The 141,581-nt window shown below is 37.5% G+C and overlaps 3 protein-coding genes and 1 pseudogene across 5 annotated transcripts; 1 reads left to right on the top strand and 3 right to left on the bottom strand.

Annotated features, from left to right (window-relative positions):
• The first annotated feature begins 51,003 nt into the window (after nt 1–51,003).
• LOC107765688 (equilibrative nucleotide transporter 1-like) lies at nt 51,004–55,381 on the top strand. Its single transcript, XM_016584358.2, has 2 exons — nt 51,004–51,644; nt 54,490–55,381. The coding sequence occupies exons 1-2, from the start codon at nt 51,122–51,124 to the stop codon at nt 55,215–55,217; spliced, it is 1,251 nt and encodes a 416-aa protein (XP_016439844.1). The 5' UTR covers nt 51,004–51,121; the 3' UTR covers nt 55,218–55,381.
• A 1,529-nt stretch (nt 55,382–56,910) lies between these two features.
• LOC107765687 (uncharacterized) lies at nt 56,911–67,511 on the bottom strand. Of its 3 annotated transcripts, none has more exons than XM_016584356.2 (6): nt 67,267–67,511; nt 60,765–60,905; nt 60,520–60,681; nt 58,830–58,952; nt 58,506–58,649; nt 56,911–57,537 (listed from the first exon to the last, which is right to left on the bottom strand). In XM_016584356.2, the coding sequence occupies exons 2-6, from the start codon at nt 60,888–60,890 to the stop codon at nt 57,079–57,081; spliced, it is 1,014 nt and encodes a 337-aa protein (XP_016439842.1). In that variant the 5' UTR covers nt 60,891–60,905; nt 67,267–67,511; the 3' UTR covers nt 56,911–57,078. The 3 variants fall into 3 exon arrangements, with proteins under 3 accessions (XP_016439842.1, XP_016439841.1, XP_016439843.1); XM_016584355.2 differs by having other exon boundaries at nt 67,263–67,402; XM_016584357.2 differs by lacking the exon at nt 67,267–67,511 and adding an exon at nt 67,095–67,231.
• A 2,107-nt stretch (nt 67,512–69,618) lies between these two features.
• LOC107765686 (putative nucleoredoxin 1) lies at nt 69,619–81,544 on the bottom strand (annotated as a pseudogene).
• A 6,310-nt stretch (nt 81,545–87,854) lies between these two features.
• Nucleotides 87,855–94,612, bottom strand: LOC107765685 (ADP-ribosylation factor 2). Its single transcript, XM_016584354.2, has 7 exons — nt 94,475–94,612; nt 93,734–93,903; nt 92,621–92,691; nt 92,331–92,450; nt 88,405–88,523; nt 88,244–88,325; nt 87,855–88,135 (listed from the first exon to the last, which is right to left on the bottom strand). Exons 2-7 carry the CDS (start codon nt 93,879–93,881, stop codon nt 88,130–88,132), a joined length of 546 nt encoding a protein of 181 aa, XP_016439840.1. The 5' UTR covers nt 93,882–93,903; nt 94,475–94,612; the 3' UTR covers nt 87,855–88,129.
• Nucleotides 94,613–141,581: the final 46,969 nt, after the last annotated feature.

Consider the following 141,581-nt stretch of genomic DNA (forward strand, 5'->3'; position numbering starts at 1 on the left):
ACTTCAGTGGTACACCTTCTGAGGACCCACATGATTATCTTGAACGTTGCCATGAGGTGCTGCGAAATATGGGTATAGTTGAGGCCAATGGGCTTGATTTTGCTGTATTTCAGATGACGGGTTCCGCCAAGAGGTGGTGGAGAGATTATACATTGACCCGACCAGTCGGATCGCCTGCACTTACATGGGAGCAGTTCTCTCAGCTATTTATGGAAAATTTTCTCCCTATCACACTGAGAGAGGAATTTCGCAAGTAATTTGAGCGTCTACAGTAGGGCAGTATGACTGTTACTCAGTATGAGTCCCGTTTTGTGGATTTGGCCCATCATGCTCTCCTTTTACTACCTACGGAGGGAGAAAGAGTAAAGAGGTTTATTGAGGGACTCACTCACCCTTTCTGACTTCATATGGCCAAGGAGACCAGGATTGGGATTTCTTTTCAGGCGGCTATTAATGTCGCAAGGAGGATCGAGATAGTTCTTGCATAGGAGATAGGGCAGAGGTTCGATAAGAGGCCTCGTCTATTTATGGGATTTCTTCACCGCTTGCTCAGCCAGCTAGAGGTAGGGGTCAGGCAGCTAGAGGGGGAGGTCAGGCCATTAGAGGTGGAGGTCAGGCCATTAGAGTTGGAGGTCAGACCATTAGAGGTGGAGGCTAGCCAATTAGAAGCCGTCCCAGAGACACAGTTCAGAGTGGTGGGGCCTAACCCCGAATTTATGCTTTTCCAGATAGGCCTGAGGCCGAGTCATCTGATGCTGTGACCACAGGTATTATTCCAGTTTGTCATAGAGATGCTTCAGTTCTATTTGATCCAGGATCTACTTATTCCTATGTGTCCTCTTATTTTGCTTCATATTTGGTTGTGCCTTATGATTCTGTGAGTGCTTGTATGCGTGTATCTACACCGGTGGGAGACTCTGTTGTAGTAGATCATGTCTATCGTTCGTGTGTGGTTACTATTGGTAATCTTGAGACTAGTGTGGATCTTCTACTTTTTGATATGGTAGATTTTGATGTCATCTTGGGTATGGATTGGTTGTCCTCTTATCATGCTATATTGGATTGTCATGCCAAGACAGTGACCCTAGCTATGCCGGGGTTACCTAGGTTAGAGTGGAAAGGAACTCCTGTCCATTCTGCCAGCAGGGTTATTTCTTGTATGAAAGCTTGGCGTATGGTAGAGAAAGGGTGTTTAGCCTATTTGGCATATATTCGTGATCCCAGTGCGGATGTCCCTTCTATGGACTCAGTACCAGTTGTTCGTGAATTTGCAGAAGTATTTCCTGTAGATTTGTCGGGGATGCCACTCGACAGAGATATTGACTTCTGTATTGATTTGGCTCCGGGCACTCAGCCCATTTCTATTCCACCATACCGTATGGCCCCGTCAGAGTTGAAAGAATTGAAAGAGTAGTTACAAGACTTGCTAGATCAGGGATTCATTAAACCCAGTGTCTCGCCTTGAGGTGCACCAGTATTATTTGTAAAGAAGAAATATGGCTCTATACAGATGTTTATAGATTATCAGCAGTTGAACAAGGCCAATATCAAAAACAATTATCCGCTGCCAAGAATTGATAACTTATTTGATCAGCTTCAGGATGCCAAGGTATTTTCAAAGATCGATTTGAGGTCTGGTTACCATCATTTGAAGATTAGGGCATCTGATGTCCCTAAAATAGCTTTTCAAACTCGGTATGGGCATTACGAATTCCTAGTGATGTCATTTTGTTTGACAAATGCCCCAGCAACATTTATGAATTTGATGAATCGGGTGTACAAGCCTTATTTGGATTCTTTTGTGGTTGTATTCTTTGATTATATCTTGATTTACTCCAACAATCGAGAGGTACATGATCAGCATCTTCGAAGTGTGATTCACACTTTAAAGAATAATCATTTATATGCCAAGTTTTCAAAATGTGAGTTTTGGTTAGACTCAGTTGCCTTTTTGGGGCATGTTGTATCGGTAGAAGGCATAAAGGTGGATCCTAAGAAGATTGAGGCTGTTCAGAATTGGCCTCGACCTACTTCAGTTACAGAGATTCGGAGTTTCCTGGGTTTAGCAGGTTATTATCGTCGGTTTGTGGAAGGGTTTTCATCTATAGCAAGCCCATTGACCAGATTGACCCAGAAAGGTGTCCCATTCAGATGGTCAGACGAGTGTGAATTGAGCTTTTAGAAGCTCAAGACCGCTTTGACTACGGCGCCAGTGTTGGTATTACTTGCAGGTTCAGGATCATATATGGTATATTGTGACGCATCTCACATTGGGCTTGGCGCAATATTAATGCAAGATGGCAAGGTAATTGCATATGCATCACGGCAGATGAAAGTTCATGAGAAGAATTATCTTGTTCATGACTTAGAATTGGCAGCCATTGTTCATGCGCTGAAGATTTGGAGGCATTACCTCTACGGTGTCTCGTGTGAGGTATTTACTGATCATCGTAGCCTTCAGTATCTGTTCAAACAAAAGGATCTTAATTTGAGGCAGAGTAAATGGTTGGAGTTGTTGAAATACTATGACATCACCATTTTGTATCATCCCGGAAAGGCCAATGTGGTGGCCGATATTTTGAGTAGAAAGGCTGTGAGTATGAACAGTCTTGCATATATTCCGGTTGGTGAGAGGCCATTAGCTGCAGATGTTCAGACTTTGGTTAATCAGTTCGTGAAGTTAGATGCTTCAGAACCCCAGTCGGGTTCTAGCTTTCACAGTCGCTCGGTCTTCTTTATATGAGCGCATCAGAGAGAGGCAGTATGATGATCTTTATTTACTTGTCCTTAAGGACACGGTGTGGCATGGTGATTCCAAACAGGTTGCTGTGGGGGAAGATGGGGTTCTGCGAATGCATGGTCGTATTTGTGTGCCTAATGTGGATGGGCTTCGTGAATTAATTCTTGAAGAAGCACAGTTCCAGGTACTGCCAAAATGTATCAAGATTTGCGGCAACATTATTGGTGGAGGAGAATGAAAAAGGATATAGTTGCATATGTATCTCGGTGTCTGAATTGTCAACAAGTTAAGTACGAGTATTAGAGACCTGGTGGTTTTCTTCAGAAGTTAGAAATTCCTGAGTGGAAATGGGAGCGTATCACTATGGATTTTGTTGTTAGGCTCCCATGGACTCAGAGAAAATTTGACGCAGTTTGGGTCATTGTGGACAGGTTGACCAAGTTAGCACATTTCATTCCAATGGCAGTTACCTATTCTTCAGAGAGGTTGGCTGAAATTTACATTCGTGAGATTGTCCGCCTTCACGGTGTGCCCGTGTCCATTATTTCAGATCGAGGTACGCAGTTTACCTTACATTTCTGGAGGGCTGTACAGCGGGAGTTAGGCACGCAGGTGGAGTTGAGTACATCATTTCATCCACAGACAGACGGACAGTCAGAGCGCACTATTCAGATATTAGAAGATATACTCCGCGCTTGTGTTATAGACTTTGGAGGTTCTTGGGATCAATTCTTGCCACTTACGGAGTTTGCTTATAATAATAGCTACTAGTCGAGCATTCAGATGGCTTCATATGAGGCATTATACAGAAGGCGATGCCGATCGCCAGTTGGTTGGTTTGAACCGGGAGAGGCTCGGTTGTTGGGTACCGAATTAGTACAGGATGCCTTGGATAAGGTCAAAATTATTCAGGATCGACTTCGCACAGCTCAGTCTAGGCAAAAGAGTTATGCCGACCGTAAAGTTTGTGATATTGCATTCATGGTTGGAGAAAGACTATTGCTCCGGGTTTCACCTATGAAAGGTGTAATGAGGTTCGGAAAGAAGGGCAAGTTGAGCCCTAGGTATATCGGACCCTTTGAAATTCTTGAAAGGGTGGGTGAAGTAGCCTACAGGCTTGCATTACCACCTAGTTTATCAGCGGTTCATCCGGTGTTCCATGTGTCTATGCTCCGAAAATATCATGGTGATCTGTCCCATGTGTTAGATTTCAGCTCAGTCCAATTGGACAAAGATTTGACTTACGAGGAGGAGCCGATGACTATTCTAGACTGGCAGGTCCAGCAGTTGAGGTTTATGAGTTATCCTTTAGTTCGGGTGTACTGGAGAGGTCAGCCGGTAGAGGCATCTACTTGGGAGTCCGATTCGGACATGCGGAGTAAATATCCACACCTTTTCTCCAGCTCAGGTACTTTTTCTAACTCCGTTCGAGGACGAACGTTTGTTTTAGAGGTGGAGAATGTGATGACCCAAAATGTTATTTTTAAATTTAATAAGTAATTATGTGTTCTAAGACCTCAGAAGGCACCATTTATCATTCCTCGACTTGCGTGCGTTGTCTGTATAATTTTTCGGAAAATTTTTATGTGAAAAATGGATTAAAAGGTGAAATAGAGCTTTAAAACTCAACTGAGTTGACTTTGGTCAATATTTTGAGCAAACAGACCCGGATCAGTGTTTTGACAATTCCGGTAGGTCCGTATCGTGATTTGGGACTTGGGCGTATGCCCGAAATCGAATTCCGAGGTCCCTAGCCCGAGTTATGAAATTTTGATGAAAAATTAAAAGCTTGAAAGCTTAATGATTTCTAAGAAATTACTGATGTTGGATTTATTGACCTCGTGTCCGTATTTTGGTTCCGAAACCCGGTATACGTCCATTATAATATTTATGACTTGTCTGCCAAATTTGGTGAGAATCGGAGTTGATTTGACGTGATTCGGATGCCCGGTTGTAAAAATATAAGTTTTAAAGTTTTCTTGAAAATTTTCTTTGAATTGGTATCCGATTCGTAGTTCTTGGTGTTATTTTGGCGATTTGATCGTACGAGCAAGTTCGTATGATATTTTAGGACTTAGGTGCATGTTTGGTTTGGAGCCTCGAGGGCTCGGGTTGGTTTCGGGTTGTTAACAAATCATTTTTGGACTTGAGGAAACTGCAGAAACCTGCTTCTGGTTTCCTTCTCCGCGTTCGCGAGGGGAGTCTCGCGTTCGCGAAGAGCAAATTGGGTCTGGCACATTTTGTGTTTCACGTTTGCGAAGGCTTAAGGTGCGAAGCTTCGCGTTCGTGATCGAAGCCTCGCGTTCGCGATCGAAGCCTCGCGTTCGCGAAGGCAAAGGGGCTGGCCAGGACAATTGCCTTCGTGTTCGCGAAGGGCATCTCGCGTTCGCGAAGGCCAAGCCAGGCAAGCTTTGCGTTCACGAAGTAGCCCTCACGTTCACGAAGAGTAGAATTCGGCAGTAGGAATTTGTGCTTCGCGAACGCGAGGCACTGACCGCGTTCGCGAAGGGTAAAAATCCTAGAAACAGAACTTAAGTTCTGGAAATGGGGTTTCGACCCATTTTCAACTCCTTTCCATTTTTGAGCTCGGGTAAGGCGATTTTTGGGTGATATTCATGGAAAAATATCGGGGTAAGTGTTCCTTATCCTATATTGATTATATTTCATGATTTCATACTCATTTATATCAAGAATCCGTGAATTTATGGAAAAAAAATCAGAGTTTTATAAAATCTTCCAAAAATAAAAATTTAAGATTTGAAGGTCCCTTTGACATCGGAATTGGATAATTTTTGTATGGTTGGACTCGTCTCGGAATAGGTATTTGGATTTCATAATTTTTTCTGAGATTTGAGACGTGGGTCTCACTGCCTAATATTTTAATAAATTTCGAATTTTATCAGAAAAATTAGTAAATTCATATGGAATTAATTCATATGATTCGTATTGAGTATATTGAATTATTTGTGAATAAATTTGAAGCTTTCGGAGATAAATTTAAAAGGAAAAGCTGTGGTTGAGTAATTGATTGGAATTTTCAAAGCGAGGTAATTGTAGTGATTAACCTTGACTTGAGGGAATAGAACCCTCAAATTATTTATTATGTGAATTGCATGTGAACGACGTATAGGCGAGGTGATGAGTGTCCATACGTCATCAAATTAATTGTTTGCCTACTTACTTGAAAAATCATAAATTATTTTAAATCATGAATTAATTATTATAATAATTATTTCTCTCCTATTCTTTGTCAAATATTAATTCTTGAATTCCTGTATTAATTGTTACATGCTATTTGAATTATGTGCCTTAATTGTTATTTGACATTTAGCATATTAAATATTAAACTGCATATTTTCTCTCTGATTTCCATAATAATTTGCTATTTGCATTTGTTTGTTTCATAATTAAATCATAATTATTGTATGCTTCTTGTCTTATAATTTTATATTAATTTTTGTATTTATTGGGGAAATTTCTTCTATAAGAATTGGTAAATGAATATGTTGGAGGAGCGAGTTGCACGCCGTAACAGGATTGATTATAATGAATATATTGGAGGATCGGGTTGCACGCCGCAACGGAATTAATTATAATGAATATATTGGAGGATCGGGTTGCACGTTACAACAGACTTATTAAAAGTCTTCCACACACACACACACACACACACACACACACACACACACACACACACACACACACACACACACACACACACACATATATATATATATATATATATATATATATATATATATATATATATATATATATATATATGGATCGGGTTGCACATCGCAACAGACTTGATTAAAATGAATATATTGGAGGAGCGGGTTGCACGCCACAACAAAACAGAATGTGAATATATTGTGAGAGCGGGTTGCACGCTACAACAGAATTGAATGTGAATATATTGTGAGAGCGGGTTGCACGCTGTAACAGAATTGATGGAAATGATAATTGGTTATGACTGCTGAGTTGGCTTCAATTATTATAAATGAGTTACCTGATTTATTTCTATTATTGTTGTTGTTACTAATATTGCGTACAGGTAATGTAAGCGACCCGCCTTAGCCTCGTCACTACTTCGTCGAGGTTAGGCTCAGCACTTACCAGTACATGGGATCGGTTGTACTGATACTACACTCTGTATTTTTTGTGCAAATTTCGGAGTTGGTCCCAGCGGCGTGCCATAGACTTGCTCGGATTTCAGCTACTCGGAGGAGACTTGAGGTATAACTGCATGGCGTCCGCAGTTCTGAAGTCCCCGTCTATTTTTCTTTAGCTGTGTATTTATTTTCAGACAGCTTTATTTTATTCAGACCTTTATTTGTATTATTCTAGAAGCTCGTGCACTTGTGACACCAATTCTGGGATGGTATTTAGACACCGTTATTTTTATGAATTATTCACTACATTTCAGACTTTACTTCCGCATTTGTTCTTTGATTATTAATAAATTAATTTCTTTTTTAAAAATAGATAATATTATTCTAACGTTTGCTTGCATAGCAAGTGAAATGTTATGCTCCATCACGGTCCGAAGGTGGAAATTTTGGGTCGTGACACTTAACGTCACTCTATCTTGGTCATGATATTCATTTTCTCCTTCTTTGTTTACTCCATGCCTTTCATCCTTTTTTTTCTTTGAATCCCTTTAACTCTTTACTTTATTCACTTTCTTTTTGGCATTTTTTATTTTGTTCTTTTTTTCTTTTCTTTGCCTTCCCCTTTCTTCATTTCTTTCCTCTTCTTTGTACCTTTATATCACTTTCAAACTCCTCGTCTCTCCCCAAACCTATGTTTTAGCCAGTTGTTTCTCAAGAATGCCAAGGAAAGATCGGGTGCCAAGAGAGTGTCATTACAAACGGGTACAGGCTTATAACGTGGTTATTAAATAAAAAAGGGCTTAGGCTCAAATGGGTTGACTAGGGATATCACATTGGTAGGCTATGAAAGATTTCAAATTGGATCAAGGAGAACCTAAAATCATTTCTCAAGCCAAGCCAAACTTAGAATTTCGCCTAGAAAAATATTCGGGACAAGTTCTAGACTATTAGCACGGGTACTTTGGACTTGTAAATAAATATCTCACCTCTCACGCTGCTGGATTGCTAAAGAGAATGGAGTCGAGGGCCCACAACAACACTATTTAAGATTGAAAATCACAAATAGCTCGACTGAACCACTCGATGAATGCTTAAGTCAACACAAGAGTCAAAATGTCACAACTAGAGCTATTTTCTGCCAAAACTTATTTTTAACCATAAGGCCGTAGGTAAATGTGTTGGTACCAAGTGAAGCATGCTTAAGACCCTTTTATGCATTACTACTATTTTTATCTAAACATAAAAAAAATGGATCTTAAGAAGGTTGTCACTCCATCCATCGTTGGGAAGAGCCACACGGTTCACACAAAATTCACCTTTGGAAAGAACCGTGATATTAAGAAAACCAAAGGCTTATTGCTCACTTAAACATAACAAGAAGCTACCAAATCAAAAGGAAGCTATTAAAGTAAATAAAAAGTTATACTACTAAGAAAAATAAAATACAGAAGCTATAAAATAAACTACTGAAAGTAAGACAAATGAATATACAAACCCATGGGAAATGAATATATACATCAAGGGAAAGGGAGGAATATATACATAACGAAAGAGAGAATAAGCATAAAAGAAAAAGAGTATTAAAGTTATTACAGGCCAATGTCAATGTCATAATAAACTATCCAAAATAGACCACCCCTGAATAAAAAAAATTAGCATTGTCCTCAATGCTTAACAAAAATAAGGATAATCAGAATTCTTAAAGATTATCTATTTATATTGTAAATGCATTCTAAATTATAATTTAAAAATTATTTCATTACTGATGATCAAAACGCATTTATCTATATATATAGATAGAGAATAAGAGAGAGAAACTTAAATATTTGCGTACACACACATACATACATACATACATACATACATACATACATACATACATACATAATTATAGAAAAATAGCGTTAGATTTTGTAATAAAATTGTAAAAAGATTATTTTACTTAGGGAAAAGGGCCAAATATGTCCTTATACTATTAGAAAAGGTCTAATATTGCCCTCCTTTATACTATCAGTCCAAATATATCCCTAACATCATACTATCAGTCCAAAATATATCCCTTACATCATAAAAGTAGTACAAACCTACCCTTCCTCCATTAACTGCCTCCATATGACCACGTTTCATTGCCACCTCACCATTCCACTCCCATTTTCATCCCTTCCCATAACCTTTCTTTCCCTAATTTCATTTGAAGAAAAATCACAGATCATAGATATACATACAAACTATACCAAAAGAAATGCTAACAACTAAAGATAATATGAAATAATGTGAACCGAGAAAATTCTAATTTTCCTATTCACAAGTCATGCTTATACGAATGAAAATACATTTTGTTTTATATAAAATTCTAAGCAAAGGTACATGCAAACTAGTTTAAGATTTCAAAATTGACCATAGTGAGAAAGAAAAATAACCTAGACACGAGAGTTAATTTTTTTTTTGTTTCTTTCTCTTCAACCACATTTCTGGAAGGCTACCATTTTTTCTCTCTTTACGTTTTACGTTAATATAAAAATGCTACTATATTTTCCATAAATAGGTCTTACAAATTTAGCGGCAACACAACGAAATACAAAATAAAACACAAAATTGTAAGATCAAGGGAAAGGTACGTATAATTTCAGGGTCAGCCGGAGAAGCAATAGGTGTTTTGAAAAGCAAGAGGAAGTTAAGGCAGTGAAGTCTTCAAAATAATGATAGAACTTCAAATTCATTGAACTTGGTAGTTGCAAACTGGGTGAAATGGTGAGATAGCAATAAAATATGTTCATAGGGAGGCAGTTAATGGAGGAAGGGTAGATTTGTACCACTTTTACAATGTTAAGGATATGTTTGGACCGATAGTATGATGTTAGGGGTATATTTGAACTGATAGTATAATAAAGGGTAATATTAGATATTTTTCAATAGTATAAGGGCATACTTGACCATTTTTCATTTTACTTATAATGTTAATGAACTTAAGTAAATCTATACTAAGATAGAAAATTATTTAAACTGTAGGTAACATGTCTAGGTTAAAAAATAAAATATTATCCTATATAATACAAAAAGGCATTACATAAATAGAAAATTAAAAATATCAAGGGAAAAATTAATATTGCATAGGATAAGAGGGAGATAATGACTATTATTCAAAGTTAAGGGGGAGTTTGATTTTTAGAGCAAAGTTGGAGGGGTAAATGATTTTCACCCCTATTTTCCCCACACGGGCCACTACAGGACCACTCAGCTCATCTTTCCCTTTTTTGAAAAGAATGAAAATTCTCTCTTTACTTCTTTGCCCTTATTCCCTTCCAACTCACTGAATCCCATTAATTAATCTGCAATATTCACATCATCCCATGGAAACTCACAATCCAACAATCACTCATTTGCCATCTGAACCACCTGAGACTACTTCAATGCACATCGAAACTTCCGCCAATACACAAACTAATACCTGACCTTCCCACTACTCAAACTGATCCTATAGCACTAGACCTTATAGATGAAACCCACTACACTACAGATATGGATAATTTCATCCCAGTCACTGTAACAGACAAATCCAGACTATACTCCCCTTGAAAATACTCTATCATTGTAAAAGTGTTAGGGAAAAAAGTAGGATACCAACTACTTAAGCAAAAGATTTAAGTACAGTGAAAACCCATAGAAGATCTGCCATTAATAGATCTTGGTTCAGATTTTTATTTGATTAAATTACAATGCAAAGAAAATATGCTTCGTGCTCTTCACGATGGTCCTTGGTTTATTCTCAACCACTTTCTCTCCGTACGACGTTGGGAGCCTAAGTTTTTGGCATCCATTAATCTACAATCTGGATACACCTACCCGAACTATCAACAAAATTTTATGACTTGGAACTCCTCCACAAACTAGGACAATAAGATTGAAAAATTACTTAAAAATGATGTTGGTACATCTGCTACAACTCGTGGCCGTTACGCACGCCTCTGTGTTGAAGTTCCATTGGAAAAATCACTTAAAACTCATCTCTACATTGGTACTCATCGCCAAACTATCCTGTACGAGGGACTTAGCCTCCTCTATACCAGTTGTGGACGCCTAAGTTATATTGGTGAAAAAATAGGCATGACACGTAGATTAATGATATGATGACAAGTGGCATTTATGACAGGTTAATAAAGAAGAATGATAAGGCATGGTTAAAATACCCACGGGATTTACCGAAGAAGGAGTCGTATTTGACAATTAGGAAAGAAGAAATAGGCACGAGATGCATGGAGGCCATAAAAAGAAAAAAATTCATTAACAATTACGAATATGGAAAGAGAACCATCATTACCCCTGATTACGCGCAATCACATATTATTACTATACATGTTACGAGTAATTTTAGTAACGAGCAATTAATGCAGTTAGTGGTAGTAACAGGTAGGAATTAAGTGAGGAGAAATCGTTACATCTTTGTATCCTTATATATAAAGGTCCTTACCTTATTTTGTACGATCATCACAATACTCACGAATATATGCAATCAGTATTTTACTTTATATTTCTATTGATTGAGGAATCTTGTCCACAATTCTTGGGAGAAAACAACGTTCATCAATAAGATTTTTTCCCCTCGTTTATTGAATGCTAAATTTCAATTGCTTTTTACTCTCTTATTTTTATTCTCTCATTTTTGAAAAAGTGAAGTTAACTTGGTTATTAGAAACCCGATTTTTTTTGATATTGACTTTGATCACAAAAACTATTTTTTGGTTAAACAAATTGGTTTCGTTTCCGAGAATCTAATAATCTGTTTACTTTCTATATTTTTATCTTTAGCAACAAAGCATGTCAACTACTAACGAAACATTCGGGTAGATGAAGGAGTCCAAGAAAGACAACAAGGTAGAATTCCACCACACCATACGCCCATAGCGATTCTACCACGCTCACGTAACAATTCACTTGAAAGGTCTACTACTCGTAATGATGGACAACGAGTTGATGAGCAGACCAACGAGTAGGATAACTTGAGGCAGATGATTTCTCAACAAGTTGGTGAAGCTTTGCGTGCATTTACAAGTAGATTGCCTAACGTTGCGCAGACCCCTCCACCAGTAAATACAACTCTAGAAAACCCTCGTTCGGGGCATGATAATTCAGGAAGTGGAGGAATACCAAACGATTCTGGAGACGGAGGGTCAGGTACACCAAATAATTCTAATTTGTAAAGTTTGGTACTAACCTTGCAGAAATAGCTCAAGGAACAAAATGAGCGGATATAACAGATACCTAGAGTGCTGCCGGTGATCAAAATAGTGGACATTGACAAATATTCGTAACAACCCTGGAAGCCAGGTGTGGCACCATTGCCAATTCCCAAAAAGTTCAAGATGCTTGATATCCCTAAATATGATGGGACCACTGACCTATAGGACCATGTTACTGCATTTACCATAGTGGTTAAGGGAAATAATTTAACTAAGAAGGAAATTGAATCAGTCTTAATGAAAAATTTGGCAAAACCCTCACAAAAGGCGCACTAACATGGTATTTACCCTTACCTGAAAATTCTATTGACTCTTTTGCCAAACTTGCAGATTCATTTATAAAAGCACACTCGGGAGCTCAAAAAGTAGAAAAGAGAATAGAAAATATTTTTAAAGTAAAACAGAAAAGCACGGAATTGCTCAGGGAATTCGTAGATAGATTTCAGCGGGAGAGGATGATGCTACCACGTGTACCTGATAACTGGACAGCTATGGCTTTTGCAAGTAATCTGAATGAGAAAAGTTCAGAAGTCACGGGAAAATTGAAAGAAAGTCTACAAGAGTTTCCCGTAACTACCTAGAATGACGTGTACAATAGATATATTACGAAGTTACGAATAGATGAAGATATAGTTTCCCAGCCAAAGGTAGAGGAAATGTCCGAATCTTGATATTCAGAGCAAGAAAGAAGATCTGGTAAGTACAGGTACGAGCCTTATATGGGTCCCGAGAGATGAGATTCTTGATCAAAACAAGAACATGCACGATTTTATTCGAGATCGAGACAAAAAGAGATGAGTTCTTCTTTCCGATTTAAAAAGGAACGGGACATAGAGAGAAGTAGTATTTCAAACTCTCGATCAAGAATAGAAGAATACAATTTCAATGCCAGTACATTAGAGTTGGTGGCTGTTCTAAGAGGAATGGGTGACAAAGTACGATGGCCAAAAGAGATGAGGTCAGATCCTAGTAAAAGGAACCAGGAAATCTGGTGTGATTTTCACAATGATCATGGCTATAGAACAACAGATTGCAGGCTCATACAAGGAGAAGTTGGATATATGTTAAAGCAAGGCTACCTCACTGATCTGTTTAGTGAAAAAGAAAAATAATCTTACATGAAAAAAGGCAAAACCACCAAAACCCCCGTCATCGAAAAGGACGGTAAATGTTATAACCGGCGGTGAAGAAGTCAATGGGGTAACATACATGACAACAAAAATGACATCCAATGTCACCGTTACCCACGGGAAATGGGTTCGTCAGGTTTTGGAAGGGGACAACATAGTGTTTGACGATGAAGACGCGGACGACTTGATCATCCCTCGTAACAATGCACTGATAATATTTTTACTTGTTCATGATACTAATATTAAACGAGTTTTGATTGACCTAGGTAGCTCAGTGGATATCACACTACAGAGAGTAATGAACGAGATGCAAGCAAATGTTCACATCACACCTAAGGCACAGTCGTTGTCTGCGTTCGATAATTCAAGTGTCATCACGAAAGGTGAAATCATATTGGCAACATTCGCAGAAGGTATCGTCAAAGATACTAAATTCCAAGTGGTAGATGCAGACATGGCCTATAACACAATTCTAGGAAGGCCATGGATTCATGATATAGATGCGGTACCGTTAATGTTGCATCAGGTAATTAAATTCCCATCATAATGGAAAATTCGTCAAATCAGAGGAGATCAACAGGCAGCACGGGATATCAACTCAATTACAATCGCAAGTGGAACACTCGAGGATGGAGATTTGAAATAGCAATTACAGAATTCAGATGAGGATAATTTATTACCCACCCCAACTGAAAGTTCAAAGAGATTCAAGGCCCGATATGATCCAACAGTCAGAAGAAAAAGAGAATATCAAAATAACCACGGAGGAGTTCGAAGTTGTTATATTATTTGTCCACTGTCCTGACAAAAAAGTTCACATCGGAAGAAACTTGAGCTTGGAAATGAAAGGTAAGTTAATTAAATTTTTAGGTGCTAATGCCGATTGCTTTGATTGATCACATTTATACATAATAGGTATACCACAAGAAGTAATGACTCATAAGCTGAATGAGGACCCATTGTACCCACCTGTCAAACAAAAGAAAAGGAAGCAAGGAGCATTTAAAAATCAGGTAATCCAAGACGAGGTACAAACACTTCGAAAGATTGGCTCAATTCGAGAGGTAAAGTACCATGACTGGTTAGCTAATACTGTTGTGGTCCCAAAAAAAAATGGGAAGTGGTGAGTGTGTGTGGATTATACTGATTTAAATAAAGTTCACCCTAAAGATTCGTTTCCTTTACTGCAGATAGATCAACTAATTGATTCTACCGCAGGTCATCAACTTTTAAGTTTTTAGACGCATATTCTGGTTATAATAAAATAAAGATAGATCCTCTAGATGAGGATAAAACTTCGTTTATTACAGACAGGGGGTTTACTGTTATAAAGTTATACCATTCGGCTTAAAAATGCTGGAGCAACGTACCATAGATTGGTGACCAAGATATTTCAAGAGCACTTGGAAAAAACTATGGAGGTCTACATTGACGACATGTTGGTGAAATCAGCACAAGCAGGGGACCATTTTCAGCACTTGAGTGAAACCTTCAAAATTCTTTGCAAGTATAACATGAAGTTAAACCCAAAAAAGTGCGCCTTTAGTGTCGCTTCAGGTAATTTTTTAGGATTTCGTGTTTCTAACAGGGGCATCGAAGTGAATCATGTCCAAATCAAGGCAATTGAGGAAATACCCGATGTGGTTACAAGCAAAAAAGAGGTACAAAGATTAACTGGTAGAGTAGCAGCTTTAGGGAGATTTATATTCAAATATTCAGAAAAATGCTTTAAATTCTTTTCAATATTGAAAAAGCAAAATCAATTTGAATGGACTGATGAATGTCAACAAACTTTGACGAATTTGAAGTCGTACTTATCAAAATTTCCCTTGTTAGCAAAACTAAGGGACGGAGAAAGATTACTTGTTTACCTAGTTGTATCAGAAATGGCAGTAAGCGCGGTGCTAATGCATGAAGACAAGGATAAGCAATCTTCAATTTATTATGTTAGTAAATTCTTATTATATACCGAGACACGGTATCCTCATTTAGAGAAACTTGCATTAGCATTGATAAAGGCATCAAGAAAGTTACGACCCTATTTTCAATGTCATCCTATTTCTGTTATAACTGGTTTCCCGCTAAGGAATATATTGCACAAGCAAGAGTTATCAGGGAGGTTAGCTAAATGGGCCATAGAGTTTAGTGAATATGACATTATCTATCAGTCTAGAACTGCTATAAAATCTCAGGTACTAGCGGATTTTGTAGCATATTTCAGCTCGAACCTACTTCCTGAAGTCGAAAAAGAGATACGAGTATTTACCAAGTCTAATCTGGGGACTTGGACCTGATATACCGATGGGTCCTCAAATGTAAAAGGATCAAGTTTGGGAATTATTTTAATTTCATCTTCGAGAGAGATTATAAGATAAGCAAAAAAGTGTTATCCAATTACTAATAATGAGGCAGAGTATGAAGCCGTGATTGTAGGTTTAGAACTCGCAAGAGAGCTTGATATTGAACAAATCAAAATCAAAAGTGACTCGCAGCTGGTAGTAAATCAAATATAAGGGAATTACGTAGCAAGAGAGACACAAATACAACAATACCTGGAAAAGGTACGAGGGTTACTATGGCAGTTCCAAACTTGGAAAGCTGTCCAAATACCCAGGGAAGAAAACGCAAAAGCCGATGCGTTAGCAAATTTGGGGTCTGTGACTGACGTGTCAAACCCAGAAAACGTGATTGTGGTGCATTTGTTTCATTCAGCACTTGATCATACCAAAAATGAGGTAAATTTCAATAATTTAACTTGGGATTGGAGAAACAAATTTATGTATTATTTGTAGTATGGAATTTTACCCGAGGATAAGAAGAAATCTCAATTGCTACCAATGAAAGTTGCTCAGTATTGCCTAATAGAAGGTAATTTATATCGCAAAATATTTGGAGGACCCCTAGCACGGTGCCTTGGACCATCACAAACTGAATATGTGATGCGGGAAGTGCATGAAAGACATTGTAGTAATCATGTTGGAGGAAGATCGCTGGTGAAAACGTTAATAAGAGCGGTGTATTATTGGTCAAAATTGGAAGATGAAGCGAAAAATTCTGTAACAAAGTGCGATAAGTGTCAACGATATGTAAATAATATGCATTGACCGGCAGAGTTGCTCCATTCAATCATTTCACTGTGTCCATTTATGAAGTGGGAGATGGATATCGTAGGTCCTTTACCTCAAGCATCAGGAACGGTACGATTTCTGTTAATTTTAATCAATTATTTTTCAAAGTGGGTAAAAGCAGGTGCCTTCAAACAGGTACGAGAAACGGAAGTTACCGACTTCATTTGGAGAAGTATAACATGTTAGTTTGGAGTCTCAAAGGAAATCGTTTGCGATAATGGGCCGCAGTTTGTGGGTGTGAAGGTTACTGATTTTTTCTAAAGTTGAAAAATTAAATGAATTACTTCAACATCGTATTATTCCGTAGCTAATGGACAAGCAGAGTCGACAAATAAAATTATTGTCAACAATATAAAGAAACATTTGGAAGAATCAAAAGGTAGGTGGCCTAAAGTATTACCTGGGGTATTATGGGCTTACCGAACAACGACAAAAATAAGTACGAGAGAAATACCATTCTCGCTTGTTTATGGAACTGAGGCCTTAATTACAGTGGAAATAGGAGAACCAAGTACAAGGTACACATATGCAAATGAAGCATCAAATGATGAAGAGCTTTGTACAAATTTAAAATTGACAGAAGAAAGAAGGGAGGCAGCTTTGGTTCGGATGGCAACACAAAAGCAGAGGATTGAACGATATTAAAACAGGAAGGCAAACTTGAGATATTTCAAGACTGGGGACTTTATCCTTAAAAGGGTGTTCAATCAACGCACGCGGTAAATGCAGGGAAATTGATTCCAAACTAGAAAGGCCCATATCGAGTTAAAGGTATTACGAGAAAAGAAGCATATGAATTAGAGACTATGGACGACAAGGTGTTACCATCCCATTAGAATGTAGTTCAATTGAAGAAATATTACTTTTGAGAAAGCGAGTACCTATGGTCAGGTATCCTAAAAGTTTATTTTTTGCTTTGCTCATTTAAGTTTTACTAACCATTTTAGATGATAGGCAAAAAGATAGCCCGTACCAGATGATGATATTAGACCCGAAAGACACACGGAATACTTAATTATTTCCGGTCTAATTTACAATAATTTTGATGGAAAGGGTTAAGAAGTCATCATCTAAAAAACCTCCAAGTCCCGTGTGTATTTTGTTTTCCAGAAAAATTACAAAAGAAAGGAGTTGATTCATTGTTCAAGTTTTCATACTTCAACGCTTAAACAATGGCGGGACTATGCATATGAAGAAGTACACAAAGGAATAAGATGCACACCACAAAAGAATCGTTTAGCCAAAGGAAAAACCTTCAAGAAAATGTCAAATTTTCAATCTCGCAAAAGGAATAGGAAGTAAAGAGTTGAAAAACATGCAGAAAACTCCCACGAGCTTGTAGGTTAAGGCCATAAATTTAGTCACGAGATAAACATACACGTACTTGTAAACCTGATATAAAGAAAGCAGTTATGAAAATATTATAACATAAATATTTGTTTGAAAGTTCAAATAAAACTTCTTCAAATTATTTCATATTTCATATCTTTGCACCAATACGAAGATAGGACGTCATCTTCATTAGTGTTGTTAATATAAAAGGGCCCTCTTTTATAAGAAAGCCTGTGCATATTAAGACGTGGCATATTAAAGCATTTCAAATGCATGTAAAGGCTCTAAACTTAAGATCATAAAGCATAATGCAAGATATGAAACAAAATGATATTAGCATTAATATCAAAAACAGTGAAGGAAAAGTTTTCCAAAATCAACTTCAAGAAAAAAAATAAAAACAAAATGTTTCATAAGCACCAATAAAAGAAAAATCTAAAGTAAAGGGTGAAAAACTAGGTAGCATCATCAGCAGGGGTGGAAGGATCAACTTGAGAAGACGAAGGCTGGGCATTAGCTTGGTCAGCTACGGGACCATTTTTATCACCTTTGGAACTTTAATTCTCGGGTGTAGAAAAATATTGACGTTGCTGAGTATCTTCAATTGCCTCTTTAGCTTTGGTAATCTCAGCCTCGAGGTCAAAACCCTTCTGGTTAGCCTCGATCAAAGTTTCTAGACGAGTGTTTAAAAAAGGCCAACTAACATCAACTGTTAGTTTGTCTTCAAGAGCTTCATAATCTTTCTCCAGTTGCTTTATCCTTGCCCTCATGTCTTCTTTTTTAGCTTCTGAATTAGGATGCCTTCAAAGGTTCAAGATTATCCTCAAGGAACTTGACTTTATCAGAAGAGGCACGGAGAACCTCTTAAGCTTGAGTGAGCATCTGAACTAGATCGCCAACGTACACCTCCTTCTGATTTAGAAATTCTTTTAAGATCATAATCTTCTCAATGACCTAGGAGTGCTGCTCAGCAAAGAAGGATCCTAGTCTATCTTTATCTTTTTCAACTTAATTGGAAGAAGCCTTCGAAACTACCAATTCGGCAGTTGCAATCTTGAGCTGCTGCTCCAAAGCCCCATTTTCTTTAGCAAGGGCATATTTTTCAAGTTGAAGGCTTTCAAATTGCTCCTTTCAATTGTCAGCCTCTGTACGCAACTTTTTCATTTGCTGCTCAATCCAAGATATTCTTCTCTTCAACTTCGTGCCTGTTAAATTGATCTGCAAAAATGCAAGGTAGAAAGGTTATTAACTTAGAAGTAAAGGAGGAAACATAAGAGGAGAAGAATATACCTTAAGAGCAGAATGAATAACATCATTCATTAAGGTTATAGAGCCGTGAGACTCAAGCTTTTCCCTCTCCACGGGGCCGTTCAACAGTTTCAAACACACCACAACTTGGTTAGATTTCTTTAACAAATTCCCACTATTGGGGACTTCAATCAACAATTTCTTGATGCCTTTACTCCCGCTAGAAGGGCTAGCCTCTTCACGTGGAATAGTAGCAGGTGCGGTGACAGAAACAATTACGGGTGTGGTAGCAGAAAATATGAAAGGATTAACGGCAGGAATGACATGGGTCATTGGAAGAGTAGCAAGGGATAGCTCTTCAAAACAGGGCCAAAATCTTCTTCACCCTCAAATCCTTGAGTGAAGAGTCTATCAATAGAACTTTGGGGGAGGGGAGGGTTACCAGAATGGTCAATATCTTCATCTTCTGAGATATCGAAAGGGACACTCTAAGGTTCATCAACAAGTTTGAAAGGCACGGGGCCTGAAGGTAGATCTTAAGGAACGATGGCTTAATCATCTAAAACCATATGCCTCCTAACTCGTGGCTTCTTCACTAGAGAGCCATCTTCATCGTCATCTTCTTCTTCTTCTTAATCGGAGGCATTGGTTTCACTCTTCTTCCTTTTTGAATAAGACACACTTAAAATCTATTCCTTGGTTGTGCTAACAGAAAGCCTAGCAGCGGGAATAGAGGCAGGACGAATGCCACAAACAATAAAACTTGAGAATAATGAGAACGAGTTAGAATAAGAAAAGTTATATAAAAAAGGAAAGGGCACGGTAAGGTAAAATACCATAGGTTTTTACTTTCCATCCAAACTTTTGGGAAAAGAATTTCCACGATCTTTGTTCCAAACTTTTCTACCCAATTACGAAGGTCGGGAAGTTCACCAAAAAATTCCATAACTGTTGAGAGGTACGGAAAAAACGAATGAGGAAATCAAAATTATAAGAGAAGAGAAAAGAAAGTGATATAAATAAATACTCACGTGCAATGTTCCACTTCTCAGGGAAAGGCATGTTTTCATCACCCATCAAATCACGAGTAGGAACAGCCACGAACCGGGCATACTGACCACTAACACAATAATCTTCATGGTTGACTAAAACTCTCTTGCATCTCGCCACTAGAAAAAAGACACCTTCGCGAAAGAGCTTTAGGGAATACAGATGAAGTAAGTGTTGAAAGGTAAAAGGGGCTGAAACCAAGTTTGATAAATAATGAAGGAGAGCTACTACCCTCCACACTATCGGGCCTATCTGACCGAGACATACATTGAAGTAACGATAAAACAAAAAGATCAATGGGTCAAAAGGTGGGTTGAATCCTAGGGTGAAAGAATAAGTGTAAACAAACGAATAACCTTTACGATAAGAGATTATTGTTACTTTGTGCCCATATGGATTACTAAAGAGCTTGGTTCTTTACTGTGTTCCCTAACCATAAAGTAAATAAGCAATAAAATGAACGTAATGATTTTTACGTGAAAAATCACCCGTATCAAAAGGTGCAAAAATCACGACCTACCACATAGGATTTTCAACTCTAACTCCACTAGAACAATGAGACAAAATGTATCAATTACAAGGTTGTAATTCAATACTTTTCTACTCCTATTTGATTCACAAGTTACTCTAACTTGTAAAGCAAACACTCACTCCAACTCATTAATTGTAAGTGACACTTGATCACAACTCAATTTCCTAAAACACATTCATTAGACTGACTCAAGAAGAATACAATACAAGTACTCGACTAGGGTAAATAACTTATGACTCTTCAGTTAATGTGTAAAAGGATAGTTTCAGAAGTCCAAAGTCAATCGTCTTTAAACGCTCCAACTTGAGATCTTCTAGGAGTCCTATTAATAGTTAGCTTCCTCTTTTATTGGACTCCTACTGTTCCAAGGATTCCACTAGCTTTGGGACTTTGTCTCTGACTGAATTGTTCATATCTTCTTGAGCAATAACCCTTATCACATATAGCATCCTTCTTCCACCTAACTCAGACCTGGGTAACTTTTAAAGTTACTGTCTTGTACAGACGTACAAGTATCAATATGAGAAGCGGGTCCTTAATCTCAAGGAGCTGTTTCTTCAGAACAATTAAGTAGCTACGTTGAGGACCTGGTTCTTTGAGCATTTAGTCATACTTTGTTAATCATCAAAACTTCAATACGCAACAAATTCCCCATTTTGATGATGACAAACTTTATGCACGGCAGAACCAGGTAATCACATCAAAGAACAAGATAATCACAATAAGTGACAAGTACTATTGACAGACATATATGTTCACAACCTCACAACCTTCCAACCTTATCTTCCCTATTTTGGAATCATTGAAAACACACAAAAAAATGTTAGACAATAAGCACATATAATGTAAGATTCAAGGCTAAACAGGCTACGACACAAGCTTAAGAAATATCAAGGCAAACAGACTAGGTTGAAGATCCAATATTGTATAAAGGAGTAAAGCATAACAAGAAGAGACATTAACTAATTCCAAAAGAAGCTCAGGGCCTTGTCTTAACCATTAGAATAAAATAAACTAAGCATACTGCAAACTACTCAGACTAAGACAAAAAAAAGGCATCATTGGAATAGCAAAAGAAACTAAGGACACTGGGAAGGAACATGTTCATGGGTGAGAAGTAGAGGGGGTCAAAGTTTTCATAAGGGTGGCAATCTGTTAAGCATGAGCCTCTCTATCTTTTTTGAGCTCTTCCCTAAGTTGACTTGTTTCCTTTCTTAGCTCATCATTGTCTTCACGAAGCTTGTCATTCTCTTCAACAACTAACTCCAACCTCTTACTGAGCTCCGCAGCCCTACAACTCCGAGGTTGAATAGCAGATCTTGTGGGTCCTCTAGACTTGATATCCTCATACCCACACTGCTTGAGGGTAACAACATCCAAAATGTCATTGTGGTTTCCAAACTTAAGTTCAGGTAAGGCAATGTTGAGCTTGTCAAACAACTCAGTTAATATGAAACCATAAGGCATAGCATGCTTGGGTTTGGAGGTGTCAGCAGCTCTTGCCATATGCTGAATCATCATGCTAGAAAGATTGCTAGGTCTACCAGTGTCTAGTAGTTCCATCACAACCATGTCCAGCAGAGTAGCTTTATGCCTTCTCTCAGACCTCTGAAGAATGCAGGAGTTTACAAAATGAAACAACAACTTGTGGAAGGGAGACATATCAGTCTTGTACACCTTCTGGGGAGCATCTAGTTAAAACTTTTGAGAGAACTTCCTTGTGACCACAATACCAGTGTCAATATCATTGTCTATGGCTGGCCACTCTTTCTTCAAATAATTGTCAAATCCCAAAGAAGAGATATTCAGAAGCATCGCCAGCTCCTCAGCATCAAACTTCATTTAAAATCCCCCTACATTACTCTTGAGTACCTTTCCATCAAAGTTGAAATTTGCATAGAACTCCACCACAATAGGAACACATACTAGGGGGAAGGCTTTGACAAACATGTGCTTCCACCCCTATAGCTCAAGTTTTTCAACTAGTTGATCCATCCCCTTGTCATCGGTGTTCGCAAGAATCTTCCCATTTAGCACTTTCTGTTCTTGAACTCTGTGATTCAATCAACTGCAGTTGGCACATTCTTTCTTGTTTTATCCTTACTGGCCCTTGTAGAAGGGGTAGTAGTTTTTGGAACTTTGGGAACCTTTCTCTTTGGTGAAGAGGACTTAGCTGGCAAGGCAGAGTAAGACTCATCTTCTCCATCCAGCTCAACAACAGGTTTCAAAATTGAAACTTTCTTCCTTGGCTTCTTTGCACTTCTAGACTCCTTAATGGCCTGTGCATCAACATCCTTTCTTTTACTCCTTTTAAGAGGAGTCCTGGAAGGAGGAGCCACTCATTTCCTTGTTGGGACTGGTGACTTCATAGCTTTCACAAGAGTCTTCATGGGTTTCTTCCCTACCTCAGATAGTGGCACATCATCTTCATCACTGCTAACTTCTTTATCTCCAGTGAAAGGAGTTAATAGAGACCCAGTTTCTTGAGCCCTTGTCTCTCCACCAGTTTTTTCTGAAGGGGCTATAACAATGTTCCCAATGGTTATAGAGCCTTTAGATTCCTCACTCACATTCTCATCTTCTTCCTCACTCTCTTCATCACCTCCTTCACTCTCACTTACCTTTTCTTTATCCTCACCCTTACTTTTAGAGTCGTCCTCTTCTTCACTATGATTTTTTTCTTCTGCAGAATCATTAACCTGTTCAACTGTCTTATCATCTGTATCACTCTCCTTCTCATCTCCATATGCTCCCTCATTCTCACTCTTTTCTTATTCATTGGCTATGTTTTGAGCATCATGCTCCTCATGACTATTCATAGCTTCTTCTTCTTTTTCAACCCCATCATCATCCTCAGTCCAATTAAATAAAAGGCCATCAGAAGCCTCATTTTGCACAGGTTCTTTACTTCTTTCCCCCTCAACCACAGGCTCCACAATAATAGTATCTACATCTTTCCCTTAACCACAGGCTCCATAGCAGTAGTATCTATCTCCTTCCTTAGATCACCTACACCCTTTTCTATAGTGAATTTCTCCAATTGGTGGCTTCTCACTCGTGGGTGGGAGAGTATCTAGGGGTGCAACATCTATAGCAGACATCAAAACATCTAATTTCAAAGGAGGATGTTGTACCTAATCAGTAATGACTGGCACTGATTCCCCCTAAACCACAGATATTTTGGCTACTGTGTCTACCTGCATAGCACAATTAGACTTACACAATTAGAATATTCTTCCCTCTGCTCCTTAGAAATAGAGTGTTGTCCACCTTTCCTCTTACAAAGTTGTTGGCTAAGAGGAACTTTGAGAGTCTTTCATACCAAACTCTTGGAGTCTATTCCAGTCCATAAAGAGCTTTATCCAATCTGAACACATAGTTAGGAAATTCTTCACTTTCAAATCCAGGAGGTTGTTTGACAAACGCTTCCTCCTTCAGATAACCATTCAAAAAGGCACTCTTTACATCCATCTGATATAAGGTGAATTCCATATGGGCAGCAAAGGCTATCAGCATTCTTATAGCCTCCATTCTAGCTACAGGTGCAAACGTCTCATCATAGTCAATGCCCCCCTCTTGATTATATCCCTAAACCACCAGTCTGGCCTTGTTCCTTGTGATATTTTCTTGTTCATCCAGCTTGTTTCTGAACACCCATCTAGTACCTATGACATTTCTGTTCTTAGGTTTCTGTGCCAAGTGCTAGACCTTGCTTCTCTCAAACTGATTTAGCTCATCTTGCATGGCTATGATCCAGTATGGATCCTTTAGAGCTTCTTTGATGGTCTTAGGTTCAATATGTGAGAGAAATATTGTGAGTGCACATAGATTTATTAGAGAAGACCTGGTTTGCACCCCTGCATTTGAATAAGAGATGATATTCTCAAGAGGATATGAACTTTGATGCTTCCATGGTCTAATCTGTATACCCAGAGAAGATTCACCCGAGGAGTGACCCAAAGGAACATGTTCAGTGGGTGTGGCTTCATTAGTCTGGTCAGTATTTATAGTAGTTCTTTCTTCTTCTTGTTCCTCATGATCACTGTCATTTTCCTTATGGTCTTCGGGTCCATCTTCAACTGAGGTTCAGATTCCTTTGTAACTCCATCACCAGTGAATCCTATGTCATAATCTTCATCATGCAGACCTTCCTCAGCCAAATCGTTAGATTCATCAAAGATAACATGAATAGTTTCTTCTACACACATAGTTCTTTTATTAAAAACTTTATAGGCCTTACTATGTGGAGAATAACCCAAAAAAATTCCCTCATCACTTCTGTCATCAAACTTACCTAGAGCTTCTTTCCCATTATTATGCACAAAATATTTGCACCCAAAGGCTCTCAGGTGAGTGATGTTGGGTTTTCTTCCTCGAAGTAACTCATAGGGAGTTTTCTCAAGAATGGGTCTGACCATGCATCTACTTAGCAGGTAGCAAGCAGTACTGAGTCAGCCTAAAAACTCTTAGGCAGTCCACTAGCAATAAACATGGTCCTCCCCATGTCTTCTAAGGATCCATTCTTTCTTTCTACAACCCCATTTTCTTGTGGAGTTCTAGGTGCATAGAAATTATGGTCAATACCATGTGAGCCACAGAACACAAGGAATTTTGAATTTTTAAATGCAGTTCCATAGTCAGTTCTTATACTTAATACATTGCACCCTAGTTTTTGTTGAATCATTCTAACAAATACACAGAAAACATCAAAGGTTTCATTTTTGGATCCCAGAAATAAAGTTCAGGTATACTTGGAGAAGTCATCAACAATCACATATACATACCTCTTACCTCTTCTGCTCCTTATTCTCATTGGTCCATGTGAAGGAGTTCCAGAGGTTTAGAACTACTAACAACCTTTTTAGATTTAAAGGATGACCTTACATGTTTCCCTCTAACTCTTGCATCACATACCTTGTCAGAGGTGAACTCAACTACAGGTAGCCCAAGGACTAAGTCATTTGCTGCCAACCCGTTGAGTTGAGAGAGACTGGCATGTCCCAGTCTTCTATGCCATAGCATTGGATCATCTTCCACTATACTAAAGCATGTGTGCTCACTCTGGGGAAGTGACATAATCAATATCTTGTAGACATTGTTATGTCTCTTACCCTTTAACACAATTTCATCAGTATCAAACTTAGTGACAATGTAAATTTTGGAATTGAATTTTACCTGATTTCCTTTGTAGCACATTTGAGAGATGCTAAGAAGATTGTATTTAAGACCTACCACATAATACACATCTTCTATAGCATGAGAGAGTGACTTGCCAACCATGCCAACATTTGTTATCTGGCCCTTTTCCCATTTTCATATGACACACTCCCTCCTTGGAAGGTTGTCAGTGAGAGGAAGTTTTTCTTTTCTCCAGTCATATGTCTTGAGCATCCACTGTCTAGATATCAGTCCATAATGTTTCCTCTCACCTAAGCCTGCACCAAAATTCACAAGTAAGTTTTGGGAACCCAGACAAGCTTGGGTCCTTTTTTGTTGGAAAAATGATGAATCAGATCCCTTCTTGCCCAGAAGGGGGAAGGATTAGAAGCTATTTTCTTATTAACCATAATCCACTTAATATGGACATGAGGATTGACCTTTAGATACTCTTCCTTCTTTACATTTTTAGTAATATCAAAGGTGCTTCTAAACTGAGCATGAATTAAGACAGGACAAGTTTCTCTAAAGTGTCCTACTTTTCCATAATAATGAGTGCACATATTATTATCATAAATTCCTATATACTTTGAGTCAAACTTAGGGACAGGTTTTCTGTAGCCAATTCCAAATTTGTTAGAGCTACAATTTTCATTCAGCCAATTCAAGGCATCAGAAGATCTATGCCATTTGCTTAGTCTAGAGAGTTCATAATTAGACTTTTCTAGGTTTTCCTCCAGTACTTTGTTTCTACATTCAGCATCACAAAGATTATCTTTAGCATTTTTTGATATCTTTTCAAGCTTATCCTGCATATCACTCATTTTTCCTTTGCCATGTATATTAGGAGACTTCTCATTCTTAGAAGTAAGCTCAAGAACATGGTTCTTAAGGTCCTTGACCTGTTTCTCTAAATTAGCTTTATGAGATTCAATCTCTTTGATATCAAGTTTGACACAAGAAAGGTTGCTTATTAGCCGATCATTTTATCCATTTCATTCATTAAGGTCACAATTATGGTCATCAGTTATTTTTTGGACATAACATGAATGTTCTCTTTCAAGTCAAATATACTTACTTAGTTTGCTTCATCTTCAGTTTCTGAATCACTCATGGCCATCATTCCAATTACTTCTTCCTCTGTTTTGCATTCTTCAATCGCCATCTAGGGCACCTCGGTGTTTTCATTTCCAAAGTCAGTTTCCAATATCCTCCATATATCATGATCAGAGATGCAAGAGGACACTCTGAGGAGAGTGTTTCTAGACAAGCTTTTGTAGAGCAGGTCCCTTGCTTTAGCATTTTCTGAACTAGCTGACGATCTTCCTCATTGTATTCCTCTTCTCTTTTGTTGAACTTGTTACCTTCACTATCCATTTTGGTGGGGAGAATCGGTCCATGACTGACAATTACCCATAGGTCAAAGTCAGTTGCCTGAAGAAATATTTCCATACGCAGCTTCCATTCATCATAGTGGTGTTCATCAAACAAGGGAGGTCTTCCTGTAACGACCCGGCCGGTCATTTTGAGAATTAGAGCCCCGATCCCCTAATAACTATTTTCCCCACGTTTGTTTTCGCTATTGTGACTTGCCGGAGTGATTGATTATGGAATTCAGAGAGTTTTGGGACACTTAGTCCCTAGTTGTGAGTTTAAGCCTTAGAGTTTGGACTGTAGTTGGAACTGTGTGAAGATAGATCCGGAATGGAATTTTGTCAACTCCATTAGCTCCGTTGAGTGATTTTGGGGTTAGGAGCACATACGAAATGTGTTTTGGAGGTCTGTAGTAGATTTAAGCTTGAATTGGCGAAAGTTAGTTTTTCGGCAATTTCGGCCGATAATGAAAATTTTGATATCGAGCTCGGAATGGAATTCCGAAAGTGGTTGTAGGTTCGTAGTATCATTTTTGACCTGTGTGTAAAATTTGAGATCATTCGGACTAGATTTGATGTGGTTCGGCGTCGTTTGTAGAATTTGAAAAATTTTAAATTCTTAGGCTTGAATCCGTGCTTAATTCATGATTTTGGTGTTGTTCGATGTAGTTTGAAGGCTTGACTAAGTTTGTATGGTATTTTAGGATTAGTTGGTATGTTTGATTGAGGTCCCGGGGGCCTCGGGGGTGTTTCAGATACTTAACGGGTGAAAGTTTGGACTTAGATGAATTTTTGAGTTTGCTGGTTCTGGTGTTTTCGCACCTGCGGTGGGGAGTCCGCAGGTGCGGCCCCACAGAAGTAAGGCTGGTATCGCAGGTGCGCTTTTAGGCTGGAGAGTCAGTGGTCGCAGATACGACAAGTGAGCCGCATCAGCGGAAGGGCAGTCGCAGATACGGAGGTGAGAAGGACCCAAGGTTTCGCAGAAGCGGACGATTGAGCGCAGAAGCGCATCCGCAGGTGCGGACTCAAGCGCGTAGGAGCGGACCCAGCTCGGATAAGTGACCTTCGCACCTGCGATGATTTTTTCGCAGGTGCGTGACCGCAGGTGCGGCCCATGAGCGCAGGTGCGGAAATCGCTGGGTTGAAGAGGCAGCTTTGAGGGTTCACTCCTCATTTTTCACCAATTCGATTTAGAGCTCGGTGGGGGACGATTTCTCGAGGGATTTTGAAGAAGAACTCTTGGGTAACTAATTCTAACTCTATTTTGATCATAATACATAAAACTATTATTGTTTTCCTCGTCTAATTAAGGAATTTGAGGGTAGAAATTTGGACATGGGGAAAAAAGTTCCCCAATTGAAAACCTGAGATTTGAATGGGAATTTGATGTCTGATTTAGATGAGTTTTGTTCGAGTGAACTCGTGAGTGAATGGGTATTCAAAATTTATAATTTTACCCCGATTCCGAGACATGGGCCCTGGGAGACGCTTTTTGGGCGTTTTTCCAAATTTTAATCTTTAACTTCGAATTAATTAGCTAAATTAGTTACTTGTAGTTATATTTACATTATGCAATTAAATTGAATAGATTCGGGCCATTTGGAGTCGAATACTCGTGGCAAGAACGTGATATCGAGTTTATTTGAGCGGTTCGAGGTAAGTGGCTTGCCTAATCTTGTGTTGGGGACTTTCCCTTAGGATGTTTGATATTAATTGATGTGTGGGCGCCGTGTACGTGAGGTGACAAGTACGTACACAGGCTATTATTGCAAAAATCCCGTTTTTCCTTTCTAAATCATAAATTGCTTTTCCTTATTAAATTGCACTGATATGTTTAATTGTTAAACTTAGATTAGAGATGCATGCTTACGTGTTTTAACTGCCTAATTTACATTCTGTGCGCCATGCTTAGTTAAGTCCCTATTTTTCCTTATCTGTGTCCAGTATAAACTGTATAACTAGATGTCATACCTGCCATTTCATCTTGCGTTGCATATTTAAATTGGGACTACGGACGTATTCCGGGAGATCCCCTTGTACTGCATATTTACTTTAGGACTACGGACGTATTCTGGGAGATCCCCCAGAATTGCATATTTACTTTGGGACTACGGACGTATTTCGGGAGATCCCCCAACATTGCATATTTACTTTGGGACTACAGACGTATTCCGGGAGATCCCCCAACACTGCATATTTACTTTGGGACTACGTACGTGTTCCAGGAAATCCCCCTATACTACATATTCATTTGGAACTACGGGATGGTATCCCAGGAGATTCCCCACTGTGTTTACCTTATTCTGAGCCGAGGGCTCCCTTAATTGTTAAATTTTCGAGAATTTCTTTAACTGTGTTACCGTAAATTTTACTTATATCTTTTACTATTTAATTTATTATATTTACTCCGGTAGGGACTTGACCTGACCTCGTCACTACTCGACCGAGGTTAGGCTTGGCACTTACTGGGTACCATTGTGGTGTACTCATGCCCTTTCCTGCACATGTTTTTGTGTGCAGATCAAGGTGCGAGCTATCAGCCTCGGGGTACCCAGGTTAGTGCGTGCTGCTGATTCTAGGAGACTTCAAGGTACTTCTGCTTGCATCCGCAAATCCTCGGGGTTTCCTTCTACTCCCTTGCCTAGAGACTTTCTTTATTATATTCAGACTTTTGTATAGAGCTACATAGATTATAGCAGCTTGTGACTTAGTAATATTTCGGGTCTTGGGAAATTATTTGTATATGTCGAGTGGTACTACTCTTGGCTATTCACAATATGCTGTTTATCTTTAAAATATTGTGTTTTCTTTATTGTTTTTCCTGTAATATTAGGCTTACCTAGTCGTAAAGACTAGGTGACATCATGACACCTCACAGAGGATTAAATTTGGGTCGTGACACTTCCAATGTGCATTCCAAGTTGTACTGGGGTTTCTCTCTCCACAACTTGGTGTTCATCAATCACAGCATAGAGACTTATAGCCTCATCCTCCTTTTCTTCCTATTGATCATTTCCATTGTCCTAATATGCTGCCAAGAAGGCCTGCTTCATTACTTTAGTAAATCCTTTGCTTAGGATTTTTCCTTTATTGGAACCCTTTTCTCTCATCTTCTCCCGTTTCTCTTTTTCAACTCGTTCTTTCCTCCGCTCAATTTCCAACATTAGGCAGTCCTTGACCATGTGATCTAGCTTGCTGCACTTGTAGCACCCATCATAGCTAGCTTTGTCGATCTTCTTGGGCTTACTTCTGGTCTCTCTCTTGGATGCACTTTTAGAATTCTTCATGAACCTCTTGAACTTGGCAAACATTGCTAGATCAGGATCATCATAGTCAGATTCATCATCCTCGGATGCTTTAAGAACCCAAGGCCTTATCCTTCTTTGGTTCTTCCTTGCGCAGTTCTATCTTTCTCATTTCATGAGTTTTTAAGTTTCCAACCAACTCATCAAGTGAGATTTTGTCCAATTCCTTGCTTTCGTGGATTGCAATGACTTTTGATTCCCATGAAGCTGGAATGATTCTTAGAAATTTGCCAACCAACTCTTCTAAGGTAAACACTTTTCCAAATGATTTTAGTTCATTAGTTATTATAGTAAACCTAGTCATCATATCATGGATGGGCTCAGACTCATTCATGGAGAAGAGCTCATAGTTTCTCATGAGTAGCTCTATCCCTGATCTCTTTACTTGGTTTGTTCCTTCATGAGCAGTTTGGAGTGCATCCCATAGCTGCTTCACATTAGAGCACACAGAAATTCTATTGTACTCATCAGGACCAAGACCACATATAAGGATTTTCTTAGCATTTGCATTCTTCTCCATCATTCTGAAATCTGCTGCCACAATTTCGGAGGGGGTCCTTAGGAACTGTTTCATTTTGTGCATTTTGTTTAGTAGGAATCAAATGACCTTGGTTCACTATGGTCTGTAGTTCATAGTCTTCAGCTGTCATAAAGTCTTCCACTCTTTCTTTCCACCAACTGTAATATTTTTCATAGAACAAGTTGGCCTGGTAGTTGATTGTCCTTCATTAATTCTGGGTAGAGCACTCATCTCGCTTCCAAGATCTCTCTAGGTGTTAGCTGTGTATATGAGAGAACCTGCTCTGATACCAATTGTTAGTTTGAGTGCCCGTATGAATTACGAAAGAATTTAGTTCTTTACCGTGTTCCTTAACCGTGAAGTAAATAAGCAATAAAATAAACATGGTAATTCTTACGTGGAAAATCACCTGGCTCAAAAGGTGCAAAAATCACGACCTACCACGTAGGAGTTTCAACTCCAACTCCATTAGAACAATGAGTCAAAATGTATCAATTACAAAACTGTAATTCCATACTCTCTTGTACTCCTACTACTCCTATTTGATTCACAAGTTACTCTAACTTGTAAAGTAAATACTCAGTCCAACTCATTAATTGAAAGTGACACTTGATTACAACTCAATTTCCTAAAACGCATTCACTAGACTGACTCAAGAAGAATACAATACAAGTACTCGACTAGGGTAAACAGCTTATGACTCTTCAGTTAAAGTGTAAAAGGATAGTTTCAGAAGTCTAAAGTCGATCTTCTTTAAACTCTCCAACTTGAGATCTTCTAGGGGTCCTATTCATAGTTAACTTCCTCTTTTATAGGACTCCTACTATTCCAAGGATTCCACAAGCTTTGGGACTTTTGACTTTGACTGAATTATCTGTATCTTCTTGAGCAACAACCCACATCACATATAGCAGCCTTCTTCCACCAAACTCAGACCTAGGAAACTTGTAAAGTTACTATCTTATACAAACATACAAGTATCAATATGAGGAGCTGGTTCTTCATAACAATTAAGCATCTACGTTGATGACCTAGTTCTTTGAGCATTTATTCATACTTTGTTAATTATCAAAACTCAATACGCAACAAATTTCACCCTTTTGATGATAACAAACTTTGTGCACGGTAGAACCAGGTAATCACATCAAAGAACTAGATAATCACAATAAGTGACAAGTACTATTGACAGACATGTATGTTCACAACCCCACAACCTTCCAACCTTCGTTCATCGGCACTAGGAACTACCATAGGAAAATTAAATTTCCAATGACATTCACAACGAACTAGAGAAAGAAGGCCAGTGGTGATTAAAGTAGGGTAATGATTGGCGGGATTAAGTGTTGCAATTGAAGAAAATTGCTTTCTCATTGCCTCATAGTCCAATTTAAAAGAGAAATCCGGAGGAAAATTTTCAAAAACAACAGGCTCCTGCAACGGTTCGTTATAGTCTTTACTCCTAAAGGAGGATCTACGGGCTGATGGAGTTTTAGCTTTAGAAGAAGAAGGTTTTGAAATACTCTGGAAGGATTAGAGCTACGGCTTGACAAAGAACCTAAGTTACGAAGTCTACCACCTCTCCTACTCCTAACTGGGGCATAAGAAGGGGGAAGCTCATTAACAGTGATTGTTTTACGTAGATCTAAAGATAAGAGGTGTTCGAAGAATGAGAAGTCATATTTAATGGTGAAAGCACGAAGAAAGGAGAAAATTTGCAGAAGAAGCTTGGGTATGAATGCAAGAAAGAAGAAGAAACTTTTGGGTGGTATGTAATGCGGTATTTATAAAGAAGAACCGTGATTATGAACCATAATCATGGAACCATCACTTCACACTGACGCAGCCGCAGAAAACCTTAAAAAGATGCTATAAACTGCAGATCCAATCATAACAGGACACGTGTACCGAGCATTAAATAGAAAGGACGTATGTATCTTTGCTTCTGAAGAAAATATAATGATGTTGGGAAGAGGCGGAAAGACATTCCCGCCATAAATAAACTTACCACTTCCCGAATAATCAGAAAGTAGGGGGACTATCTGTATTAGTAGAAAAATAGGCATGACAGGACAAGTGGCATTTGTGTCAGGTTAATAAAGAAGAATGATGAGGTACGGTTAAAATACATACGAGATATACAGAAGAAGGAACCATATTGGATAATTAGGAAAGAAGAAATAGGCGCGAGATGCATGGAGGCCATAAAACGGGAAAGATACATGAACAATTACGAATATGGAAAGAGAATCAATATTACCCCTGATTATGCGCGATTATCTATTTATTACCATAACCGTTATGAGTAATTTTAGAAACGGATAATTAATGCAGTTAATGGTAGTAACGAGTAAGAATTAAGTGAGAAAAAACCGTTACATCTTTGTATCCTTATATAAAAGTCCTTACTTTATTTTGTACTATCACTAGGATACTCACAAATATATTCAATCAGTCTTTTACTTTATATTTCTATTTGATTGAAGAATCTTGTCCACAATTCTTGGGAGAAAATAGCGTTCATCAATAAGATTTCCTTCCCTCGTTTATTGAATACTAAATTTCAATTACTTTTTACTCTCTTATTTTTATTCTCTCATTTTTGGAAAAGTGAAGTAAACTTGGTTATTAGAAATCCGATTTTCTTTGATATTTACTTTGACAACAAAAACTATTTTTTGGCTAAACAAAGGTCACACGCAAAGAGCTTGTAATTACAGTTCCACTCCTTTGTCTCCTTCCACACCCACTGCCTCCCCAAATCCCTCACCAAAGGATACTATGGAAGAAAATCAACTAACGAAAGACTCATATGAATAGAAAACAATGGTCTTTCCAAAGAAGTCCTCCTCAAAACCCAACTCCCAGAGACAAACATCCTCTGCCAAATCGTCAGGTTCAGACATGCATACCCCAATAGACATTGCGGTGCAGGGGCTGGCCCCAGGTATGTCACGAAACCCTAAACCACCATCTTCGCATTCCACCACTGGAAAGCAAAATGACACTACTAACCCGGGAAAATTTACTCATGAAAATCAATTTGCTAAATTGCAAATTAATGATAGTTTAGACATAAATCAAGACCATAAAGCAAATAATTTATCAAGTATTAATACTTTAAATCACCGACACAATATTAGCCAATCAGTAAACCCTAGTGCCTCCAAATCTACTACTGCACATTACACTCATAATTTACCCACAATGTGCCACGTGGCACAAAATGACACTCGACACTCTCCCTGGAAAAATGGAAAAAATGACTCAGCAAACCTACCTTCACAATCTGGACCTAGCATAGAAAATCAATTAAGAGCCTATTTTCAGATAACCAATGACAACCATTCCCTGCACAATCCAATACAACACTCCATTGTTAACCCAGCCCAACAAGAAAATATACCACTACTAAATAAGCCTCAATCACATCATACAGATTCATCAAACCCATTGCAACCTACACCTTCTATCCCTACCATTCCAACTCCTACAAATTCACCTAAAGACACCATCCATTCGTACATCAAACTCCAAAAACCATACGACAAACATTATAAAAAATGCCTCGTTACCCACTTCATATTCATCACAGACGCAACTCACTCCATAGAGCACCACAATACTCATACCTACGACACCATCACCTCCTCCCTCAACGCCCACAAATGAACCATAACACTCGAATTTTCACGGCTCAAACACCCCATACAGGGGGAGAGCCGACCTCTTGGTTGGAAATAGGCTTGCAGAATCATGCACTGACATTTACAATGTTAGTGAACAACCAAGAAGTCAAAGTCTTACTCAATAATCCAAGAGACTTAGCACAGATAGTCACCGAGGGGATAAGGTTGGGGACAAATATTTATGGCCTATACCACTGTCTATGATGCAAACTCCCACCCTCCAACCTTATTGACCGATGGCTCCTTCGACTCCATATTGGGATACAAATCATCAATACCTCTAGAGTCTGAACCTTTCATGTTATCCTCCACCTCAAAATACCCCTCCAGTTCCTTGGATCTAGCCATACACGCTACCACTACTCAACTTGGTTCCCACATCACCAACGGAACCATACGAGCCGCTGACCCCTTCTCCTCCCAGTTCTCCACAACACCTTCACAATAAAAACGAACCAAATGAAATATTTCAGTAGGAGATAACAACAACTATGCAGAACTTTCGGAAGACCAGACCAGAACTGGTGTGGCTAAGAGGCATCAAAGTCTTTGTCCTTAAAGAGGGGTTCGCAAAAAAAATAATTTTAACTTGTCCACCAGAACTCCATCGCTGCTCCCTTCTCATCCAACCAACGACAAATCCAGAGGTCGAAAAATATGCAATAGTAGTCACCCCATCACTCGGTATAGAAGAGCAGAACTTTCAAGCTCATCCAACGAACATGCAGGAACCTCTGTTCCCACTCTACAAAAATAATAATAATATGGACTTTATAGTGTGGAACTGCAGAGGAGCCCAGTATCCTGAGTTTCGTAAGAATTTTTGCTCATTGCTTGACTTCATCGTCCCTCACTAGTTGTGTTGATGGAAACCCATGTAGCTGATCACCTCCACTTAAGGGATGATTTTATTTTTCGGGTATCGCTAAAGTGCTTGCTGGTTGGCAAGCTGGGGGGGATAGTTGTACTCTGGAATCGTGACACTCTCGCAGTGGAAACAATTGCTACAACCCAACAGGAAATCTACTCCATGATCCATGTATATCCTCAACCTTATAAATGGCTTTTTTCTACAGTTTATGCTAGCACACATCCATATGATAGACAGGTTCTTTGGTAAAATTTAATGTGTATCTTTGACAATTATAAAAGGGTCTTGGTTATTAGGGGGTGAATTTAATAAAATAATTAGGGCTACTAAAAAATATAGTGGTAGGACACTTAATCAAAATAGAGCACAAATATTCCTTGATCTAGGCTTTAAAGGTAGCAGTTAAACTTGGACAAATAATAGAAAAAATGGGAATACAATCCTGGAATGTTTGGATAGATTCTTTGCGAATTATGAATGGACTAACTTCTTCTAAAATTCATTAGTCACACATTTTTCACGGACTCATTCGGATCATTGTGCTCTCTTACTTGATTTCCTTGCTATCCGTTCACCACCTTCAAAAACTTTTCAATTCAAAACTATCTGGACTTCTCATCCAGAATTCTACCCTATTATTACTAATATATGGCTAGATAATAATAATTTACTAAATGCTATAAATTACTTCATTGAAACAATTCAACGTTGGAATAAAGAAACCTTTGGAAATCTTTTTAAACCAAAAAGAACTATCCTACTCGCCTTCAAGGACTATAATCCTCTACTCACTATCTCACAAGCTCTTTCTTGCAAAATTTAGAAAAGGGCCTAATTAGGGACTATAATACCCTCCTTCAACTAGAGGAAGATTTTTGGAAGTTAAAGTCCTGCATCACCTGGTTAAGTGAGGGTGATGCAAACACAAAAAATTTTCACCTATCTACATTGCAAAGAAGAAGGCGTAACTGTATTACTGCCCTTCTAGATTCTATCGGCATTTGATCTTATGATGTTCCAGTAATAAAAAATAGCTTTGTCAATTTATTTACCAACTTGTTTACATATGAACTTATCTCCTCCCCAACAAACTTTTCAACTTCGGATTACTTAACTCTAACTCCTGACGAGCCCTCTCACCTTGCAAGACCCCTGGAGGAGGTTGAAATTCAGGAAGCTATTCAATCCTTTAAGCCAATGAAAGCACCATGCCATGATGGTTTACATCCACTCTTTTACCAAAACTAGTGGCAGGTTATCAAACAATCAATTACCTCCTTCTGCAAAGACGTCTTTGCTTCGGAACAAATACCTGCCGAAATAAATAATATCTAAATTTACCTAATACCAAACTTCGTAACGCCGCAAAATTAACTCAATATTGATTTATTAGTCTTTGCAACACTATTTATAAAACTATTACTAAAATAATTGTTCATAAAATGAAACCTCTTCGCACCAAATTGATTAGTCCCACCCAATCCAGCTTCCAAAAGAAGCGTCATGCCTAGCTATCATAGTCCAGGAAATAATGAATCACTTCAAAAAAATGAAAGGTAAACATCATGCTCCTCAAATTAGATCTTGAAAAAGCTTTTGATAGGTTAGAATGGTCTTTTATCAAACAAACTCTTCATTTCTTTAACTTTTTACTAAATATTATCAATCTAATAATGTCTTGCATTATTACTTCCTCTTTATCAATTTTATTTAATGGTTGTCCAACATAATATTTTTTTTCCCTCACGTGGCATCCACCAAGGCGATCCATTATCCCCATATATTTTCATATTATCTATGAAAATGCTCTCATGATCTATTAACCAAGTAGTTGACTATCGCTTTTGGTTACCCGTTAAAATATCCCACAGTGGACCCCAAATCTATCACCTATTTTTTGTCAATGACACAATCCTCACGGCAAAAATAACTACAACAAGCTGCCAATCAGTAATTAACACTCTTCTTCGCTATACCAGAAATTCGTGCCAAAAAATAAACTTTGATAAGTCACGGATTTTTTTCTCCAAAAATTACTTTCCACAAACAAAAAATGATATACTCAACTCCTTCCGCATGAAAGAGGGAAATGCTTTTGAAAAATACTTAGGCTTCCTTATTATACTTGGTCGACCACAAACTAGTAACTTTCAAAATATTCTAGATAACTTTAAATCTAGACTTGCAGGCTGAAAAATAAGTTGTCTAACCACTGCTGGGAGAACGACTCTTAGACGAGCTTACCCTAAACTCCTTACCAAACCACATAATGCAATATATCTCTATTTCACAAAAGGTAGTAAAACTCCTTGAGCGATACCAAAAAGATTTTCTTTGGGGAACAACCAATCAACGCAGAAAACTTCATTTGCTAAAATGGAGCATAGTCACTACTCCTAGAGCGCAAGGAGGATTAGGCATACAAAAACTAGTTCAAAGAAATAATGCGCTACTAGCTCGTCTCGCGTGAAGACTATTCCATGACCCAACATCTCTATGGGCAAATGTATTACTATCCAAATAATATAACAGAACACCACACTCATGTGCAACCTCCTTTGTTTGGAAAAATGTTCAAAAAGGTTGGGTTAATTGCCAAGGAGGATGCCTCTGGAAAATTGTGACAGGAGCTCACATAAATATTTGGCATGACAAATGATTACAACCAAATACTACACTCAGATCTCAAGTTCAAGGACCACTAAACAAAGACGAATTACTCCATCCTGCCCACCACCTACATTAATAATAACCAATGGGATTTAAAGCAAATATCTTTTCAACTACCTATAAATCTCATTCATCAAATTACTAGTATATACTTTCCCAAAAATCCAGACCACCACAACTCTTTGATCTGGGGCACCCCATACGCAAATTTTACCGTTAAATCATGCTATAACGCAATAATAGGAACCGGCAAATCAGAATCTTTCTCGTGGATCTGGAAACTTCATGTACCACCAAAGGTTAGGCATTTTATATGGCTCTGTAGCCACGACAGATTGCCCACAATCAGTTATTTACATAAAATCCAGATTATCCCAAATGATATTTGTCCGACTTGCAAGGCTCCAGCTGAATCCATAACATACTTGTTCTTCCAATGTCTACCAACTCGTGCTATTTGGAACAACTTTGGAATCCTCGAGGTACTTGATACTATCCACAATAATTCATTGCAACCTCTATATTGGCTCAAACAGCTTCTGTTGACAACAACTTACCCACCCCAACCTTATGAATTGCCACAAAAAATCTTCTTAACTTTTTTGCTTATGGAACATTTGGCTTAATTGGAATAGGAACGCATTTGAAAACTGTCCAAACTATGAGGTTTGTATTCAAGCAGTTGAATATTATCACATAGTATTACTACATAGTAACCCCCAACATAGTATTACTACATAGTAACCCCCAACAAGAAACCTCTATTTATATTAAATGAAATCCGCCGGCTCAAGGGTTTTTAAAATTAAATACAGATGGTGCTTCCACAAATATACTAGGACACAATGAACTAGGGGGAATAATTCTTGATCATGAAGGTAAATGGGTATGAGGATTTACTGGAAATATCTCAAGTGCAAATAGCATCCACATGGAATTACATGCTTTAGTAGCCGGTCTTAGATTAGCATTGCAACACCACTACTATCCATTAGATGATCTATATAATTGTTTATCCGAAAAATGGATAGAGTTGAATTTATACGCAGTTCCGAAGATATGTGGTGCAACTTAATACAAAATGCAAGGATAAATAAAATGTGAATATAGACTGGGGAGAATGTAATCTAGACAAAGCAATCAAGAATAGTGAACCTTAGGATTTAACAAATAGAATCAATCTGAAATAACCACTCTTTCTTGTAGAGGAAAAAATACTTTCATTATAATGTAAATCTCAGGAAAAGATGTCCCCCACAGAAATGATAACCAAGCCCTTTTATAGTGAAGGAGTTTGGCTCCAAGCATAATAAAAATAAATATTCAGTGAGAGACCCATGATAAATCATCTTTTCCATAATTTCTGCCAAGATTCCCTCTAGTGGGATTACAACGGCTTTTGTCTGCGAGATCGATCTTGCTTAGAATCCTCGATTTTGGTTCGAGCTTGATTTCGGCTCGAACTTGTGATCTTGGTTCGAGCCCTCGAATTGATTCGAGCCCTCGAATTAATTCCAGGTCGATGTAGGTTGGTTTTTGGATTATCAGTACGATAGATCTACCCGCGTCATGGTTCGATCTTTGTTCGAGTTTGATTATGATATCGATCTCAACACGGATCGGCCTCCCCGGGTTCTAGGTTAGTTTGTGCTCCCTTCGGAACCTTACTTCGATATACCACCCTTCGAACCGTACCGGACATACCAAGGCTGAAATCTATTTCGACCGTATACAGATAGTCCCCTCGTTTCTCAGAAAGGAATATGGCGAGAAACGATACGATTTTCGACAGCTCGATCGGATTATATCTTGTCGTTTCCATCAGGTTCGACCATGACGCATATGGTAGCTGTCCCGTCGGTTTAATCTTTCAAGGCATTTAATGCATGTCAGGTGGTGGTCGGCCACTGCTGATAATGAACCGCCGTCGTTTGAACCTATAAATAACTCTCACCTTTATCTTTTACCATTTTTACATCTTCTATCTTCTAGAATTTCTCAATTTCTTTTATACTCTCCAACTTACCAAAAAAGCTGTGATTTCTTTCCGAAAGAAACCCTTCTCAATTTCTACCAAATCTCTATCACTTTCTTCTACTCCTTACCTTTGAATTCAAAAATGGCAAAAACATAGCAAACCGTTCCTCAGAAAGAGAAGGCTTCATCTTCACAGTGTGTCGACGATGAGACACCGGCAGAACCACGGCCTGAGGAGTGTGTCCTCGGTGTGTGCGTCCTTACTTCAGATTTTAAAGTTGATAAAGGTTCATCGGTCCCTGGCCGGTGTGAGCCGGTATCGAGGTACATGTGTTCGATAACCGAGACGCATCTCGATCATTTGAAGAAGGATTGCAATTGGGGTGAAAAAGAAGTAATAATACCTATCCCTGACGAAGATATCACTTCTTACGTGAAAGGGTTTTTGAACGTATATACTTACCCTTTCACTTTGGGTCCCCTCGATTCCGTCGTTATTGACTTCTGTCGACAATACCAGATAACCTTAGGCCAGGTCCATCCTTCTTTGTGACAGATCGTTATCCTGATCCGCTAGTTCGTGAGCAAAATCGAGGGGACGTCGTTCACCCCCGATCATCTTATCCGGTTGTACCGTCCCCGACTTTTTCGGGGAGGGTTAATAAAACTCCAGCGTCGGGCTACCAAGGCTTTGTTCTCGAGTATTGATGAGGACAGGGACCAGTGTTGGATGAGCAGGTTCGTTCGAGTAAGGACTTCGGACCTGATCCCGACTGAAAAGATGCCCTTTCCCGAGGAGTGGAATATGAAACGTAAGTGTGATCTTGTTGTTGATTCTATTTTGTTCTTTCATTTACTCTCTTATCGGCACTCCTCTTTTCGTGATGTAGCGGTTCTCTGGATGCTCGGAGCAGTTCCCGACCTCAGAAATTGGGTTCGAGCTATTGTTTTGCCTTCCACATATGCCGAGCGCTCATGGCATGATTTGTCTAGGGGTCGGTGGGAGGAAAAAAATCACGGTAAGCTCATTTCTCGGACTCTGACGAGGCGTTTCTCAAAATATTTTCTATAATGTTTCCTATATGCAGGTTTGGGTAAAGACGCGGTCTTGAGGTCTCTGCCTAATGAGGAGGATGTTTCGACCCCCGTCCTAAAGCCGGTGAAGGAAAATAAAAGGAAAAGAGCCCTGTTGCCCGAATATCCAAAACCAAAAAAGAGGACGGCTCGTAAGCCGAACAAGAATGTTATTCCTCTGACCGTAGAATCCGTTTTGCGCCTAAGGGATGAAGAAGAAGAAGAAGAAGAGGAAGAGGACAATGAGTCCACGCTGGCGGTCCGAACGAAGAGAGCCACCGATGCTTCATCGCCGACTGGATCGATGATATTTTATGGGGCTCCGCCTCGAACTGAAGATATACCGGAGAGAGGTTCAGATAGAGTCCCCGAACTATCGGATGTCGAAGACGCCTCTCATCGGAGTCAACCGGCAGGGGTTACAATCTAAGAGCCCCTCGAACCTCTCCCAGCCGAGGGGAATGCTCCGAGCGAGTCACTTAGGGCAGCGGCGATCGAGGATTCACCTATCTTTCCCGCTTTTTTCGCAGGAGTGATTCGGGAAGCTCAAGCTTTGGGGGTCCTCGATCTAGATAGGCCTCACGAATAAGAGGATCCGTTTCGTGACTTGTTTACCGGTATCGAGGACGTTGCCGGTGGCGGTGATGGATCGGATCTTTTTCACGGTTTGCGGCAGGCTTTGAATTAGGTGAGTTAAAAATCTTTTTGTTGGTACTGCCTTTATGTTTGTTTTTCGTTAACTTCGCTTCTTGTTTCTTTGTAGGCTGCGGTAGTCCATCGAGAACAATGTTCTCGTTCCCAGAATGAGCTGCATCGATACGCGGCCGACCTAAACCGCGCTACTAACGAGAGGAACTCTCTTAGACTTTCCTTAGGGCAGAGAGAGGAGGAAATAAAAGACCTCCGAGCTGAGATGGCCAAGGCTTATCGAGATCAGAATGATTTGTCTGAGCAGTTAATGATGCTTTTGAAAACCTATGGGTTCGATACCGGAACGATAGTTAACATTTCGGTCTCACAGCTGCAGGTATGGACCGCTTTACTGTAGAAAAAGAGACAACTCGAGCCCAGTTAACATCGTCTGAAACCCAACTTCAGAAAATGAAGGAAAAAGGCTTGGTTCAAGCAAGAAGGATTTAGGAGCTTGAGGCTCGGTTGGCCTCAGCACTCGCCAAGGCCGAATCCGATGCTGAAACGGCAAAGTCCTCTGCGGATACGCTCGTGGCCGTCTATCAGGCCGATGCTAAAGCTGCCCAAGTCCAGGCAAGAGAGGCAGCCGAATCTGCCAATGGTCGGGCGCATTGGGTCGCCGAACTTGCTAAGTACCGATCCAGAAGGGAAACTCTCGAGGAGATTCATGCTCGCGGGTTCGATCTCACGGAAGAGATAAAAAGGGCAAAAGAACTTGAAGCCGATGCTGAAGCTCTGGTTTCCGATGATGATGACGATGATGATGGGAGCAAGAGCGGATCCAAAAATGGGGGGGAACCTGATAAAGAAGAGACTTCTCCCGTTTGAAAATTTTAGTTCTTAGTTTTTATGTTGTAATCACCCATGCAGATAAATTTGTGTATAGGCATATCTTCTCTTTCGCCGACTAGCTTTTGTTTTTGTTTCCTGTGTTGCGAGGACTTTATTTGCCTTGTGAATATTTCCATAATGTTTTAAACTACTTAATCAAACTTGGACCTCGCAGTCTCTGCAACCGAGCGAGCGTTTATTCAAACTTGGGGCAATGTAGCCCTTTAGACTTATTAGTTGTCAGTGATTCTATCTTTGAAGGAAATATAGCCCGTGGGTGTAACGGTCGAGCGAGTGCTTGCTCGCACTCGAATTAATGTAGCTCGTAGGCTTGGTCGAGTGAATGATTCGAACCCGAATTAATGTAGCCCATAGGATTAATGGTCGAGTGAGTGTTTGCTCGCACTCAAAAAATAGCCCGTAGGCTTGGTCGAGTGAATGATTTGAACTTGAATTAATGTAGCCCGTAGGCTATTTGGTCGAGTGAGTGTTTGCTCGAACTCGAAATAAAAAAATAGCTTGTAGGCTTGGTCGAGTGAATGATTTGAACTCGAATTAATGTAGCCCGTAGGCTATTTGGTCGAGTGAGTGTTTGCTCGAACTCGAAATAAAAAATAGCTCGTAGGCTTAATGGTCGAATTATATCTTAATTCTTCGCACGTTATTACACGCCTAGGTTCGGGCCAACCTATATGAGTATGGCTCGCCTCGACCATTTGGCTCTTTACAGTTTTCCTATCGGGACCCTGTTGCTGTGAAATAACTCTCTTACGGGGCCTCGGATATTGTTATAAAGGCTGCACGACCAGTGGTTGCCTCATTAAAAACCTTGCCGAAAAAACTCATTTGGGATAAAACCGGTCTAAGGGAAAAAAAGTACAACGCGTGCTTTCTGGCGAGAGATCCGTCCCTTGTTCGGACTTCTACAGGGGTCAGTTTCAAGATATAAATGAATATGGAGAGGTTGTACCTTAACAGTAGTATCGTTTTAGATGTGATACATTCCAGTTGCTTGATAACTGTTCGCCGTTTATAACGCCAATCATGTACGACCCCTTTCCGATGTCCTCGAGTACCTGATATGGTCCTTCCCAATTCGGTCCTAGCTTCCCTTCATTCGGATTTCGGGTATTGGTGGTAATTTTTCTCAATACTAAATCCCCAGGCTTGAAATGGCGGAGCTTGGTTCTTCGATTATAATATCTTTCGATTCGCTGCTTCTAGACGGCCATTCGGACGAGGGCAGCTTCTCGCCTTTTCGTCCGATAGTTCGAGGCTTGTGTTCATAGCCTCGTTATTTGACTCTTCCACCGAGAGTCAAAATCTGGCACTGGGTTCACCAACCTCGACTGGTATCAATGCTTCAGATCCATATACTAAGGAGAACGGGGTCGCCCCCGTACTGAATTTTGATGTTGTCCGATATGCCCAAAGTACTTCGGGTAGGATTTCTCTCCATCTCCCTTTAGCGTCGTTCAACCTCTTCTTTAAGTTTTGAATGACAGTTTTATTTGTTGATTCTGCATGCCCATTCCCACTGGGGTAGTATGGTGTTGACAGTATCCTTCTTATCTTGTGGTCTTCGAGGAATCTTGTTACTTTGCCGCCAATGAATTGCTTTCCATTGTCACATACTATTTCGGCGGGAATCCCGAACCGGCATATGATATGATCCCAAATAAAGTCTATAACTTCTTTCTCCCTTATTTTCTCGAACGCCTGCGCTTCAACCCATTTAGAAAAATAGTCAGTCATAAACAAAATGAATTTGGCTTTACATGGGGTCGATGGCAGAAGGCCAACGATATCCATTCCCCATTTCATGAAAGGCCATGGGGATAGGACCGAATGGAGTTGTTCTCCGGGCTGGTGGATCATTGGTGCGAAACTTTGACATTTATCGCATTTACGAACAAATGTCTTCGTATCTTTGCCCATATCGATCCAATAATACCCTGCTCTGATTATTTTTTGGACTAATGTGTCGACTCCAGAGTGATTCCCGCAAGTACCCTCATGCACTTCCCGTAGGACATAATCGACATCCCCCGGACCCAAGCATACCGCCAACGGTCCATCGAACGTTCTTCGATACAGTGTTCCATCTGCAGCCAGAGTGAATCGAGCAGCTTTGGTCCGTAGGGTTCTGGAATCTTTAGGGTCCAATGGGAGTTTTTCTTTTTTCAAATATTCGATATACTTGTTTCTCCAATCCCAGGTTAAGCTTGTAGAATTTATTTCGGCGTGTCCTGCTTCGATTACCGATCTTGAAAGTTGAACAACATTCCCCGAGCCCGTGTCATCTACCTCGACCGACGACCCCAAATTCGCCAGTGAGTCGGCCTCATTATTCTGTTCCCGTGGCACATGCCGTAAAGTCCATTGCTTGAAATGGCGCAAAGTGATAAGCAGTTTATCTAAATACCTCTGCATTCTACCTTCTCGAACTTCGAAAGTTTTGTTTACTTGACTTACCACCAGCAAGGAATCGTAGTTGGCTTCAATGATTTCTACTCCTAAATTTCTAGCTAGCTCGAGACCTGCAATCATGGCTTCATACTCGGCCTCGTTGTTAGTCAATCTGATAGTTTTAATAGATTGCCTAATAATGCCACCCGAGGTGGTTTCAAAACTATGCCCAGCCCGGACCCCTTTACGTTCGAAGCCCCGTCCGTAAAAAGGATCCATACCCCCGACGATGTACCTGATTTCAACAGTTCTTTTTCGACTTCGGGTACGAGGGCCGGTGTGAAATCGGACACGAAGTCTGCTAAGACTTGAGACTTGATGGCCGTGCGGGGTTGATATTCGATATCGTACCCATTGAGTTCGACAGCCCATTTGGCCAGTCGGCCTGATAACTCGGGTTTGTGCAAAATATTACGAAGTGGGTAAGTGGACAGTACGCATATGGGATGACACTGGAAGTATGGCCTTAACTTCCTCGAGGCGCTTATCAGTGCAAGCGCTAACCTTTTTAGGAGCGGATATATAGTTTCCGCCTCTCCTAAGGTTCGACTGGTATAATAAACGGGGAATTGTGTACCTTGCTCCTCTCGAACTAGGACACCGCTTAAGGCGACTTCCGATACTGCCAAGTACAAACAAAGTTTCTCGTCCGTTTTTGGAGTGTGAAGCAGTGGTGCGCTTGATAGATATCGCTTTAGTCCTTCTAATGTTTGTTGGCACTCCGGGGTTCAAGAAAAATCATTCTTCTTTTTTAGTAGAGAAAAGAATTTATGACTTTGATCAGACGATCTCGAGATGAACCAGCTTAAGGCGGCGATCTGACACGTTAGTCTTTGTACGGCCTTCACGCTGTCTACGACGGTGATGTCTTCAACGGCCTTGATTTTATCGGGGTTAATCTCTATTCTCCGATGTGACACCATGAAGCCGAGGAACTTACCCGAACCGACTTCGAAGGCACATTTTTCGGGGTTGAGCTTCATTTTGTATTTCCTCAGAATCTCGAACGTTTCCTGCAAATGAATTAAATGGTCCTCTGCGCGCAGGGACTTGACCAACATGTCATCAATATAAACTTCCATTGATTTTCCTATTTGTTCTTCGAACATTTTATTCACTAGGCGTTGGTAAGTGGCCCCTGTATTTTTTAGCCCGAAGGGCATCACATTATAACAATATGTTCCATATTTGGTGACAAATGAGGCTTTTTCCTGGTCCTCCGGGTTCATCTGTATTTGATTATACCCGGAATAAGCATCGAGAAAAGTGAGGATCTCGTGGCCGGCCGTGGCATCGATCATGCGATCGATGTTGGGCAACGGAAAAGAATCTTTGGGGCATGCTTTATTCAAATCCTTATAGTCCACGCACATTCTAAGTTTGTCCCCTTTTTTAGGGACTACAACTATGCTGGCCAACCATTCGGGATATTTTACCTCCCGAATTGACCCTACTTTGAGAAGTTTGGTTACCTCGTCCTTTATGAAGGCGTTCTTTCTGTCGGACTGGGGTCTTCTTTTTTGCTTCACCGGTCTGAACCTAGGGTCCAAACTTAGCTGATGCGTCGTTATGTCCGGTGGGATCCTTGTTATATCTAAATGGGACCAGGCAAAATAATCGATGTTATTGATAAGAAATTGAACGAGTTTCTTCTTGAGTTCAGGGCTCAACCCCGTTCCCAGGTATACCTTTCGCTCGGGCTGGCGCCGATCAATATGACTTGATCTAGCTCCTCGATCGTCGATTTTTTGACGTCGGAGTCATCGAGAATTACGAAAGATCGAGGGACCCTTTGGTCTCCATCCTCTTCGATTTCCTGGTTGTCTGGTTGGGTTGAAGCCGATGTCTGTGATTGCTATTTGGTGTCCCGTTCTCCTTCCGGTCCCGATCCTTTTATCGGTGAAAGTGAGGACACTGGTTTGGCTTCATTGACGGCGAACATTTCTTTCGCGGCTGGTTGTTCTCCGTACACCGTTTTGACATCTCCCGACGTCAAAAATTTGAGGACCTGGTGTAGGGTCAAAGGCACAACTCTCATGTTATGGATCCATGGCCTTCCGAAAAGGGCGTTATACCTCATATCGCCTTCGATCACGTGAAACTTTGTTTCCTAGACGGTTCCGGCCACGTTTATTGGTAAGACTATCTCTTCTTTGATGGTTTCACATGCCATATTGAACCCGTTTAGGACCAGAGTTGCAGGTACGATCTGATCCTGCAAGCCGAGCTGCTCCACTACCTTCAATCGGATAATGTTGGCTGAGCTACCTGGATCGATCAACACACGCTTAATTTTAGTTTTATTTACGAGTACGGATATTACCAGCGCATCGTTGTGGGGTTGGATGACCCCCTCTACATCTTCATCACCAAAGGACAGAGTCCCCATGGGTGCGTAATCTTGAGTCCGAGATCGCTTTTCCCTCAACATCGATGTTTTAGTGCATTTAAGCATTGGTCCCCGGGGGGTATCGATGCCGCCGATGATCATATGGATAGCGTGTTGTGGTTCTTCTTGCTCGTTTTGCTTGCCGAAATCCCTACTTCTAAAATGGCTATTTGCCTTATCGCCCAGAAACTCCCGAAGATGCCCTTTGTTAAATAGGCGAGCTATTTCCTCTCTCAGTTGCTTGCAATCTTCCGTTCTGTGACCATGGGTACCATGATATTCGCACGTTTGATTGGGATTTCTTCGGGCAGGATCGGTCTGCATTGGTCGAGGCCATTTAGTGTCTTCGATGCGTCCGATGGCCGACACGAGGGCGGATGCGCCAACGCTGAAGTTATATTCTGATAATCGAGGTGCTTCTATAGGCTCGGCATATTTATCGAAGCCGCCCTTACTCATAAGCCCCCGAGAATTTTGTCCCCGATCAATTCTTTGATTGTTCCGAACTGTGTTGCGTGTTGAACCGTTGTTCACTCGATCGGCGATGTACGGTCGATATTGGTCTCTGTTCAACCTTTGTTCTCTGTCGATCTGCTTTTGATTAATAACTGTCTTGTTCTGATGACCATAACCATACGGGGCCCCCGACTGATCATCCTCGACCCTAATTTTCGATTGATATCGGTTGTGTACATCTGCCCAAGTTACCGCTGGATACTCGATCAAATTTTATTTCAGCCGATGTGATGCTATTGAACTTAGCTCGTTCAACCCTTGGGTGAAAACTTGTACGGCCCAGTCATTTGTGACCGGGGGTAATTCCATGTGTTCCATTTGAAATCGGGATACGAATTCCCTCAGCATTTCTCCCTGCCTTTGCTTTACTTTGAAGAGGTCTGATTTTCTCGTTGCAACCTTTATGGCACCAGCATGCGCTTTTACGAATGAATCTGCTAACATGGCAAAAGAATCGATGGAATTCGGTGGTAAATTGTGGTACCAAATCATAGCTCCTTTCGAGAGGGTCTCCCCGAACATTTTTAACAGCACGGATTCGATCTCATCGTCTTCCAAATCGTTGCCTTTTATGGCACATATGTAAGAGGTGACATATTTGTTAGGATCGGTCGTACCGTTATATTTGGGAATTTCGGGCATACGAAATTTTTTGGGGATTGGCTTCGGTGCCGCACTCGACAGAAAAGGCTTTTGTGTGAATTTTTTCGAATCAAGCCCTTTTATCATTGGTGGAGCCCCTGGGATTTGGTCGACCCTGACATTGTACGTTTCCACCCTCTTGTCGTTTGCTTCGACTCGTTTTGTGAGTTCTTCGAGCAATTTAGTAATTCCGGGAGTAGTCCTCGATTCCTGCTCGTTAGATTTCACTATGGCAGGCTCTGTTCTGGGGGTGATTTCTCGAAGTGGATTGTAAACCGTCCTGCTATGTGCACGAGTTTGGCTCTGTAGCTGAGCTATCGCTACTTGTTGGGCTTGCAACATTTCGAAGATCATGCGTAAGCTTGCCCCGATTTCTCCTGGGCTTTGGGTGTCTTGGGCTATGGATCGAGCACCGCCTTGAATGCTTCTTTCTGGTTCGGAACGCTGGCTTGCCTCCAAAGCAATTTGTGAATTGACATCCAGTGGTAATTCGGCTCGAATCTCGGATGCTTGGATTCGAGCCTCGGGTGGTGCCAAGTTGTTGGTTTCATCTTGAAGGCCGGCTTCGTAATCGGTCGGTGAAGCCATTCGGTCGGTTGCTATTCGTAGTCGACCCTAAATTGAAGATGTTTTCGGAAATGAGTGACCACTGTTATCCTCGGCCCCACGGTGGGCGCCAAACTGTTTACCCGAAAAATGGATAGAGTTGAATTTATACGCAGTTCCGAAGATATGTGGTGCAACTTAATACAAAATGCAAGGATAAATAAAATGTGAATATAGACTGGGGAGAATGTAATCTAGACAAAGCAATCAAGAATAGTGAACCTTAGGATTTAACAAATAGAATCAATCTGAAATAACCACTCTTTCTTGTAAAGGAAAAAATACTTTCATTATAATGTAAATCTCAGGAAAAGATGTCCCCCACAGAAATGATAACCAAGCCCTTTTATAGTGAAGGGGTTTGGTTCTAAGCATAATAAAAATAAACATTCAGTGGGAGACCCATGATAAATCATCTTTTCCATAATTTCTGCCAAGATTCCCTCTAGTGGGATTACAACGGCTTTTGTCTGCGAGATCGATCTTGCTTAGAATCCTCGATTTTGGTTCGAGCTTGATTTCGGCTCGAACTTGTGATCTTGGTTCGAGCCCTCGAATTGATTCCAGGTCGATGTAGGTTGGTTTTTGGATTATCAGTACGATAGATCTACCCGCGTCATGGTTCGATCTTTGTTCGAGTTTGATTATGATATCGATCTTAACACGGACCGGCCTCCCCGGGTTCTAGGTTAGTTCGTGCTCCCTTCGGAACCTTACTTCGATATACCGATCTTCGAATCGTACCGGACACACCAAGGATGAAATCTATTTCGACCGTACACAGACGCGAAAGAGGTAATTACCATCATAAAACAACGTAATTCGCGTTACTTAAATTTTGTTGATGATTGCATGTTCTTTAATGCGGTTGGGTGATCCTATCATCCAGCATACTTACAGGGAGACAGATATGGTAGCATATATTTTAGCTAAGTAATAATATGACTCTAAGTTGCCCAATGGTTCTGATGTGTGTACCATGGAACAAGTACCTATTTTTGTCCTCAAGGAGTACACACATGACCTAACAGGCATGGCTCGTAGAAGATCCACCCGCACTTATATTTTTGTAAACCACCACGATACCAACAAGTACGAGCACAAGACAATCACTACAATCAAGAATGTAGCTATATAGATACTGATACCACTGTTTTTTTGTAATGATCCATCCAGAAATGGAACTATAGAATATCTGATTCCTTATGCTACCAGTGGTGCACCTGCACCACCCTCCTTGTATGCACCTTCTGTTTTGAAGTAATGAAAGTACTTAATTTTATAGACCACAAAAAAAAAAAACCATCTTTCCCACAGAAAACAAAAAAGAAGAATTGAATATACTCGGGCAGAAAACAGTCATCATCTTCGTCACCAGCTTTGCTTAGAAGTCTGACTTGCTTAGCTCAAACACCAAATACAATTCTCAATTAACATTCCTTCAATTATAATACACAAATAGTTGACCCATTGTTACACGTCGTTCCTTTTCTTCTCGTTCTCAATTTCCAATTATTGTCCACATCCCCTCCCACAATTAGCTGAATGTATTATTGTTCTGTATCTATATTTAGGTCCCGATTAATCTAACTTTTGTATGTGAAATTTATTAAAGATCTAAATATATTATTTATCCAACTATAATTTGTGATGATAATTAGCAAAAATATCTAATCCTATTTTGGTGGAGTAATATCTTTTTCCTCACTTATTCCTCACATGGTCCACTATCTCACGTAAGCTAATCCTACTAACCACAACGAAAATACCACTCTTATCTTATCGCAAAAAGAAAAAAAGTAAAGAAAAGCGAAAAAGGACAGAAGACCGCCGATGGGTGCAACCACTGTAATCGCCGATTCCGAATCCACCACATCTCTACTACCTCCTTCCTCTAATCCCAAAATTCCAAAGGACACATTCCACATAGCCTATATCATTTACTTCACTCTCGGCACCGGTTACCTCCTCCCATGGAACGCATTCATCACCGCCGTCGATTACTTCTCTTACCTTTACCCAGACGTTATGGTCGACCGTATCTTCGCCATTGTTTACATGATCATAGGCTTGATTTGCCTCCTCTTTATTGTTGCATTCGCTAATAAAACCAGTGCTTTTGTGCGGATTAATGTCGGCATGTTTCTATTCGTTGTCGCTCTTGTTACGGTGCCGTTGATGGATGTGTTTTATGTTAAGGGGAGTATTGGAGTGTATAGTGGATTCTATGTTACGGTCGGATTGGTTGGGCTTTGCGGGATTGCTGATGCGTTGGTTCAAGGTGGAGTAATTGGGGCAGCCGGTGAGTTGCCGGACAGGTACATGCAGGCTACCGTCGCCGGAACTGCTGCTTCCGGTATACTAACTATTCCACATTTTGCTCGTTGACTTTTCAGTATCTGACCTAGATTGGCTTTTTTCGGTGGATAATTTGAGTCTGATGTTAATGGGTACTACATCTTTTGGTGATAGCATCTGATCTTTCGCTTGATGATTTGTTTAGTTTTTCAAATTCCGCAACGACCATACTCCCTCTATCCCAATTTATGTGCCTTGGTATGACAAACAGACTTGTGAAAATTATGGTCTAAACAAGCCATAGAGATTTTTGTGGATATAAATCATCTCATTTGGGTATAATGGAAAGTTCAAAATTAAATTTTTTAGATATAGAAAGGTGTTATTTTTTTGGGGTCAGAGACAAAAGGAAAGAGCATTGCATAAATTGGGACATATGGAGTACTATGTAGGGGATAAAGCTGGCCTGTTGCATCTGTGTTTTCAACCCGTATAGGTAATCTTGTTACTTGTATTATTTGATTTAGATGTATTGGAATGAAATTGACCTGAATTAACAGATGATTCACTTGGTGATCTCAGTTTATTTGGGATTGACGTTTAGTTGATATTAAAGTTATAGTTGATTCAATCTGTGTCTTATTCTTACCGAGTGTTATTCATGTTAATAATACACTAGATATTCTAATAGATGTTCAGGGAAATTATCTGCCGTTGAGTCAGCATGATGTGTTCACTAGTTTTGTAAATGAACTTTGTTTTCTCAGCTGTTCAGAATACGGGGAACTTTAAAATCTTCTCCTTCGTGAATGTGGCTATCTGCTAAAGCTGCAGCAACTTGTGTTTCTAATTGTCCAGCATGTTATCTTGTCTTGCAGATCATCTCTGTCAATTGGATTAAAATCTCATAGTCCCCATTATCTTCACCCTAGATCTAGATTCGGTTAAAGCTGTGGCGCGTGCTGTAGTTTAGCTAGTTAAATGTAGTTTGACCCAACTAATGTTTTAGACTCTTCTTAGTCGAGTGCTCTTCTTTCAGTCACTATGTAATTCGTCTCAACAATCTGACACCATTTGCTTGTCAAGGTGGTAGGTAGGAGTAAAGTCAACTCACGTTTTACTTATCCCCGAAGAAAACAAAAAACCTCAACTCATATACCAATTGAATTTACAACTACCGGACCGCTAAGGACTTTCTTCAGTCCCAGAATGTGGTGACTCAACGTCAATCTGAGCTCTTCTTGGGAGTCATCCCCCGTATTCCTTCGATAAATTGGACGAGAGACCTCAATGGATCTCTTTTACTGATAGGGTCTTCTGCTTCTCTTTTTTTAAGCAATAGATGTTTGCTATCTCTCAGAAGCTTTAAGATCTCTGTCTCATTCTGCAAACATACTGACTGGACCACTCTTTGTGATTGATATAAGGGAGATCCATAAAATAACAACCAAGATCATTCATGAGAATGACTTTGGGAAGTGTTTCCAGTGATGGCCTTACCAAAGATGAATAGATGACTTTCATTTACCCATCATTTTATGTCTAATTGAACTCTTAAAAAAAGAAGGAAAAGTTTGCTTTAACCATTTTGTTGAAAATAGTTTGCTGCTCTTTTTGATAGAAGATGCGACACAAATGAAACAAAAACATAATGCTAACTATTGTTCAGCAAATTTTATCTCTTGTTGGGCATAACTGAGCTCCTTCTTGTAGTAATGTCATTATTGAAGATATTGCATGCAATGTCTTTTGAGTCCGACTATCAAAATGTGTTTGTCATAAAAAGAGAGAAAGCTTCATTTTACAATTGGCGATGAAGAACATGCAAGAGCTTCCTATATAGGAGCTTTCTTGAATGAAATTTGGACTACTAGAAATAGAAAGTTATTAAATAAGAAAAAGTACTTATAATCGAGATTCTTAGTTATGATAGAATTAGTAATTATAATGTATACTATTATATAAACACAAAATTAATCTAGAACATTTTATCATACAGCTGCATTAATTCTTTTGACCTTCTTTTTGAGAAAAATAATTCTTTTGCCTTGCAACATGCTCCTTCTCAAACTCAAGTTACTGAGGCAATATGATTTTACAATCAAAATTTGATAGTCAAATCAAGTAAGCCGAAAGAAGTTACTGTTTGATGACATGGCAGTGATGATTGGGTGATGATGTGGCAGCTGAGTGGGATAGTGTGTGACTACTGTTGGCTTGACTGGTCAACATATATAGACACCAACTTGACAGATTTGATTGAAGTGCTAACATGATAGCTCAGCTGACATAGACTATCAGTAAAACCCTAGACAATCATGAGGCGTGATGTCTAAACAAAGGCCAAAATAGTATCTGGAACAGTGAACAATGATGTTGAAGGGTCGTCCAAAAAGAAGCGTGATGACGCTAGAACGGTCACTAGAAAGAGGCGAGACTAGTAAAATTATGAAAAAAAGAAAAACTTTACAACACATGCGACATAAGGCCCCGCTGATAAACTACTAGGTTTTTGACAATAGAGGCTCTGATACCATATGAAAAAAGGAAAAAATACGAGAAAATGTGTTATTGCGATTGGTTATAAACATTATACGAGAAGCTCCTTTGTATAGAAGTTTAGACTATTAGAGAAAAGGAAAGTACAGACTGAATGAGTTAGTGGAAGTAACTAAACAAGGAAAGATATCTAAATACCGAGATTCCTAATTATAACAGAATTATGAAGAGTATCCCTTACTAGTAACCTAAACACAGAATGAACCTAGAACATAATATTGTAATTATACTGCTCTAGTTCTCTTGATTTTAACATTTGTCTCTCTCACTTTTTTGTCTAATCAGCACATTAAGTTCAGCAAGTTGGGATGTAGCAATCTTAAGACTCTTGTTCTATGTTGCAGGTGTCCTGGTTTCGTTGCTTAGAATTTTAACCAAAGCTGTATATACACAAGATGCTCAAGGGCTGAGAAGGAGTGCTAACCTTTATTTCATTTTCAGCATTGCTGTGATGATTTTGTGCATAATCTTTTACAATGTGGCTCATAGGCTTCCGGTAATTAAATACTACAATGATCTTAAAATTCAGGCTTTGAATGAGGAGAAAGAGGATAAGGGTGACTTAACTCCGGAATTATGGAGATCAACTCTGGACATTGTTGGGACAGTAAAATGGTACGGGTTTGGCATCCTCAGCATTTATGTGGTCACCTTGTGTATATTTCCAGGATATATCACAGAAGACGTGCATTCTCAACTTCTGAAGGATTGGTATCCAATCATACTGATTACTGGTTTCAATGTGTTTGATCTGGTTGGGAAGTCTCTGACTCCTATATTATTTCTTGATAATGCCAAGGTTGCTATTGGTGCCTGCTTCGCAAGGCTGTTGTTTTTGCCTCTATTCTATGGTTGCTTACACGGGCCTAAATTCTTTAGGACGGAGTTTCCTGTGACAATACTAACCTGTCTACTGGGATTAACTAATGGCTACCTGACTAGTGTGTTAATGATGTTGGGTCCAAAAACTGTCCAACTGCAAAAAGCAGAGATAGCTGGGACCGTACTTGTATTGTTCTTAGTGATAGGTCTGGCAATTGGTTCTGTTGTATCATGGTTCTGGGTTATATAGTTTATTAGCAGCTTGTAAGATATTGGTTACCCTCAACCAATTGTCACGGCAAAACTGTCAAACTTCTCTGGTCATGCCATTTCAGATGTGTATTCTAACATGTTGTAACTCATAATCCGTTGCATCGCATGGTTAATGTATATCCTTGTGAATCGATCCTCAAATTTTAGTCATTCATCAATTGGTATTATCTCTTTATACCTCCTTGTCTCTTATTGAGCAGAAGAGCATCTTGTTATGGGTATGCTGAATGTTAGAAGTTACTTTGTAAACTGTTCCGACTTATTAATGTTGTGTTTTGGTTACAGCATCTTGTGGGCTACTTACATTATAAGATCCCTGCGTAAGAGCTATTTTCCCCCTCTGGAGTAGTCTCTAATAGAGGAGAAATTGTTGTTCTAATCTTTCTTCCGAACATAGGGGTCCAGTCTTCTTTAAGTACCAGGAGAGTTAATTCGCTAGGCTGACGGAGACAAGAAAGATACGACAGAAGTGAAAGGACAGAACTGTTACATGAGTCGTCTCTTAAGAGAACACGACTGACATTAGTACTCTATCCATTTCATTTTACATGGCTTATAGCCTCTTTGGCCAAGTTACAAAAATCAGCTTATTTTTTTCTGGTTCTTCAAAACTGTTTCTGCTTCTTCCCAAAAGTACTTTTTTTTTCTTCTTCCAAAAACTTGGCCAAACACTTCAAGTGCTTCTAGGATTGAAAAAGTTTGGCCAAACATGCTATTAGTTTGACTGAACAAGGAGTGAAAGGACCTTTGTCACGTGTGAAAGGTACACTTACAACTTGATGTTTAAAATATGCTATGATATTTCTATAACTATAAGAACAAGTCATCAAGAGTAAAATAGAAACTTTAAAGTTACTTAAAAGAGTTCCCAAATCTTCAAAATTCTCCTTGGTTAATAAGAGCAAAATCAGCACCCAAGCTTTTCAAGAGTTCAAACTTTCCTGTACTGGACTAGCTGCTTCTTTTAGTCCACCAAAAACATTCTTTGACACACCCAATTCAGATTCATTTTCACATAGGCAGGCAAGGAGACGACATCGCAACTTGGTTTAGTTTTGGAGAGGAACATTCTCACACACTGCTTAAACTTAAAAAGAAGTCTTGGTATATATAGCTCAAGCTGCCCCTGTCCGAGTTGGAGACTTGTGGGGGATATCAGAGCTGCCATTATTTGGTCGAAAGTGCTTTAACCTGAGAATCTGTTTATCCCAAACTCAACCTATTTGTGTGGACAGGAAGATGAATTACCTGCTCTGTACCTATTTAGTGAAAAACCCAATGGTCCATTTGCTTCTATATCAGTATCCAGGAATTAATCTCCTCCATATTGTCCCTATTTATAGTCCACGACCAGAAGGAATAACTAGCCAACAGAACTAAGTAAATAAAACTACCAAAGCAAGAAGAAACTCACACAGCAACCCCAAAGAGAAAAGAAAAAAGAACTCAAGTAGTGTTTACTATAGGTAGATGAACTTCCACTTTGTCAGTGACTGCCAGGTGCCCTAAAAATATATAGATGTAGTAGAAATGTAGTAGAACTCAAGTACATCAGGCAGGTTAAGGAACTTAGGAATTCACATAGATCACTGTACCAGATGTGAGACCTAAATTACCTATGCAGGAGATGGCCAACTGCAGATGAGAGCTTCAGCAATTAAGCACCAACATGAAGACAACAATTTATCAGTCCATTATATTGCAATAAATCAGAATAGACACTCAGTTATACATTATTCTATAATTTGCTACACCAAGCATACATTGCTAGAGTAGCCCTATCAGCTATGCTACAATAAAGAATGTGCTTAACACAAATTACACTGCCAAAATAGAGATTATGATGACTTGGCAATTGGAGACAATCTTCTCTGATGATGTCTTGCCGTTCTCCTTCTCAAGGCCCACCTTTCTTTTATATCACGAATATCACCTACTTTGGATTCAACAGAAGATTCCTCATTTACCTTCAAACCTTGGTAACCATCATTGTTGGAAGATCCTCTTATTCTAGCTGCTTCAGCAAGCAAGTCTGTTATAATCATCTCGGTCGTCTTGGTAGTTATTCCTCTAAGATACCAGGAAATGGGTGGAGGAGGTACAATAGCTGGTTGAATGAGTTGCTCCAAGCTAACTGTCGATCCAATCCTTCCTTTTCCTTTAGTGTATGAAATGTAATCTGCTAATGTATTAGGTCTGAAGGGATGACAAAGATCTTGATCAACAAGCAAGGGTTCCACTCTCCAGCAACCTTCAAATCTTTTCATGAATCCAGTTTTCACTTGCTTGAATGTCATCTAAACAGACAAAAAAAAAAGTTGAGTACGTAGGAGAAATACCAAAAGCTACAATTGATATTATAGTAGCGTAAACATGATATAATTGCAAAATTTCTTGGTTTAGGATAAAGTGAATAATCATGTAATCCTAGTTTTTGGAGGATTGCTCTAGTGGTGAGCACCCTCCACTTCCAACCAAGAGCTTGTGAGTTCGAGTCACCCCAAGAGCAAGGTGAGGAGTTCTTGGAGGGAGGGAGCCGAGGGTCTATCGGAAACAGTCTCTCTACCCCAGGGTAGGGGTAAGGTCTGCGTACACAGACCCTACTAGTGGGATTATACTGGGTGGTTGTTGCATGTAATCCTAGTTTTCTTTTCCATTGCAGTTCTGCAAACTAGCATCAACTAGAAATATGGCGAACCACGATGTCAGGTTTGCTGTTAGATACTATTGTTGTTTTAAAAAAAGCATCTAACGCAAAGCTCTACCTTTTAGGCATATTATTCTAGTGACTGCAACAGAAGTACCTGCAGTGATCTTCCAAAGACTTTTAGAAGTTCTTTGTCTAAAAGCACCACTCTCAAACACTTCTTCAGCTTAGAACTGTGCTAGTATTTACAGTCAAAGGCTCAAATCTAAATTACTCGGAGTGGAAAGTGAGAATTTGCAATTTCATGCTGCATAAGGATATTGGTTCGCAATATATCAAGGTGAGACAAAAGATTCCAAGTTGTGTGGTTACTTTTGTAAACTGCCAGCTGGTGTAACAGATTGCTATATATCAAGAACAAACCTGATAGTTTTTCAGCATCAAACTTAATGCAGATATTTACTGGATTATTGAAAGTTCAAAACTACTGGCGAAGATAATACTTGCATGATAGGTTTCTCACCTTTTTCTGTTAATAAGTGATATAACAAAAAAATAGGCAGTGTGGTCTAACTTATAAAAACCTAGCCATTAATCAGTGATCATGTCGGTCATTACTGTGTGGTTTTCTCTGTTCTGGTCCACTAATACATGAACAGCTATAGTTCCTGACCACCAAAGAAATCTCCATATTGCGGCTTGCTCTAATTCCACCACTTGTCTTAAACCTTCATCAACCAACACCTTCCTTGATACTACTTCCTGATATATGTAGAAACTTTGCATCAGATTTAAGAAATGAAAAGGCACATAATCATATAGCTTAAGAGAAGAGTGATAGAAGAGATACAAAGGGGAAAAACTTTACTGCCCTCAGTACTACTTTCGTTGAACAGATTGTGGTGAAATGAGGTTTTCCAACATCTTAATGAGATATCTTACCTTGATATTCTTGAAGACTCTTTTATTTTCAGGATCAGTTACAATGTCATACACAGTTTCGGGGGGCAGTCCAACATTAACTTTCACACACAGGTTGCACAGAGAACCTTTGGGTACACTTACCTGCAAGGATTTAACTTCACATTACCTTCTCAAAAAAAAAAAATCATAAGGCCTCATAAGACGATCAAACATCACAAGCTCTACAATGTACATCACATGTGGTGGTCACGTCTCTGAAGATCTGACCTCTTCGAACAAATATACAACACGAACAACTACGCTCATTCCCATGACAGTTGGAGTTGGCTTAGGATTACTACTGACCTTGTCACTTCATTTCAGCTCATCTCAGTCTAATATTATACGTAAAAATTAAAAATAGAACAATAAAGTACTTCCTCAATCTCAATTTATGTTACATGCTTTCCTATTTAATATTTTTTTTAAAGTTAACTTTAAACTTCACATTTTACCCTAAATGACATAATTTTATACTCACAAATTGTTTTAGCCCACGAGTTTTCAAAGTCGGTCTTTGTTTCTTAAACTTCATGCCCAGTCAAACATCGTCACGTAAATTGGACAAAGGGAGTATTAGAAGATCTTTGTATTTTCTACTAGCATATAAATCTCTTACAGGACTAAAAAGCTCCAAAAAGCCATAGGACTAAAGTAAACATACCATGACAAAAACTTAATCCTAACTAATTGGTGTCATCTATATAGATCTTTATTATTTTTTTTTATATTTGCCCTAATCTTTTGCTAGATATGCGGGGATTCGAAGAGATAGTAGATCCTTCAAAGCAACTTCCTTCTATGTGGTTCTAAGTCCACTTCATCCCCATCAATACCTTCATTCACTGTGGTTTCACACTTGCGAATCGGTGCATCTGAAGGTCGATGTAGGACATCACCAAACCATATAAAGAGACCTTCTCTTATTTTATCCTCAATGTGTGCTACTTGCACCTTCTATCGAATGCGATCATTTATACTCTTGTATGACTGCACAATTATCTTAGCATCCGCATCTCTGCAAAACTCATTTCGTGGATATGCTGGACTCTAGCAGCCCAACATTCCTCTCATATATCATTGTTGGTCTTACAACTTTTCTATAAAGCTTGCCTACTTTGGTAGGTATCCTTATATCACATAACACTCCGGTAGCACTTCTCCATTTCAACCATTCTAATATGATTCTATATGTAACATTTTTATCTACCATACCATCCTCCTGGAGCATTCTTAGAAAAAAATATAAACTACGAAACGATCAAAATTCTTTATGCTCCTCCTTTACTTCCTTGTGTGGTATAAAATTGGAATTATCTAGAGAAGATTAATACGGCCTTTGCATAAATGTAACATGCACAAGTCAAGAAACGGTCGAAAAATTTTATTTATAAAAGAAGACTGAATAAGTTAATAGAAAGAAGATCTGTGGTGGAGATATGAGTTAATGGACCTAACAATAACATTACAATATATAGTAAATATCTATTTGATGAAATTTTCAAATTTGAAATGTTGAAATCATCCTTCTGAAATACAGCACGAGAAACTAGGAGGTCATATCCCAATAAAGTGCTATGAGGGCCTAGCTTCAGCAGTCCATTCAGTGTTGTCTTAAAGTGCAGCAATAGGAATTTGCACCCGACCAACAATTTGATTAAGTTTTTACCTTTATATCTGGGGGTTGATCAACCCAACTTGGATTTTCTTTCCAAGATTGTAATTGCTTCTCTTTGTCCACATCTATGACTGCAGATGCTCCTCTGTTATTACCTCTAATGATTGATGAGATTGATGTATCATGACGCATTTTCAGTCTTTTGAAATTTGACTACAGCAATGAAGAAAATTTGTGAATACATATTAAAATATACGTCAACAGGTAGAAAGCATTTTGAAGAGGGAGGAACAAACCTTAACACATTCCTGGACCTTTTCTTGGAATCCCGAGAAAAAAGAATGGATCATTGGATGAGCCAATTTATTATGTACATTGCTCGTATTCTCCAGTATATCTGTGCTCTGACCCTCTGTTTTCATTGAGCAAATCGGAGCCTGCATAATTTGCAAGTATTAGTTTATGCGACATTTTTATATCAGCTCATATACAACAAAATGCTAAATGTTCCTACATTGAATTGAAAGTGCTTTAATTAGTATCATTGCTAAAAAACTGAGAAATATAACTTCTCCAATTAGTGGAATATGTATTTGCCTCACATACAAATATGGACTGTTATTGCAAGTATAACCAACTCTTGGAAACAGATTTTCTAAGACAGTGGAAGTCGATCAAAACTGTATTCTATATTCAAATAAGGGAAAAGGGTCAAATTTGCCGCTGCACTCAGAATGAGCAATTTTGCTCTCCCTTAGAATTTTGGTCTAATATTACCCCGTTGTTTGGAAGAAGTATCGTTTTTACCCTTGACCCCCTAATAACTCTCCAACTCGAGGGTAATTTAAATCATAGTCAAAAGTTGAGTAGTAAATTTTAAACATTGACATGTGATACATTCTCTCACAAACTTCTTATTTCCCTTTTGGAGTTCGAAAAAATGGAACTTTTGGGATCAACATGCTCCTAAAGTGAAAGGGAACCAGATTAAGATCCAGTTTGGCCAAGCAGCCAAAAACTGCTTATTTTAAAAAGTATTTTGTTCAAAAGTGCTTTTCGAAAAAGTACTTCTGTAAAATAGTAGTTTGTGTTTGGCCAATTCATTTTAGAAGTGCTTTTTGCAATATTTGATAAGCAAATTGTGTTTGGTCAATCTTTCTAAAAGGTACTTCTGAGTATCAAATTGCAAAAAAGGACAGTAAATGTTCAATTTCAATTAGTATTATGTGTAAAAGAGAATTGAATTTATAAAACATAAAGTAAAAATATATATTAAAGATTTTAGTCAATATAAAATATCGTTATCCAAAGAAATAATATTGGTATATGGTATTACTTATTCTTTACATGACGATTCTAACATATTAATATACATCGTTTAGTATAAATTAAAAATCTACTCCATAAATCCTACATAAAAGAAGAGATCTATTAATAGTAGAGAGATTATTTCAAAGAAGAATACGAGAAGAATAAAAAATGATGGAAATAAGACTAGGGCTGTATTTTGTCCCGGGCCCGGGCCTTAGTGGGCCTAACGGGCCGGGCCTCGCGGTCCCGGGCTTCGTGGTCCCGGGCTCTGGCGGTCCCGGGCCTGGCGGTCCCGGTCTTCGTGGGCCTAATGGGTGGAACCGGCCCGTGACGGGCCTAAGCCCACATGGTCCTGTGCTTAACGGGCCGGGCTCGTGGGCTTCGCGGGCCTAGCGGGTTTTTTTTTTTTTTTAAAGACAATTTCTTGTAGTATCATGGCTATATTAATATGTAGTATATATGTATATCTAATTATTAAAGTGCTTGACGAAAAAGAAAATAACAAAACAATAGTAAAACACTAAATTGTCATGCATAAATATCACTTCTTGATATTATATTGTATCTTATGTATATATATTCTCTTATATATTTTCTTTTAGTATATATATTGTATCTTATGTATATATTGTAGCTTATAAATATATTTTCTTGTAGTATATATATTGTATATTATGTATATATTGTAGCATAATATATTTTCTTGTAGTATATTATATTGTATCTTATGTATATATATTCTCTTATATATTTTCTTGTAGTATATATATTGTATATTATGTATATATTGTAGCATAATATATTTTCTTGTAGTATATATATTGTATCTTATGTATATATATTCTCTTATATATTTTCTTGTAGTATATATATTGTATATTATGTATATATTGTAGCTTATAAATATATTTTCTTGTAGTATATATATTGTATATTATGTATATATTGTAGCATAATATATTTGCTTGTAGTATATTATATTGTATCTTATGTATATATATTCTCTTATATATTTGCTTGTAGTATATTATATTGTATCTTATGTATATATATTCTCTTATATATTTTCTTGTAGTATATATATTGTATCTTATGTATATATTGTAGCTTATAAATATATTTTCTTGTAGTATATATATTGTATATTATGTATATATTGTAGCATAATATATTTTCTTGTAGTATATTATATTGTATCTTATGTATATATATTCTCTTATATATTTTCTTGTAGTATATATATTGTATATTATGTATATATTGTAGCATAATATATTTTCTTGTAGTATATTATATTGTATCTTATGTATATATATTCTCTTATATATTTTCTTGTAGTATATATATTGTATCTTATGTATATATTGTATCTTATAAATATATTTTCTTGTAGTATATATATTGTATATTATGTATATATTGTAGCATATAAATAATTCTAAGTATAGACAAAGAAATATTGCGAAAAGAAGCTCATGGGTAGAAGCAATAAATTTTATTACCAAAAAATGACATATCTTTCTTAGTCATCCTTCCCCCAATGGAATGAGCACAACAAGGTACTAATACCACCATTAGAAGGAAAAAACTAAGGAAGATGTGCCAAAATACAAGTTACATATTATTCTATGTATTATCTCTAACAAATCTCATAAATCCTTCAAGGTTCGGAGGAGGTTGCGTTGGTGGTGGTGGAAAAGAAGCTTGTTCATCACCACTTCCGGGCGAAGCCGAATCCTCCGTAAGTTCCGCTATCATTTCTTCATAAGCTTCATCTATCGCCGGTTGTGCTTCTGCAATTCCAAAGTTTCTTCTTTCCGAGCGGATCCAATCTCTAAACAATACTGATTTTTCCAAGCTATCCCTCATAGACGCTCTATGATCACCTATTTGCAGTCTTGCTTGACTGAAAGCGCTCTCTGATGCAACAGTTGAAGCTTGAATTGATAAAATATCCCGAGCCATCCTTGCAAGAACAGGAAAATGTTTTTCCCTTGCCTTCCACCATTCCAAAAGATCAAAAGAGCCGTCTGGATTCTCCTTTTCAAGTCCCTGAGACAAATAAACTTGAAGCTCATTTAGATGTGAAGTTTCATCATAATTTTCACCTTGAGACCCCTGAACTCCGTCCAAGATTTAAGAGCTTTTAAGCCCGCAACTCTTTTAGAGGATTGTGAGCTAGACGAAGTAGGGGTTGGAATAGTTGGCCTAGCATGCTCTAAGGCAAGTTGATAAGCATTATAAACTGTTTGAGCGTTAATCTTAATTGAAGCTTTTGCATCTGCAAGTGTCGCAATTTCCTCATTTGAAAGATCTAAAGCCTTATAAATATTTGAATACCAAAAATGAGGACCTCCCAATTTCATTGTAGGATTTAGCATTGCAGCAAGACCATAAATAGGAGGGATAGGAAAAAAATATTTTTTAAACTTTTGTTTCATTTCATTTATAGCAAGTTCATAAATATCCCCACCCTCACTAAATTCAACAAACAAATCAGATAGTGCTGCAATATAAACTAAACAGTTTGAAATAGTAGGATAATATTGCCCAGAAAATGCATTTGTTGCAATTTGAAAATGTTCTAAAAAATCTAAAAGAATTTTAACATTAGTCCAATCTTGAGTGGTAAGCATTTCATCATCATCTTCACCACCTACCCGAGAATTAAACGTTGCATTAATTGGGTTTCTATATTCATATGCTACTACTAAACTTTCGTACATACAATTCCATCTAGTCGGGCAAGGTTTAGGAACCTTTCTTTCTCTAAGGCCATATTCATCACATTTTTTAAAATACTCTCTAAGTCTACTTCTACGGTTTGAATAAAAAAGCCAATTAAGAGCCATTCTAACCTTTTCAATTTCTATGTTTAATATTCGCATACCATCACCGACAATTAAATGATAAATATGACAAATACATCTAACATGGAAAATATTAGTAAATGCAGGATTTAGTGTTGTTGTAAGCATGCCTATAGCACTGGTGTTACTAGAAGCATTATCCATTGAAATTGCCATTATTTTATCGCTAAAGCAAAAATATCTACAAATATCTGCAACAGTGTTAGCTATAAATTTACCTGTGTGACGCGAATTAATTATTCTATATGCAATTATGCGTTTTTGCATTATCCATTCTTCATCTATCCAATGACTTGTAACAGTTAGGTAATCACAATCATTACCACTTCTACCAATATCAGTAGTAATAGAAATCCGATTAGGTATATGAGTAAATAAATAACGCAAATATTGTTCATATTCATGTTTGAATTTATAAATATCACTCTTAACTGTTGCGCGAGGCCAACCTTTATAAGTAGGATTAAACACTCTTCTAATATAATGAACCCAATTAGGATTAGAAGCAAAAGTATAAGGTAAGCACATAACAGTAATCATCTTTGCTAATTCTTCACGATCTCTATTTGGATCGTAATATAAAATACCTCCAGTGACAGTGTTAATTCCTGGTTGAACTAGATTTGAACCTGTACTAGGGTTAATCGCAGAATCTACACTTGTCCCCTCTAGATGCGCTTTCATTTGAAAAAATCTAGCCTTATCTCTAGGGTGTGTTTTTATGTGCCTAGTCAAACTACCTGTGCCGCTACGGTCTCCTACATATTTATGCGACATTAATTTCCCACAAGTTTTACACTTAGCCTTATTTTTTTCTCTTACTTGAGTAAAAAAATTCCAAACTAATGATGTTTCTAAGCGTTTAGCAGGTTCTCTATTAAAAGTAGGAGTTTCTACAGGTGGGTCGACCGGTGCATCACTTGGGTTATTAAGAGGACTAGTAGGTGTATCATCTAAATCCGGTGCTTGAGTTTCATCATCATCCTCATTTTCCTCATTATTTTCTAAGATGGTTTCATTAGGATAAAGAGCATTCATAATTTCATCATCTAATCTATCACCTGGTGCAACATTATGATAAAATTCACTATCGGTAAATTGAAAACAAGGGTGATCACTATCAAGAATTACGGAAGGAGGAGGACGTCTAGGTTGGCGACTACTTTCAACTTGCTTATCTTTTCTAGGTCGGGGAGCCGGGGGAAGGGTAGTTGGTTGGCCACTACTTTCACCGGTTTTATCTTTTCCTTTACCAAACATTTTTTTCAAAGTAAATGCCATATTAATTATAATTATGCAAACTAAACCACACAAAAATATATTATAAAAACGTAAGAGTTGAAACGAGTTTACCGGATTGCCGAACAACTTCTTGAAAATTGAAAATCGTTGAACACTTGAAAACTTCAATTCAACAACTTCACAATTTTTCACGAAATTTCAACAATAAATTAAGTAATTGTAGTAGAGAGATTGAGAGAGATTGAGAGATATTGAGAGATATTGATGAATTGGTGAATAAAAATGAAAGAATGAGGGGGTATTTATAGTTGAGAAATGGGGAAAAGTGTAATTATATAAAGTTTGGGGTTAAAATAAAGTTTGGGGGCCAAATGGCCATTTTTTTAACTTAAAAAACGGTCATATTTTCAGCCCAAACGGCTAGATTTTAAATATGGCCGTTTGATTTTTTTTTTTTTTTTTTTTTTTTTTTTAAAATAGCCGTTGGGCCCGCCAGGCCCGCCAGGACCGGCCCAGGCCCGCCTGCCGGTCCCGGGCCAAACGGTCCCGGGCTCGTGGGCTCAACCATGGAGACCAGCCCGTGACGGGCTCAGAGGCCCACCAAGACCGGCCCACCCAGGACCGGCCCACCAGGCCCACCAGGCCCGTTAGGACCGCGGGCCCGGTCCGGTCCGGTTCAGGCCCGGCCCACCGAGCAGCATTAAATAAGACAAACAAAGAAATGTATGGTAGAAACAAAAGAATAAAAAGAAAAAATTTAAATTAATGAGAGATAATTTGAGAAATATAATTTTTTGGTAAGAATATTTTTGTCTTGAAAAAATTAATTTTTGGCTTCTTGGAAGAAGCTAGAATTTGTAGCTTCTTCTCAAAGGCAGAAAATTGCTTCTGCTGGTGCTCAAAAGCACTTCTCTATTTTGGCCAAACACATTTAATTTCCAAACAAGTACTCTTTTGACAAAAAAAAAATAATTTTAGCTTCCTAGAAGCTTGGCCACACAGGCACTAAGGTCTTTGTCAGATAACCCTCAAGCAACTGAGTCCAATATGAATAACCCTATCCACACTACCCACGGCAGAAAAACACTGTTAAACCTATGTGAATTCCGATTAAGAAATGAATTGTCATCCAATCCTGTAAAAAATGAACTGTGGTAACCACACATTTTCAAGATAAGATTGAAAAAAAAAACAAAAATGTACCCAACATTAGCTTGAGCTGAAACTTGAATGATTTAGAGAGGAAATCAAGACCCAGCAATAATTCAACTGTTTTATGTATTTAGATCGGCTAAGGTTAAATGTAAATACAAGTTAGGTAATGCTTAATAGCTCAAAACTCTAACAAAGAGCTATAAAGAGAAGATTCACCTACTGCAAGGATTTGGATAGACGATGATTTGACAACCAGATGTTCTGATTTGAGCAGCTGAATACTTGAAGCTTATCAAGTTGAGAAATTGCCAAGAATCTGCATTTCGCTTTTCTATGTGAAATCAGATTGAGTTGCGTTTCCTTTTTGAGTTATTAAAATTCATTCAACGTTTTACTGTTCTTGGAGCACGTGAACCATACGTTGAATATGCTAAAAGGGTTGGTATTTTTCTTTTTTCAGCTTTCAGGAAATGTTTCTTTTAAATCATTTCTCTACCTTTTTGTTATTAGGCGTTTGGCCATAAGTTTTCGAAGTACTTTTTCAACAAAAAAAAAGGAATTTAAATATGTATTTATTTATAGAATTAATCTAGTTTTTGAAAAATTTTAAAAATCAGAACTTCAAATCCCCAAATATAGTTTAAAACCTCTTTTTGGGCGAAATCTTACCGCAAAATTCATGTCCAAACAAATCTTCAATTTCAAATCAAAATTCACCCAAATCAAATTTTTCAAAAAATATTCGAGAATCTATATCCAAACGGGTCGTTAATTTCCCTTTTCAGAATATTTTCCTAACTTTTATCGGAGCGAAGCGAATACAATATTTTCTTTACATCACAATTTTATAATGGACCTGTCCGTTACGAATATTCCGTCACAAATATGTATTTGTCTTGTTATAAATTGGCAAAATAACCCTGTCAATTATTATGACAATAAGCAAATAGATATACGAGATCAATTCATCATAGAAGCAATTTAAAAAGGTGAAATTTAGCTCAAGTGCTACAAGACTCAAGATCAGAGAGCACATATTTTGATAAAGGCACTTCATAAGGATCGATTTTTTCTATCTTCGAGAATTACTTGGACTTGTAAAATAGTTGCATTAAGAAGGAATGTTAAGATTAGTGCACTTTTAATTGTATTCAACTTCTAGATTATTTAGAAAAAATTTAGCTAGTCAATCTAGAATTGAACAAGTCTAAGTCCAGTCAAATATAGAGAGTAGTAAAGTTTGTTAAATTTAGATGTAACTTTTGTTGTTTCAAGTTCTTATACACGCCTAGATTGCTCCCGAGAGTAGTTTAAATAGGAGAACTTGAATGCCCACCTTGTAATTCCTCTATGCAATACAAATAAGATTTTCAGAGAAAATTCCACTCCAAGGTCTACTCTTTCTTAGCTCTCTTTAATAAATCTCGTCTCCCAAGTTATTACTCCCTCCGTCTCATATTATCCGTCATGATTACTAAAAATAGTTGTCTTAAATTATTTGTCACTTTGGAAGATCAAGACAAAATTGATTATCTTTTTCCTTTTTTACCCTTAGTAGTAATTATCCTTGAAAACTACAAACACCTCAATTATGAATAACTTTGTTCAAATACCAATGAAGAAAGATTAAGGGTAAAGTAGACAAAATCCCATCCTAATTAATTTTTCTTAAGGGGCGTGTACAAGAGAGGGAGTCGAGGGTCTATCGGAAACAACCTCTCTACTCCAGAGTAGAGGTAAGGTCTGCGTACAAACTATTCTCCCCACACCTCACTAATGGGATTATACTGGGTTGTTGTTGTTGTTGTTGTTGGGCGTGTACAAGAGAATCATGACAGATAATATGAGGCATAGAAAGTAATTTTCAGGTGTTAGTGGGAAGATTTCAGCACCAAATGTGAATTGAAGCCCCTCATTTCTCGAAATTTTGTCTACTTAAATCAAGTACCGCTCGATGTGGAACCCCTTACTTAGAACTGCTTTTAGGTTCTTAAGTGCTTCAGCATCAGACAATGGAACAGCAAGCCATGGATTTCTTTGAAGTAACCATTGAATGATTTATCATTTTTAATGGATGAGATGAACACTATTTTAACAATATCATCTAACAGCATCTGCAAATTTTAATGAGACGACAAAACATCTAACACTATTATATCTGTTCAAAGTTTCTACATAGGAGATAATCTCTTTCCTCTGATCACGGGACAGAAATGAGGATCATGATTTTGTAAACTATTGCCTTCAGCAGCAGCAGGTATTCTCAGAACCTGGAAACAGGAGAAATCATGACTAACCACAAAAAAAATTCCGAGAGAGAGCCGATGCAAAAGTAGTCCTTTACGCGGTTCAATCGGTCAGAGCACCGCCCTATCAAGGCGGAAGCTGCGGATTCGAGCCCCGTCAGTCTCGACGGATTCAATAAATATATCAATTCATCTCTCCATTTTCTGTGAAAAGGGGGACAGTGAGCATAATTTCATTCCCAACGGGGGATCTTTTTTTTTCTTTTTTGTTTCGCATTTCTCGTAAAACAAATAGGGGATTTTTTCATTACTTCAACTAGTACCGATTGATGGCAATATATTATATTTATTTTTTATAAACATAATAGTATTACTATAAGACTCATTTAAACTACCGACTTAACTAACCTCCTAAGCTTTATAACAAACGTCACCATCGCAAATCCACCAAGGTTTCTGTTCCACCTTTTCAAGCTCCTTGTGTTCTGCCTCTGCGCCTACATTGCTTCCCTCCTCTTCCAGAGCACATTTGGGGTGGAGATCAAAATCACACTCTTCACAATAGAATGACCACACTCGTCCCTCACCATTGCATCCATCACAGTTATAAAATAAGCACTTTGTAAGTACGAGCTCATGCTCATGGAGAGCGTGATTCACATTCTCAGGCCACCCTTTTGCCATCTCCTCATATTGTGCCTCAATCTGCTTCACGCGCTCCTCTGTGAACGGATAAGCATCAGCACCAAAACAAATAACTAGATTTCTGGCTTCAGTTGTAACAGTCCTGCCTGTTGGCCTAATAGCAACCAACATGGGGATACCACGAACTTTGAACAGACTACTCAATCACACCTTCCTTTCATCACCAAAGGGAAGAGCCTACCACGACATTGTGGCAAAAAATTAATCAAAGGAGGCCTGATCTCTGTCACTAGATATGAATACAACTTCTAAAGCATCATCATCCGCTTTAATCTTGTCATATGCTTCTATAAGCTTTGGTAGGAAAGCACGGCATGGAGGACACCAGTGTGCAGAAAAGTAAAGAAGAACATTCTTCCCAACAAGATCAGACACTGGAATCTACAAAGAAAAATCTCTGATGACTGACTGTAATTGTGGGAAGGCAGGTAAAGACAACAACAGAAATGGGATGTAAGCTGTTTTGCAGTATGATTGGCAAAGAAAAATACATGAAAGCATATGTCATGTCAAAATCAGAAGAAAAAAAAAAAGATGATAACTCGACTAGCAAAGTCAGTCAAAAAGTCATGTTAATATAACTAGGGTTACCAAATTATGAAAGTAAACATAAGTATCTCACCTTAGCACCATCCTTCCCAATAACAAAATCACGATCTCCTGAAACCAAAATTGACTCAAGTGTCTGCGCTTCTCGTTTAGCTTTCTCTATCTTCTCAAGTTTTGAAAATCTCTCAGGTGTAAAAGGGTATGCTTGGATGCCGTGCTCCTCTGTGGCTTCAGCAGCATTAGAATGAAGAGTCTTCCCATCTGGCAAAATGATCACCGATGTAGGAAGTTCAGATAGTTCAGCTTCTCGCAGCTCCTGTCCATTAGGGGAAGTGAAAACCGAGGCAAGGTAGCAAATGCTTGTTTGAATGACTCTTCATCATCATCAAGCGGAATCATCACAATCTCAAAGTTCTCTCTCTGTTCCTTCAACTTTCTATACACTTCTTCAACCAGCTTCGGAGTGAAAGAAAGGCATCCATTGAATGTGGCAACGAGAAATAAAGGCCTACAGTCTTGCCTTCAAACTCACAAACTGGTACATGATAGATATTAAATCATAGAAATAGCGGTAACAACATTACGAATTAAACCATAAAGAACATAGTGTAAGGAACTCAATAAGGTACAGCAGTTTGAACTGACCTTCCTCCCATCAGCGGCAATTACAAAGTCTCGTGACTGTGAGAGTAAGATAAGACTTCAAGGATTGATCCCCCTTAGCTGCTGCTTCCTGGTCTTTAATTTCTTTAACCCATTCAGGAGTAAAAGGGTAACCTTCCACCCCATACTCAAGGATGATCCCAACCCCACCATGAGTCAATACCTTTCCATTGTCATCAAGGATCACTAGGTGGGGTATTCCTTTAACAGCAAACAGCTCATCCAGACGTTCTCCTTTGGGTTTCAGAATCAGAGAAAGGGACCGCAAGCCATGGCATTTTGGAGAAGTAACCCATGAAAGACTCATCGTCCTCATCAGCAGAAAGGAAAACAACTTCAAGTTCTCCTTTGGGAAGGAGCTCATTGTACACCTCTACCAAATTTGGGGTGAAACATTGGCATGGACCACACCATGATGCCGAAAAATATAACCCAACTTTTTTCCTCTTTAAAGTATCAAGTTTAACCTAAAATTTTAAAAACAATGAGAAGCTTAGATTGTTGATAAATATAGTTGATCAACTCTGTTAACGATTTTTGAAAATCCACCTAATTCTTTTTATCATATGGAAGTGATACAAACAGAATATAATACGATGGATGAAAAGCAAATTTATTACTCCCTCCATCCCAATTTGTTCGGCATAGTTTGAATAAACACAGAGTTTAAGAAAGGAATACATGAGCTAAATTGGTATAAATACCAAAATTACAGCGGTAACAAAAAATATCTTTTCGTATACAATGATCCCATGAAAACTTATGTCAACAGAAAAAAGGAACGCTAAAGTTACAAGTTTCTAAATATCATAAAGGTGTTAATCTGTAACAACCCAGCCCACTAGTAATATTGTCTGTTTTGGACCTAGGCCTGCACGGCTTGAAAACGCATCACTAGGGTCTAAGACTTGTGTACTAATATACCCAGGAGAAAGCTTTGTCGATGTGGGATTCGCCTGGGTTGTCATATATACCCCCTCCTTAGGGACTCATGATCCTCGGTGAGGTTTGCCCCACCTTCTCAAAGATGTGAGATTCGCCTAAACTCAGTTGCATGCTGAGGTTGCCCCCACCATCGTTCAAGGTCTCACGCGGGGTAACTCTGATCCTCTGTTTCAATTTATGTGAACCTAATTGACTGGGCACAGAGTTTAAGAAAAAAAAGAAGACTTTTAAACTTGTGGTGTAAAATAAGGCACATATATTTTGTGTGGCTACAAATCATTGCATAAAGATAAATTAATTCCAAATATGGAAAGGGATCAATCTTTTTGGCCGAAAAAAAAAGGAAATAGGTTCACATAAATCGAAACGGAAGGAGTATGTATTATAATATATTAGCCGAGTCTAATTAAAATATTCAACAGAGCCTACCACTTCTCATACAATTTTACACTAAAGACTTGTCATATTTGGTAGTGGAGGAAAATAACCAAACACCCCAACGAGTTCACGGCAGCATACGCTATGCTCCAATATCACAGCGGCATACATAATGCCCCAAGTATATTACGACAGCAAAGAAATAACATTGAACGCTCCAATGCCATGGCACGAAGTCATGCCACACAACCAATCAATCAGTAAATGATTTCAGTATTTTAAATAAAATAGTATATTCACAGTTGGTCACAGACCACTCATGTCAAGCACACACTCGTGCTCATCACATGGACCAGATTTAAAAGCAGGCTTTGAAAAGGAAGCACCAAAACTTAAAGTCCCACTTACCTTGCTATTGCTAATGACAAATTCACAAACCTTGCGATATCTAGAACACCAACCAAACGGCCTCAATCTATGCAAAATATTAATTAACAATATCAATTATGCTAGTCGGGGTCAAATCTCAATTTCCCTAGCTTAAGCAAAATCTTAAGATTTTACACCTTAATAAAAATATATCTTAATATCTCAATCTAAGCGTAATATTCAATTACGAGTTATACCCTCAATCTAAACTCAATATTTAATTACAATTCCTATAAATTAGCATACAGATTCTATTGATAATAACCATAAAGTAAAAGTTAAAATTTATCTATAGATAAATATAATATTTCGGAACAGTAGTTCTGTAAAGAACGAAAAACTGAGGTGCTAAATCTGATGCATAGATGTCTGGACATATGTTAAAATTTCAATCTTATATCTAATTTTAAAAGTCACTCATTACTATAATCATTACTATCCAATTATTATGAAATTATTTTGTCTCCTAGTTAAAGAAGCAAACTAAAACCAACAATGATTTTCCATAGAGTACGTAACTTTCAATTCCCCTAAATCATAATTTACCCATTATGGCTTAATCATTACATCTCCTACTTAACAGTAGTAGAAGCCGAAATTATTCCCATACTTAATTCATGATACTCCTCAATAGTTGCTTAATCATCTCTGCTATCATTACCTTACTTTTCCAATCATTGCTACAATTATTATCAAATATAAGTTGATAACTAAATACACCAATTCAATCCCAGTAATGTAGGATATGATTAGATAGATTTTTTTATATACTTGATTATGCTTTCTTCCACGAAACTTTCCAACAGTGAAGTCGTCGATCAAAATGCCTCCAATACTACTTCTCGTTTGTACTAGTTTTCTTCTTTTTTTTAAATAAAACCTAACACTTATTTTTCCAATGTCCTCTAGCACGTGAGATTGACAAGGTGGTGGTAGGCTAACTATCTTTTTCATTATACACCCAACTAAGTTAACTAATTTACCACCAATCATATTTATTTATACTATATTAAAAGCACAAACGACATTATCGAAATGTGTTTGCCCTTTTTACCCTTTAAAAATAGAGTTCATTCTGGATAAAATAGTCATTAATTATTTCCTAATTTTTAGAAATAATTATTTAATTGTTTACCTAATATTTAGGATTACTGATTTAATTATTTTCCTACTTTTTAGGATTGTGATTTCTCAATTCTATTTAGTTTTAAAACTCCTTATTTTCAACTCCATTTAAATTTAGCAATAATAAATTTCCAGCACTTTCATTTAATATTAGGAAAGTTTCGACCATTTTATACTACTTTCAAATTTAGGATTTTTTTTAATAAAATTCACTGTCAGTAGTGGCGGAGCCAGAATTTTCATTAAGGGGTATCAAAATATAAGAATTTAAATACATCGTAAAATTAAGGGGAGTCAATATGTAGTAAATATACATTAAAAAAAATTATCTAAGCAATACAGTGTAATTTTCCGGCCATTCGGTTGAATGTGGCTCCACTACTGACTGTCGGCTTATTTAGTTTTAGGTTTAGGATGCAAAAGATAATGATATTAAGACAATGAAAGACTTCTTATCAAAAAAAGAGTATATAAGTCAAGCTATATAAGTTTGGTTTTGGTATTCTATTCAAACAATTCTTTCTAAGATAATTTGAGGACGACTTTTTGTGAAAAATTATATTTGATTATCTGGAAATACAATAGTATGCCCATTACTCTTTAGTAAAATATTCCTTCTATATTAGTATGTATCAAAATGTAAATAAATATTCTAAAAAGACTATAACAACAACAAACCCAGTAAAATCCCACAAGTGGGGTCTGGGGAGGGTAGTGTGTACGCAGACCTTACCCCTACCTTATGAGATTAGAGAGGTTGTGTCTGATAGACCTCTAAAAAGACTATTGATATAAATTATACCAATATTCATAATTATTATACTCATTAGCAACATGAAATTCTAGAAATACTTCCGAAATAACACTTAACACTTGCACGTCTACTATACATAATTTAATAATATTTATCTAATTTGTAAAATTTTATACTTATTGATATGGGATATACGCGGAAGGCGCTTACCCTAAGACTAGTCTAATATAAAATTTGGCCCACTAGCAAATTAACTAGTACACTATCTTATACATTATAATAAATCCTCTTTCACTAGCTTAGTATTTGACCCGATAGCTACAGATAACGACTCTGCATGGCTATTTTCTTGGATGTTAAGGAGATGATGTGATCCTTTCGATTTTTCATTCCTCGAAGAACTTGTAAATATTGCAACAATAGACTGTGTTCCATTATTGCTTACTATTTTAGTTATCTAATCCCACAATTAATAAGTATATAAAAATATTTTGTGTTATTGCAAACTAATGGGCAGTCGAAGGCCGTTCTCGTATCAATGGAACTTTCTCCAAAGCTTGATGAACTAAATCTAAACCCAATAGTTGTGCTTTATCAAGTTCAAACCATCCAACTGGTGAACAATACTTACGACCATATAGAGCTTCAAACGACGCCATATGTATATTCTACGGGTAGTTGTTATTATAAGCGAACTCTGTCAACGACAATTGATCATCCCAATGACTATCAAAATCAATAGCACAAGCTCTAAGCATATCCTCTAAGATCTGAATAACCCGCTCGGACTAACCATTAGTTTGAAATAACCCGAAATATTTTTTTATACTTATTAATTGTGAAATTAAAGAATTAACGTTATCTGTAGCTATTGGATCAAATACTAAACTAGTGAAATGAGATTGATTATAATATATAAGATAGTGTACTAGTTAATTTGCTAGTGAGCCAAATGTTATATCATATATGATTGATGGTAAATTAGTTAACTTGGTTGGTTGTTTAATGAAAAAGCTAGTGGGCCTATCCCCGCCTTGCCAATCCCACGTCCCAGATAACCTTGGGGAAATAAGTGCTAGGTTTTGTTTTTTTAATTTAAAAAAAAAAAAAAAACTAGTACAAATGAGAAGTGATATTAGAGGCATTCGACTAGTGACTTCACTGTTGGAAAGTTTCATGGAAGAAAGCATAATCAAGTATATAAAAAAAACTATCTAATCATATCCTACATTATTGAGATTGAATTGGTGTATTTAGTATCAACTTATATTTGATAAAAATTGTAGCAATGATTAGAAAAGTAAGGTAATGATAGCAGACATGATTAAGCAATAATTGAGGAGCATCATGAATTAAATATGGGAACAACTTCAGCTTCTGCTCCTGTTAAGTAGGGAATGTAATGATCAAACCATAATGGGTAAATAATGATTAGGGGAATTGAAAGTTATCAAATATAAGTTGATAACTAGATACATCAATTCAATCTCTATGAAAGTTACGGGAATTGAATGTTACGTACTCTATGAAAAATCATTGTTGGTTCAGTTTTGCTTCTTTAACTAGGAGACAAAATAATTACATAATGATTGAAGGGTAATGATTATAGTATTGATTGACTTTTAGAATTAGATATAAGATTGAAACTTTAACATATGTCCATGCATCTATGCTGCATTAGATTAGCACCTTAGTTTTTCGTTCTTTTTGGAAATACTGTTCCGATTTTTATTTTTTTTTATGTATAGACAGAGGCGGATCCAGGATTTGATGGTTACGGGAATTGAAAGTTACGTACTCTATGAAAAATCATTGTTGGTTCAGTTTTGCTTCTTTAACTAGGAGACAAAATAATTATATAATGATTGAAGGGTAATGATTATAGTATTGATTGACTTTTAGAATTAGATATAAGATTGAAACTTTAACATATGTCCAGGCATCTATGCTGCATTAGATTAGCACCTTAGTTTTTCGTTCTTTTTGGAACTACTGTTTCGATTTTTATTTTTTTTTATGTATAGACAGAGGCGGATCCAGGATTTGATGGTTACGGGAATTGAAAGTTACGTACTCTATGAAAAATCATTATTGGTTCAGTTTTGCTTCTTTAAACTAGGAGACAAAATAATTACATAATGATTGAAGGGCAATGATTATAGTATTGATTGACTTTTAGAATTAGATATAAGATTGAAACTTTAGCATATGTCCAGGCATCTATGCTGCATTAGATTAGCACCTTAGTTTTTCGTTCTTTTTGGAACTACTGTTCCGATTTTTATTTTTTTTTATGTATAGACAGAGGCGGATCCAGGATTTGATGGTTACGGGAATTGAAAGTTACGTACTCTATGAAAAATCATTGTTGGTTCAGTTTTGCTTCTTTAACTAGGAGACAAAATAATTATATAATGATTGAAGGGTAATGATTATAGTATTGATTGACTTTTAGAATTAGATATAAGATTGAAACTTTAACATATGTCCAGGCATCTATGCTGCATTAGATTAGCACCTTAGTTTTTCGTTCTTTTTGGAACTACTGTTTCGATTTTTATTTTTTTTTATGTATAGACAGAGGCGGATCCAGGATTTGATGGTTACGGGAATTGAAAGTTACGTACTCTATGAAAAATCATTATTGGTTCAGTTTTGCTTCTTTAAACTAGGAGACAAAATAATTACATAATGATTGAAGGGCAATGATTATAGTATTGATTGACTTTTAGAATTAGATATAAGATTGAAACTTTAGCATATGTCCAGGCATCTATGCTGCATTAGATTAGCACCTTAGTTTTTCGTTCTTTTTGGAACTACTGTTTCAATTTTTATTTTTTTTTATGTATAGACAGAGGCGGATCCAGGATTTGATGGTTACGGGAATTGAAAGTTACGTACTCTATGAAAAATCACTATTGGTTCAGTTTTGCTTCTTTAACTAGGAGACAAAATAATTACATAATGATTGAAGGGCAATGATTATAGTATTGATTGACTTTTAGAATTAGATATAAGATTGAAACTTTAGCATATATCCAGGCATCTATGCTGCATTAGATTAGCACCTTAGTTTTTCGTTCTTTTTGGAACTATTGTTCCGATTTTTATTTTTTTTATGTATAGTCACAGGGGCGGATCCAGGATTTGATGGTTACGGGTGTCACTTTTTAATGCAAACCTACCATTGGTGAATGAGATTGAATTAGGGTGGTTTGATATATTTTGAACTAGTTCGGTTCAGTTCGATCTATTTTGAATTAATTCGGTTCGATTTCCAAGATTTTTGGTGCATAAATAAGTATATGGCCATCAAACCGAATACATTTTGTCCAATTCGATCTAATTCTCTAGCTCTATTGAATGATGTGATTAGATAGATGCATGAAATTAAAATAAAATTTTAAGTTAGCAAATACATCCCTTCTAAGTCTATTGATGCCATCATTATGAAAGATTTTAAAAATCATGGAAACAATAAAATTATATGGATAAAAAGAGAATAAAAAAATCACATTCAAAGAAAATATTGAAGATCAAATATAATATTGAATAAATAATAAAATAGTTGTACTAAGAGAGGAAATCAAAAGATGAAGAAATACAAGAAATTAAGAAAAGAAGAAAGTAAAGAAAGAAAAGGTAAAGGCAGGGATTCGATCCTGCATCTAGCTTCTGGAATGCTGGCTTTGAACCATGGCACCTAGAGCAAACATATTACTCCGGGTGCCATCCTTTTAATATATAATTTCTTTGTAAAATATCAACAGATATATAAACACACATAAAATTTTACGCGAGCGACCGGGTGGCATACCACCCCCAACCCTCTACATAGATCCGCCCCTGTGTATAGATAAATTTTAACTTTTACTTTATGGTTATTATCATTAGAATCTGTGTGCTAATGTATAGGAATTGTAATTAAATATTGAAATTAGATTGAGGGTATTACTCTTAATTGGATATTGCGTTTAGATTGAGATATTGAGATATATTTTTATTAAGGTATAAAATATTAAGATTTAGCTTAAGCTTGAAAGTTAGGGAGATTGAGTTTTGACTCTGACTAGTGTAATTGATATTTTTAATTAATATTTTGAATACATTGAGATTGTTTGGTTGGTGTTAGACGTCGCCAGGTTTGGGAACTTGATATTAGCAAGGTAAGCGAGACTTTAAACTTTGGTGCTTGCTTTTCAGAGCCTACTTTTAAACTATATTTTGTCTGCCTAACCCGTGTGTTGGGATGAGCGTGTGCTTGGCAGAATCGATGGTCTGTGACCAGCTGCGAATATACCATTTTATTTAAAATACTAAAATCATTTAATGATTGATTGGCTATGTGGCACGGCTTCATGCCATGGCATTGGAGCATTCAATATTATTTCTTCGCTACCGTAATATACTTGGGCCACTATGTATGCCGTCGTGATAGATTTGGAGCATAGCGCATGCTGCCGTAGACTCGTTGGGATGTTTGGTTAATTTCCTCACCGCTAAAAATATGTCAAGTCTTTAGTGTAAAATTGTATGAGAAATGTAAGCTCTTGTTGAATATTTTAATTAGACTCGACTGATATATTATAGTACATATAATTTTTGTACATATAATTTTGTACTTGTTGATTTTCTAACACTTGTTTCAGGAGTATTCAAGGGACATATCAAGGATCTTACTGGGTCATATTTACGTATAACCTATTCCTTACTTTCATATCTATGTTGATACTGTTACGTTAGGCAGAGCTAGTGGCTGACGAATTCGCTAGGGTTGATTATGTTGCTGAGGTGAGCCACCGCATTGTTTGTGGAGGTCGTCTTTTCATCTTTATCTAGTTTATGTTAATTATTTCCTTTGCTTTGGGTTTGCATGCCCACCTGTTAAACTCATGTAACTTTATTGGATGCTCCATGGTCTTAGCATGAGATTTGAGCTAGAGTTTTATTATTTAAGTAATCGTTGATTTTCTATCAACAAATGATGGATTTGGTTGATAACTATTCCGTATTCAATTATTAATAATGTTATTGGACCTACAATTATTTTCTCTCGGTGCTAGTATAAATGGTTAAATATATGGGATATGGTTCGCTTGACAGGTGGGAATTGGTGGATGTCAATCACCTCTAGGGAGTAGTTTGGAACGTGACACAATCTTTTCGGAACCTACAAAAGAAGAGAGTGTACTAAACAATTGGGATGATTATTTTTTATCTCATAATATGGAGGGATACTACAGTTTTTACTTTCAGCATATACATGCTTAGAAAAATAGAAAATTCAATTATAGTAGATTCCGAATAGCATACTTATGCAGCAACTCGAATAAACCCAATCCGATGAGAGGGTCAGAAATTTACACAGAACAATATAAGAAAAACTAGGAAGTCATACAACAACTATCCCTTAGCCCAAACAAGTTAGGTTCGGCTATATGAACATTCATTGACTATAACAACAGCAATAAAATACTCAAGATAATCCCAGAAGTGGGGTCTGGGGAAGATAGTGTATACGCAGACTTTACCTTATCTTGTGTTGGTAGAGAGACTGTTTCCAAAAGATCGTCTGTTCAATGAGAACAAAAACATAGCAGTGTAAAGGAAATACGATAGCAAAGAAGCGTTAACAATAACAGGCTAAATAACAAAATCGAAGCAGAGGAAACATCAAATAATTATAGAAATCAAAAATAAGGAAAGACGAGAATATTACTAGAACAACCAATAAAGAAAGGTAAAACGCTCAACTATCCACTGCCCTTCTACTCTAATTCTCGACCTTCATACCTTCCTTATCAAGAATCATGTCCTCAGTGAGCCTGAAGATAGTAATGTCTTGTCTAATCACTCTCCCCAATACTTCTTAGGCCTACATCTGCCTCTCCTTAAACATCCATTGACTATGTTCCCCATTTAAATTCAACAATTTACAAAATAAAAATAAATAGTACTAAAAATACTCTATATTTCCTACTGGAGAGAATCTGTAATAGGGCTGAAAGTCCTAGAAAGCATAACACGTCAAGCAAAGCGTATTAACAGACTAAATTTTCTAAAGTTAAGAATTTAGAAGTCATAGCTTCTCAGGATCACTCTTCTCAATCATGCTCTTCCTTTAGTTTCACTTATGCCCGAGTATAACTGTATCACTATACATAGCATGCTTCATAAATATGGAATCCTCTTCATGTTCACATAAATTAACCATTTATCAATCAGTAGCCGCATGCTTGCTTCACTTTACTTCACTATAGCAAATTGTACAATGAAATATACATAAAACACAAATTAATGAATCTAGTTTACATGTGCGAACATTTAAGCAAGCGATTAATCAGAGAACAAAACGGAAAAAGAAAATATAAAAGAAAGCAAGTTTCTTTGGCAATTTCTAACAAAGACTGAACTCAAAATCAATAAACATTAGATAGAGAATAAAATTACTAGCTCCCAACAAAATCTATTCCAGAAAATCACAAAAAATTAGAAAATACCTGGTCACCATTGTTGCGAATGACAAAGTCTCGGTTCGACGAACCAAAGGAGCGAAGATAGTTCGTGTGAATCACCAGAATCTGCCATTTTAATACTAGTCGTAAATTTCTCAATCTTTTGTGAGAAACCAAGTGGAGATATACTTTAAAAACGTATATACGGAGTAGCAAAAGAGACGTGCATGGTAGAGTGAATTTTTTTTTGGGACGCGGGGGTTTTGGGGGGGGGGGGGGGGTGAATATATATATCGGGTTAGGCTTCTAGAATTTTCTGTCTTTGTGATTAAGGGAGGGAACAATTACTGGTCTTTGGGGGGTCAACTGAGATGATATATTCGGTTGAATCTATGCCGTCTGCTTAAGATACGTGTTGACTAAAACATAATTGACGGTTTAGAATCAGTTAGCCGACCCAGTAAAACGGGTCTGGGGAATGAATAATACGAGAAAAACAATAAAAATAAAAAAAATAAAAAGTGTTAATAAAGACGGTAAAGTAAATAAATGGAATACAAATATAGAGAAAAATTGATATATTATTTAACTTCAAAACTAATGTATATAATGCAAGGAAGTTGTTCTGCAAGCTGCTAATGCAAGCTGCTACTGCAAGCTGCTTGTAAGTTGTTACTGCAAGCTGATGTGTAAGTTTCTTGTAAACTGTTATTGTACCAGCTATAAATAATCCTCTACATGAGTAATATTTATCCACAACAGAGTGCCGAAATGATAAGTTTCTTCAGGAGGCTTATTTCCAATAGAATACTAAATAGATAAACATATTTACGGCGGAATCCAATATTGATAAGCTTCTTCAGGAAGCTTATTTACAACGGAGTATTAAATGGACATTCATAATATAATATATCTATAACACTCTCAATTGGATGTTCATTAAAAGATAATGTGCCTCATTAAAACCTTACTAGGAAAAATCACGTGGGAAAAAATTCTAGTAAATGAAAAAGAGTACACATATTTAGTAATATGCATTGCTAGCTGTCTCATTAAGAACCTTATAAACCGTGGGAAAAAACTTAGTAAGGGAAAAAGAGTACAACGCATATTTTACTCCCCTGATGAAAACTTTGTTTCAAATATTTGAGTCTCCGCATTCCAATCTTGTATACTATCTTGTCAAAAGTTGAAGTTGGTAAAGATTTAGTGAATAAATCTGCTGGAGTGTCACTTGAACGAATTTGTTGCATATCGATATTACCATTCTTTTGGAGATCATGTGTGAAGAATAACTTTGGTAAAATATGTTTCGTTCTACGCCTTTTATGAATCCTCCATTTAATTGGACTATACATACAGTATTGTCTTCGTATAAATTTGTGGGTCTTTTATCACATTCCAACCCACATTTTTCTCGAATTAAATGAATCATTGATCTCAACCATACGCATTCCCTACTTGCTTCGTGAATAGTTACTATTTCAACATGATTTGAAGAAGTAGAAACAATAGATTGCTTTGTGGAGTGTCATGATATGACAATACCTCCACATATAAACACATACCTGGTTTGAGATCGAGCTTTATGGGGATCGGATAAATAATTTACATCTGCATAACCAATACAATCTGCACCACCTTTTTTAGCATTAGCAAGATACATAAGTGCACCAATTGTACTGAGATAGAGTACTTCGGGACCAAGGAGTTTCTCATCCTCTTCTGGAGGTTGGAACGGATCCTTATTCACTTCAAGTGATCGAACACCCATTGGTGTACTTAATGGGTGCGCTTTATCCATGTAAAAGCGTTTAAAGACCCTTTCTGTATAGGCAGATTGATGGATAAAGATCTCGTCTGCTAAATATTCAATTTGCAGACCAAGACAAAATTTTATTTTTCCAAGATCTTTCATCTCAAGTTCTTTCTTAAGATATGCAATTGCCTTTTGGAGCTCTTCTGGAGTTCCAACAAGATTTATGTCATCAATATAAACAGCAAGTATAATAAATTGTGATGTCATTTTCTTTATGAAAATACATGGACAAATAACATCATTTATGTAACCTTCTTTCAGCAAATATTCACTGAGGCGATTATACCATATGCGCCCAGATTGCTTTAAACCGTACAAAGATCTTTGTAATTTGATCAAGTACATTTCTCGAGACTTTAAATTATATGCTTCAAGCATTTTAAATGCTCCAGGGATCTTTATATAGATTTAATCAAATGAGTCATATATGTTATGATTTGTATTTAAATGGTATGACATCTTCAGATGTCTGGACTACAAGTCCGGTCCTCATAAATTTTTACAATATTATGCACTATATTGTATCAAATATATCGTCGACGGTCATTTTGTATCGGTTCCTAAGCGACATAACTTGTTGAGATCTCATCACTTTCTTTATTTTCAGGTACCTGAACTTCTTCTAGAGTTTCATGAAATGTTATATTGTGGGCTCTTCTAGAGCTCATTTCCTCCTCATTATAATCACTTTGATCATTTGCTCCTATCATTTTTCAAGAATTGTTAACTTTGAAACCGATCAGTTTACTACTCTTCATGCATGCAGTAAACTTTATCCTTCAGGGACTTTAATTTTAATAGGAACATTTACAACTGAAATATGATATTTAATTTTGGATCAGCAAATACTTTTGGCATTTGACTTGAATTATCTTTTGAGTGAGGATCATATTAATGATAATTCGATTCATATAGCATATTTTTCAGCGCTTATTTCATCCCCCAAATGTTAGAAAAACTAACATATATCCCCAATCTTCTTTGGGGAACCTATCTTTGTCCATTGTGGTAGAGAAATTAATCATATACTACACATCAACAGTTATTAGATAGTAAAAATCTTTGGTTTATGATCCAGAACCAATTGTAAGGGGAGGACTTATCATATCTTGTTGGTATGATGCATACTAATACTGATGTATGCAATTTAGAAAATCTTAGACCAACACATGAAGCTTTGTTCTTATAAGCAATAGTTTAGCCATTAATAGGAGGTATTCAATGCTAAACCATTTTGGATATAAACCAGCATTATCAAGATGAAATGTCTTGATTTCATAATCTGAAAATTATGCTCTTAATTGAGAAAAGCAATTTCAAATGTCAAACTGCATGTTGACAATAAACACAAATGTAATCATCTCATATATACTTCTATAAGTGGTTTACATGATAGGTGAATGAGCTCATATTCACCTTTTATATATTCCAGAATTCAAGAGTCTTAGTCCCAACTTTAGGTGGTATAATCAATTTATTATAAAAACAAGCAACACAAGAGAATTCTCGAAGAATCTTCTAGTTCTTCAGTATATGCTTATCTGAATTCTCAAATAACTCATTTAAAAATGGCAAATGAAAACTTCAAGTTTATCATAGCATGTGATATCTCTTAGTAAACTTCTAGTTTACTATGGCATAAACTTTTGCATTAGTAAACTTCTTATTTACTGTGGCTACTTTTGTATCAGCAAATTTTTAATTTATTGTAGCTGCTTTTGCCTCGGTAAAACTTCTGATTTACAGTGACTGCTTTTGCATTAGTAAACTTCTGGTGTACTGTGATACATGATGTAGTACAAATTGAAGAATAACGCGGGTAATTTCTCACATGCATATTATTTTACCCCCTATGATTGTGAAAACATGAAGATTTTCATCATTTGTAGTTTCAATGTGATAGCCATTTGTATTAGTAAACTTCGGGTTTACTACAACATATGTTTTGACCACACTCATATAGTATGAATGACATATTTGTATATAAGCTCTTCGAGAACCTTCATTTATTATCCACAATCTAATATTATTCGGACACTACTGGTGTCATATATCTTCTAGACAAACAGTTAGCTCTTCAGGAGCTTTTGATAAATTTGGTACTACCAAATATTGCTCAGACACTTCTGGTGTTACGAGAGAAAATCATAATCCAATGAATAATATAAAGACCATTCTAAATTTATAAATGACGAAAATTAAAAAATATATATTTTTACCACTAACTTTGTGGCAAATATCTTCTTCTAGGAGAAATACCATTTACATTTTAATATCTCGTATCAAAGCGGCAATCACATAGTCATTACATCCTTCAGGAAAAGATACATGAGTTGTTATTTCCTTCGGAGAAATCAATAATAACTAACCATAATATATCATTGTGTTATAGTAGAAATTATTCTACAAGATATGTATCTTTTTGCTTTAAATGATTCTAAAATATTATTTAAGATGTTCCGACGTACGACTAGTAATTGCAATAATAATCTTCATACCACAAAATAACATTTATATCCTTTGTTATTTTACCTTTTCAGGAGGTGAGTTGTGGCATTTATTCATTCACTTTCAATCCTATTACCTCTTTTAGTATATTTCCTATTTCAGAAGCAAATCGAGGTATGCATATAACATAGAGAATTTTTCTCTAACTTATCTTTATTGTAACCATAGCAAGGCCAAATTACCACTTCTGATGGTCATAGGTATATACCACTTCTGGTGGTTAACAAATTTAGTTACAATGAATATACGAAATATAGCCGCTTCTGGTGGTCGTACTCTGCTGGAGTTCAAGTGAACCATGAAGTTAAGTCATAACGAGACTTAGGAAATATTACCACTGCTGGTAATCATATATTTCATATAAACTCTGCTGGAGTTTAGATGGATATGACATTGTTATCCACTTTTTAATTTTTCACTAATCGATCAAGGAGGATAATAAGAACAAAAATAGCAATTGTATAAGTATATGTAGCCCCCAACCGTTTGCCACATAAACTACTGGTGTAGTGTCGTGACCATATAACAGCTTAAGTAAAATCAATTTTTCTTTCCAATTTCACGAGACCGCATCCAAGTAAAATGGCATTTTGGATACTTTCAAAGTATTTGCTCGAGATGGCAAAGTCTCGTGCTACTAACGTGTTATAAAATAACGACTGTAAAGTTAATAAACCGAAGATAAATATAGAGAGAGATTGATATATTATTCAACTTCAAAACGGATGTACATAATGAACTGAAATCTCTTCTATTTATAGAAGAAAGGAAGCTGCTCTGTAAGCTGTTATTGCAAGCTGATGTGTAAGCTGCTGTATACGCTGCTTATAAGCACCTACTGCAAACTGCTGTGTAAGCTTCTTGTAAGTTGTTATTGTACCAGCTAGGAGTAATATTTATCCACAATTGAGTGCCGAAATGATAAGCTTTTTCAGGAGGCTTATTTTCATTAGAGTACTAAATAGATAAACATATTTACGGCGGAGTCCAATATGGATAAGCTTCTTCATGAAGCTTATTTACAACCGAGAACTAAATGGACATCCATAATATAATATATTTATAACAAGAAGCTCTTAGTCGTGCACTTAAGAAGTTTATTAAAAATATGATATTTAAATTTATGAATCAGTTTACCATCCAAGCTTCACAAGTGATCACCTAGATAAGGACTCATTTGAGGTAATTTTGTATAATCCCTCGAATTGGCTTGGAATCTTGGACATAAACTGTTTTAAAATCTGAAACCTTGCTAGGAGCTAATGACTCATTGCTTTCACTATTGTAACATGAATGGATATGAATTAACTAACAACATATTAAGCCTAACTTTCACGCTTTGTGAGATTGTCCCAAAATAAAGGTGCTTAATTAAATTTAATGATTAACATTCTGTTATAATGATATTATTCAAGAGGCTAAAATGGAAGACAAATCCACGAAATTAGAAAATTATGTATGAAATCCGAGTAGGAGGATGTGAATTACTGTGATCTGTGTAAGAGAGATAGGCAGACTTGAGTATTGTGAATTCTGAAATCCCTCATCCCCTTCTTCTCTTGTTCCCTCCTTTCTGAGCCTGTCTTCTTACCTTACTTCCACTTCACTGTGTTATTGCTACTTGTCTGGTTTTCATTTGTAAATTGCCCAGTTAGTTCAATAAAATCAATACATATTTCCCTATTCAACTACTTATTTCTCTAGATGTATCGGACATGTCATTTACATAAGTTTTATCACTTAACCAGGATAAATTTACCTCCATTTATACCTGACCAGAGCAAATTAACATGGTTTAGTACGCACAATAATTTTACCTTGTCCTACTCTTCTTTCACGGTACATTCTGAAGTTTTACTCCAAGGGGTTAACCACGAGCTCGGGTTTGTGGCCTAACTGCAGCTCTACAAAAACGTAACTTTCCAACTGGGGTGCACGGAACATGGAATTTATTTAACATGCCCATCTGCTGTGAATTTTACTATTTTCATCACTCATACTTAAGAATGCACTGGTCTCAGCATCCTAGTTGAATTGGTCTTAGAAATTAAAGCTAATAGAAGAACCTTTTTTGATTCCAGATTCCACGCGACACTCGATCTCCAGTAAATAAAAACTGGGCTATGCTACATATCTAGCCAATAGATCAACACATTTCTTTTTCTTCTTCTCACAGCACATTAGCATACAAGTTAGTCAACGAATGCCACAGACGGATGGGAAGGAACAAACAGGGAAGTATACCATTACCATTTACCAATGAAACATCAAACATCTAATCTCTGTTACAAATTATAGCATTATACTTTAAACTAAACAAACAATTACATATATCCAACCACTGTATTACAAAAACATTTCAATAGGTCCTACCAAGAAGCAAATCACTTTCAAGGGATATTCATAACCACACAGATTCTGGGAATGTTCGGGAAAAAAAGGAAAAAGAACTAGATAAAAACCCGCCTGCATCCAGGATCAACCCGCAACAACTCTACGTTGGTTTAGGCCTGTAAATGGAGGATGTTAGGGAAAGGGGGAAAAACAAAAAAGGAAATGCAATCCCATACAGCAAATTTGCACCACCAACTTAGATCAATTTGGAACTTATCAAGTACCTTGTTAGCAATATTGTTAGAAAGCCAATCAAGCCCCTCATAAAGTCCCTCTCCAGAAGTTGCACAAGTGCTCTGGATGTACCTGAAAATAGCAAAGAGAATGCTTAGCATGTTTCAAAAGAAAAGGTATATGTTGTCACAAGTTCTGGCAGAGCGCTTACCAGTGACGCTGCCTGAGAGAGTGGAGTCCAAGCTTATCAGTTATTTCAGCAGCATTCATTGCATTAGGAAGATCTTGTTTGTTAGCAAACACAAGCAGCACAGCATCCCGAAGCTCATCCTGGGACATATAAAAACAACAGTAAGCCCACGTGTCGGTGAACAAAGGTTAAACTCAATTCAAAGGATTCCCAAATTCATTTTGCACTTTCTGGTCTAATAAACAACAGAAAGTAGGACAACAACAACATACCCAGTATTATCCCACACTGTGGGGTCTGGGGAGGGTAGTGTGTACGCATATCTTACCCCTACCTTGTGAGGATAGAGAGGTTGTTTCCAATAGACCCTCGGCTCAGGAAAGTATAAGCACCACATTAATGAAAATATAGACAAGGGCCAGCACCAAAAGCCATATAAAAGCAGACTAAAGACAACAAGATAGTAAGGTGATCAACAATGAAAGAAAACAACGGTTAGTCATAAAAATCTACCAACAGAAAGCGAGACTGCGTGTCAATACTACTGTTATGAACACTCTAGATTACCTACTCTACTACCCTAATCCTCGACCTCCATACCTTCCTATCAAGGGAAGGTCCTCGGTCAGCTAAGGTTGCGCCATATTTTGCCTAATCACCTCTCCCCACCTCTTCTTTGGCCTACCTCTACCTTTCCGTAGGCCCTCCAATGTCAACCTCTCACACCTTACTGGGGCGTCTATGCTCCTCCTCGCATGACCAAACCACCTAAGCCGCGCTTCCCACATCTTGTCCTTAATAGGGGCCACACCCACCTTGTCGCGAATAACCTCATTTCTAATCCTATCTAATCTGGTGTGCCCGCACATCCATCTTAGCATCCTCATCTCTGCTACCTTTATCTTCTGGACATGAGCGATCTTGATTGGCCAACACTCAGCCCCATACAACATCGTCGGTCTGACCACCACTCTGTAGAACTTACCTTTAAGTTTTGGTGGCACCTTCTTGTCACATAAACACCGGAAGCGAGTCTCCATGTCATCCATCCCGCCCCAATACGATGTGTGACATCTTTATCAATCTACCCATCCCATAAATAATAGACCCAAGGCACTTAAAACTTCCTCTCCTAGGGATGACCTGCGCGTCCAGCCTCATCTCCCCCTCCCCTCCTTGAGTCTCACCACTGAACTTACACTTCAAGTATTCTGTCTTGGTCCTGCTCAATAGAGAGTAGGACAACAAAGGGGAAAAAAGAAGGGATGTAAGCAGCAAGAGAACTTCATGGTAGCCACTATTCCTCCCTACCTTACTCCCTTGCCTATTTTGCATGTGTTCTTTTTAAGTAAACAACGGACTGATGCATAAATTCTGTAACTTATTGGAAAGCTCTGTTCTGCCTGTTTGTTTAAAAGACAAGGTAGAAGGAAAAATATTCTTTTTCACACCCATTTATCCCTGAATTCTCTAGATATATCACTAACTAATTAATTGTTATTCTGGAGTTTCCAAATGTCTCATATACGTTGCTGAACTTTCTGTATCAATTATGAGATACATTGCACCAATAATAACTATTTACAAAGTAAGATTAGGGAGTCGAACAACATAGACAATGTGAAAAAAAATGAAGACCACATATGTGGCTCTATTTGATACTCAGAGAGTTAAACTGTATTAGGTGTAAGCCAATACTACCACAGGTTATCTAATTTTCTTTTAACTCGGACTGAATCTGACTAATTTCCTTTGCGAAAATCAGGAGGTCATTTCTATTGCATCTTCCTTTCATGAAAAAGATAGAATTGATGTAAAATATTTCAAACAAGATAGTTTGTTTGCCTTCAGTTAATGATAATTAAAGAAAGAAAGATCAAATAAAATTGTATCTAACTGATAACTCTCTCCAAGTAAAACCAAATCTATACTTATGCCAATATGCGACCAACTCTGGTAAGTAAACACAGAATACGGAACTACCACATAAAAGTTTTTAAGATGGACCAACAACCAAATCAAATTCAACAAGGTCAATTATCACCCACTTCAAGGTTGTAACTAGGAACTTCGAAAGTGAACCAAAACTAGGTCTTTCATCCAAGTTTAGGGCCCCCATTTCATCATAACTATTATTTTAGTATTTACAAATACTAAACTTAACACAACTTGATAACCTCCACAAACTTCTTTTCAACTCCAACTTCAAATAGTCTGCTTTAAACTTCAACATAAATATTGTGCAAACACATAATCTCATCAGAGATGACACATGTAAAGCCGCCTCACTCCCGACCACCCCACCCCCACCCCACCCCCACCCCAAAAAAGAATAGCCAAGTCGACCAATGTTAGATTCAGTATATTATTCGTGTATATTATTCACTCATCCGGACTAAGTTTTGCCTTAATCAGAAATTAAAATTTTACCATTACTCAAGATAAGCATTATGTTGCAATTTTCAGCTAAAATAGGACCAAGGACAAAACTAATTTACTTTGACCGACAACCACAAGGGTACAAAATACAACTATAAACTTAATCCATATATAGTTGGGGTTGGTACTATGAACAGTCATTTCAATGTCACTCCATATAAGCCACTTTTATTCCAAAAATTGCCTATGCTTTTATGAATCCAGTCATAGATATTTTTCCACTCATACCTCTGCTCTTTTAGAGTGAAAGTTCTTCTACCTTCTCTAGGAACATATAAATCTCTTAACAACAACTATGCTTTAATCTCTTTATCAACAAAAAAAAACAACTATGCCTTAGTCTCAAGCAAGTTGGAGCTTGCTATATGAATACCCACTTCTCTATCAAAATAAAAGTATTCCAAGCAAAAGGTGGACACCTAATGTAAGTGTGCAAATTTTTGAGGATCACACTGTTTTTTATAATGGTGGCCTCCAGCTGCTTGCATGGACTTCGACTATTCCAATGGTTACCTACTTGCTCCCATGCCAGACCACTAAGTGATGAGACCGTGCAAACAAAGATTTATGTCTAGCTAAATAAAGCTAAATCCATTACACCAAATTCTACTATGTCATGCATTGTGCATCAAGTTTACATGAATAAGTGGAAGTCTAAGATTTTACATTCTCCAAATTGAAGTCTAATTTATCATACAAGGATGTAAACATTGATTTGAATCAACCTTGACCAAATAACATTCTACTCATGTGACAGAGACGTCATTTATGTCTGATTTAATCATGCGAGATTTACTAAATTCTACCTTGTTAGGCTTGCGCATAACTTTCCACCTTAATAATCAAAGTTCATGATTTACTCTATGACCAAAATTTAGAGCACACTCGATCATCTTTACCTAGAATGAAGCTCACACCGAAACTGAAATTTCTGAATCTAGATTTTACTAGGATTCTTTTGAAGATCCTTTTTTTCTAAAAAATCAAAATCTCATATGACAATCTAGTGCTATAAAGGTTTCATCACCAACTAAAAAGTTTTTGTGTTCAAGGGGATGTTTGACATAGTGTCATAAGTAGGGGTGTTAAATGGGATGTTTGAGCTGTATTTGGGCCGGTCAAGATGGGCTGACTCATTAAATGGATCATTGGCCAACCCTGTCCAAAATTCACTTGGGTTAAGATGGGCTGGGTCAAGATGGGCTAAACAATAGGTTGTAACCCAACCCGCCCAAATTGGCCCAAATCTTTGCAATATTCTCAACTTTTAAACAAGCATACATAAAAATTATCTTATGTTTTGGAATAAATGTCAATTCATGCCAAATGCTTTCTTTCCTCCATTTGGATTTAGAATTTTATTTGATAGTTCTACATCTTATAATACTAACAAAGATCAGAATGCAAGCATTAGTGGCTTTTCACGGTTCGAACCCGTGACCTATAGGTCACACGAAGACAACTAGCAAGAATAAAAACAAAATTACAAAGAGGACGGGAATTATTACCTCGTTCAACATCCTGTGCAATTCATCTCTTGCCTCCACAACACGGTCTCTGTCATTGCTATCAACCACAAAAATGAGACCCTGAGTGTTCTGGAAATAGTGCCTCCACAATGGACGGATCTGCCAAAGCAAATAAAAAAATAAGTAAATAAATAAGCTGGATCCTTCAGAAAATTGAATTAAAACATTCATTCCATGCAACACAAAAAGAGCTACCAGTAAAAAAGAAAGAAAAGTATAAAGGGGGAAGAAAAGGCAAGACTAATTTTAGATTAAAACAAAAGTGATACCTTGTCCTGACCCCCGACATCCCAAACGGTGAAGCTGATGTTCTTGTACTCAACGGTCTCCACATTGAAACCTGCAAATTATCAATTATTGTTGATGACTCGTCTGAGCAGCTATGCCACAGGCATCTTATTATAGAGTTTAAATTAAGCTTATTAGGTGAAAAGACGGTACAATACAAGACATAGAATCTTCAGTAACACTTCAAAAAGCTTTTGCAAATCAAAGAAAAGAAAAAGAATCATTAATCAAAATTAATATCCCTTTTTGAGTACACCTCAGAGGAAAGTTTTGAAAATTATAAACAGCATACACTATTGAACAACCAAACACAATGGCATCCAAAGAACAGATATTGGTCCCATTACTACTAGTCCAAAAAAAGGGAGGTAAACGATTGGGGAAGATTTGCATCAGAATTTAAAACAATATTCACGAGTAACCCAAAGAGAAAAAATTGCATGATACACGACTAGTTCTACGATAAGGATAATCTATGCTTCAGTTTTGGGAACTTTTACATTTTCTTATTTTACAATCAGCAAGAGATCAATACACAATCAGTCACCGGCTCACCGCAACCACATATTTAGAAGTTCAAAATAAGTATTTGATTAGACATTGCATGCCCTTGATAAGACATTGCTTGCCCTAGATCAACAAAAAGAACAACTGAGAAAGAGAGACAGATAAAAGATGACTAGTTATAACCAACTAAATGTTTGCAGCAAACAGCAAATTTTGGAATGACACCTTTATATATTTTGGAAACAATTTAACTTTATAAAATCCATCTTACCCTTAATAAGATTTTATAGCCATACAAATCTATATGCTTGTTTTAGACCACAAAATTCAAAAGTCTTTCCTTTTTATTGTCAAAATTCAAAATTCTTTCTTTCTTTCTTAAATTTTGTATCTAATCAAACAAGGCCACATAAAATGGGATGGAGGGAGTATCTTTTTTTTGTGCACATTTTCCGTTTCCGTATCAAAATGATTGGTCAGTCTTTTGAATCGTAATTGCAATAGAATTTGTCACAAAACTTACAACTTAAAAACTGTTAAAATGTTATTGCCAAGTGTTCTTGCTACATGCTAGAAAAAAAACATACCAATAGTAGGAATGGTGGTGACGATCTCGCCCAGCTTGAGCTTGTACAATATGGTGGTTTTACCAGCTGCATCAAGACCAACCATGAGAATGCGCATTTCCTTCTTTGCAAATAGCCGGCTGAACAGCTTGGTGAATGTCAGCCCCATTTCTCTTTCTTCTTAATGATCCCTATGTACATTGAGCCATCGAGTTATGCAAAAAATATCAAGTAATACAACAGTACGAAAAGATGCAACTACTCTAGAAACGGATCTGAATGAGCCAAAGCAAAATTGACCAAACTGGACGTAAAAAGCACAAAATAAAATCGCAATGGTGGCACTCAAAGCCAGCTTGTGAGCACCCCCACTATTCCACCGGCTATTGATACAGGTATCGGTAACTCTACCACCAAGGTTTAAGATCTAGATCAATATTTCAAGAATCAAACCATTAGATAGTACAATTTCCCAAAAGACCAAAGCAGGTCTCATGTAACAATCTTAAGACAACATCATAACAACAGAAATTCACAGCTTAAATAAAACAAAAAAATCAAATCGGAAACTAAAGAAGCCTAAATCTGAGATAGATAACCGCAAAATCAAAGGAAAAAAGCAGATGGACGCGGTAGATGCAGCCGAAATTACTCACAGAAAAATACTACATCGGGAGAGAATTTTTTGAAGAAAAATAGGAGGAAAACAAAACTTTATCAGATATACATAAAATCAAAGCTAGATGAAAGAGTCAGATTTACCTGAAGATAGCTTTGGAAAGAGGGATCTAGTGAGAGAGCACGAGAAAACAAAGAGAGAGAGAGATGGAAGCCTGAAACTAACGCGAAATATTTATTTAAGAGGTTAAAATTAAAAATCGGAAATCAGAGGAATAAATAAAGGAGTGAGAGAGATGTTTCCAATGGTACCAAACTGCCATTTAGTTCGATTAGAATAACGGAAATGCCCCACTATTCTGATGGTGGGTGTATACTGTATATTTCACCGTTTGTTCCTGCATGTCTGTCCCGTGCAATCAGATTTTGACACGTGTTATTTCATGTTTTGGAACGGAGCACGTTGACTTTGGTTGTGACTTGCGATAGAAAACAAGAGACAACCCTCAAAGAAAGAAAGTTCTTCTCTTAACTTTTCTTAAAAAAATGTTTTTTGAAAGGTTAAAATAAATACGATATACCCATTTTTATCAGGACAAGCCTCTTAACTATGAGATTTGGTATGATACAAATCTTCGTCTACCTATAGAGCTAAAAATGTAACCGACACAATGATTTTTCGGCTAAAATTTACCTTTATTTCTAAAAGTTCACTTATAGTCAGGGATATTTTTAACCCGAGAAGTAGACAGAGGCCAATATTATATCAAATCTCATAATTTATAGGCATTTTAGGCCCTTCTATGTATTTTTTAAAATAAATAAATTTCAACTAAATATGCACTATCCTTGATATTTGCAATGCTCCATTAAACTTCTTCTAGAGTAAAAGATGATATTGAAAAGTATATACACATAAATTTTTCTCTTATTTTTTTGTAATACCAACTTCTCTCCAATAAACCTATTGGTTTCAACAACATAAAATAAATTAATATTTATATAATTATAATTGCAAAAACTTAAATTATCATCCTAACCTATATTTACTTAAAAGGAAGAAAGTTAGCCCTGTGATTTTGCCAAGTGTCATGTGCATAAAATGCCATGTAGCAATTTAGAACAAATCAGTTAATATAGGTAAAATTAGTTTCTCTTTTAAAATTTTGAATTTGAAAACAATTAAATAGGTATATTATTTTTTAAAGATTCAGTAGTTTCTACTGTTTTATTGGGAATTCGGCGCTTCAATCCCACGCCATTAGTTAGTTTAGGTGAATTACTTTCTTTTTAAAAATTTTGAATTTAAAAACAATTAAATAGGTATATTATTTTATTAACGAACCACTAGTTTCTATTGTTTTTAAAAAACTATATTTTTTATAAGAAAGAGGAATTGGGAATTCGGGGCTTCAGTCACACGCCCTTACTTCGCCTATTTTCCCTACAAATAGCAATTCTACAAATTCGGCTTCAATCCCAAGATCTCTCACTACGATTTCAACTCCTCACCCACGAATTCTTCTGTCCTACATTCTCAGTAACACGACTTCACAGTTTTTTCAATTCAGTTTTCTACTCTTACAATATATACTTCTATTCTTTCTCCCTAGTGTACATATCAAACAACAATTCTGGACTACAAGAGGTGATTGGTATGATTTGTATTTCATGAACAATCTTTATTCCAGTTGAGATTGTATTTCTGGAATAGATTATTTCTGTAAAATTTGTTGACGCCGTAACTTCTACGGCAACTATTGTTTACCAATCTTAGGGTTATACCACAGATTCTTACTGATGACAATCTAATTTTTGTCTTATAAGAATACAATTTTCAGTTTCAGTTAATATTCTGTAATCTCTTTTTTGTCTTATATGTTTGGTTTACCAATTGCTATATCTTAGGTAGATCATGAAATTTAATAATTCTTTTACAATCTTCATTCATATTGTCCATAATGATTACTAATTTTGCACATATTTCGTTGGCCAATGTTATTGGCAAAATTATGAGCTATGAAGACGTACAATCTATCAAACAAAATGATAGCATCCGTATGTTCATGAACATTGAGATACAAGATTATGAGTAAGCTCGCCACAATTTATTAAACTAACTAAATATTTTAACAATTCTTTATTTTAATTCCTATGCTTAATCTTATAATAATTGTAGGAGCAATAACATTTCTGTAACTCTTTGGGGAGACTTTGTCGAATAGATCAAGCCACATTTGAATGGATCCAATGATAAGCATGTTGTCATTGTCATGCAATTGATTAGAGCACATCGATATCCAGGTTAATAAATTGTCTACTTACTTTACAATACAATATCTCTATACAATTAGTTAACTCTTAAAAATTACTTTTATGTGTGCAGATCAATATTCGGTGAGGAACACTTGGCACGCGTCGAAACTTTGAATCAATTCAAATCTTTCTCAAGTTGTTGACTTTTGCTCCAAGTCTATAAGTTATTTAATGTGGGATTATTTTTGGAGAAGCCTGTATTTACTCATGGACAACTATACGTTGCACTTTCAAGAGTAACATGTAAAAAAGGATTGAAGATGTTATGTTATGATGAAAATGGAAAAATAACAAATGAATCTACAAATGTAGTGTATAAAGAAGTTTTCCGAAATTTAGAAGATAGAAGTTTTTAATAAGTATCAAATGAGCAGCATCAACAACAAGTTCAGTGTACATACTCAGTATATAGTTGGTCATACTACAAACAAACATAAAGTTGGATGAGATAAATATTCTTCTAAATTTAATTTACTTTGATATATCATGTTATAGCTTAATTATTTTTAGTCACAAGGAAATACTTTTATTTGTTAAATTATATATCTATATTTGCAGTCAATCACTTCAGTTAAATTGTGGAGTTGCAAGAATATGGATTACCAACCATCATTTCACATTCATTGATTGCTACTAGGTATGCAATATTATTTAGGATGAATTTTATTAGAAAATATATACTAGGAGTGGTAGTGTGATCTCTGAATGCTCATTATGAATAGGAAGAAGAATATCTTCAAGTTGGCACAGGGTGAATACATAGCTCCTGAGAAAATTGAGAATGTTTATGCCAAATGCAAATTTGTTGCACAGTGCTTTGTCTATGGTAAGCAGATAAAGAACTTTTCTCTTACGGATTCACTAAATGGTATCTCCTTTGCTCACTACTGCAACACTGCAGGTGATATCTTTACTTCCTCTTTAGTAGCAGTAGTTTGCGTAGAGCCAGATGTCTTTAAGGAATGGACATCATCTGAGGGAATCAAGGTAGCTTTTAATCTTCAACATTTAGCCAATGCATTTACATTTTTTCAAATGCTTCACTTAAAGCAACTTGTGTGGATGACATCGTGTTGGAGCTGGTTGTTTGATACAAGACACCATGACCGAGAAAGTTAGAGATGAATAAGAAGAGACAATGAAAGAGAAATTGGAGCTTTGGTCTGCACGAAGTAAAGCTCGGTCATATTGACCAAAGCTCTTTATCTCCTTTTGATACAAAGCAGCTGTCCATTTTGTCCACATTGTCCACTGTTCACTTTAGTGCATGTGAGCACGTAACTCACAAATAAGGATAATATATTTATTGAATAAAGTAACCGTTTTTATATTCTTTTATATATTGTGTAAATAGCAGGGAATGAAAAAGCAAAAAATGACTTTCCATCACTGTCTTTGCTTTTTCAATATTCTTACATAGTATCAGAGCGGTGAAAGCTCGATCCATCAGTCGTCTTCCTCATCTTCATATCAATTCTAAACAATGTCGGATAACACTGCAAACACAGTGGCTCTGAACACCACTGGAGGAATCCCTACCATCGACTCAAACCATGCATATTTTCTTCATTCTTCTGATGCACCGGGAATGTCTCTTGTCAACACATCTTTTGATGGAAAAGGATTCCAAGGATGGAGAAGGTCTGTGCTTATAGCACTATCTGCTAAAAACAAAATAGGATTCATCAATGGTGCTTGCCCTGCTCCAGCTCTCACTTCCAGAGACTATTAGCCTTGGAGCAGGTGTAATGACATGGTAACATCCTGGTTGCTCAACTCATTGTCCAAAGACATAGGAGACAGTGTCATTTACTCTAAATCTGCTAAAGATCTCTAGACCAGCCTTGAACATAGGTTTGGTCAGTCAAATGGAGCTAAGCTATATCACCTGAGGAAGGAATTATCAAGGTTAGTACAGGGAACTAGTGACATAGCAAGATACTTTACAAAACTCAAACGTTTATGGGATGAATTAGATTCACTTAATTGTGATGTGAAGTGCAGTTGCTTGTGTGTCTGTGAAGGGAAGCAAAAATTGGAAAAGTCACTAGATGATGAAAGGCTTATTCAATTTTTTATGGATTTAAATAATAGTTATGGCCAAGCAAGGGGAACCATCCTAATGATGAACCCCCTACCAAGCATAAACCATGCATATTCCCTAGTATTGCAAGATGAAAGCCAGAAAGAAGTTTTTTCTAACCCACTCATTTCTCCAGATTCTTCATCTTTCATGGCAACGAATCAAAACAACTTTGCACAAAGGAGTGCAAGGCAGATGCAAAGGAACCCAATGCAACATCAAAAGTTTGGGAACAACATCCAAAAAGTGAATAACTCTACTCAAAGGAACACAACTTTCAAGGGAAAAAAAACTAAGTTTAACCCTAATGTAACATGAAGTTATTGCAAGAAAGTAGGTCACACTTTCAGTGATTACTACAGAATTATAGGTTTCCCAGAAGACTTTGAATTCACAAAGGGAAATCAAGTTCACACCAGAAGCAATGGAGCATTTCAAATTGAGGAATCATATCAGAAAATCAGCAATCAAAATGAAGTACTCAATCAATACCTCTCACATGATCAATTTTCACAGCTGGTACAACTAATCAAGCAGGTTAAAGGTGCAGATTCAGGAAATTCTGGAACAGATATCAATGCAAATGTTGTGGCCGATACTATTGCTAGATATTCTGAAACTTGTCTTTTAGTTTTTAATTCTAGTTCATGGATTATTGATTCTGGAGCATTTGAACACATGTGTTTTGACTCAAATGCCTTTATTTCGTTGACACCTCTCCCAGTTCCATTAAACATAAATCTGCCTAATTCTTTCAAAGTCATTGTCACTCACATAGGAAGAATATCTATATTCTTCCTGATTTCATTTTAAAAAATATATTACATGTACCTAGTTTCAAATACAATCTATTATATGTTAACAGGTTTTGTTTACAATTTCATTATATTCTCTTTTTTACCTCTAGTAACTCTATGTTGCAGGGGCCTTTAGTGAAGAGGGCACAAGTTTTTGGTAAGGCAAGGGATGGACTCTACCTTTTGGAACCAAGTGGAGTTAGAAATAGCACAAGTGTGGTACCACTTTCAGTTTTTAATCAAAATATCATTAGTCAATTGTCAGTCTCATTTGCCCTTTTCATCAATGAAAAATCTTAGTTTTATTTCTTTACCTTCTAACTCTGATTGTTTCTGTCAAATTTGTCCTAAAGCTAGGCAAACCAGAATTTCTTTTCCTTTAAGTAAAATTAAATCAACAAGGGCATTTGAGTTAATCCATGTAGATGTTTGGGGGGCCTTACAAGGAGTCAACTTACAATGGTTTTAAGTATTTCTTGACAGTTGTAGATGATTATAGTAGGACAGTTTGGACTTTCCTTATGAGCACCAAAATCAATGCTTTTGGACTCCTTAAAATTTTTTTCATAATGGTGGAAAGACAGTTTGGTGTTAAGGTACAAAAGATAAGAACAAATAATGCTTTTGAACTTGGGAAAGGTTCTCATGAGGCAGCATTCTTAGCCTCTCAAGGAGTGCTATATCAAACATCATGTGTGGCAACCCCTCAACAGAATGGAGTGGTTGAGAGGAAGCACAGACATCTTCTGAAAATTGCAAGGGCTTTGTTGTTTCAATCTAAGCTTCCTCTTCCTTATTGGGGAGAATGTGTACTAACTGCAACATATTTGATCAATAGGATACCTTCTAGAGTGCTTAAAGGAAGGACACCTTATTTTATTCTATTCAAACAAAAACCCTCTTATGGACTATTGAAGTGTTTTGGTTGTCTTTGCTTTATATCTACTTTGTCTAGCGGAAGAGGTAAGTTTGACCCAAGGGCAAAACCATGTGTGTTCTTAGGTTATCCCTTGGGGCAGAAAGGTTATAAAGTTCTAGAGTTGGATACAAGAAGAGTGAGTGTATCTAGAGATGTATACTTCTATGAAAATCAGTACCCTTTTGCCTCTACTACTACACCTACAGATTCTTTTTTCCTGTTACATCACCCCTAGAACATAGTGTAGACTCATCATCAGAACACATAAAGGATGAGCCTGCTATTCCTAGCTCACCCTTACCTTCACTGCCTACTTTTTCAAACCCAAGCAAATCTAGCACCCTTCCTTCAACCTTAGGTACAAGTTCTATTTCCCAACCTAGATCATTTCCTCATTCACCCTTACCTATATCCCTTCCTGAAGTCAGGAAATCTACTATAACACATAATCCACCCTCATATCTCCAAGAATATGTGTGCAACTCAGCCTTTCTCACATACCTCACAAACTCTTGCTTCAGTGCACCAATCCAGCCCATGGTTCTACCCTTCACAACTCTTTCTCCTATCAATCAGTCTATACTTAATTCCACTTCCTACCTTGTTGAACCTACTTCTTACTCATAGGCAGCTTTACACCCATGGTGGCCGGAAGCAATGGAAAAAGAATTAGAAGCTCTAGAACTTAATAAAACCTAGGAGGTTGTACCTTTACCTAATGGAAAGAAAGCTCTTCCTTGCAAATGGGTCTACAAAGTGAAATACAAGTCTGATGGATATTTGGAAAGATTCAAAGTTCGTTTGGTTATTAGGGGAGACACTCAAAGAGAAGGGATAAACTTTATTGAGACATTTTTTCCAGTTGTAAAAATAACAACAATTAGGTGCTTACTTTTTATTGCAGTGAAAAGGGGATGGAAGGTATCACAACTAGATGTGAATAATGCCTTCCTGCATGAGGATTTGCAGGAAGAAGAGTTTATGAAATTTCCAGCAGGGTCAACACCGCTTTCACCCAATCATATCTATCTTTTAAAAAAATCACTATATGGACTGCGGCAAGCTTCAAGGCAGTGGTATGCAAGGCTCACTGTAGCCCTAAATTTTAAAGGATATTCACATTCTTTAAATGATTATTCTTTATTTTTTAAACAATCAGCAGGAAGGATTACTATCATTGCAGTTTACGTTGATGATATTCTAATCACAGGGGATGAATTTATTGAGCAGGCAGACCTCAAGTCTTTCCTTCACTCTGAATTTAAAATAAAGGACCTAGGGGATACACATTATTTTTTGGGATTTGAGATTATAAAGGAAGCACATGGAATAATTTTGACTCAAATGCGCTTTACCTTAGATCTCTTGTCTGAATTTGATTGCATGAGCATGCGCCCAGTTTCTTCTCCCTTGAATCCTACTCAGAAATTGTGAGCAGAGGCAGGGACTTTGCTCCAAGATCCCACTTATATCGTCGGTTGTTAGGAAAGTTGAATTTCCTAACACACACTAGGCAGGACTTGTCCTTTACGGTGCAACATCTTAGCCAATTCATGCAAACGCCTCGTCAACCCCATTTAGATGTTGTATTTCATTGCCTCAGGTATCTCCTCAAGGACCCAGGATTAGGGCTTTTTCTGAATTCAAAGCATAATTATCAGCTCCTTGCTTTCTATGATTCCGATTACGGATCTTGTCCTCAATCTCGCAAGTCCATTAGCGGGTTCTTCATCAGCTTTGGGGGTTCTCCCATCTCCTGGAAATAAAAAAAACAAACCTCAGTGTCATTATCCTCTGCTGAAGCAAAGTATAGATCTATACAGAGAGTCACAACATAGGTTACCTAGTTAGTGCGTCTATTGACTAATCTTTCGATTTTCCCTCCATTTCCAATAGATCTCTTCTCCGACAGTCAGGCCGCCATTTACATCGCAAAAAACCTGGTATTTCACGAGCGTACCAAGCATGTGGAGTTAGATTGTCACTTTGTCCGACAACAATTTTTGGTCGGAATTATCTCTCTTTCTTATATTCCTTCACGTTCTCAAGTGGCTGACATTTTTACTAAACCCTTAGCAGGACCAGCACACAACTCCATTATTGGCAAGTTGGGTGTGGTTACACCCCCTCCAACTTGGGGGGGGGGAGCTGGTTGTTTGATACAAGACACCATGACCGAGAAAGTTGGAGATGATGAAGAAGAAGAGACAAGGAAAGAGAAATTGGAGCTTTGGTCTGCACGAAGTAAAGCTTGGTTATATTGACCAAAGCTCTTTATCTCTTTTTGGTACAAAGCAGCTGTCCATTTTATCCACATTGTCCATTGTTCACTTTAGTGCATGTGAGCACGTGACCCACAAATAAGGATAATACATTTATTGAATAAAGTAACCGTTTTTATATTCTTTTATATACTGTGTAAATAGCAGGGAATGAAAAAGTAGAAAACGACTTTCCATCACTGTCTTTGCTTTTTCAATGTTCTTACACATCATTTAGATTTCATGTTGCATTGCATTAACCATTATTTTGCATGTATTATCATTAACTCTGCACAGAGCACATGAGCTGTGCTTATATTCACACAAGTAGAAAATTATAACTTGCTTCTAGAGCTTCCCATAAAATATATTGGTAATTGAAAGTTTGGTCAACTTTTTTATTCTGATGATGGCTTATTTTGATATATTCCTGTTAGTTATAATAATTGTTGCTTTATACAGAGGTTGTGCAGAAAATTTTCATAACTGATTTCGACTACCTTTTTCCCCCCTTTTCAATACAAGATTATTTACCACATGTTAGTTTGTTCCGGTTAATTTTTGTTCATAGAAAATGTCCTAATAAGTGCAGAGAAGCATCTTTGATTTTTTCATCAGCAAGACTCGCCGACGTGCCAGAATTACGCCAACTAAGAAGTGTATTTACTGAGATATATAAAAATTCCCTTGAATGTTATGTTAGTAAAGAGGTACTCACTCATCTTTTCACTGTTATAATATTTGTGCTTGAACATACAACTGTAACTTTACTTTTTCCCTCTAGCTTTAAAAAATATAACAAATTTTCTTTCTTGAAAGTTTGTTCAAAGCTTAAACTCAATAGATACAAATGAGATGAAGCTCAGTTGATACAAGAGAAAACATTAAAATTTGGTATATAGTGAAATTCCAAGGCTTTAGAGCAGAATCTTTACAATCCACTTGAATCAGAACAAGTAAGCATTGATTAGAACCTCATAATCTCCTCTGTTCTTGCATCTAAGCCAATTTGAATTGTTGTTTAAAAGTAAATTTGACCAGTAAATAATTGAAAGTAGTTTTAATTCATAAAGTCTTATTCCTTAAGTCAAGTATTTAACAAAATAGAGAAAGGCACATATTTTGTAGAATATGGAACCCACGACAAGTCAAAACTCTTAATTAGGACTTGATCCCAAACTAAAAGATAAAGTCTATCACAAATTGACAGATTTAAGATAATCATAGTATCTTTTTTTCTTTCTTTGATCCATCATTTGCACTGAAGAATTTTCAAACTTTTTGGTTGTGGATGAAGGTTTCGACAAATTCTGAGCATGTCAAGATGAGCTTCCTCTGTAGTCCCCTCCCCCCTACAGTTCTTTTCTTATTTTATTGAGCAAATAACTTAGTCGACGAGAATGTTAGAAAAATCTCCTTTAAAAAGCATAATAGTGCTCATTGGAACAAGTTAAAGGAACCACTTTGCCATCGAGCTCAATCTTTAAAAGCACATGGTCTTCTATTCAATTTTTTCTGTATCAGCATTCCTACAATTTTATATTTGAAGGTTGACTGATGAGTAGAAACTGAGAATAAATCAACTGCTATTTTCAATCTTTGTCGATCAACTGGTTTGTTGATTTGATGAACACGTTTTGATTATTACGTATTTGGTTTTACTGAATTTTATCACGTACAACTTATATTTTAATTTCTCAGGCGTGGGTAAGAGTTGCCTCCTTTTACGTTTCTAAGATGGCTCCTTCACCACCAGTTTTATCACCACTATTGGGTAGTTATCCTTTCCTTTCTTTCTTGACATTCTACAGTTTTTATTTTCATATCTTGGCATTTTTCTTAAACTGCTTGTGTTTAAATCCTAAAGAAAAATATGTAGATGTAACTGATTACAAGTGAAACTTCACAATAAGATAGGATTCTCATTGAATAGCAATAGAGAACATCTTAAACTTAAATGTAAATTATGAAAATGTTCAGTAACATGGTCTCCAACAGGATTAAGAATATTAATGGCCTCTATAAAAAATATATGAGTATAGATATTTAGATGTTTTCTCTTTTTCTGCCAATTTATTCCAATGCAAAAAAAATCGTTCATAGTATTGATTTCAAGATAAGGACCATAGAACTTGATGGCAAACGAATCAAACGGCAAATTTGAGATACTGCTGGCTAGGAGCGGTTCCGAACAATTACAACAGGTATACATGTAGGTTTTTGTAGTTAATGGTTTGCCTAAAACACAAACCATGTTAGTCCTTTATATGCTGCCTTTAACTTGAGCATTCATCCTTCATGAATACTCAACTTTCTCTTCTGTAATGTAGGTTTCTGCAGTTAATTGAGAGAAACATATACCTTTGAATGACTGGCATTAACGCTATGTAAAAGAGAACTATCACTTATCGTGAAGTCAACTGAAGTGTGCGATATTGAGCTGCAATTATGGACCATGTGTATATGAAATGGAAGTGAATTTTGGGAAATCTACTTTAGCTTTTGCCTTATTACAGTTACCCAACCTTCTCTGCTAAGTGCTAATCATATTTTTGTGTATAAATATTGGTGGTCCCTAGCATAGATACAATCCTATGAATTCATATATTTATTTTTTGATTTAATTCGTTTGAATGTGATCGCTAAATTTAGTTTACAATAAAGACATGTTTCTACTATATCATTTTTTTCCTTTGAAACAATTCGCGCATCACGCGGGTACGTATACTAGTAAAATAATAAAGAAATTACACTTAAAAACTAATTCGGAGTAGAAGTGAGACAATACCTTTTATAAGCTTATCCTCCATAAAAATCCTTATTGTTTAGTTCCAGCGAGTTGTTAATTCTCTTGTATTGCATCTCTCTGATAAGTTTACTTGCATTTGTTCATGTTATTTACGTTACTCCATGTCTACCACCACCTACAAATTAAAGAAGGCGAGAAATCAATGGGAGAAAATTATTATGAACAATGAAAGTTAATAAATTCTAAAAACATTTTAAATGATTGATGAAGAAAAAAAAAGAAGCTAAATGCTACATAATCGTTTTAAGCATTTAATTGGGAGAAGTAATCTAACATGGGAGAGGAAAAGAGTTTCTACCTTCCTTTTGATTAACATGAAATATAAAAAAATGAAAAGAGAAAAGTACAAAAATATTAAATATTTATAGACTTTGTAGAATGAAAAAATTAAAAAGAAATGTGCCAAAAATATATATTTTTTTTTTAAAAAAAAAATCTCGACCAAAGAGAGGTGAAAATCACTTTTTTAAAATCAAAATTCATACTTCACAAAAGTACTAACAAAAGCTTAGAAACAAATCAGCATTAGTGGATCATTCACATTATAAGGGTTTTGCTTGGGATGATAATATTTACAGGACTCAAGCTGAGCCAAATGACTTTTATACATGCAAGAGAATTTGTTAATGGAATTATCTGATGGAATGTAATGTTTATGAGTTTTTCATCAAGCTTAGTGGGGAAGCTGTTGCCTGTTGGAGCCTTGTGACTAACCTGTTTGGCCAAGTTTCTGGGAGGTCAAAAGTATTTTTTTTCCTTCAAAAAAATACTTTTAAAAAAATTTAAGTTGTTTGGCCAATACGGAGAAGTACTTTTGGCGAGCAGCAGAAGCATTTTTTCTGCTTTTGGGAAGAAGCAGAAAATTCTAGCTTCTTCCAAGAAGTAGAAGTAGAAGTAGAAAATTAATTTATTCAAGACAAAACTATCCTCATCATAAATTTATATATTTCAAATTATCCCTTACTAATTTAAGTTTTTTCTTTTCATTTTTGTTTCTAGTTTTTACCATTCTTTTAAAATTAAAGATATCATATACATGAATCATATTGTAACTTTCCAAAAATTTTATTGGTTTTTCTTGTTTTCAATTTTTTCTTTGTGTAATGTCTTGAAACTTTCCAAATTATTTTCTTCTCTTTTCACACTAAAGCAAATTATCTACATTCTTCTTTGGATTATCAATTCTCTTACTACAAATAATCATTTATAATTTCTTCTGTTATCTGCTATTAGTTCATGAATCTTTAAAACAGTTATCAAATCTAATTTGTAAAAATTACCTACAAATAGGTAATAAATTTATAATTGCGTCGCATAATCTATCTATATATTATTAAAAGAAGAAGAAAAAGCATTCACCTTAAGCCGAGTAGCGGATTCACAATATGCCACTTGGCAATTTAGGACAAAGTTAGTAAGGTTAGGTAATAATTAGTTTTTTTTGAATTTAAATTTAAAAATAAATAAATTATACATTATGTGTTGTTAATAATTAGTTACTCTTTTTGAATTTGAATTTAAACATACTTAACTATTTTTTTTATGATTTTTTTAATATATTTAAAATTATTTCTATTTTACGCTCAATGTCATCTTTCAAGTTTGACACTCGGAATCATCTAGTTACAATTACCATGACAATACATAATTTCATCCGATGTCATTCTTCTATCGATAAGAAATTCAACTATTATGCTAATGAATACATTACTTTATAGATTGGGGAAGGAGATGGGCCTTATGATATTCCTTTAGAAATACAAGACAAGTCTTCTACTAATATGGAGGCGTTGTGTGATAGAAGTAGAGATGAAATTATTGAGAAATATTATCATGTGTGAGTGACTTTACTTATTATTTCACGGTGGATTATCAATATATAGTAATTTGTGGAATAGACTTCTAAATTCATACTGAATGATGTATTTTGATTATTCAAATCATCATGTAAACAATAAGTAATTATACTAGATAATATTATATGCTTTGGTATAATTATATATGTTATATTGATTTAAATCTTTAATATGTATATTTACTTTATATTTTATATTTTAATAAAATAAAATAAAAAATAAAAGTCTCTTACGATAAATATTTAAGTTTATTTTTCTCTTTAATAGAATTATAGGACTTTGGTACTATTCTTTTTGGTAATTTGACACTCAAAAGCACTTTTTAGAAAGATTGGCCAAACACAAATTGTTTACCAAATGTTGCAAAAAGTACTTTTTAAATGAATTAGTCAAACACAAATAGTTTTTTTTTCAAAAATACTTTTGAAAAAAGAACTTCTAAAAAAAGTATTTTTAAAAATAAGTAGATCCTGGCAGCTTGACCAAACGGGCTCTAAGCCTTTACGGTCTTATTAAGTGCAAGAATTTCAAGCAGTGCAACATTAATACTTTAATATTAAAATACCTATTAATAAATATTAATTATAGGGATGGGGAAATTAGCTAATTATCTCAAAGAAAACAGAGTTAACGTAGCAGGATTAGTGGAGACAAGGGTGAAAGAGCATAGAGCACAGGCAGTATATACTAAAATTACCTCAGGTTGGGGATTTGAAAACAACTATAATCATGCACATAATGGTAGGATTTGGTTACTCTAGGACAATAATGCCTACAAGATTGAAGTTATGAAGGAAGAAGCACAACTTATTCATTGTAAAGTGATGAAAATGAATCAACAAATAGACTGTGAAATGACAATAGTCTATGGATACAATACAGTGGAGCAGAGAAAAGATTCATGGCACCAATTGAGTAGTTTGTCTCAAGCAACAACTAAGGCATACACTGCAATAATATTCAATAAGATGTTCCTTTTTCGATTAAACACTATAAAGAACAAAATCATAACTATATTAAAGCTCCTCCAATAAATTCAAGCAATTAAACATTAATCAAATCGATAAAGAACAACCAAGTCACCAAATCATGTCAAACCCTAAGGTAAACTACTCCATAGTTATGGAGGAAGTCATCACAAATAAAATTAAAGAGTGAGAAAACATCAATCTAATGTTACAATCCAAACTACTATATTGAATTGATGGAAAAATGATGAAATCCTGTGTCTTGTAGCCTCTAATGTTCTCCCAAAGCTTCCAAGGTCAAAAGTCCTCTCAAAATTCTATTTTTGGTGTATTTATACCATATAGGAATGGGCTCGGACGAAACTATCCTTTCCAAACCGAAGTGGAAAAATTGGACCGCGAAAATACACTAATGTGTCGCACCCGACATCCCGCTAGTGTAGATTTTCAGAGAGCAGATTTTTGTCAGACAAGCCATTTTACACTGCCGCGCGGCGCCCCATGCAACGCGGTTGTGATGTTTTCTCAGAGTAAATTATTTTCTCCACTTTTTGATATCCAGACTTGGTTTTCGACCCCCTAATGTGATCCCGGATTAATTTCTTGGGCTTTTACTCAGATTTCAAAGCTCCAACTTGTTCAATTTAGCTCCACATTATCTTAATAGCTCGGAATCATTTCCTGCAAGGCATAAAATATGTAATAAGTGTAATTTAATATCATTTGAGCTCAGACACATATAAAATGCAGTAATTAGAGAGCAAATTATGACTAAAACAGGGGTTTCTAGCCTACCAACAACACCCCACTTAAACCATTGCTCGTCCTCGAGCAATCAAACTACACTTCACGTAGAGATGACTTTTTTATCGAACAACTTCCTTAACGCATCAAGCGAATAATATTTAAAGTAGACTAAGCATCCTATCATAACATCCTAGCCTCAAGACTTGACTCTCAAGCACCACGTATTTTCCAAGAACTTGCTCACTTACTCTAACATAGAGGCCGATGACATTACCTTTCCTTCGCAAATCATGTGCCCTCACACCAAAGATAGAGAGTAGTTCCACACACAAAAAAATCAAGAACAAATAGGAACTCAAGATAGACAGAATTCACTCACTCTCTGAATCAAAATTCATATGCCACAGAAGATGCACCATATGCTTGCCCGTAGTGTAACACTCTATTAATTGAGCTCATTCAGTCAAAGATCAAGTAGGACTTTATTTTGGTTGTAATGTAGGCTGCAGGACGGATATGATACATTTGGATATAGTGACTACACCTCTTTAAGCACTTTAATACATAAATATTAGCAATCTAAACCCCACACTTGTATTGAACCAAACCCCAACCATCATACATAATAGCATCAAGCTCCTAATATCTTTAAGTACAAACAAGATGAGAACTACCACTAGCAAGGAATCAATTTTTCTTTTCTTTTCTAAGTTCTGATATTTTTAAGCAAACTCATTTTTTTCCTTTCAATTCCCTAAAAGTGGCTCTCATAATTTTTCAAACAATGCAGCTTTCTCTTTTTTCAATAGTTCCACCCAAAAATCCGACCATACCTCAACTTAACTTTTACAAGCTCATAAAAAATTCAAGTTCTCAAGAGAGGTAAATGGTTCAAACAGATAGCCAATTCAAACAAAATGGATTAAGCTTGTAGTGTGGTTGCCAAAGAACTAGGATTATAGGCTCAACGTGGCTAACTAGGATACACAATAATTAGGCGGGTCATAGGCATATAATTGGCTCAACAAATAGAATGACCCACCCGGTCGTTGTGAGCATATGCATTCCGTTCAACTATTTAAAGTCTTGAGTAGTATTGTATGATGTATTATGACTTGTGTGAATCGTCGGTTTTGGTTTCCAGGTTATTTGAAATTGATTTGGAAGAATGAATTTAATGATTGAAGCTTTAGAGTTGGAAGAATTGACCAAGTTTGACTTTTTAGTATTTGACCTCGGATTGGAGTTTTGATGGTTCTGTTAGGTCCGAATGATAATTTTGAACTCGGGCGTATGCCCAGATTTGCATTTGGATATTTCTAGAAGGTTTCGATGCAAATTGGCGAAAGTTCTGAGTGATTGAGCGTGATGAGTGGGAGTGTGAAACTGTGATATTGAGTACTCTGAGAGTGTGAGTATATGAGTTCATCACTGTGGTGCAATTCATCTGACATGCATACTTGACATGTAGGCTTAGAAATGCATTTCCTAATGTGATACGGTTTTATGACATTTATGACTTCACATACACATTGACATGTAGGCATAGAGATGTACTTTCCACATGCTATCTGAAGATGAATCATCTTATCTGTTGTTGAAACTTTTGGGAAAAATCAAAGGTTTCTTACTTACTCATATTTTGGTGATTTCGATGAAGGATGGGTTTTACTGTTATACCTGAAAAGCATGACTATTTTCTGTAACTATGAATGAGCTGAGCATCATATCTTTGACTTATTTATTTTATCATTTTTATTATATTGTTATGAACTGTTGTTGGCTATTGGTGTTGGACTCCGACCTTTGTCCCAGCTCGTCACTACTTTCAACCAAGGTTAGGTTTGTTACTTATTGAGTACATGGTGTCGGTTGTACTCATACTACACTTCTGCACCTTGCGTACAGCTTTTTGATGTTGATGTTGTTGTGCATGGCGGGAGTTGGCATTGAAGACGTACCTGTGTTCCGGTCATTGCTGCCTTTTGTTCTTGATATCTTTAGAACTATTAATCTATTCGTGCATATTTCATACAGATGACATATTTATTTTATACTTGTTGATGCCCAATTTTGCCCTCATATATTTTTCAAATAATATGCACACTTTCAAAATATCATTTTTTGCATTATTATTAATTTACAGGATTTACACAAGCATTTCCTATAATTGTTCATAATTTCAGAGTTTTTAAATTAATGTTTCTTGCATTAATTTACATAAAAATTCAATAATCACTATTTTAAATTATTTGGGATGACTTAATCTTATAAAATTATTATTTGCATCCCTAATACATTTTTGAAATATTTTTACCCCATTTTGTATATAATACAATGGTATTTTTAGGCTATTTGCATAAATTTGCAATAATAACCTACATTTTGCATTCTTATTGCAATTGATATTTTATTTAGGGTCAAAATAATATCTTACATTTTTTATAGTCTCATATTATTGTAAAGTATTAATTTTCATAAGTAGCATTTTATATATTTATTTAGCTATTTATTTAAATTATTTTTCTTTTAATTTCTATTTTTTAAAACTGGCCCAATTTTGAGTCAAATTTTTGGACCAAACCAGCCCAATACACTAACCCAATAATCCCAGCCCAAACCGGTTGTGACCCGCCTAGCCAACCTGACCCAACCCCTCTTTAAATCCTGGCTGTTGATCTTATCAACGACCCACATTTAATCCCCCAACCCCAAACCCTAATCCTATTCCCTCTAAATATGCCGCCCTAAAACTCCCCCCCTCTCTGAAGAACCCTAATTGCCGCCTCTCTAAACCCCTCTCCTAATCCCTCTTCTAATGTGATTCTCCTCTCATTTACTTACCATATTTGTGTATTTTCGCTACTGGTTGATTCTCTATGGTATCACCTAGTACTTGCCTAAACATGGCAAGTACTACTTCTCCTATTCTGTCCGATTTCTATGATGCTAACATCAGGACCTTCTTTAGGTAAATAGTCTACTGTGTCAATGCTAGAATACCTACACGTGCTATTTAACATGAGCTTACTTTTCACTATGTACTGAATTTCTGTGATGTTTGTCTTGCATACATAATGTGTTTTAATGTTATAAGACATTTTTCCTCAACTGTGATCTTGCTTCCTTGCTAATATGCCCCCCAGTATGTCTTAATCCCCCGTTCCTTCTATGATTGCTTGGACTGTCATAATGTATGCTCCCTATCATGTTTCAATGCAATCTTGCCTCCTGATGAGAATTAACCTGTTTGTCTTGTGATGCTAAGATGTATACTTAGCCTAAATTGGACTTCTTAGGTCTCAACATGTTAGTGTTGATTTTTGTCAAACTTTGCAAACCTGTTCCTTCCCTTAATTCTCCCAATATGTGTTTGTGATGTGCTACTTTGCCAAACGTTGAAGTTCTACTGAATAAGTCTTATGACCTTCTTGACTGGCTATTCTGTATGCTCAATTTGGCTATGTGTACTTTAGGATATGAGTGTATCCCCTAACTTCTGTCCACTCTCCTTAATTGCAACTTATGCTATTCTGAACTCTTCATTCTTAGCCGGCTGAATGCCAAGGCTACCTATGTTATATTGTTGGCCTCCTTAGTGTGAGCACTGCTCGGGGTCCAATTGAGACCCTTGTGAACTCTCACACACTAGGGCTTGGTCCTTAGTCACTCCCTTAATCTCAAAATGTTCCTATTTACTCTACTTCCCCTTGTTATGTGTTGTGTACTTGAATTGGCTGATTTAAATGGTGCAACACTTGATGCCATGGTTGAGTAAACTGGTTCTGGACTCCTCTATGGATCCCTGAGTCGTGTATTGAATGTGGCTCTTTGTTGAAGGCCTGGGTATGCTGTGTAAGAGCTATTGAAGGCCCATGCAATGCTGGGTATTTATTTTATTTAGGCCTGCTGTGGGCCTCTTATCACTGTTATGTAACATTTGTATATTTTACTCGTTATTGGGCCTGTAATACCCTTTGTATAAACAATTGGGGTGTTAGTAAAAAGGGAATGCGTATAATTTAATATCTACATGCAATGGGTAGATAACATGCCTATAGGACTTGGTAATATGTTTGCTATATATGTTGTTCGATCATATGAGCATTGTAGAAATCATGCCATTGGAAGAAGCACACACACACACACACACACACACACACACACACTACTTGTTTACCATTAAACATGAGTTCAAATGCTATGTCTACTGCTACGTGTTTATAGACAACATGCTTATAGGAAGTGAGCACTCCTTCAATTTGCATGACTACTTTCAACTGCATTAGAAACCTGCCTATAGGAACAAATGGCAATGAACTTTCCTTCAATTCACTATTAGGTAATCGCTAGAAATCATGCCTATAGGATTTTGATCACTTCGTTTGCTATTGTATCACATTGTTCACTAGAAATCTTGTTTATAAGACTAAGTATAAATAAAATGAGTTCTAATCATCAACTGTTAGAGATCCCGCCTATAGGAAATAATTGCTTGTTAATTGGTTAATATTAGACCACTTAAACACTGTTCTTGAGCATCACTGTTAGGAAAATCTGGATAATTCTGGGACTCTTCCCAACAGATTCTGTTATACCCAACTTCGTAGATCACCTAGGCATCACACATATAGGAATGGTAATTTAAAACTTTCAATAATTAGCTTATAATACCAGCATAATTCTGTCTATATGCTATATCCTGCATCTGAACTTACCTGCATACTTTGATCGCCTAGAAAGCATGTCTATAGGATTCTGCAGATTCCTAATTGGCATATGTGTTTGGTGCATTTACTGTTTAAAGTGTGGAGGTCAATGTAAGCCCTTAACTGCTTTTATGTGAAGTCCTTATATGCTTTGTTTGTTGGCTATTTTTTTTTTTTTTTTTTTTTGCAATTTTGAGATGCCCAGATAATGGTCTAGAACCATCCAAATAGAGTTCCAAAGCCTCCTGGACCATAGGTATAGGACGGGTAGTGCACGCATAGGGCACGGTTTAGAATTGAATTAGAGCGCTCTTAGGTAAATAACTTTAACATAGTAATCGAGTAGCAGGAGATGATAGTCTGTACCCGCTAAATAATATGAGTAACTCCCTATCTCAAGGGAGTTTCAAAGTATTATTTATGTTGCATGGGGAGATCCTTTAGGCTAAAAAATTTAGGACCCCCCCTATTAGAACGGAAAATAGTTGCACCTCCCGATTCAAGATCTCTTTGTAATAAAGTTCTTAGATTTTTTACTCTCTTTGCTTACTTGATCATATAAGCTAATCCATATAATTTAAGTTCGGCCGGGACCCACAGTTATGGACCTCGAGGAGTAGGGGTGGGCATAATACCTACCGAACCAAAAAATTCGGTTTATTCGGTTTCGGTTTTTTATTTTATTCGGTCGGTTTGTAGTTTATAGTTTAAACATTCGGTGTTCGGTTCAGTGATCGGTTTTAATAGTTCGATTTTCGGTTAAACCGAAAAATCGAATTTCTTTTAGCCTAAGCTCAAAACCGAACTGTTGTTGCACTGAGTATTACTACTGGAGCAACTTCGCTATTGTTTGTTTATTTGTTTGTCGTCACTTGGTCTTTTACCAAATAGCTGCAGCTACGAGCTAAGCTTTCTTTTTTGGACCGTTTCTATTTGTCATCCAAGTAAAATTGCTATGGAACAGAATCGGTAACCATGAAAAGAGAGCAAAATCAAGAAAATTTGTAGAGATCTGTTGTTGGACTTGGAGTTTTTGGTTACCCCTTTTGGCTATTATCTCAACAAATAATCTATTTTTGTTGTTTCCTACTATTTTTTCCATGACTTGAAACCGAAAAATCGAATTGATTAAACCGAACTGAAGTTATTATGATTTGGTTTTGGTTATTAAAATCACAAACCGAAAACCGAATAAACCGAACCGAACTTCTACAAAACCGAACCGAACCGGCCGATGCCCACCCCTATCGAGGAGTGCCTAACACCTTCTCTTTGATGTAACTTGAGCCCTTCCCCGATCTTTGGTGGTGTTGACTTGTTAAAACAGAGTTATTTGCATAATAGGTGCCCTAACGCACCTTAAAAAATCGTTAGGCGGCGACTCTCCTCTTTTAATACCTCTTTTAAAAGAGTTGTCACTGTGTCGAATCCCTCTTTCGCGAGAAAAAGGGGCGCGACAACATGGCGACTCTGCTGGGTATTTACGCTTAGGCTCTTACCATAGCGAATTTGGCTTATATGGATTAGTCTTCTTTGATAAAACGTGCTTCCCTCTTCCTTTTTCTTTTGCTGCTACATGCACATCCCTCCCCTATTCTCCCTTTACTTGAATTCGTTATAGTATGCAAATCCCTTCCCCTCTCCACCCTTCTTTGCTTAAATTGGTTATAACACGCGTATCCCTTTTCCTATTCATATTTATTTGCTCAAAAAATGCTCTTCATTGGTTTAAAAATTGCTACATCATGTCTCTCCCACCCTATTACATTACTTACTTTATTATATTCCCTATATTCCACGAACTAACTTCTTCTTTTGTCTTTCTTTTTACGTCCTTTACGTTTTACCTTAATACTGCGTTTATTGCTTTCACGTGTTTATCATGAAAATACTTGGCAATGTGTTATTATCTTTGCATAAAGCATGCTCCACATCATATTCCACTCGTTCCCAACTAATACCATAGCGGCACTTGATGAGTGTCCGCGCTCTTCCAAAATTACCTTTTGAATTGGAAAGGCTTATTTGCGGTAAACTAGTCGTTAGCGGTGCAGTCGACAGTTCCGTGCCTTTCCCTCTCAAGTTGTCCACTTGAGGTACCGGTCTAGACCCTTCTAGAAACCTCGCTCCAATATCACCTGTGCATGCATCATGTCAAACCTAGTATGGATTAGAACGTTGTCTGAGTGATAATCCACTAAGATAAGCCTTGTCCAAAGTCCGACGGGATTTCCATAATCCCAATGGACACCATCACGTTATGTGCATTACTTGGAGAAAACATGCCGGTATGTTGATCATTAATGTGTAAATAGTCAGGCCCGGAGGGGGAAAGAGCTAACTCTATTTGTTTTGCAGAAAATGAGGCACGAAGTCCCCAGGTTCGGCATGGTTCAAAACATCCCACCCTTGCTTCTGGATTGGTGGAAGAACTTCTCACCTAGTGACAAGAATCATGTGAAAAGGGTAATCAGAAATTTATCTTCTTTATTGGACATTCGGCCAAATAACGCATTGATTGAGGCCACCGCTATGTTTTGGGATGAGAAAAGAGTTGTCTTTCGCTTTGGTGATGTAAAAATGACTCATCTCTTAGAGGAAATAGGAGGCTTCGCTAGGCTATCATGGGATAGTCCGGGTTTATTAGTACCAAAAAATTGCACTCCCCAATTTTTTTTTAAAATGATGGGTTTCAAGAAAAATGATTAGTTACTCTGTCTGAAGAAGTCATATATACCATTTGAATTCTTTTATGAATGTTATAGGCATAGCAAGTCCTATCGCCTTCACCAGATGAACTTGCCATTACTTCTTTGGGTTGGACACACCGCCAAGTGTTTGTGTTCATTGTCTGTTTCTTGGGGTTGTTGATATTTCCGATGAAAGGGGGGAGGATCCACACCCGCTTAGCCATGGTTGCTAGGACTCTAATGAAAGGAATTGAGGGACAAACTTACACTATCATCCCCATGATCTTGGCCGAAATGTACCGAGCTCTAGATCGATGCAAATAGGGGTATGGGCACTTCGAGGGCTGTAATCTGTTGCTGCAGGTTTGGTTATTAGAACATTTCCAGAGAGGTGAATATCGTCAGGAGCTTCTGCGACGACCATTGAATGACTCCATAACCTACCATCATCCAAAAAGAATGACATTTATCCCAGATAGGTTCGTGCAACCTGGAAGTACTGTGAGCTGGGTGCGCTTCTTCAGCAATTTGACTGACGAAAAGGTACATTGGATGTTCGAATAGTTTCCTAGCAGAGAATTCATAATCAGGTCAAGAGAAACCACTCATTTAGTGCTGATCGGGTTAAGAGGAATCTATCCTTATGCTCCTATAAGGGTAATGAGGCAAGCTGGAAGAAAGTAGGTTATACCTCGAGTTTCCAACATGGTCCAGTACAAAGCAGGCTTTAAAGGGAACATCATTCCGTTCAAGTTCGAGGCACAACATATGTGGAATCAAAAGGTCATTGTAGAGAAAGACACTATCGAGCCAGACAGGTACCATACCGGCTATGTATACTTCTACCCATCATGGTTGATAGATGATATAGCGGGAGATGTCAAGCAAGGATTAATCTGAAAAATAAGGTTATAGATGACACTGCTGAAGCACAAGTCAAGTATAGGATGCTTCACAAGAGGGTTTTTGAGTCTGAAGCTAGGCATTTGGAACAACACAAAGTGGATATGGAAGCAATCAATGAATGGAAAGAAATCGCAACTAAATCAACAGAAAGATTGGAATATTTGGAGCAAGTGTTAATGGAACTTGAGGGGAAGATGAGGAACATGCTCTCGGATTGTCAGAATACGGAAGGCAATGAAGGAGAGCATCTAGCAAGGGCTTACCTACTATTGGACATGCGCGACCTGGGAAACTTGATTGATGGATCCAAGAAGGCCAAGTATGGAGAAGGTCCCTCTAGGGCTAAGTAGATTAGGAAACGATGTCTTTACTGCTTTCTAGATACGTTTAGATTTTGATTGTAATAAGGCACATGCCATTAGTGAATTTTCTCATTATTCTCGTTTTAGTAAAGATTTGACTCATTTTCACACTAATGAAATGACGCAATTATTGGTATAAACTTTATCCAAGTCTATGTGTCGCCTAGGCCTACCTCGGGCACAATGAGGTCCCCCAAATTAGGACGCGATTCTGTTACACGATTTTGCAGAGCATGTTCAATATTGCAAGTATTCTTTCAATATCCCTTACTGACTTGGTTACCTTTTGTTTTTCTTTCTTTTAATTATTCCCCTTCCCCAAGGTTGGTTCGTGCATACTGGCATCATCCGCATATCATACTAGATCCAGAGGTCCTCCCCATACTCCTCCACCAAATGATCCTAAAGGCAAGAACAAAGGAAAAGTGAAAATGGATGATATGAGTGGTATTAGAAAAGACAATGCTACCCACGCAGAGAACATTGAAACTTCAGACGGCCGGAGTACGCCAGCACATAATGATTTGGTCCTACGTCTGGAACAGAAAATATTGGAATTACAAGGGAAACTTGAGTAGGTCCGGAACTTGGAAAACCTTTATCTCACCCTAAACGTCCCTGATATCAACCAACAAAACACAAATGCCCAAAACCCGGCACCTCCCCAAAACACGCAGAATCAAAACCCACCACCGAATCCTCCCGCACCACATCAATACGCCACATCTCCTTTGAACCACAACCCTCCACCGGTACCTACTCCTCAACAACACCATCACCATCCAACTCAATACCCATAAACAACCACATACCACACCCCTCAGAATGTTCCACAACCTACTCCTGATCCACAAAACTCAACCAATGACCAGCATTATGCCCAGATTCCCGGAGTCTACCAAAGCAATCCCATATATGTGAAAACTTTACCCCACACCCCACAACAGACCCTATATATACCTGAATCCGCTGAGAAGGACCTGCTCATCAAGAACATGACGGAAGAACTCAAGAAGCTTACTGGCAGAGTTCAAAGTGTTGAAGGTGGAAAAGGCATTGAGGGTTTGAATTATGAGGATTTGTGTATTCAACCAGATGTAGAACTTCCAGAGGGTTACAAACCTCCTAAGTTCGAAATGTTCGACGGAACTGGTGATCCGAAGGTGCATTTGAGAATGTATTGTGACAAAGTTGTAGGGGTTGGCAAGGATGAACGAATCCGTATGAAGCTATTCATGAGGAGCCTCACCGGAGACGCATTGTCTTGGTACATCAGTCAGAACCCAAAGAAGTGGGTTAATTGGGTGAGCATGGCATCAAATTTCATGGATCGGTTCAGGTTTAACACAGAAAATGCACCAGACATTTTCTACATTCAGAATCTCAAGAAGAAGCCAACAGAAACTTTTCGCGAGTATGCTACTCGGTGGAGGTCTGAAGCTGCAAAAGTAAGGCCAGCACTAGAAGAAGAACAAATGAATAAGTTCTTCATTAGAGCTCAGGATCCGCAATACTACGAAATACTGATGGTTATTGAAAACCATAAATTTTCTAACATCATCAAATTGGGAGAAATAATAGAAGAAGGGATCAAAAGCGGAATTGTGATGAATTTTGAAGCACTCCAAGCCACAAATAAAGCCTTACAGTGAGGAGGTATCTCCAAGAAGAAAGAAGTAGGTGCGGTGATGGTAGCCCAAGTTCCAAAGTCTTCTCTTACATACCAAACACCCACACCCACATATCAGCCTTCACCTCCCAGATACTAACAACCTGCTGCCACTTACCATACTTATAACACCCAACAAACATACTACCACTCACCACCAGCCCGCCAAAACTACCAAAAACGTAGACCAACTTTTGACCGTAGACCACCCAGACAATATACCCTAATTGCTGAACCCATAGACCAACTGTACGAGAGACTGAAGTCTGCCGGTTATGTCACTCTCATTCCCGCGTTGCTATGGAAAACTCCTCCCAGTGGGTTAATCCAAATAAGACATGTGCCTATCACTCAAGCATGAAGGGTCATACTATTGATGGGTGTCGTACTTTGAAGGATAAGATTCAGACATTAATTGACACCAAAGTCATACAGGCAAAAGAGGTTGCACCCAATGTCCGTAACAATCCTCTCCCATATCACAGGGGTGAAGGGGTAAACGTGATAGAGACTAATGAAGAATGGGACTCAGAGGGGTCAATTGGACTCATTCTAGATAGGGATAATCCCGAAACATCTCCAGTCACTCTCATACCTATCATGGTACAAAATTAGGCATCGATTGAAGTTGAGGTAGCCGCACCAACTCCGTTTGAGGTTGAGGTAATAACACCCTTCACCGTGATGGTGGAACCCACGCCGTCTTTTAAGTCTAATGCTATACCTTGGGATTATGTTGCGGAAGCAAGAAGTAAAGGAAAGGCAAAAATGGAAGAAACGAGTGCATCGCAAGGCATGACCAGAACTGGTAGGGTTTATACACCCGAGCATTTGGGAGGAACAACCAAAGAAGTCGCCTCTAAGCTGCCTGTCATTGAGACTGGCCCAAATGATCTTTAGAGAAAGGTACAGGCGAGAGAGTATTCTGTGGTTGATCATCTGAACAAAACCTCTGCTCAAATATCTATTTTATCACTGCTGCAAAACTCCGAGGCGCATAGGAATGCCTTGATGAAGGTGTTGAATAAAGCTTATGTACCAAATAACATCACCAGTAGAGAGATGGCCAACATGGTAGGTCAAGTGTTGGAAAGCCACAAGATCACTTTTCTTGAAGACGAGCTTCCATCGGAAGGACCAAGTCACAACAGGGCACTACATATCACCGTGCAGTTTGAGGACAAATTCATTGCCAAGGTCCTGATAGATGGGGGTTCGAGTCTCAACATCTATCCACTAACTACTTTGAAAGGGTTGGGTAAAGGTCTGCACGAGATACGAGCAGGGAGTATGAATGTGAAAGCATTTGATGGGTCTCAAAGGGCCACAATTGGGGAGACCAACCTCAACCTACAGATAGGCCCGAACTGGTTCGATGTTGAGTTTCAAGTATTAGATATATCTGCTACATACAATCTGTTATTGGGGCTACCGTAGATATATCTGCTACATACAATCTGCTACCATCAAGAAGTGATCACCCATAGGGACGAAAGTAATCCCATTTACACCAATCAAACTGTTCCAGTCGTTGAGAATAGAAGGAAGTTCGGTGGAGAAACATACCATCACGTCGAGCGAGTCAACACAATTGAAAAAGACAAATAGTGGAGCAGTAAGATAGAAGGCATATTGGCATGGATAGGGTATGAGCCTAGCAAGGGTCTCGGTAAGAATATCCAGGGGATCGCCAAACTGATACAACTAAAGCGTCACGGTACAACCTTTGGGCTTGGGTATGAATACACCTGGCACGAGTATCAGAATTGGTCGCCACCGTGGCGTGGTCCTTATTACCCTCTAGAGCAGCCAATACCACATTTGAGCCAGTCATTTCATCAAGCTGACATGATGTGGGGGTCTGAAGAAGATGAAGTTCTAGCTGGCATAAGAAATCTGTTTCTGGATGATGAAGACATGGACTGCAGTGCGATAGTTGAGGAGGAGGTGGGGGAAGACCTTATTATTCAGACAATGGAGAAGGGAGCTGTTCTCAAGAATTGGACTGCTATGCCATCAAGGGCCTGTCGAGTTCCTGGGTATCCTGGCAATTAGCATCATTTATTTTTAAAAGCAATTTTATGGGCATTCAAGACATTTTCAGTATTTTATTTTTTTAATGTTTTTTTTGAAATAATTGCTCGAATCATTGAACTGCATTTGTTTGACGTTTTTAAATATTTATCAATGGATTGCTGTTTTAGTATTTATTATTATCCTTTACATTTTCTCTCTACATCGTTATTATTACTTATCCTGATGAACCTACAACTGCGACATGTAACGAGACAACGCAACATAAGGATAGTGATTTAGAGGATCCGGTAGAGGATATAATACACGAGGAAATTGTCAGAGAAGTGAAAAATTTTGAAAACAAGCGTAAGTCCAATTTGGATGAGACTGAAACCGTTAATTTGGGAGACTCCGAAACAGTCAAGGAAACTCGTGTAAGCATTCACCTATCGCCGTCAGAGAAAGAAGAATACATCTGGTTCTTGAAGGAGTATGAGGATATATTTGCATGGTCCTATGATGATATGACCGGTTTGAGCACGTCCATAGTGGCCCCTAAACTACCTACCAACTCTATGTGTCCGCTTGTAAAGCAAAAGCTCAGAAAGTTCAAACTAGATATGAGTCTGAAAATAAAGGATGAAGTCACCAAGCAGATCAAAGCTAAGGTTCTTAGAGTGGTTGAATATCCGACCTGGTTGGCCAACATTGTGCCGGTTTCAAAGAAAGATGGGAAGGTAAGAGTGTGTGTCGACCATCGGAATTTAAACAGAGCAAGTCCCAAAGATGATTTTCCTTTTCCCAATATACATATACTGATTGACAACTGTGCCAAGCATGAACTTAAATCCTTTGTGGATTGATTCACGGGATATCATCAAATCTGGATGGATGAAGAGGATGCCGAAAAGATAGCCTTTATTACACCATGGGGAGTATATTGTTACAAAATGATGCCATTTGGCCTAAAGAATGCTGGAGCCACGACAACCATTTTCCATGACATGATACACAAGGAGATAGAGGTGTACGTGGATGACGTCATCATAAAAGGTATAACAGATAAAAGATAGAAGCACAAATCATATAACAGATTTGAGGAAATTCTTTGATCGACTTCGAAGGTACAACCTGAAACTGAATCCCGCCAAATGTACCTTCGGAGTCCCTGTTGGAAAGCTGTTAGGGTTCATCATCAGCCGCTGAGGAAATGAGCTAGACCTGTCAAAGGTCAAGGCTATTCAAGATTTGCCACCTCCGAAGAACAAGAAAAATATAATGAGTTTCTTAAGGCGTCTCAATTACATCAACCGTTTCATAGCACAATCAACTGTGATCTGTGAACCGATTTTCAAAATGTTGAAGAAAGACGCTGCAACAAGTTGGACTGAAGAGTGCCAGAAAGCCTTTGACAAGATCAAGGAATATTTATCCAAACCACTTGTTCATGTCCCACCAGAACCTAGGAGACCTCTGCTACTCTATTTATCTATACTAGATGGGGCTTTCGGCTGTGTCTCGGGACAACACAACAAGACGGGAAGAAAGGAACATGCCATATACTATTTGAGAAAGAAGTTCACACCCTACGAAACATGATATTCTTTGTTGGAATGCACCTGCTGCGCTTTGACATGGATAGCTCAAAAGTTGAGGCACTACTTCTATGCCTACACCACTATCTCATATCAAGGATGGATCCATTAAAATACATCTTCCAGAAACCCATGCCCACGGGGAAGTTAGCAAAATGGTAGATATTACTAAGTGAGTTCGACATCATCTATGTAACTCAGAAGGCTATCAAGGGGCAAGCGTTGGCGTATCATCTAGCAGAAAATCCTGTAAACGGAGAGTACGAACCACTGAAAATGTATTTTCCCGATGAAGAGGTATCATTCGTAGGAGAAGATATCACCGAAACCTATGATGGTTGGAGAATGTTTTTCGATGGAGCTGCAAATTTCAAAGGAGTGGGTATTGGAGCAGTTTTAGTATCAGAGATAGGTCAACACTATCCAGTATCTGCAAAGTTCAGGTTTTCATGTACCAACAATATGGCAGAATATGAGGCTTGCATTTTGGGACTCAAGTTGGACATTGACATGAACGTTCATGAATTGTTGGTAATTGGTGACTCAGACCTTTTGGTACATCAGGTTCTAGGATAATGGGCTATAAAGAATACCAAAATACTACCGTATTTGTACTATGTACAAGAATTGAAGAAGAGATTCACAAAGATAGAGTTCAAACATGTTCCGAGAATCCAGAATGAGTTAGCTGATGCATTGACCACTCTATCTTCCATGATACAACACCCAGACAAGAATTTCATTGACCCTATCCTGGTAGGGATTCATAACCAGCTAGCTTATTGTGCTCACGTTGAAGAAGAAATTGATGGAAATCCATGGTTCCATGACATCAAAGAATATTTAGCAAAAGAAGAATACCCGGAGCACGTAAATCATACTCAGAAATGCACACTCCAAAGATTATCTAACCACTTCTTCCAAAGTGGAGGGATTCTGTACAGAAGGAATCCAGATCTGGGGTTATTACGGTGTGTCGACGCCAAGGAAGCATCTAAATTGCTCGAAGAAATACATGCCGGAACTTGCGGACCACACATGAATGGCTTTGTCTTAGTTAAGAAGATATTAAGAGTAGTGTACTTTTGGATGATTATGGAAAGAGACTGCATCTGGTATGTCCAAAAGTGTTATCAATGCCAAGTACATGTTGATATGATACGAGTACCACCCAATGAACTCAATGCAACAAGTGCACCTTGGCCATTCTCCGCTTGGGGGATGGATGTCATCGGTCCAATCGAACACGCCGCTTTAAACGGGCACATGTTCATTCTAGTGGCCATATACTATTTCACAAAATGGGTTGAAGTCGCATCTTACAAGGCTATAACTAAGAAGGTCGTAGCAGATTTCGTTAGGGGTCATATTGTCTGTCGATTCGGGGTACCTGAGTCAATCATCACCGACAACGCCGCCAACCTTAACAGTGATTTGATAAGATCCATGTGTGAAACCTTCAAGATCAAGCATAAGAATTCCACAGCATACATGCCACAAATGAATGAAGTTATGGTAGCCGCCAATAAGAACATCAAGAAGATACTAAGGAAGATGGTAGATAATAAAAAACAATGGCACGAGAAGTTACCATTTTCCCTACTTGGATATCGCACCACGGTTCGCACATCCACTGGGACAACTCCTTATTTGCTGGTCTATGGTATTGAAGCCGTCATTCCCACCGAAGTAGAAATTCCTTCTTTGAGAATCATACAAGAGGCTGAACTCAATGATGTAGAATGGATACGAAGTCGCTATGAATAACTGGCTCTCATTGACGGGAAAATAATGAACGTAGTATGTCACAGTTAGCTTTACCAGAACAGAATGTCCAGAGCTTTCAATAAAAGGGTCAGGCCTAGACAATTCACACCAGGGCAGTTGGTGCTAAAACGGATCTTCCCGCATTATGATGAAGCCAAAGGGAAATATTCACCCAATTGGCAAGGGCCCCACATGGTTCACAGAGTACTAACAGGAGGAGCGCTCATACTTGCAGAAATGGACGGAGAAATTTGGCCAAAACCTATCAACTCAGACGCAATCATGAGATACTATATTTAGATTATTTACATTTCTTCATTTGATGTAACTGAACTACGCTTGACCCGATTCCCGTTTAAGAGGGGATACGTAGGTAGCCTTGTGGGTTCAGTCACATCTCAATAAGATCTTCATTTTGCCATGGTCAGAAACTGGGGCAGAATTTTGAGGAGGACCCTCAAAATTCTGAAGCAAGTCCAGCCAACTTCGTCATACACAGAACAGTCAAAGAATTGCTTTTAAACTGGGGCAGAATTTTGAGGAGGACCCTCAACATTCTAAAACAAGGAAGTCGCAATGTCTCTAAAATATGTCATAGTCATTGGTTCATCTAAATTACTTGATATTACATACTACTATATTTAAATAACTACATTCATCAAATGCACACATATTTTTCGAAAACTTTATAAACAGCCAGATGCTGCCCAGGGTAACTCAAACAGGATCTTAAGACAGGAGCAAAAGCAAAGCGAGAAGGCGAAAGCACGCACAACCTTCCCCGCAAACTCACGATTTTTCTTTGGATGCAAGCACAATGAACATAACAGGAATATACGCAAATACATACACACATTAGAATCACTACCTTCATAATGTCAAAGTTGCCAAATGCAAATACATCTCCAGCTGAGAAATACTTTGCTTTCTCACTACCACTCATTGTTTTCTTGCATGAGGCTAAGCATTGCCTCCTTAACTGTACAAGGCTAAGCACTGCCTTTCTTTGTATGAGACTAAGCATTGTCTCCTATTTGAGGCTAAGCATTGCCTCCTTAACTGCACAAGGCTAAGCACTGCCTTTCTTTGCATGAGACTAAGCATTGTCTCCTATTTTCACGAGGCTAAGCATTACCTCCTTAACTACATAAGGCTAAGCACTACCTTTCTTTACATGAGACTAAGCATTGTCTCCTGTTTGCATGAGGTTAAGCCTTGCCTCCTTAACTACATAAGGCTAAGCACTGCCTTTCTTTGCATGAGACTAAGCATTGTCTCTTATTTGCATGAGGCTAAGTTTTGCCTCCTTAACTACATAAGGTTAGGCACTGCCTTTCTTTGCATGAGACTAAGCATTGTCTCCTATTTGCATGAGGCTAAGCCCTGTCTCCTTAACTGCATAAGGCTAAGCACTGCCTTTCTTTGCATGAGACTAAGCATTGTCTCCTATTTGCATAAGGCTAAGCATTGCCTTTCTCGCATGAGACTAAGCATTGTCTCCCTTTCTTGCATACGGCTAAGCACTGCCTTTTCCTCAAGATTAAATACTATATCCATTACGCCATCTAAGACCTGGCATTATCCTCTACTCACCCAGGGCTAAGCATTGCCCTCACCTTACCCAAGACTAAGCCTTGTCTTGTCTTATCTTCGCATATGACCAAATACCATATCTTTGCATTTCATGGGCTGAAACATTGCCATTTTTTCCAAAGGCTTCATAGTCTGAAGGCATCATCCTCATAGCCGAAAGACACCATTCCCTGGCCCGAGGAGCTTTCAAAAGTGTACATCATTATTCAAAGGCGTCCTGGTTCAGAGGCACCATTCTCATAGCCCGAGGACATCATTTCATGACCTACGAATCCTTTATCACATGATTCATGGCCCAGGACGTCATGGTCTAAGGACATCATCCTCACCGTCCAAAGACAATCTTCATGGTCCGAAGGGAATTTGCATCATGTTTAAATTCTTGCAATAATCCATATATACTTGCATGCATTGTGTTTTAAGTTTTGCAGCTAATCCAGGAAGTAACCGTTCTCCTAACGGGAGTAATCTTCGCTCCAATTTCCGTTCATAGAGTTCACATCCTGCAATTATTTCAAGCATAACCCAATCACTATCAGTTACCCACTTCTACTTGATAACCGTTCAGATACTCATCCCGAGATACATCTGTAACGTTTCAGGTAACGTATAAACTATCTGATACCGTCCTACCCAAAAGAACCCTTTCTGAAGCATACAATCATTCCTATAACAACTCCATCAGTTTCGTTCGTCGCTGGATCTAGAACTACACACGTCCTGATTCCCGTAACATCAGGGATATGTAGGCAAATCAGGGACCAGGGTTCAGCCTCCATTTAAAAAAAGAAAAGAAAATCACCTCATTTAGTCAAAATCAGTCATCATTTTCTTCACCCGATAATTCTTTCATCATTTCCGGGTAAAGAGGGGTAGCTGTTGATATCCAATTTATCCCTAATATATTTTTCAAATAATATGCATACTTTCAAAATATCATTTTTGCATTATTATTAATTTACAGTATTTACACAAGTATTTCCAATAAGTTTTCATAATTTTAGAGTTTTTAAATTAATTTTTCTTGCATTAATTTACATAAAAATTCAGTAATCACTCTTTTAAATTATTTGTGATGACTTAATCACCTAAAATTATTATTTGCATCCCTAATACATCTTTCAAATATTTTTACCCCATTTGTTATATAATTACAATGGTATTTTTAGGCTATTTGCAATAATAGCCTACATTTTGCATTCTTATTGCAATTGATATTTCATTTAGGGTAAAAATAATATCTTATATTTTTTATTGTCTACTATTATTGTAAAGTATTAGTTTTCATAAGTAGAATTTTTATATATTTATTTAGCTATTTATTTAAATTAGTTTTTTTTTAATTTCTATTTTTTAAAGCTGGCCCAATTTTGAGTCAAATTGTCGGACCAAACCAGCCCAATACACTAACCCAATAACTCCAGCCCAAACCGGTCGCGACCCGCCTAGCCAACCCGACCCAACCCCTATTTAAATCCTGGCCGTTGATCCCACATTTAATCCCCTCTTTTAAATCACCCAACCCCAAACTCTAATCCTATTCCCTCTAAATCTGCCGCCCTAAAACTCTCCCCCTCTCTGAAGAACCCTAATCTCCGCCTCTCTAAACCCCTCTTCTAATGGGATTCTCTTCTCATTTACTTATCATATTTGTGTAATTCCACTACCAGTTGATTCTCTATGGTATCCCATAGTACTTGCCTAAATATGGCAAGTACTACTTCTCCTATTCTGTCCGATTTATTCCTATCTCTTGAATCTGGACCATATTTCATCTACACACGTTCTATTCTACACTATGTGAGTCCGATTTTGTTTGTATTTTGCTGATTTACACTTTCCCTAAAAATTAGGGTTTACCAGATTTTCTCTCTTAAATTGATTTCAAATTGATTTGCATGGTTCTTTTCCTTGTTTGTTGTTTAAATTATTTTGTTTCCTTATATGTTTGCTCGATTTTTGACTACTATATAAACCCTCTCATTTTCCCTTCTGGGACAGACTTTGAGAAAGTCGATTTCTTCACTAAAATTTTGAGGTTTTTTCTACTCTCTTGCTTGGTATTCTGTATTGGCCGGCTGAAAGCCAAGGCCATTAGCATCTTGTTACTTAACCTATTCTTGGTGCGAGCACTGCCCTGAGTTCATCGAAGCTCTTGGGAACTTTGACGCTTTAGGGATTCTGGGTTTTCTTTGGAAACCTATTCTTTACTGTTCTTCGCTTAACTTGTGAGTCACTATACTTTGCAATTTCATTCCTAGGCATCTATGGTTTGTATACATTTTCATTGAAATTGGTCAGTTCAGTATATTTTCTGGATTGCTTTTGTGTGTAATTCCGTTTGCTTTCCTCAATTTTTAGGCCTCTTTAGCCTTTAGCTTCAAGCATGCCTAAACCTGGTTCTATTAAGTTCTGACCAGTCAATGTGTTAGAAATTATTATTGTTTGGGACCCTTATACTTGTTATCATATTCTAGTGTTTAATTTCATATTTTGCTATCAATCTTGTTACTTGAATATGCCTCACTAGCATAATTTGTACTTCTTTAGTCGACTAGTTGATTGAGTTCGAAAGAACGAATATGTACCCCACTGTATGGCACAAGCTTGTTTCCCCTCATATTCTGAATTTCTGTATTGATGACTTGCCTATCTGACATGTTTTGACCCTGCTCTCTATTAGTATGCCCTTTAACATGTTTAACCCCCCCTCCCTGCTTCACCAGTAATGGTAATCTGTTTTTCTCATGTCTAAATGCTGCCCTATTGCCAAATTAGCATGACTGTTTCATAACATCAGGACTTACACAATCTGGACCTTCTTTAGGTAAATAGTCTATTGTGTCAATGCTAGAATACCTAAATGTGCTATTTAACATGAACTTACTTTTCACTTTGTACTGAATTTCTGTGATGTTTGTCTTGCATACATAATGTGTTTTAATGTTATAAGATTTTTTCCCTCAATTGTGATCTTGCTTCCTTACTAATATGCCCTCCAATATGTCTTAATCCCCTATTCCTTCAGTGATTACTTGGACTGTCATAATGTGTGCTCCATATCATATTTCAATGCAATCTTTCCTCCTGATGAGAATTAACCTGTTTGTCTTGTGATGCTAAGATGTATACTTAGCCTAAATCGGACTTCTTAGGTCTCAACCTGTTAGAGTTTATTTTTTTCAAACTTTGCAAACCTGTTCCTTCCTCTAATTCTCATAATATGTGTTTGTGATGTGCTACTTTGCCAAACTTTGAAGTTCTACTGAACAAGTCTTATGACCTTCTTGACTGGCTATTCTGTATGCTCAATTTGGCTATGTCTACTTTAGGATATGAGTGTATCCCCTAACTTCTGTCCACTCTCCTTAATTGCAACTTATGCTATTCTGAACTCTTCATTCTTAGCCGGCTGAATGCCAAGGCTACCTAGGTTATATTGTTGGCCTCTCTAGTGTAAGCATTGTTCGGGGTCCAATTAAAACCCTTGTGAACTCTGACACACTAGGGCTTGGTCCTTAGTCACTCCCTCAATCTCAAACTATTCATATTCACTCTACTTCCCCTTGTTATGTGCTGTGTACTTGAATTGTCTAATTTAAATGGTGCAACACTTGGTGCCATGGTTGAGTAAATTTGTTCTGGACTCCTCTATGGATCCCTGAGTCATGTATTGAATGTGGCTCTTTGTTGAAGGCCTGGGGTATGCTGTGTAAGAGCTATTGAAGGCCTAGGCAATGCTGGGTATTTATTTTATTTGGGCCTGTTGTGGGACTCTTATCACTGTTATGTAACATTTGTATATTTTACTCGTTATTGGGCCTGTAATACCCTCTGTACAAACAATTGGGGTGTTAGTAAAAAGGGAATGGGTAGAATTTAATATCTACATGCAATGGGTAGATAACATGCCTATAGGACTTGGTAATATATTTGCTATATGTGTTGTTCGATCATATGAGCATTGTAGAAATCATGCCATTGGAAGAAGCACACACACACACACACACACACACACACACACACACACACACACACACACACACACACTACTTGTTTACCATTAAACATGAGTTCAAATGCTATGTCTACTGCTACGTGTTTATAGACAACATGCCTATAGGAAGTGAGCACTCCTTCAATTTGCATGACTACTTTCAACTGCATTAGAAACCCGCATATAGGAACAAATGGCAATGAACTTTCCTTCAATTCACTATTAGGTAATCACTAGAAATCATGCCTATAGGATTTTGATCACTTCGTTTGCTATTATATCACATTGTTCACTATAAATCTTGTTTATAGGACTAAGTATAAATAAAATGAGTTCTAATTATCAACTGTTAGAGATCTTGCCTATAGGAAATAATTGCCTATTAATTGGTTAATATTAGACCACTTAAACACTGTTCCTGAGCATCACTGTTAGGAAAATCTGGATAATTCTGGGACTCTTCCCAACAGATTCTATTTTACCCAACTGCGTAGATCACCTAGGCATCACACATATAGGAATGGTAATTTAAAACTTTCAATAATTAGCTTATAATACCCGCATAATTCTGTCTATAAGCTATATCCTTCATCTGAAATTACCTGCATAATTCGATCACCTAGAAAGCATGTCTATAGGATTCTGCAGATTCCTAATTGGCATATGTGTTTGTGTGCATTTATTGTTTAAAGTATGGAGGTCAATGTGATCCCTTAACTGCTTTTATGTGAAGTCCTTATATGTTTTGTTTGTTGCCTAGTTATTTTTTGTAATTTTGAGCTGCCTAGATAATGGTCTAGAACCATCCAAATAGAGGTCCAAAGCCTCCTGGACCATAGGTATGGGACGGGTAGTGCACACATTGGGCGCGATTTAGAATTGAATTAGAGTTCTCTTAGGTAAACAACTTTAACATAGTAATCGGGTAGCAGGAGATGATAGTCTGTGCCCGCTGAATAATATGAGTAACTCCCTATTCTAAGGGAGTTGCGAAGTATTATTTATGTTGCACAGGGTGATCCTTTAGGCTAAAAAACTTAGGACCCCCCTATTAGAAAGGAAAATAGTTGCACCTCCCTATTCAAGATCTCTTTGTAATAAAATTTTTAGATTTTGTACTCTCTTTGCTTACTTGATCATATAGACTAATCCATATAATTTAAGTTCGGTCGGGACCCACAATTGTGGACCTCGAGGAGTGCCTAACACCTTATATTTGAGGTAACTTGAGCCCTTACCCGATCTTTGGTGGCGTTGACTAGTTAAAACAGAGTTATTTGCATAATAGGTGCCCTAACGCACCTTAAAAAATTATTTGGTGGCGACTCTCCTCTTTTAATACCTCATTTAAAAGAGTTGACACGTGTCGAATCCCTCTTTCGTGATAAAAAGGGGCGCGACAATACTAGCTTTGTAAACTCTAAATCTTAGAAGCTCTTGATTTGTACTGCCAGTTCTTGGGATTCTTTGTATAAAAGCATATTTGAATTATCATTACTTCTCTTAATGAATCTTATTGAAATTGGCTTATTGTTAATTGACTTACCTAGCGGGTTGGGGTTAGGTGCTATCACGACAAGTTAGATTTTGGGTTATGACAATTTAGTATGAGAGCTGTAGGTTCATAGGTTCTACCAGTCATGAGAAAGTGTCTAGTAGAGTCTTGCTGATCGGTATGATGACGTCCATACCTATCTTCGAGAGGCTACTGGGCATTTAGGATAAACTTCACATCTTTCTTTCCTTATCGTGCGACATTGATTCAACTGGAGTATATCTCTTTGAATTTCTTCAACTCACTCGTATGCGTATATGAACGCTCAGTATCAGCTGTGCATCAACGACTTGTGATTCCATGGATGAGGTGCGAGATGTTATTTCTGTGCATTGATGATGGGACAGTCTGGAGGACTTGAGGCCGGATTTTGACTGTGGCTTGAGCACAAAGATTTCAGTTGTGTGAGTATATGCTTTTGGACTTATATGTCCGGTAATGTCCCTATGAGTGTGATTTATGGCTCGGTGAGTGGTTGGATGGCTATATGATGAGTATGATGTGACTGCGGGATGTGTTCAGATGGTTTGAATGTGACGAGAAGAGTTTGCTTAAGATGTAAAAAAGACTATTGGGTGCTTGATTCCTGTCTTGATGTGACGTATAGTCTCAAGTTATGAGTGCGTTGACGGATCTTTCATGTTGTTTAATTATGGAACAAATTAGATTCTCATGTCTTATTGATGAGTTCAGACTCAGGAAGATTAAGTGATTGCGTCGTAGTTGTGGCTGTGAAAGGATATATAGAGATGTCAGTTTGAGGCTAAGCATTGGGGTTAGCACCTGCGGGGTAATTTACGGATGTGTGATACTTATGATGTTGTGTGAAGGCTTTTTTTTTTCTACCAGTGGATATAGGTGTTGCGATTTAAGTTTGGATTGATTGAGAAAGTTGACCTGCCGTCACGAGGATGAATGTGAGCTTTGCAGATGATTTGAGGTATTATATAGTTTGTGTTGCATGAGCTTGTGAAGAATTTAGTTGAATCTCACTGCGGTATTATGGAAGTAATAGAGTATGGGCATTGTGAGTTATCGAATGTTTTGTTCTGTGGCTTGAGCCAAGTGAGGGAGTCTGCTATCGACAATTTGATTGCATGGTTACGTGTTTTATTGATTTCGGTCTGAGGCATACTTGTGGATCGGTTATGACGTGCAGAGACTAGTTTTGAGGATGACTTAAGCAAGGAAATTTCTGGATGCATAGTGTATTACATTTTATGGGTATATGATAATCATGGAATGATTGAGTTGTTATTGTGGAAGATGTAGTGCGCATGGAGTAGGAATTTGCTCGGTTACGTTAAGGCGGGGTTACTTCTTTGGGTGTTGTTGTGCTATTGGGGCATATATCATCCGTCCCGTTTGTTCGGTGCAATTGAGATTTGAGTAGAGTGGATGACTTTCGAGAAGGTTCTAATGGATTCAAGATTTATATGTCGCAATTGAGAATTTTACAGATTTGTATATGTCTAGAATCTGAGATTTACATTGGATGGTGTCGAGACTCACGATATTTCTATATCATTACGGATTCTATATTTCAGTATCAGAAAGGTAAAAGAAGAAACTTTAATTCACTCAAGGTCTCTCCAGAGTGGGTATCTCGGTTGTGGTGCTTTTGGGGTGCTTAAGAGGGAATACAATGGCTTATGTGCCTTAGGGTGGTGTGGTTTAAAGCTAGGATATCTTGTAATGAGCTTTGGGTAAGGATCATAGTGTTCTGGCAAGGAGAAATGTCAAATTGAGGGTAATTCGGAAGGAACTCGGAGAAATATGATAGCTTGGTAGTAGGTTGGATCAACACGGTAATGGATATGATCGGTTCTTTAGGTACTTATGATGTGGTGAGTCTCTACAAGTGTTTTGGGGCAATATTCTTGGGTTTGGCAACCTGCGTGGCTTGGTTGAGTTAGAGAGATTCAATTCTGATGGCTTGGTTATGTGCAAATGGGTTTCGAAGAGTTCTCGATAGTTTCTACCATGGTTTGAGATGGATATTTTCTACTGGCATGAGGAGCATGTTGCGTGTTATGATTTTCTCCTAGATGAGATCAAATGGAAAGGTTTCTGACTGATCGGGTATGTATTCTGCTGGGACTCAGAGTTGGTTATGGGATTCTCGTACTTTATATGATGGCATGATAGAAGTGGTGTGTTGTGGGGGATTGAGATTTGCATGTGCAAGGTCACAGTTTGGTTTGAAGGGAAGGACATGGATTCTTAGGCAACATGGACGATTTCACATGACTAGATAAATACTATTACTACTTGGTATTGCCTGAGAAGGGTGTGCATTTCAGAAGGCGTACTATGTTCTGACTTACAGATGCTTCATTTGTATTGCGGTACTCACCTAGTGGATCGATTGCTGATATTCAAATTGTGCTATGTGGCGTGGAAGAATTATAGAAGTATTTCTCATGGGGATGATTAAGTATGATGGATGTGTTAGTCATTCGATTGGCGAAGTTGGATCGATTATGGTGATTCATGTGTTTTATGGTTTTGGAGACTGGGAGGTCTCAGAAGCAGATTAGTTTTGGGTTGCAGACTGTGAAGATGTGACCAAAGTTAGCTAGATGGTGGTACGTGCTATGGTTAGGTCATTGTGGATTTTTGGAGGGTCATTTACCAATTTAGGGATGACCAGAATTTATTCGGGGTCTATTGGTAGGCCCGAGGAGGAAGTGTATTTTACACCGGGTCGGATTTGTTGACTTGGCATCGTTATTGTTGTAAGGTGTGTCATTCGTTAGAGTTGAGTTTGAGCGTGTTTTGATATGTTCTATGTGTTACTCTTCTATGCTATGAGGATTCGTGATTTGTTGGTTATATGCACACGTGATGCGGTTCTAGCACGGTCGCTTAGTGATTATTACTTGGCTTAGTGGGGTGTTGAATGGTTGATTGCATTTTGGTTATGGTCTTTTCGGGTTGTGGTATATTGTGTTTCTTGCTTCTCCATGGTTATGGTCATGTAATTGTGTACTTGGTGTCGAATTGCTTATAGTTGTTGATTTTGAGCATTGTGGGCTCGAGGTATTTCATATGGATCGGTGTTTGGATGGGTCACGTATTGCAACTAGGTTATGATATGATATGATTCTTTGTGATAGATTCATGTGTTTTGGTTCTACGGTGTGATGGGTTCTTAGCATTGCGTTGTGGTGGTACTTGTTGAGCTTGCAGGGCGGTTCTCTCATTTGAGTCATTTTCCATTTTTGGGTGCATTTGAAATTTTGCTTATTGGTGGACGGATTGCACAGTTTGTGATTCTAGGTAGTATTGGTGTGGCGTGTTGGTAGAGTAGCTTGTATTTGATGAGATGGAGTCTTTAGGCCTGAAGCGAATGCTATCGAATTTGATCACAGTGTGTTTGGAAGAGTAATATCGAATGTTAGTTTAGAATTTAGGGCTATGGTTCTGGTTAGGCGAGATGGCTCATGACTTGTTGATCTTGTGAGTGGTTATGGGTTGCTGCATGTTTCATTCACCATTGGGAGTGTACGAAGGGTTGGAAAAAGGTTTTAGTTGATATGAGGTTTGTTACCGGTGTCGCGCTTGTTCTTGGGAAGCTATTGCGGTCAGAAGTTATTGTTGTGGGTATACGAGTTATGGGGTATACCATGTGATTATATCTTGGGTTATGGTTATGACTTGATACAGCTTGTTCAGACATATACAGTGTGTATATGCAAGATTCAGGTATTGTAGGAAATTTCGGATGTTGGAAATCGGATTCTGAGGTTTACGGGCTAAGGTTGAAGTAATGATCTTCAGTTATGTTGAGTTGACAATCTTATATGGAGTGGGGTGACATGGGATCACCCCCGGGTATGTGCATGGTATGGTTACATAGTGATTTGATGGCTTTGGAACGACTCTTGGCACGTTCAAGGACGAACGTATGTTTAAGTGGGGGAGAATATAACGACCCGATCAGTCATTTTGAGCATTCGCATTCCGTTCGATGGTTTGAGGGCAGGAGTAGCTTCGTATGATTTATTATAACTTGCGTGTATCGTCAGTTTTGATTTTCAGGTGATTCAGAATTGATTTGGAAGAATGATTCTCATTTTAGGAGCTTTAAGTTGGAAGAGTTTACCAAGTTTGACTTTTTAGTATTTGACCTCGGATTAGAGTTTTGATGGTTCAGTTAGGTCTGAATAGTGATTTTGGACTCACGCGTATGCCCGGATTTGAATTTGAATATTTCTAGAAGGTTTCAGCACTAATTGGCGAAAGTTGGAAATTTGAAGGTTTGGAAAATTCATAAATTTGACCGAGAGTTGACTTTGAGGATATCAGATTCAGATTTTGGTTTTGGGAATTGGAATAGCTTCTTTATGTCATTTGGGACTTGTGTGCAAAATTTGAGTTCATTCTAAATTGATTTGATATATTTCGGCGCGAGTTTTGAAAGTTAAAAGTTCAAAAGTTCATTAAGTTTGATTTGAGGTGCAATTCGTCGTTTCGATGTTGTTATGCGTGATTTGAGGCCTCGAGTAGGTCCATGTTATGTTATGGGACTTGTTGGAATGTTCGGACATGGTCCCGAGGGGCTCAGGTGTGTTTTGGATTTAATTCAGATCATTTTCCTTCATTTTGGCATTGCTGGTTCTGCTGAGCATCTGGTTTTCTTGTTCGCGATTGCGGAGAAAGAGTCGCGATCACATAGAGTTGTTTGATGGCTGGGAAAGATTATTCATCGCGTTCGCGAGTCCAGAGGCGCGTTCGCGGAAGTTGAGGCATTTGTTCAGTGCGTTCGCGAGTCTAGCGACGCATTCACGTAGAAGGAATGAGGGCATGAGGATGTCATGCATTTGTTCTTCGTGATCGCCAAGTGTGGAACATGATCACATAGCTCTAGGGATATTTGACCATCGTGTTCGCATCTGTTGTGCTACGTTCGCAAAAAAGGAGTTTCAGCTGGTGAGCATTTGTTCTATGGGAACGCGTGGAATTGTCCGCATTTGCGAAGTGTAATAGCTGGGCAGAATCTATTACATCCCATTTCAGGGGTTTCAACTATTTTTGCATATGTGGAGCTATGGAGCTCAGATTGAGACAATTGTTTGAAGCGATTTTTACCATATGGATTGGGGTAAGTGTTACTCTACTTGGTTTTGATTTTATTTCATGAATCTATCTTCATTTCTCGCATTTGATTGAGGATTTCAAGAGAGAAATTGAGGGTTTTTGTCTAAAGTTTCATAAAGTGAATTTTTGAGTTTTGAACATAGATTCGAAGTCGGATTTGAGTGAAACTAGTATGGTTGGACTCGTAATCGAATGGGTTATCAGATTTTATAAGTTTTGTTAGGTTCCGAGGTGCGAGACCGGGTTTGACTTTTTGGTTGACTTTGGTCTTTTAATTAAAGATTCAACCTTTATCATTTGGAATTGTTTCCTTATGCATTGTTTGATGTATTTGAGTTGCTTTTGGCTAGTTTCGAGCCGTTTGGAAGTCGGTACGCGTGGGATGGCATTTTAGAGTACCGTTTGGCTTGCTTGGTATTAGATTTTGCTTGTTCGAAGTAAGTAACACTTCTAAACTTGGTGCTGATGAGGGTATGAACCCTGAATCTACGTGATATGTGTTTGGTGTTGAGGTGACGCACATGCTAGACGACGGGCGTGTGGGCATGTACTATGTGAATTATGACTCGAATGATTCTGTGGTACTGTGCAATGACCTAATATTGTTTCTATTCATGAAATTTCTACGTGCTAAAGTAATTGAGGTGTGATCCATGTTAGAAGCCATGTCTAGGCTATATGCTTATCCTGTTGAGACCCACTAAGGTCATTTCTGCAGTTGAGTTATTTGTTTACATTGCAATTACATAGTCATACTCATTCATTTGCATATCATATCTCAGACTCTGTTGCCATTTATTGATACATCATATCATCATTTTTGGGTTGATTTTCATGCCCGAGAGACTGGAGAGATTGATGACTGAGTTGAGGCCTAAGAGCTAGATTATGAGTGATATTGATGGGATCGGGATGCACGTCGCAACATGTATTATTGATTCATGATGGTATTGGGCGGCATGCCGCAACATATATTATTGATTGATGATGGAATCGGGCTGCACGCCGCAGCAAGTATTATTGAGTCATGATGGGATCGGGCTGCACGTCGCAACATGATTTATTGATTCATGCCATGATTGGCTTATTATTGCGCTTGGGCTGGATCTTTCCCTCCGGAGTCTGCACACCCATAGTGAGCGCAATTGCTATTGATTCTTTTGGGCTGGATATGCCCTGGGCTGGATATGCCTTGTACAATGCTGAGAGACTGAGTGTGCTAAGTGTTATGGGTAGGAGTGTGAAACTGTGATATTGAGTACTCTGGTGTGTGAGTACACGAGTTCATCACTGTGGCGCACCGCATCTGACATGTATACTTGACATGTATGCTTAGAGATGCATTTCCTCATGTTATACGGTTTTGTGACATTTATGACTTCACATACACATTGACATGTCGGCATAGAGATGTACTTTCCTCATACTATCTGAAATTGAATCATCTTATCTGTTGTTGAAAGTTTTAGGGAAAAATCATAGGTTTTTGACTTACTTATATTTTGGTGATTTCGGTGAAGGATTTGGGTTTTACTGTTATACCTGAAAAACATGACTATTTTCCGTATATGTGAATGAGCCGAGCATCATATCTCTGAGTTATTTCTTTTATCACTTTTATTATATTGTTATGAACTGTTGTTGGCTATTGGTGTTGGACTCCGACCTTTGCCCCAGTTCGTCACTACTTTCAACCTAAGGTTAGGTTTGTTACTTATTGAGTACATGGGGTCGGTTGTACTCATACTACACTTCTGTACCTTGCGTGCAGATTTTCGATGTTGATGTTGTTTTGTATGGCGGGAGTTGGCATTGAAGATGTGCATGCATTCCGGTCATTGCTGCCTTTTGTTCTTGGTAGCTTTAGAACTATTAATCTGTTCATGTATATTTCAAACAAATGATGTTTTTATTTCATAACAGTTTTGTAAACTCTAAATCTTAGAAGCTCATGATTTTTACTACCAGTCCTTGGAGATTCTTTGTATAAAATCACAATTGTATTATCATTACTTCTCTTAATGAATCTCATTGAAATTGGTTTATTTTTAATTGGCTTACCTAGCGGGTTAGGTTAGGTGCCATCACAGCTAGTTGGATTTTGGGTCGTGACAACAAAGAAATGCCTATATCATTTTCTAGACTGAACAACTACTATTTTGCTTTGCAAACACATGAGGAAAGTTCTAGACATTAACTAACATGCACAGAATATCAAAAAGAAATCTCACGCACATATGGCACATATCTCACTTAGGACCGGATCTATCCCGACTCTCTAATCAAAGCAGTTAAGGAACATCAAAATCAAACGATTTCAGGCACTTATCCAAGAGTCAAGAACTGAGCTTAGGCATCACGACTAAGGCACTTACTACTCTCAAGGCACAATTAATCAAGAAAAGTTATCTCTATTTAACACCATAGCACAAGACTTCTCTATTCCTAAAAAATAACTAACTACACCCGGTTCAAGTAAAACTCTTGGAAAAGAACCGCGGCACAAAGAAAAACCAAGAGAGAATTGTTGCACTACCTATGAAAATAAAATAATCGTTTTTCTTCTACTTTGATCCCTCAAGAAGACAGTCGAGGAAATCCATCATCGGAAAAAGTCCAATTTTTTTTTAAAAAACTATTTCTAAAATAACGACAAAAACACACAAAAAAAACAAAATAAAAATACACACATATTTACACCCTACACCCCACACTTTAAATTGTGATATGTCCCTCTGACACACAAGTAAAAGGCAAGAGGTAAAGAAAACTCTCCTGATTTTTTTTCTGTTCCGAGAACTGATGAACTCCACCTCTAATTCTGAATTCCTTCTTCATTTCTGCTTCTCAGACTTCTTTATAGAGGAAGGCCAAAGTACTCTGAGGATAAATGCAAGACTTGCTCTTTTCTTTCTTGATTGGCCTCATTTTGAGCGGTGAATTGCTCCTTCAAGATGATACTCAACTTGTTCCGGCATTCTTTCACAAGATAAATCCATGTATCTTCCTATGAATCCCCAAAAATAAAATCCACATGATTAATGTTAGAATATACAAATAAAGAATAAATGTCATGTGAATATTCCTGTGGTATGTCCAAGACCAATTCTTTCTCATTCTCTTCTACTAAAAGTTATAAATGTGGAAAGGTGGATGGGGGTTTGAACTCTTCTTTTATTGCTTCACAATCAATCAAAGCCTCGTCTTCAGTCATCTCACTTGAATTAGAGTGTTCTTGCAGAGTGGCAAGTTCTCTTTGCGGATGCTCACCCTCTTGGGTAGGCTCATTCTCACAGGGTAACTTCTCCATATATTCACCATCACAACCCAATGAGCTTTCTGAAAGTATACTTACTATTTGACTATTCTTAATGGCTTAATCATTTTGTATAAATCTTTCTTCAATACTATTCATGAAATTATACATAAGCTCTTCTAAACTATCATTCTCCTCTTGAGGTGGCTGTCTCACTTTGCTTTTATTCCAGTCATAATAAGGGTATTCATCCCAACTAGAGTTAAAATTGTATCCATATGAAAAGTCATACTTGTACGGACTAGAAACAGAGAGAGACTTTTCAAAAGATAAACCATAGGAGAAATACTTACCTGCTTGACAGTCAAACCATATGTGATTTCTATTACATTTAAAACAAATAGCCGACTTGTGATAATGTTTAACTGCTAACTCTTCAAACATTTTCTTAGGCTGATTGTACTCCATCTTCAAGAGCAATTAGAGTCCAATATCAAGAATAGTTCCTTCAAATTTTGTTCCTAGCACTTGTCAGGTACTGCAAAACAAATCTTGAACACAAGTTAACTAAACAAAAAAATAAATAAATCAAAAGCTAATTCCTGAACTAGCACCAAATAATATTTTGAACACTATTGATTACCAATCTCCGGCAACGACACCAAAAATTGATAAGCGCAAAATACAACACGAAATTGATGCTCGCTAGCCAAAGATAATATAGTTATGATTATCGTCTCCACGTGGATTGAATTTAAATAATGTTCAAGTAATTTCTAGTTTAACTGTTATTTAGGATGATCAAAACTTGATTGGAATGAATATGAACAACTATTAACTACTAAAGTAAAACACCTGATAATTAACTACAAAGAACTAGATATTATCAGAGTTGGTTTCTTATCAATGTGAGAAATAAGGATTTTGACACGATAAGTGCAAGGTTGCTATTCTGGATTTGACACTGTTATATTTTACTCTTGAGGTTCTATCTATTCTTATGAATTCAATATGTGATTAGCTTAAACTTTCGATTCACACTCCTCTCTTGATTAAATCTAAATCTTTCAAATAAACTAATGTGAAGTGCGGTGAAACTTGCAAGAACCTATTGGTAGGAATGATATAAGAGAAAAATTTCGCGAATATTTCTCAATCTCAATTTAAATGGTAGCTCAAAAAGCTCTCTTGATTACTTCGAAGAATCACCAAAATAAACTAAGCCATACGCTTCAATAATATTCAATAAGATGTTCATCTTTTGATTAAACACTACA

Source organism: Nicotiana tabacum, chromosome 9 (assembly GCF_000715075.1).
Source record: "Nicotiana tabacum cultivar K326 chromosome 9, ASM71507v2, whole genome shotgun sequence".
In the NCBI taxonomy this organism is placed as follows: Eukaryota; Viridiplantae; Streptophyta; class Magnoliopsida; order Solanales; family Solanaceae; genus Nicotiana; species Nicotiana tabacum.

Bases quoted from the DNA above. Each gene is read 5' to 3' on its own strand.
- LOC107765688 (XM_016584358.2), top strand. From the start codon at position 51,122: ATGGGTGCAACCACTGTAATCGCCGATTCCGAATCCACCACATCTCTA. The intron at 51,645-54,489 runs GTATACTAACTA...TCTATGTTGCAG, and splicing joins CGCCGGAACTGCTGCTTCCG to GTGTCCTGGTTTCGTTGCTT.
- LOC107765687 (XM_016584356.2), bottom strand. From the start codon at position 60,890: ATGAAAACAGAGGGTCAGAGCACAGATATACTGGAGAATACGAGCAAT. The intron at 58,650-58,829 runs GTAAGATATCTC...TACATATATCAG, and splicing joins GAGTCTTCAAGAATATCAAG to GAAGTAGTATCAAGGAAGGT. The intron at 57,538-58,505 runs GTAATGACCGAC...TTGTCTGTTTAG, and splicing joins AGAACAGAGAAAACCACACA to ATGACATTCAAGCAAGTGAA.
- LOC107765685 (XM_016584354.2), bottom strand. From the start codon at position 93,881: ATGGGGCTGACATTCACCAAGCTGTTCAGCCGGCTATTTGCAAAGAAG. The intron at 92,692-93,733 runs GTATGTTTTTTT...GATAATTTGCAG, and splicing joins CACCACCATTCCTACTATTG to GTTTCAATGTGGAGACCGTT. The intron at 92,451-92,620 runs GTATCACTTTTG...TTGCTTTGGCAG, and splicing joins ATGTCGGGGGTCAGGACAAG to ATCCGTCCATTGTGGAGGCA.